Source organism: Artemia franciscana, chromosome 9 (assembly GCF_032884065.1).
Source record: "Artemia franciscana chromosome 9, ASM3288406v1, whole genome shotgun sequence".
Lineage (NCBI taxonomy): Eukaryota > Metazoa > Arthropoda > Branchiopoda > Anostraca > Artemiidae > Artemia > Artemia franciscana.
In genome coordinates, this window is record NC_088871.1 from 35186978 (window position 1) to 35309985 (window position 123008).

At 35.3% G+C, this 123008-nt stretch overlaps 1 protein-coding gene across 3 annotated transcripts; it reads left to right on the forward strand.

Moving 5' to 3' along the window:
- Window positions 1-5062: 5062 nt before the first annotated feature.
- LOC136031333 (paired amphipathic helix protein Sin3a-like) lies at window positions 5063-115249 on the forward strand. Of its 3 annotated transcripts, none has more exons than XM_065710817.1 (22): window positions 5063-5274; window positions 22962-23175; window positions 28845-28999; window positions 37887-38096; window positions 41406-41644; window positions 48795-48918; window positions 53699-53961; window positions 55535-55733; window positions 60063-60296; window positions 62576-63209; window positions 68704-68918; window positions 78709-78866; window positions 82071-82191; window positions 84144-84287; window positions 89250-89493; window positions 94598-94815; window positions 96423-96600; window positions 99038-99207; window positions 107677-107838; window positions 109957-110234; window positions 112795-112948; window positions 114696-115249. In XM_065710817.1, exons 2-22 carry the CDS (start codon window positions 22989-22991, stop codon window positions 114933-114935), a joined length of 4527 nt encoding a protein of 1508 aa, XP_065566889.1. In that variant the 5' UTR covers window positions 5063-5274; window positions 22962-22988; the 3' UTR covers window positions 114936-115249. The 3 variants fall into 3 exon arrangements, with proteins under 3 accessions (XP_065566889.1, XP_065566891.1, XP_065566890.1); XM_065710819.1 differs by lacking the exon at window positions 5063-5274 and adding an exon at window positions 13574-13760; XM_065710818.1 differs by lacking the exon at window positions 5063-5274 and adding an exon at window positions 16349-16566.
- The last annotated feature ends 7759 nt before the right edge of the window (window positions 115250-123008 follow it).

The window sequence follows — 123008 nt, forward strand, 5'->3', positions numbered from 1 at the left end:
ATTTTAAAAGGTGTGGTTTTGTTTGTAAAAATACCGACAACAACAATACAATCAGTGTAGTAATCTAGATTACAGAAAAATTACTTCGTAGAAAAATAACATTTGCGAATTTCAGTCTAATCTTTTTATTTTAAATTGACAATTTTCTTTTGTCAAAACTTGTTTTTTGATTCGATTTTATTGAAACATTTAGAACATTAATTTCTAAATGAAAGGCAATCTGTTGAATTGATGAATGTTGATTAAATTGTTGAATTGATATTTTGTTTCGTTCCTGAGTGTAATTAAATAAAAAAAAGCAAGTTTTTTTTCTAACTGCAAGTAAGAAGCGACATTAAAGCTTAAAATGAACAGAAATGATTTCGTATATGAAAGGGGGTGTCCCCTCCTCCTCGCCCCGCTCTTTACGCTAAAGTTTGACTCTTTCTCACTACTCTACTTTTTAAAACAATAAAAAAAACTTTAGCGTAAAGAGCGAGGCGTTGAGGAGGGGACAACCCCTTTCATATACGGAATAATTTCTGTTCGTTTTAAGTTTTAATGTCGCTCCTTACTTGCAGTTAAAAAACTTTTTTTATTTAATTTCTGAAAGTTTTTGAATTAATGTATGTTTTGATTTTGGCTCACAGCACATGAATAATTAAAACAAATTTCGTATATTAATTTTTTTTTGCTAAATGGCTTTCTCATAGTTTTGATTGGACGATTTTGAGAAAAAAAGGGAGCGGGGGAGTAGACATAGTTACCCTCCAATTTTTTGGTTACTTAAAAAGGCAACTAGAACTTTTAATTTTACGAACGTTTTTATTAGTAAAATTATACATAACGAAAAACATTTACACTAAAGCTTAAATTTTGTCCCAATTCCTTAAGAATGACCCCTTTTAAGTTTTGATACTTCTCATTACTTTCATTTGAAGAAACTTTTTCATATTTATTTTTCATTGCTCTTTAAAAAAATCCTGCACGCCTTTCATGGAAATTCTCTTTCCCAATGACAAATTCCTTCATGGAAAGTTCCCCCCGCATAACCCCCTCCCCCGCAACCAAAAAAAAATCCCCCTGATAGTGTCTGTCCACTTCCCAATAACCATTACTATGTGTAAACACCGGTGAAAGTTTGTAACTTGCAGCCCCTCCCACGGGAACTGTGGAGGAATAAGTCGTCCCCAAAGACATAGTTTAAGGTTTTTTGGCTATACTGAATACAATGGCTATCTTGGAATATTGATCCGGTGACTTTTGAACAAAATGAACGTGGGAGGGGGCCTAGGTGCCCTCCAATTTTTTTGGTCACTTAAAAAGGGCACTAGAACTTTTAATTTCTGTTAGAATGAGCCCTCTCGCGACGTTCTAGGACCACTGGGTCGATACGATCACCCCTGGGGAAAAAAACAAATAAACATGCATCTGTGATCTGTCTTGTAGCAAAAAAAAAAATACAAAAGTCCACATTTTTTTAGAAAGGAGCTTGAAACTTCTACATTAGAATCTTGAAACTTCTACATTAGTGGTTTTCGCTAAGATTCTATGACTTTTAAGGGGTGTTTCCCCTGTTTTCTAAAATAAGGCAAATTTTCTCAGGCTCGTAACTTTTGATGGGTAAGACTAAACTTGATGAAACTTGTATATTTAAAATTAGCATTAAAATAAGATTCTTTTGATGTAACAGTTGGTATCAAAATTCCGTTTGTTGGAGTTTCGGTTACTATTGAGCCAGGTCGCTCCTTACCTCAGTTCGTTACCACGAACTGTTTGATTTCTTCGAAGCAAAATTAAAAAACTGGCTGTAAAAACATCAAACATCTTATTTTCATTTTAGCCCTTTTTTCACGGGGCCAGAGATAAACGAACAGGGGTCTGGCGCCTCCCCCCTCGTCTGAGTGGACGCCTCTATTCAGTACTAGACCAAGTCCACTGAGGGTAATTACTCGTACTTCTTAGTCCCAGTCTGTTATCTCTGTGAATTTTCACCATAGGGCAACGTTTCTACATCCCCCATAAATTTTATATTTCTATGTTATTTTATTATACCTTTATTTATGAAACTCTGCAGGTTGGGAGTAATTTTCAATTCGACCTATTTTGAAATCAAAAATGGGTTTCAAGATTTGTCTTGTTGAATTCAAATAAATCTGGATCTGTACTGGTTATCTAAAATTAAATATATTAAAATTGAATTTGTTTTCAGTATCCATTTGGCAACGCTGTACTTTCAATGACGCTAATAGTTTTTCGTTCCTTTTAAAGCTTGTTTTAGTACCAAAATTACCTAAACTCTTTGGCTCAGTGCATTTCCTTTTCTCTGCGAAAATCAGGGACAATTTCATACGCAAACATAAGGCCTGAAAATAAATGTTTATTGCTCATTTATAATCCCGCAAATTTCTGTAGAAAAAGAAAAACACTGCTTGCTGTGTTCTACAGTATTTGAGATGATATGTATAGTTGACCTAACGCAAAAGATTCTTAGACAGGCAGAAATTTTATTTCTCTCTTCCATGTCTTTTATTAAATATTCCGTTGTCATTTGGATTTTTAGTCATTAGTTACAATTTATCACTTACTTTAAATTTTACAATAATCGAAAGGCATGTCTAACTAGAATTTTCTTCGGTATATTCGTAGAGCAAAAAAAATCATTCGTTGACTTTCCTGCCATTGATATTGTTTGTCAATGAGTCAAACCACAAAAACCCCTTTGATTTCTGGCCTCCAAGTGTAGGATCTGCACACTAAACCAGCAATAGACTAAACTGCAACTAGACTAGCTGCTTGTTGTGCTATATCAGGATTTAAGATGGTATGCATATTTGACCTAAAAAATCCAACTGACTAAAAATCCAACAACAAGTACCTCAGACCAAAGAATACAGGTTACTTATAAATTACCCCATGGGTAACTTATAAATTACCCATACCTAGGGGGCAGTATATAGATACTGAAAAGTCCTAAGATTTTTTATTAATAACTTAGAAATATGTTGTGCTAAAAAGACAAAATCTTTATGTTTTTATTTAGAATAAATACTTGAATAATCCCCAATGATAAATATGACCTGACTATAGTTATGCAATTATCTATTCGACACAGTGTTCAATCGAGGCGAAAATGAATTTTCTTTTTCCAAACAATTGATTCAATGGTTCAACAATTCAACAATTGTCTCATTGATTCAGTGTTTTCGTGGCATATTTTTCAAAGGAATGATACTTAATGTTTTGTCTTTATTTTAAATTTCTTGCAGAAGATATTCTACCTCAGACCAAAGAATACGGGTTACTTATAAAAAATTGCCCCATAGATAACTTATGATTTATCCATACTCTGCCTCAGACCCAAATTTCTCCTGTTGTTTTCATAGTCTTATTCTTAATTTTTGTGCTACCTTCCAGTTTATAATAAGTCTAAAATATTTTTTATGTCTCTACTTTAGCTTTCCTTGAATTTATTTGGTTTTGAATTTTTCTTGTCACACTCAAATGAAACTGTCTCCGTTTATTTTTTTATTTTTTCTATTACAGGCTTCGTGGCTCCTCCAATAGTGATGTGATGCCGTTAGTTGTGGTAATTACCTCACTGTTTACTTTTGAGGTATTTGTTCTGTCTTTTCTTGAACGGCTCAAGAGATGGATTTTTCGGAATTATTTATGCTGGGAGGCCATTCCACATAGCAACAAAAGTCGTTTTCAAGCATTCATAATAATCGGTTTAAAACTCACAACTAGTTTTGGGTTGTTTGACAGCACTTGCAATTTAGCCCTTTCAGCCTTTTCGTTTCCCAAATAAGTAGATAAATGTTTTGAGGGATTGTATTCTCACTTCGATATAAAATAACTGGAAATTCCACACACAAAATCCCGATAGCACGTACATACCATCAAATCTTTAGTTTAATATCCTGCTCGACACTGTTTGTCACTAAGTCAAACCGAAAAATATACTCTCAATCCTATTCCCCTCAAAGTTCGCGTCTTTTTAGTACAATAGGAGCTTTAGAACTATCAAAGTTCTAACATTATTTGGAAATGACTAAAACTGCATCGTTTTCTATTGTACATGAAATAACTGAATTGTTCCCAAACGTAAATTTGATATAAAAGTAATTTTATATTTCTACTTTGCTGCACTCAGTCCGAATACAATGATGAATTTTACCAGCAAGCGCCTTTTGCAATATACTTCTTTTTGATTCAATCGTTTGTTTTCTAAGGCAGTAGAACCTATTTTTGAGGCTGTATTTTGAATTTCTTATTGAACATTCTTGTACAATTCTTGTACAACTCCAATAACTTGGAATATTCTATTTTTCCGTCTCTGAATCTGGGTAATGCCTTCCAATTTGCAATAAGTTCGAATTCTCTTTTCTCTGAGATCTCTCTTTAGTTATGTTTCTTTTTGTATTCTTTAGAAATGCAATTATTTTTCCAATGATCTCTTCGTTTTCCTCATATTGTCATATCTGCCTAGTGCTTGTTATGGATATGGTTGTAATCGTTTCTTAGTAAAATGTCCATCACTGCCTTGCCTTTTGTTTGAATTTCTGGATACTGTAATAGCAAATGCATTGAAGTTTCAGGATCATTGCATTTCATCTGGATTTTCTGCATTTTCGTATAATTTCATCTAGAGTCCTAGGTTCATACAACTGAGCTATAATCCATTTTGTAATTCAATGACACATCCCAAAACTTTTGCTTTCTTGACATATTCCGGTATATTACTGTTCAGCATTAAGTCATATAGGTTTCCCAGCCTTTTCCTGATGAATACTATTGCCTTTGTTTTATGGGCAGAGAACTTCAGGTCGGTCTCCTTTGCCCATTCTTACAAACTCCTTATCACACGATTTGCATTCTCTTTAATGCAATACACATCTCTAATCATAACCCAAGTCATGTTGTCATCTGCTAATGTGACACCGTTTGACGTTTCACGGCTATTAGTTTGTACGAGTTTCATATATTGGCGGGAAGAATTTGATAACATAGATAGCGCTAACAAAAATTGTGGTTTAATACGAGTATAATTGTTATTGCGAAAAAAAAACAACAACTATACATTAGCTAGGAATATGAAACCGTATGATAAAATTTATCAAAAATTCTCTGTAGAAGTTTTATAACAGTTCGACTAATTATAAGTTTGTGGGCAAGTCTAATATTCTTGGCAGACGTTCAACCATTTTGCAAATGGAAGACAACACTTTAAATTGAGAAAGTTATTTGAAACAGTGAATGCTTGGATGTAAGAGTAGTTTGTCTTCAAAAAAGGTATTTAAATCCTAATAGTATGTAAACCTATACAAAGCTTTTATTTGACTATTTGCTTGTATTTAGCCTAGGTCTAACTTGTGTTGCCTGATTTCTCCATAGAATTAGGCCAGCAAGATTATTGTCATTTTATTTTAGAACCATAGTCTATGTCTTTTGGTGGCCTAACTACTTAGGCTAATTTATCCTATTTTATAACAGTAGCTCAGGCTAGACTAATTTATCCCATTTTCTTACAGTAACATAGACTCACCTACCTAGGAGGCTAGGGAATATTTTTGGCAGCAGGTGCAGGATTTGTTGTGGAACCATTTACATAATAGCTTATAAAGACCTTTACAGTAAAATTCCAGTTGATTGCCTTTTGGCTATCTCAGAAAGGGGTTAGGTTAGGAAAATGAAGCTTTCAGGGATGAGTCTAAAGGCTAAAGTATGTCCCAAGAAGGTATTTTGAACTACCTATCTCCATTTCTTCTCCCTCTAGAAGGCACTGACCTTTGATGACTTTTCAAAGTCTTTGTGTTATACAAGTGAAACCTTCTGCTTAATAAAATATATCTTCTGCTAAAATAAAGTACAACAAAACTGTTTTCAGCTTCACAACTTTGCCAAATCTTAATATATAAGGTTTAAAAGTTCTATAAATAGCCTACATTTCCTAAATTTAGAAAAAAAATCATTGATATGGCCTGAAATTCTAATCAAATAGCAGGAATTGCATTTTCAGAACTAATACTAGAGAAAAAAAGTGATAACTGAAAATTAAGGTAAAATATTGTTTTTTCAAAATTTCAATAGGCAAATTTGTCAAACCTGTCAAGTTGGCAAATTTCTAAGGCTTAGAAATTGTATGAAACCAAGAAATGAAATAATAAATAGAAAGAGAAAATCAAATAGGTGAAAAAACATGGATTTTGTCAGCCAGTAGCAAAATTTGACAACAAAAATCAAGCAAATATTTCAAAAAGGACCTCCATCAAGTCATCCTCAGTGCTCTAAAAAAAGAAAGAGAAAAAAGCAACAACAAAATCTAACCTTCCAAAGTGAACACTACAAGAGGAGAAAAGACACCAAATAAAAAATTAGTGAAAAATAGGTTTTCATTAGGTATGTGGACAGGTTGTCTTAAATTAGACTGGGCAAGAATATTGATAGTCTTTAAACATTAAGTTGTTATAAATTAGGCTTAAGGAAGTATCTCCCATGTCTCTATTTACATGGCTCTATTTATAGCCATATTTTCCCAGAGTGTATTTTTGGCCTTAGATTCATTACTGAATGTTTAATCTCCCTAACCTAACCCCTTTCCAAGATAACAAAAAGTAGCTAAATCAGAATTTTACTGGCCTGTACTATAAATTTTGTTAAGGATAGCTCCATTTAGGCTATATTTCTCACCAATTAGGATATGCAGGAATCCAAGATTATCCCTTGCTACTAAACAGCTAGGCTAGCAGTTTAACTTTTTATCACAACTCCTGAAATATAACAGCTGTTTAATTAGAATAAGAAGCTTAGCCCATAGAATAATTTCTATTTGTTTTAAGTTTTGATGCTGCTCCTCAATTTAAATTGAAAACTTTTTTTTCAAATTTAATTTCTGATTGCTTTTCAAATAATGTTGGGAAATCCACAATAAACCACATGATGTACACAAATTTAGAAAACAGCCAACCCCTTGGTCCAAGGTTTAACTCTGGGATTAGATTAAACCTGGTAAAAGCAGTATAGTTTAGTCTGCTTTCTTTTCTATTTTTTTTTTTTTGGTTTTTATTTTTCTACTTTTATAAGGTTTTCTACATTTATTATGTCCCATCTAGTATCTCTCTTTTGTCTGCAGGTAAGTATATGAATGATCCCTTTTACACAGAACTTAACATATTTTTATATTAAGAGAGGATATGTCACACAGAAGTATCCATATTACAGGCTTTGTTCAAACACATTCCTCACAATGAAGGAAGATTGTTTGAGTAACCCACTTTTTTACAAATTTACATTGGAAAATACCATTTGTTCTGGTTTGCTCATTAGAAAAAAAGAAATCCCTAGATTTTGGAATACTTTTTCCACCCCTCCCCCTAGATTTCTTTAGTGAATGAACACTCCTGGATGTTCAAGTAATTGGAATATGTACTTGAGAAATATTTTGTTTATATTGTTGAATGTTTTATTCTCACTAGAATGGGACTTTTTATGTTTTCTTTTGACTATTCTTTTTATTTTTTTTCTAATTTTGACTTACTGTTTATTTAGTATTACTTGCTTTCTCACTTTTGTTCAAAATTATCTCTTGTATTTCAAAACTTTCTTAGACCTGGAACAAAGAATTTATCCAGAAATAAAGTTCCTTCTGTGGCATTTTCTACTTTGAGATGACTTACAAATACCATATATACACCATAATTGCATAACTACATACACCATATATTACACCATAATTGCATAACTTACAGCCCTTTCCCCAGGGACTATGGAGGATCATAACATCATCAAAAGCTTACTTTTGGACCTTTGAACTACACTCAATCAAATGGCTATCTCAAATTTCGATTGGACAACTTTGGGGCAAATGGGGGGGGGGAGATGCCCTCCAATCTTTTTAGTAAGTTAAAAAGGAAACTAGAACTTATACTTTCCATTCAAATGATCCCTTTGCTGATCTTCTAGGACCTTTGGTTCAATAAAATCACCTGTGAAAAAAAAAAAAAAAAAATAGAAATACACATCACACATGATCTTTCTTCTGGCAAAAAAAAAAAAATCGACATTTTTGTAGATAGAAGCTTGAAATCTCCACAGTATGGTTTTTGGATACACTGAGTATGATGGTATGATTTTCAACAAAATTCCTTGACTTTTTGGGGTAGACTTTAAATCATACATATTTGGATTCAGCATAATAAGTCAATTCTCTTGACACATCTATTGATATCAAAATCTGGTGTTTAGAGTTTGGTTACCCTTGAGCTGTTATGCTCCTTATTACAGCTTGTTATGACAACTGTTTGAAATAGAATTTATAATGACCCCCCATACCTTTAACAGGTTAAACAAGTACTCTACTGCCTGAACTAATAATAATGTGGTATAATCAAACAGTTTGTGGTGATGAATTGTAGGAAGGAGCAATCCTGCACAATAGTAACCAAAACTTTAAAAAATGGGATTTTGATACTAATAGATACATCAAAAGAATCGAATTTTATATGCTGCTTTAGAATATATAAGTTTCATCAAGTCTAGTCTTAGTTATCAAAAGTTACGAGCCTGAGAAAATTTGCCTTATTTTGGAAAATAGGGGAAAACACACCATAAAAGTAATATAATTTTAACAAAAATCACACCATCACATTCAGCATATCAAAGAACCCTACTGTAGAATTTTCAAGCTCCTATCTACAAAAATGTGGAATCTTCGTATTTTTTGCCAGAAGACCAATCATGTTTATTGTTTTTTTTTTCTTTTCCCCAGGGGTGATCGATTTGACCAAGTGGCCCTAAAATGTTGCGAGAGGGCTCATTCTCACAGAAATTAAAAGTTCTAGTGCCCTTTTTAAGTGACCAAAAATATTGGAGGGCACCTAGACCCCCTCCCACGCTCATTTTTTCCCAAAGTCAATGGGTCAAAATTCTGAGATATCTATTTTGTTCAGCATGGCTGAAAAAACTAATAATTATTTCTTTGGGGATGACTTATTCCCTCACAGTCCCCGGGGGAGGGGCTACAAGTTACAAACTTTGATCAGTGTTTACATATAGTAATGGTTATTGGGAAGTGTAGAGACGTTTTCAGGGGAATTTTTTTCTTGAATAGAGAGGAGGTTACATGGGAGGATTTTTCCATGGAGGAATTTGTCATGGGAGGAGAGAATTTCCATGAAGGGGGCACAGGATTTTCTAATATTATTTAAAACAAAAAACAATGCAATGAAAAGATAAATATGAAAAAGTGTTTCAACTGAAAATCAGGAGCAGCATTAAAACAAAACGAACGGAAATTATTACTCATATGAGGGGTTCATCTCCTCCTAAATACCTGCTCTTTACGCTAAAGTATCTTTAGTAATTTCAACTATTTCTTCTACGGCCTTTGTGTTTCAGGGGTCATTCTTAAAGAATTGGGACACAATTTAAGCTTTAGTGTAAAGAGCAAGGTATTAAAGAGGAGGAAAACCCCCTCATATACGTAATAAAAATATACGAATATAGAAGTTCGTTACAATAGTTAATTCGGAAGTTACGTATATTTTTTATTAATAAAAACGTCCGTAAGAAATTAAAAGTTCTAGTTGCCTTTTTAAGTAACCAAAAGATTGAAGAGCAACTAAGCCTCCTCCCCCACTCCTTTTTCTCAAAATCGTCCGATCGAAACTAAGAAAAAGCCATTTAGCCAAAAAAAAAAAAAAAAAAAAAAATGCAAATTTCGTTCTAAGTATTCATGTGCGGAGAGCCAAAATCAAAACATGCATTAATTCAAAAACGTTCAGAAATTAAATACAAAAACAAGTCTTTTTTAACTGAAAGTAAGAAGCGACATTAAAACTTAAAACGAACAGAAATTACTCCGTATATGAAAGGGGCTGTTCCCTCCTCAACGCCCCGCTCTTTATGCTAAAGTTTTTCACTGTTTTAAAAAGTAGATTTGAGAGAAAAATTCAAACTTTAGCGCAATGAGCGGGGCTTTGAGGAGGGAACACCAACTGGCAATGGTAAACTTTTTATCAACTGGTGAAAGAACTGAGATTTTTAAAATGGCGTTAAAAATCTTAAGTTTTAAAATGTTTTAAAGTGGCGTATCATGAATGGATTTTCCTACGAAAAACGGATTTTATATGCTTCGATCGGTTCGTTAAGGCCTATTTATCCTTGACGCAAAAATCTCTCCTATTTGGTTCAAAAGTAGATTTTCTTGTAACATACGAACTTTCTAATATCACCACTTAGAAAGGAGCAAAGTAAAAGCTCCAAATTCTTTGGCGATTGCGCCCGGTAACCAAAGTACATTTTAAGCACTTTTTGATTTTAGTCCAACTTGCGGTTTGAAACTGATGCCTGCCAGCTAGAATAGAGCGTTCTGGTTGAAAGCAAAAACATGGCTCAATGATACAAAGACTTAGTTATCTAACTTCAAATAGTCCTTTTCAACATAGACTGTAGAACACCACTTCATATTCACGATTGGCTCGCTCACTAGCAAACACCCTCCTTTTTGGTCCCAGGCAAGAGGTAGGCTATACGCAGCTTTCCAATAATGTAATGTCATATTCATCAATTCGGCCTGTGGTGCATACTTCCCGTAAAAACCGTGTAGTTTTGACCCTTACCCGCCTTACCTCTTTCTAGCAATAAGCTGAAACCAGCAGACTAGGGAAGACCGACAAAACCAAAGTGTTGCTCTGCAACACAAATAGCGCGATATACAGTCGTAATTCCATGTGGCGTTCCAGGACCTAACACACCATCTGTGTGTCAAAATAGAGGCCATATCTGTTTCAGAGTTTCCCCTTGATAATACTTTTCAATGAGATAGACTCTAACCCTCTATTGTGGACATTGCAGGCAAAGAGTGACACTTTTTGCTGCAAGCTTTAGCCTAAAATTAAGGGAAAGGATCCAAAATATCCCATAGCATATCAAAGTGTTTGTTGAATAGCTATCAAAAGACATTTTTTCTCAACAATCTAGTTCTGTTTGCCAAGTCCGGAAATTCCGCTCCATTCCGGAAATGGCACCCAAAAGTGGCACATTTCCATGCCATATAAAACTCAAGACGATGCACTCTCAATGCCGATGTAGAAGAAGCACGCGGCAATTAACATTCGCTTTCATATAAATCCTTTATTCGTCACTCTAGAACCATCTGTAAATCCAACGACAAAAAAAAAAAGAAAAAAAGGAAAGGAAACACGTCAATGCTATTCATGCAAAAATAGTCTTCTCTTGTTTTTCAAGATGGTGGATTGTAAACCTCCAATAAAGAGTTATAGACAATGATGTAATCTTTATCTCAATTTAACGTAATGCTCATGCTCTTTTTTGAAATGCTCAAAAGAATTCTTGTGATTACACATCATTGTTCAGCAGAATCTAGATTTCAAAATCAAACAAATTATATATTTTTCGAAACTTTACTTTTTAAATTTAATTTACTAAGAGTCTCGCTAATTACTATGCTGCAGGGGTAGCTGCAGCCATGCGAAAGTTAGTCTATTTTTTTTCAAAACTTGATTTGGTATAAATATCAGCTGACTGCCAGGTGTGCTGGCCTCAATCCAAAAGAATTCAACTTATGTAAGCATTTAACGATCGATGTCAGTGTTGCCAATGAGATTTATTTCCAACGTTAAGGGGCGAACGGTGTCTACACGGAACAAGCATACAATCACAGAGAAACCGTCCCGTACTTTATGTACGGGGGAGATTTTCATAGGGTGGATTTCGGCGGGGGATTTCCTTCCCCTGGGGGGGATTTTCCAAGGAGGGAAAACACTAGCCCCAATTTTCCTCCCTCCATTTTCCTAAAAACATTATTAAAACTTTGGTTCCTATAGGCTATGGTTCGCTCTATACTGCGATGCAGCTATTGCTGTAGCCAAGATTAATATATATATATATATATATATATATATATATATATATATATATATATATATATATATATATATATATATATATATATATATATATATATATATATATATGTATATATACTCGTAAATTTAAATAGAAAGTGGAAAACCTTATGCAAAACCTTATGATTCCTAGGAAATCAGATGATTTTTGAATCCAAAGAATTTTACTTCCTTGACCAAATGAGAAAACTGTTCAATGACATTATTCAAATGCTAAGAACTAACTGATAATCTTTTGGAAAAATTAAGAAAATTTGCAATTACTATCATAGTTGTGATCGGATGAATGGATGGATTTTGAGAGTAATGATATTGTATTTTGCTTACGGAAGCTGAGAAGTATTGCACGGATCCTTTGGTTTCGTAAGGATAACTATCCCTTTGTCAAGATGCATCTTGGTCACCCTTAGTTAAAAAACGCGAATATCTCAAATAGTAGCCTCTAAAGCATGTCACATATTGGGATTCCACCTAATTTATAATTTGTTTATTCATATATAATCAAGCTTGTGGGAATCTTGTAACATGGTACTGTGAGAGGATTTGGAGGTGGTCACTGTAACGCTGTGAATTGGACTCCACTCTCTATATCATAACCTTTACTGATCACAAATTATTTGCTATCTTCTTAAAACCTACAGAAAAAGAAAGCCCCCAGACACAAATTCACACTTGTGATTCCCCTAAGATGATATTACTGAATTGCCGCATCAGGCCAGATGCTCTGTGCTGTACTGGGAAAGGGGTATTCTACTGTTACACCCAAATGGGTATTCCTTATCTTACTTTTCTCCTTCTGTCAGGTTTTTTTTTTTTTTTTTTTTTTTTTTTTTTTAATGTGTGTGCTGTTGCATTGGTGATTTCTCTTTTCATGATAATAAAACAATGTGGACTTATTGGAGAAGAAAATAGGTACGCATAAGGAAGTCTTGAGAAATCTGTACCATGCAAGATGAAGGTAGTTTTTATTCATAAGTAGCTACACTACTTACGATTTATATGTCGCAGTAGGGACGCCAATTGGGGAACAGGGAGGTAGACAATTTACCACTTGATTTTGAAAAATATATTTCTCTGGTACAGTATTTTCTTGAAAAATGCAATTTTTGGTAATCGAAAGAAGATTTTTCAATCGTTTTCCCGCTCTACTTGTAATTTAACCTGAATAACCTAGAACTGAAATTATGTTTTTCTTTCGAATAGTTTGTTTTTCTGTATATGATGTTTGCACACGAGGATTGCAAAATGTTCATTATCAACGGTATAAATTTACTTTCCAATCATCTCTGAAATCCCCCCTTCACGGTTTTTAATTCCTTTCCTAACTGGCAGAATTTTCATTGATATATATATCTTGCCCCTCCCCTCAAGTTTCAAAAATATCGACATAAGAAAATTTGAACAGAAGTAAACTGTTCAAATTCTATATCTGGACTGTAGAACTTAGCAATACCACCGACGTTGCTCATTATCTGTCGTAATTTCGCAAAACGCTTTATTTTAAATTAGAGGGAAATTTGGACATAGAAAAAGTTGTAAAACTAGTCATTTTGGCCCTACAGCTAAATATCAAATCCTCTTGGCAACGCTGAATAAGTTCTCCCGTCTGCGAAGTCCCACCTCTTTTATCCAACGAAAGAGAAGACCGATAGCTCAACTATTGAGATTCGGCATCCTCTAGTTAGTTTCTTCTTCTTTTGCAATATTTTTGTGATTAAAACTATTTCGTTTGAGGATGCACATGTTAAAAGTGAATGGTTTTAAAATAGTTCAGTTAATGACTTACCGAATTTTAACTATTGCCTTCAAAAGTGGCTTAATTCACAAGATATCACAAGAATTTGTTCAAAGGTAAAGAAAGGATTTGTTTCACTATCTTGTAGAGCAGCAGCCATTTTAATCCTATTTTCCTATTGGCTTTAATACTTTTGTAAGGGCGGAGCTTATGTGCATAATGAAGGTCAGTGACTAAGTGTTGCATTCAGCGACAATTGCATCTTAAATTTTGCATCCTTGTACATTTTCAATCATTTTTATACAGAAGCATGGAATTTATCGTTAATTATTTTGAATTAAGTCATATAATGGAAAGAGAGATAAAATTACTTCGATTATTTCAGAGAAACTGTCTTAGTTTTCTTGGTGTTAGTCAGAGGAAGTATCGGTAAATGTGTCCAAGTGCTCTAAAGTGCGCATTACTGCATATAGCAAGATTCTGACGATCGTATATTGTTTCTTTGTCATTGTTAGAGAAGCGCACACATTTTTTAGGTTTCTAAAATCTCCCTTTAATGAGACTAAAAATGCGTAAAGTGGCCTTGCTTACAGATAACATTACCTATAGAGTGAAGCTTATTAGTCCACGAGCCCCGTGGGCAGCGGGGTGAGGTCTGTATACTATATTTATTCAACAAAGAGTGATAAAACTAAAAAAACAACCTCAAACGAGGTTTATAAGATAAATATAGAATACAGTCCTCGCCCTGCTGCCCGCAGGGCTCATGGACTAGTACGCTTCGCTTTATAGGTAATGTTACCTGTAAGCAAACCCACTTTACATATTTTTAGTTTGTCCCATGGACGAGGAAGGTCAACGAGAAATGGATGCGCTTCTCTAATAATCACAAAGAAACATATGCGATCATCAGAATCTTGCTATATGCAGTAATACGCACTTTAGAGCACTTGGAACAAAAGTAAACATTTACCGTAACATCAAATAATTGCGGGGGCACCAATGTCTAATTCAGACTTTTTTTTATAGGACATTCGGTACAGATGGAGTACCTAATTAGTAATGTAAGAGATTAAAAAAATGAAGGTCTAGAATACCTAGAGTTTAGTTTTTTTTTCATTTGAAAAGGGAACTAGGCTTAAACCACGCTTTGAGTGCTTAACCTATTCTGCTTTTAATCAAGGGGCCTTAAACTGAACTATTTCGTGCCACCAGGTTTACCTTAACCTGTGGAGCTACATCCACGTCTCCTGCTGGGCAGTATCCAAGGGGATGTCTTTTGGGATAGATACCCCTGCTCCCCAAAAAGTTGAAAGGTACACTAATTACAAGAAGAGAAAATACTAATTTGGCACCCCTCCAAACATTAATTGTTCATCTATTCCCCGATCTTTGGTCCTTTTCCTGTCCCTCTGAAACAAGTTTGTACAGAACAGACATCAAAGTATGGAAAGAAAAACATGGATTTCGTTTTAGAAAATATTATTTATACGAACAAATTGGCGTTAGGATTTTTGATGCTTGGATTTTTTTTTTTTTTTCACAGTAAACATTATAACTTCCTGGGTATATTTTGAGATAGTAGAATCCAGTTATTTCACAATTTCTTGGAGCAAAATAGTGTATAATCGTTTTTATTTATTTTGCTTGTACATTTTTTATATATTCTCAAATTTGGAGATATTGTTTAAGGTTTTTTTTTATCACAGGTATAATTTCGATTTAACCTTCCATGGCTTCAAGACCAAAAAGTGCCAAATTCCATTAAATTTAGAAAAGTATTGTTCTAAACGACTAACAACATTTTATCCCCCCTTCCCCACCGGAAATTCATGCCAGACTAACAACTTCGAAAACATTTGGAGACAAGTGCAGTCTTAGCATATCCTGGGAGTTGGATTGTCAGTTCTTTTTGACAAAAGTTAAAAAATATTGGCTCTCTTTTTTTTGCAAGGGTTTTTTAACCCTATTATCTAAATTGGACTATGTTCTTCAATACAAACAAAAACTGTCACTTGACTGTTGTTATTTAACTAATGATAGGATCTGAAATTCCATTAACCTTTCGCTGTCTTAGAATTGTTAAGATTTTGTACGGAGCCTAAGTCTCAATATTATCTATATTCAAGACCTTTCTTGTTCCCAGTTTTATAATTTAATTTTTATTTACCTGTAGACAGGAAATAATTTCTCAAACTTATTTGTAGCTTACATAGTTATTGCGAAATAAATCAATTCCCTTCCCTTTAGACTTTGAAAAAACACATCTTTTTGTGTTTTCATTGACAAATACTTTTTTGTATTTCCATTAGGAAACTGAAAAAAAAAATAAATATACCTCTAGATTAAAAAAAAAAAACGTTTTGCCCTTTCCTCAGTTTGGTAAATTTACATCACTGGGGCGGTCGTGGTCAAGGTTTTTTAAAGACGATTGAATTAGTTATTTTCTAGTTCAATTGTGACGTTGTACGGGTGGTGAATTAATTATTCTCCGGATTCCACTTAGCCTAAGGGTGCCCCTTCCCTCCTACAAGAATTTTGAATATTAGCGCATTGAAATAGGTTAATTTATAGGTAACCAACTTCAGAGTTTATACTTCCTTCTTTACAGTACATCTAATTGCGTCAATGACAGCACTAACATATGAATTTGATTATTACTCTCAATTTAAAATTCGATTTCATTTTTTGGACATAAGACTAAACCAAGAACTTGGCTGGTTTTCAATACTTGATCTAACGCATGCGTGTATTAGTGGTCCTCCCATTTCCACCCACTAGCCGGGAGCTACGAGGACGGCACCGCTCAGGTTCTTGGCGTTTGCCCCGTTCATAGTTTCAAGTTTTTCTTGGATTCAATGTGTTGAAAAATGGTGAATTGTTGAGAGATGGGTTTATTTGCATAGTTTTGTATTAAACAAGGTTAGTTTCGTTACATTCTCAACATTATTAAACTAATTACAAATAGCCCATTGTATGCTAGACTGTACACTTAGCTCGGTCTAGCCTATATTTCTCCTTCTTTGTAGCCTAGTTGTGATGAAATATAGGCTAGGGCTGCTTATAGGACAGAGATCAGTTAGGAAAAAAGAAATGTACCATTTGTCTCTCCATTTAATGTTCTTTTTAAATGTAATAATCCCTGCTGTTTCAGTTGTTTCCTACCCCCCCCCTCTAAAGTGGCCAGATAAACCCCTCAACTATACACTAAATCTACTGATTATCATTCTGAACTATGCTATATAATAATAAAAGGGTAGTAGGCTTACCATTCAAGGCAAGCTGAACTTTTCGTGGTCAACCACTTCTACCTTAAATTACCTTAAATTACCTTAAATCGCACTGGCCGGCGAATAAGGTTGGGTGAACATCCTGTAGATTCGCCGGTTGAGTGATGGAGGTGGAAGTGCGTTGTCTAGTTCCGTTGAGTAGATCCACTGGCCTCCCAGTGTAGTTTCCACTCCATCGCTGCCCAGTCTCGGTCAATTGCTTTTTTGAAGTTGTCAACAGTTTTGGACTGAACTGTTTCTTCACTAAGGGAATTCCACAGTGGAACAGCACGAGTTGAGAAGAAGTTGGAACGTTCTCTCCGTGAGCTTCTTTGTTGCTGGAGCTTCTTGGTGTGGCCCCGGGTGTGGCTAGAGAGCGACTTATTAAAAAGCCCTGGTGTGACACCATTCTCCAGCAGCTTGTGGGTCAGGATTGCATCTCCGCGTTTCCTCCTGTACGTCAGGGTTGGGAGCTTGAGTTTCTTGAGGCGTTCAGGGTACGAGAGGTTCTTACATTTGGTTGGTAGTTTTGTAGCCCTCCGCTGAACGCTCTCAAGGATCATCTTGTCCACGACATAGTGGGGAACGGCAAGAGAGACTCCATACTCAAGTTGCGGTCTGACCAGTCCTGTATATAGCTTCCTGATTGTCCTGGGAGATCTACTGGTGATATTACGTCTGATGAGACCAAGGGACCTGTTGCCTTTTGCAGCTAGGTATTTGCTGTGACTATGGAATTTCATTTTGTCATCAACAATGACCCCAAGGTCTCTTTCTTCGGTGACAGTTTCCAAAGTTATGAGCTTCCCAGTACGATCTGTCATTGTATATGTCATTCCTGGGTTCTTAGGGCCAAGATGTAGGACTTTGCACTTTTCAGCATTAAACTCGAGGGACCAGGAAGAGGACCAGTTGTTGAGGGTGTGCAGATCTGCCTGCAGAGCTGCGCACTGTTGGTTGTTTGCGACTGGGCCAAACAATTTCGAGTCGTCTGCAAACAGTTTAAGGTCATTTTGCACTGACTGGGCTGAGTCATTGATGAACATGTTGAAGAGGGTAGGTCCCAGTTTAGTTCCTTGCGGAACTCCGCTGAGCACTGGAGTTGGGTTTGACATGATTTGATTCCCCTCCTCATCATACATCATCACCCTCTGTATTCTATCCTTGAGAAACTGGATAATCCATTCTCTTACATCTTGGTGGAGTTGATAGAACTCTAGTTTCCTTTCCAGGTACGAGTGTACTACCTTCTCGAAAGCTTTGGCTTGGTCCAGCAAGAGTACGTCAACTGGAAGGCCTTCCTCAATCATCTTGGTGATTATGTCATATGATTGAATTAGGTTTGTCTCCACAGAGCGACCCTTCCTGAATCCATGTTGTCCATCGTATAACAGGCTGTTAGTTTCCAGATGTGCAACGATTGCATCATTTAAGACGCCTTCCATGACTTTTGATGGGACAGAAGTCAGGCTGATGGGTCTGTAATTCTGTGGTTTATCTTTCTGTCCTTTTTTGAAAACTGGCATGACATTTGCTGTTTTCCAGTCAGAGGGAATAGTTTTGGAAGCTATTGACATCTGGAATATTCTTGTCAGGGGTTCCGCTATTTCAGCTGCGGTCTCCTTCAGCAACCTAGGATGGATGCCATCGGGTCCCTTTGCCTTGGAAGGGTCCAAAGTTTTTAGGCGTAAGTATCACAAAGGACTTCTAAAGGAAATATGTTAATTAATTAAAAGGCTAGCCTAATATTAAGTTTTTTGCATTGTGTTCTTTAACAAATATCAATCAGCACCTGAATTCCCATGATGTCCTAGATATTTCCCTTGGTATAAATATATGAGCAGTCCATCACATAAGAAGACTGTTAAGAAAACAATTCTCACTTCAAAATATGCACACTAATCCTAGTTAATTTATTTATATATTAATTCAACAATGCGGTAAACTTTATTTTACAGCAGGAGAACCTTTATCTTCAATCCTTGCCTTGTTTTTCCAGTTTTTCTAAGAAACTCATGAATTTTTTAGAACCTATATAGGCCCTATTAACCAAGTATATACCTCCACCCCCTAATATGCAAGTATATACCCAGAATTATACTGTGATTCTAAATATAACCTTCATTTGCATCACAAATGAACTTACCCCCACCCCTTAATATATCCAAATCAGGTTATATATTTGCCTATCATGGGGTTTTTTCTAGACTAATCCTTGTGTTTTACCTCAGAAGAAGCCATAAACAAGAGTCTTGGCTTTGCTCTCTGTTAATTGAATTCCCTCCCCCTTCTAATGTCTCAATAAGGTGATATATATATATATATATATATACATATATATATATATATATATATATATATATATATATATATATATATATATATATATATATATATATATATATATATATATATATATATATATATACTACTAATAACTCACTGCAGCACCAAGCCGCCTGAGGCCAACACAGCCACGCACGCTCCTATATATATATTTTTACACTGTTCCTTTTTGCTTAGAACTTTATCAGCAGTTTGCTCACAGTATATGGCCAATTTGAAAGAAAAAACAATACCAAAGCAATTGTTTAGTCTAGGGTTTTATACAGGGATAAAGCGAGGGGGGAGTAATGAAAGTGAAAGCAATTGTTAAAAATGAAGTAGAGTTTCTTTAATAAGAATAAAATATAAATTTTGTTATTTTTCTGCTAGATTACATAAGGGATCCTCCACTAGTGTTGTATCTACACTAAAGTGAATCTCATATTTTGTTTTGTTCATGTATGTAAAAAGTGACCTGAAAGTCCAAGCTAGACACTAAGAAGGTCTAGGACTCTGATTTTTAATGATTTAGGCTAGGGTAAAACTATTGGGTAGAGCCTAAACAAAGCCATAGAAAATGCTTACAGCCTCATACCTCCATTCCTCCATACCTTATAAATTTTAAAGATTTTAGGAAAGTTAATCCTAATTTTCAATATAAACACTAAAAATTTTCTTAAAAACCAACTAAAATCCTAAAACACTTTGTTAGTGCCTATTGTTGGAGAAAATCACAATCAATTCAAACCTGATAGACAACTTTTTTTCAGAAGTTGAGACTGGTCCTGTCTTCATAGTTTCTTTAAAATGTCGCCAACAGGTTTTGGCACAGAGAGGGAAGCTTGTAAATGCCTGCCTGGGTCCTAATTTGAACTTTTTTGTATGTTTCTGAAAGTTTTTCCAACTAACTATAACTTTGAGTTAACAAAAAGTATCTTTGAGTTGACAAAAAGCAACTGTACTACATTCTTATCTTTTTATTTCTCTCTTGTCATAAACTCAGACATCTTCTCCTTACCAAAAATTGTTCCAAGTGTAATCATATAAGAATTATTCTATTACCCCAGATAGTCTTGTGTAAAATATTAACAGAAATCCTGGTATTTAAGTTATGTTTATTAATGTTGCAAATATCCCTAAACAAAGGGTATTTGCAAAACATACATGTCTAAACAAAGCAATAATAATATTAACATAAATCCTGCTATTTTAGTTATGTTTTTGTAATGTTGAAAATATTTTTAAAAATGTGCTAAATAGGATTCTTGCTTTCAATAAGTTCATATAATGATGCTTAAAATTTTTTAAGTCTGATAAGGTGAACGTTGTAAAATTCATATAGCCTATAGGGATAGGTAGTCTACTACGGTTTTTCTTGGTGGCGGGGGAATTGTTAAAACAGACTATCAGTGAGGAAACCGCCAGAATTCATATAATTTCTTTGGGGGGATGGGGGATGATCCTTTTTTTTAGCGCCAATTTATTGCTTAACTCTGGTTATTTTGTTTTAAAAATAACTTGTTAAAAATGGAATTTGGAATAACAAGCCGTATGTTATATATAATAATGACATGCCATAGTTTTGCTATATTCCTTGATAACTTCTACTAATTTGGGAGTTGTATGCACTTCCAATTGTATATTTTCTTGTTGTTGTTTTTTTTTGTTAAAGTGACGAAAATTGTCCTGAGTATTCTAATTTGAAAAAGGGTTGCATTACTAAGAATAAAAATATTTTCACATTTTCATGGTTTGTGTAAGATGTAGCAGGCATGTATAGTTCTTATGCATGTTGTACTGATTGTGAATATCTAGAAACAGTTAAATGTCTCTTGTGAATTTTATCAGAACAATGTAGATATTCTGCTTTTTTCATGTAATCAAATTGAAAAAAAAACCAAGAAAAGTAAAGGGTTAATTGGAAACTTGAAAGAATAAACATTAGTTCATATAAGTTTTAGACCTCAAATGTTGAGAAATTACTATGAATTAGGAAATGCAACGTGAAACCCAAAGAACTAAAACGAACCATGAACACAAACTTAGATCTATCAGAAATTACCACAAAAAAGTATGGTCTTGCTACTCTCAAAGCTTTCAAAACCCTATTGCGTTATTTGTGCTTGTAATGTTTATCCTCTTATACGGGGGCGAATCTCTAGCATTTTTATTGGGGGAAAGGGCAAGAGTGGTCCATATCCAGGTAGTCAAGGGCATGGGATATATAATAGTTTTTTCTCCACATTATTTGGGGGACAACTGCCCCCTGCCCTCTTTTTGTTGATTTTTACCTTTTTGTTCGTGTTTTTGACAATTTATTCCCAGCCCCCCCATCACCAGGGGGCTGGGGATGAATTGTCAAAAACTTCATCAAAACTATCAAAAGGAGCATAGAACTAGCAGTCTAGAAATGTGTCTCTTGTTCTACCAAGTCTCCCTCTGAAGAGCCGCTATTCTAGACATTCACATTAATTTCTGTTTGTTTAAGTTTTATTTCTTGTTCATAGTAGAATTTGTTCACTTTAGCTTTGACTAAGGCCAATTTCTGCCTGCTCGTTTGAAACTTAAATATAATGTTATTTGTTGTTTACTTGTCAAGGAAACTTTTTTTTTAAATTTTATTGCGCTCCGAAGTGCGAATTACGCATTCCGATTTTAATTTTTCTGTGACTAAAATTTCATTTTCATCACCGCCAGGCTCAATTTTTTTTTCAGGCCATCCACTCAAATAGATTGTAATTTCATGCATGACTGATTTTTACAAGGTGTAACGTATCCAACGGATTGCGGAGGTCTTTTGTCAGCAACCTCAAATCTTGAGATGCCGTTATAGGTTGAAATAAAATATCATGTAATTTTGAGCCTCTATATTGCAATATTGGCCTAAGTTTTGTAACCAACAGGTTCAAAAACTCTTAAATAACCAATTTTATGGAGATCAGACCATTTCTGAAATGGATAGTGTTTGTTTTGACTTAGTACAGTCGTAGCGCAATTCAATGCTTAGCGTTTAATCATTTGAAATATTCCCTAAATAATCTTCGAATGATAATGTGCAAAATTAGGGGCGAGGGGAGAGATTTGAAAAGGTAATGGACATACGATCACCTGTTTTGTGCCTCCCATTAGACTGTTGAAAAATCTTGGCATGATTCATTTCAATAAAATGGGATCTGTCCCTCATTTATCAATTACTATACACTCCACCCTGTTTAGATTTTGGATGTATATATTGGATATTAGCCTCTAGAAATCAGCAAGCCCAGAACGTTTTGATCATACATTTTGGACCTTTCAGTCCAACCAAACCAACCAATTATTTTGGGCCTTGGGGCAGGTTTTTTAGACTTTTCGACCGTCCACATTAAAATAGTTTTTGTTCTTCTTATGCTGTTTGAGGCTGCGGGAGGACACAAAGCGTTGAAGGGGTGCTGCATTGCTATTTGATCAGTTTTAGCACGGCGAGCTATAAATTCAAAGAAATGGTAAAATGGGCGTTTTATATGGAGAAGATACGTAGGTGTAAGTCGGGAAATGGCTCCTAAGGCCTCTACTACATACGTGCCTAGATAATGGGGGGAGGGGTGCCCCCCCAATGATCGGTTCTGATTCATCCTCTTGTTACTGTTTAAAACCTTTGATTGTCACATATTGATTCAAAATTGATTATTTTGTGTAATAATTCTTTGATTATGATGGTCTAATTCTTTTTTTTTATTTTAGGTGAAGAGTGACTAAAAAGTGAATACAATGATAAGGCGGAGTGAGGAACCGCTTAGTTTAAAAAATGAAAGTGGCAGCACGAGTGGGGCTACTTCGCACTATGGACAAAGAGGGACTATCATTGGGGCTATTAGCCAAAACCAAATTGGGCTTTCAAGTCATGGAGTTTATAGATTACCATCTGGGACTGGACTTCTTCAGCATGGAAGTGGGGGTAATGAGTTGTTTTCTGTTTTATTTAAAAAGGAAATACTTATTAAAGGCAGGGATGACAGTAGAAATGATTTATTTGGGCAAAAATTTAATTCAATGTTATTTTGACTTGTACATTTCATTTATTTAAACTAAAAGTAATTGTCAAACTTAAAATAATAAAAAGTTATAAAGAAAAAAAATCGTACATTTAACAATTCATTGATATTTGTCACCATGTTTGTGTTGATTTTGAAGAACCTCACCTGTACATGTGGAATAATAGTACTTCAGTGTTTGTGATTCCTCCTGTTGAAAAATAGGTAAAAAAGTTAATTAAACTTCTGGAGATACTGAAAGACTTTATTTTTACTCTTCATTTTCGACTACTTTCTTCCATTGGATATTTTCAATATCTTCCATGATAAAAAATAAAGCAATTTAGATATTATTGAGATTTTTTGGTGGGTCTCCATAGTATGTATTAGGGGTTGCTCAAGGTCTACGCACTGGAGTTCTTTTTGCACCTCTGGTATTGAATAAGACAATCAATGCACAATATGCTACAGTCTGTTTTTGTTTCAGAATTAATTTTGCTGGAGGTACTTTGTTGGTAAGGGAGGTGTTTGGACAGTGCCCAGGGTTATTAATGTGACCGTCAGTTGAAATTGCGGATGGTTGATAGTCTTCATGATCCACTCAATTCCTTTCACTGGGAAGTTTAGATCCCTGAAAAAATCGATAAAAGTTTCGAAAAATTGTCGTGTTTAACATTTCCTTTTTATGTTCTCTCAGAAGGAATCCTAAATAATTTTGAGACAACACTGGGTAATCATGACAAAAAAACGTAAAGAAGAAAGAAACGAGGATAATACAAGCCAGTAAAAAACTTAGATTACAACGCAAATATTTAGGTCTAAACTTCCAATTGACTGTCCTCAGTGCACAACATTAAAAAAAAATAAAATAAAAATATACTGATAAAAATCCCAAGATAATATAAAAAACCAAACCTTAAAACAAGCACAAAAACTTAAATATGAAGACCCTCTCAAAGCAACATTGAAAGGGTAACTGAATAAAAATACAATACTGGATGGCAATTCGATTTTTCAATGTATGCAGAGCACTGGTTTGTATTATCTTCGTATCTCTCTTCTTTACGTTTTTTTCGTTTTGTAAGGGAAAGTCCTCCTTCCGTCTCGCAGTGGTGGATCAGGATATACCTACGTATAAAACAATGAAAAACCATTAGAAATTTGGATCGAATTTTAGTATTAAAAGTTATTTAGTAGGCTGGTGCCGAAATTGAATTAGAATACCACTCATTTAATACTTCCTGTTTTATCTTCCTACTGCTTCTTTTATTTTACCCAACTATGGATTGACACTATCTTTAATATTTGTGAGTTTGATTAAATAAAATCACGTTGTCGTTTTGGATGAAACACGGCTGGTGGTTTCATTCATGTGATCTGCCCTATTTTTTCTGCTTTCACTGTCAATGTCGCTTACTAAATCTCCACCTCATGGTTTTCAGCTAGCTTTTTGTTAGTATTTGAAATTGTTGAATCGTACGAATGAGATGCTGAGGCTTGTTGCCAAAAGCCAAGCCTGTAATGCGCATTTTCTGAGTTATACTCATCTGGAACGAAAATGAATATTCCAGCTAGTCTAGGGAACTGCTTGTTGTACTTTCTGTATTTTGATTAGTTTTTTTTGAACATAAGGGTGTGTAAATAAATTCGTTTAGAATTATAATTATTCTCAATGTTGCACAGTAGTCCAAATTTCATGGTCCTACCCTACTCCAACTAAGGAAATCAAAGTCCGTATGAGAGAAATGGTTATGGCAACAAGTAGTGACGACAAAGAAAACAAATTAGAGAAAAAAGAAATATCCTCACCATGAAGGAATTAGATAACCCAAATTTATCGCATGGCCATCAGCTTTTACAGATGGAAATGGACTTACCGAAGAAGAAAGAAATTATAAGCCAACAATTCCTTTACGTGGTAACACACCTGTATCAAAAGAAATAAAGAATGGTGCTATACCCCCAAATATGGGACATTCTGGAAAGCCAGAAGATATTGCAATCTTTTTCAAATTCATTTAGAAATTATAACCATGCTCAGTGTTGCACAGCAGTCGAAATTTCATGGTCCTACTAAGTTCTTCTAAGGAAATCAAAGTCCGTATGAGAGGAATGGTTATGGCAACAAATAGTGACGACAAAGAAAACAAATTAGAGAAAAAAAAAGTATCCTCTCCATGAAGGGATTAGATAACCCAAATTTATCGCATGGCCATCAGTTTATACAGATGCAAAATGGACTTACCGAAGAAGAAATAAATTATAAGCCAACAAGTCCTTCACATGGTAACACACCTGTATCAGAAGAAATAAAAAATGGTGCCATACCCCCAAATATGGGACGTTCTGGAAAGCCAGAAGATTTTGCAATCTTTTTCAAATTCGTTTAGAATTATAATCAATTAATGATCAATTATAATCAATGTTACACAGTAGCATTGATTATATGGTATGGTAATCCATACCATATGGATCATGGTAAGATCAGAGAAGTATTATGGAGGAATGGAGAGACACCGAGGACGTTGAGGTCGAAACCAATAATGAATAAATACAGATGCGGTACTTAAAATTACTTGAACCCTGTAACCAATTCTGGTTTTCTAAGCCATTTCATGTTTTATTTTTGTCCGCAGCTTTGGTCAAACGAGGGTAAACTGATCGAACCTACTTACTTGTATCCTATGGTAGTCACAAACAAAAAATGGAAATGGAATTTTTTTTTTTTATGGAAAAGGTAGAAACCACTCATTGGACATTGTAAGGTTTCATTCGTTGGCTTTTTTTATAGAAGTTGTGATCAAAGCCTCTTTGGGACAAATTTTGACTTAACTGTATGCAGGTTCTTATGTAGTTAGCAAATTTGGGATACAAGGTGAAACTGAAATTTTGACTTATCAAAAACACTATTTCAAGTATTACTTGCCAAAAGGCTGTTTAAGATAAGAAGAAGAAATATTGAAAGTTCCAGTGAGGAGGCATGAATATGTGGACAGATGTTTAAGTTGGTTTTGATGTGAGGGATGCTCTTTAATTTTTGCTTTGACCCTAGGGTATATCCCTGATGGAAGGTCCGAGGAAATAAAACAAAATCTGCACAAACCTAAGTATTTGTTACTGTCTTGGCGTATATATCCTTCATAAGAAAAGGTTTCTGGGGCTGGGTTGTGCATATTGGCCGTCTAAAAGTAACCGCGTTCTCTGCAATAATCGGTTTCTGAGCAGCTGCAGTTTAAAAGTATGGATATGTATTGAAAATGGCGGACAAATTTAGTTTCTTGAAATAAGCCTTATGGCTCAGGAGGGGATTATAGATGTATAATTTACGGAATATGATCGTTTTCCCTAAATGCTAATAGGTATGCACTGCGTTGATACTTGCTCAATTATATGGAGTTTCACACCACTCCTTGATCGTTTTCATAAGTTGTGTAAAGTGTTAGTATTGCATTAGAGAGGAAGGTGACGCCTTCGCGATTCTATTGACTTGAGAATATCTTTGGTACAAAACCTAGTTAATTCATTCGCTAGAGCTATTGCTTCTGCTGGTCTGTCGCTGGAAACATGTATTGATTCCATCCCACCTTTATGAACAAGGAGCTCGTGAGACTCAAATCAATTTTGCTGCGTGGTAAATGGTAGGATATTCAATTAGGATTTTGGGAACATTTTTGGAAGAAGCTGAATGGATTTATTTGATAAAATGGAAGCGAAGTGTCTGTTTGGTGGAGTTTGGTGTATTAGCTGGATAGTATAATGCAAAAAAAAGTATGAAACATACTTGCATCCAGAAAATCGGGTTTAAATAACTCGACCACAAAAATAAAAAGTAAACATCCGTCTCATCATGTGGATTATACTGATCCGGGAAAAAAAGAAGAAGAAAAATGAATCTAAATTTGGATTAATATATTTTTTAAGTGATTTCTTTTGGAAAAAATGATCAAGTAAAATTTTGGTGTTTCGGATTCTTAAAATGCTTAACCACTTCCCTAATACAAATGTCTATAGTGGGTTCCAAAATCTGTTGCTTTTTTCTAGCTTGTTCGTTTTAAATATATTTTTGTAGTGCAAGAAATTTATTCTTTATTATATGCTAAAGAATTTTTTTTGAATTATTGGTGTAGGCAAGAAGAGTTGAGTTGAAAAAAAAAAAATCATTCAAAAATGAAGCGGGATAGTTTTTCCTTCTGTGATTCAACACCTTAAACGCAATAAGACAAATATTTTTTTACAGACCAGTATTATGTAGTATACTTTTTTTTGCCAGATAGTCTGCAAATTGAAGCCCGTAAAGCAAATGTCTATTTCATGTTTATGTATTTCTTTTAACAGATCCTAGTGGTAAGACTTCTTTTAAACTTTTCTATGAGAAAAAAAGGGAGAACAGTCTTAAGATGAAAATAACAAAGGAGAATAGGGCTAGATGAAGGAAAAGACAAGCTAAAACGACGCGGATAGTTCGCCTGTATAAAACAAGTTGTCTTCAACACTAAAAACAAAGATAAATCTAAAATAAACTAAGACTTCAAATTAAATAGAATCTGAAACGGTACTTGCGTATTATACGCCACTCACTCAGTTACTTCATTTAATTTGAACCTGTTTCTTTGACACTCAATCCTGATGAATATCACAAAATATGATGAAAAATATAATACTTTAGAGACAAATTTGAGCTATATATTTGTACATTTGGGGGGGGGGGTTCTGCAAACAAATCGTGTTAGGTGGAATTGTTCTGCATATTATGAAGTAGGAATTGTTTTTTAACTTCAAACTGTCCAAATGCTTTATCCTCTCCCCCCCAATGTGTAAATATATGGCCAAAATTATATATTTCCTATCTATTCAGTCACTTTTCTTTATCTTGTCTCTGCTAAGCTCAAAGAAAATAACGAAGAAACCGGTTTGTTCTCAAGTTTTAGACAGCGTAAACTTGAGTGAGTGGCGTATAATACACAAGTACGTCCAAAACTAAGAAATATTAAGAAATATGCAATTGATGCTACTGTGATTGAGCACCACAGAAGCTAAATAGTTACTTCAATGAGAAAATTGAAGTGACTATGTTGTCGTGGACGTTTCTCTTGCTATGCTGAATTGCTATACTGAAAGGTTACTGTTTGCATTCTACCTGTTACTCGGAACATTTGCTTATTTCTTTTATCCTGTGAAATAAATTTGTTTTTGCCTATCAAATTACCTATTAAAACAACATTGATCCAGTTCATCAAATACTGTAAGATCTTAGTCCTTGTACTATTGCAACGATTCAAGTATTTTCAACATAAAAAAATGGAAATTAACGTAACTTAATTGCATTCATATTGATAAATATTGATCTTTGGCTTTTTTTATCAGTAAGAAGATAATGAGAGATATTGATTCGATTAGAGAAAACCATTTTTTTTCCTGGATTAGACATTGTTTGGGAAATGGGATGTGATGAGAATTTTCTTATTCGAAATTATTCATACTGTACTAATAAATGTAATTTTCTTCACAACCTCTCGAACCTAGTCTTGCATTTAATATTGTATATATCCAAATTGATCTACATACAAGAGATAATCCAGGTTTCTTTTTCTAGGTGCACGGATTTTAGAGAGTAATAGTTTAACTCTGACCAAAGCTCAGGACACTGCCATTCCTTTGACAACAAGCTATCACCAGCCATCCACCGGCCATCATTCGAGTGCGAGCTATCCAGGAGTTACAAGCACGGGAGGAGGCTCCCCTGCACAGGTAGTAGATATTCAACTTAAAAAAAGATGAATGTGGAAATCAAAATAAATAATCTGTTCAAAATAATAACCTATTCTTATTAATTTTCAGTTTAATATTTCAATTATTTAATCATTGTAGATTGTTTTAATTCAGTTATTTAATTCATGTTTTAATTATTTTTACTTTATTAATTATTCTCATTATTAATTGCAGCCTTTGCTTTATTATTGAACTTTCAAAAATTACAAAATGATAATAACTGATAGATTATTTGTTTGACATTTTGCGCTTCTAAAATTTCTGAGCTTGGGGCAAGTTCCCCTCTGTCCCTCCCCTAAAGCTGCCTCTGGAGGCTAATTCACCACTATTTACCATAGAATCAAAGAATAGATTGTCGACTGGGCAGGGTGTTATGTTAGTGGTTCTCGTCGTGTCCAATATCAAACAATTTTGACAATCAAGGAGGCACACTCGTGCCTCTTTAAAGAGGCGAACCACGACAATGTTAAGCGATCTTCGGTTCCAGTGGTCGCAGAGGGATGGGGAGGGATGTATTTCGTAGCCCGAGCTCCAACTAAGAAACCTGCCAAATTTCATCCCCCTCCGACTTTTCCTTCATGGGGAAAATCTGGCCGAAAGTTCCGACCCACCAACCCCACCCCCCCCCCCCCCTTTAACGTTGTCCGATCGGGCTGGAATTCACAAGTTAAGGTCCCCTAGGGCCCAGGAGCTTATCCGCGAAATTTCAGCTCGATCCGATAACTCCTTCCCTGTTTTCCAGAAACCACCCATAGCCACTTAATGTTCATGTTCTCCTTTTGGTTCTTTTTCGCCACGCCTACAGGTCACATCCGACATCGGATCTGGGTGTACGAAGACTCATTCGACGCGGAATTCTCCGAGTAATTTTCCTGGAAAGTTTCGTCGGAAAATCTTAACCCCCCGATTTTCTAGCTTAGAAAAATCCATTTCCCCATAAGAGCCCATGTTAATTTGTGAAATTCTTAAAAGTTATATTTATACACATGTAGGTATTTCGACTTCAAACATGCCCGGTTAGCTCAGTCGGTAGAGCGTGGGACTTTTAATCCTAAGGTCAAGGGTTCAAGTCTTTTATCGGGCGGTTTTTTTTTCACAAAATATGAAAAAAACTTCGTTTTCTTAAAGAGTTAAAGAGGCTGCGTCCCAAAGTCGAACCTTAAAACGTACAGGAATTAGGAGAGGCAGTCCTAATTCCTGTACGAGGAGTACAGGAATTATTAAATTACATCCACCATGGATTGTAGAAAAACGTACAGAAATAATATGAAAAAAACTTCGTTTTCTTAAAGAGTTAAAGAGGCTGCGTCCCAAAGTCGAACCTTAAAACGTACAGGAATTAGGAGAGGCTGCCGCCCCCAAACCCCCCGCTTTTAAAGACTCTTTTGTACAGGTTTTTTTGTTTTGTTAATTAAAAGAGGGCCTTTCCAAAGCCAAGAGCGGGGGGTTAGGGGGCGGTAGCCCCCCACAAAAAACCTGTACAAAAGAGTCTTTAAAATCGGGGGGTTTGGGGGGCGGCAGCCCCCCAACTGCCTCTCCTAATTCCTGTACGTTTTAAGATTCGACTTTGGGACGCAGCTTCTTTAACTCTTTAAGAAAACGAAGTTTTTTCATATTATTGCTTACTAAGACTCGTTTGATCTCAAGAAAGGCAAAATTGGGCTCCAAAGCCTACTAATAAGAAAAGAAAGGCTTGACCATATCTGCAAATTTAACATGATTAGTTATAAATCTAATATGCCTCTTTGAGAAAGAAATGGAAATAAATACCGTTTTCAATTGAGCCTACTGGGCTTTAAACTAGCCTTTAAGTATATAGAGTTAACTGTTCAGTGGGAAGGATTTTAAGACCTCTTTAAGGGATAGTGTAATACTTCTAAAAAAGCTGTAATTTGATGGTTCAAATGTCCAAAACTTCAATTTACATATGCACAATTTTGTTTATATTGTATTTACAAAATTCTTTTTCACAATGTTTCCTTTCCAATAATAATATGCTCACTGAAGCAAATGCGTAATGAATTTTACGTAATGAATTTACTTGATGGAAGGAGTCGAACTTTTATTTCTTATTTTCCCTAAAATTCACTTTTTTACATTACTCAGAAATACTGAGCAATTTCTGGGTATGACTAGGAGTGAGGGGGGATGAGCTAGTAGCTGCGTGTGATTTGGCTACTTGGCAAATTTTGTTGCGACTCTACAGATTTGATACTAGTTCCAATATTATTTCCTATTTGTCCTACAGTTCAAAAGTCTAATTTGCTTTAAGAGAATATAGTTGCTTAGAAATAATAATACAATAGTTAATTTTGACAAAGGGACAACTATTACTAAGGACACATATTTTTATTAGCAGTACATTCTTCACGTTTTGCCAAAAACAAACTGACTCATTTAAATGCGAAATTAAATTTCAATATGAAAGATTGAATTTAAAGGCTGAGACAATCTCTTAGTCTGGGAGGCGACTGTGGCTTCTATCAATTTTAGCCGCTGGATTTGGTTCACCAAAACTGGTTTCTTTCTTGACGGGTAGTTAGCTGCTAGGAATCAGCTGATTGAAGATTTGTCTGTTAAATTCCCTCCCAAAAATACGGAAACAACAGATTCGATAAGCAGTTAAATTGGGTTAAAGATATTTATTACCTGTGGTGTTAAACTGCATATTTTCCTGTTTTTTTGTTGTTGTTATATTTTGTATTATTTGCCTGACAGTGAATACAAAGGGCTAATTTGTGGATTAGGGCTTGAGGATTGAAACAAGATTGGGTTTTGACTCGATTCATGTATACTAAACAGATACTATTTTAGGAACTTTTGAGGGGTCAAGAGGGGATAAGTCTGCATATACAATTATATTAAAAAATTTATATTAAAATATTGGAAAAATATGACTCGTTGAAAATAAAGAGTAACAGTTATTTATGGTTCCTGAGGGGGTCGCCGACTTTCAGAAATCACGTACATCAAGTGGTGCGTACCAAGCATGACATAATTGTGCCAAACGTTGTGGGGCTGTACCACGCGTGGCACAGCTCTGCGGCACATGCGGCGCCCCGAGATGTGCATCCAGTGGTGGAAAGTGGGCTACCCTTGGATGGTTTATAATTTAACTTGCTTTCCTGATAACTACAACACTGACAAAAATTAAAAAATGTTACTGAAGTAATTAGGTATCGATTTAGATACCATACAATAAAATACTTTTTGCTTGCAGTAGACGTGTCTTCTGAGAGTAAGAAAGAAAAAAAACCCTACAAAATGAGCTAGTAATGAAGATTTTAGAAGACAGAAATACAGAGAATGCAGGGATTTTAGAAAAATGTACTGTTGTGCTAAAATTCATATTATCAGCTTTATTCGTTAATCATTACCCCGCCCCCTTTCTGTTTTGATTGAATAAGTTTATATCCCTTTTAAAATAGAGAAAGTTTTTTTCCAGTTATGCCAATATTCTATATTTCTTTCTCATTTATGGCTTACTTTTCTCTCGATACACATAAAATGTAAAACAATATAAAACACGGTGTAACGATATAAAAAAGTAATATTCCATGCTTGTTTTTCTCAAAACTTAGAAATTTTCCTGCTAAGAAAATATTGCATTTTTCATGTTTACCCCCCCCCCTCTCTCACCGGAAACTACACTGACTGACATATACCCCTGAATAGCACAATTGGACTTTACTATCTATTATACAAGCTCTTTTAATGATCGATTAAAAAGAAGTTGAAGCAAATTTTCTACAATTGACTGATATTTAAAGCAATCGCATGACATCCTTGTCATTTTAGTATAGTTTTGTTGAGTAACCTAAGAATGTTGGGCAGGTTAATTAAAGTCAAATACTAACTAGTTTAGGTAAAATGGGGAAAAATGAAGTAATTCGGCATGAAATTGTAGACAAAACAAAACCAAAAAAATTTCTAAGCAGGGCTGCCTTCTTTTGGTGTGCTAATAATAGTAGCTTAATAGTTTAAAATTATTCAGTAATAGTTTAAATTATTAAAGTCTAAAAATAAGCTAGCCAATAATCTTTATTTATTGTATACAATCTTTATAAAAAGATGCATTTTATTTTAATATTATCTTTTGCTGTAAAGGCAGTAGATATAGAATTTACTTTCAAATGGACCCCTAAACTCTCTATATTGTTTTAGTGCCCCACTAGTGACAAAAAAAAGAATTAAAAAAGAAACATATCTCTGGTTCCCATGAGAAAAAGTGATTTTCCTCGTTGGTCCAGATGGGGGACGGTAATTCTCCTAAATGGGGTTCTCAAGAATGGTGACTCCAGTGTTGCAGGTTGCAGAGGGTGCCGCAACCATAATCGGACCAATTTACCTATAATTAGACTAAGTTTTAGCATAAAGCCCAATGAGTTGGGGGAGATGGAGGAATTATTGCTACGGACGACTTGCAAGCTTGTTCAGGACATGATAAGATTTCTGGCCTGCACATTTTTTGTTTGCTTTCTTCTATTTATCTTCTTTTGCTATCCTTTTTGTCTAAAATTGTTTCCTTTTGATTTTCTGTGTTTCTATAATAATGGGTTGTTATATGTCAAGCATGATCAAAGAATAATATCGTCTAAGCTTTAACATAAATGATGCGACAAAGGAAAATTTGTTGTATATTAGTCTGTCTAATAGTCTTAGACTTGACTTACTTGACTTAAGTCTCCTGCCGGGCACTGCTCGGCGTAGAGAGTGACGTCTGCCTCCTCCACCCACTTCGGTCCATGGCGAGTATTTGCTCTTCGCCCTGTCTGATGTTTGCCATCGTCAAGAACTCGGACAGGCTGTTCGAACCAAGGTTTCTTCGGCCGGCCGCGAGGTCGCTTCCAACCAACTTTGATAGGGTCGGAGTCATAGATCATCTTTGCGAGTAGATCGCTCGGCTGCTTGAGTCGAAAACCAAGACTGCTTTGTGAGCTGCAGAAGCTTTTCATTGCTGACGAAGTCTGACCATCGTAGGCCCTCAATCCTCCTCAGGCTCTTTGCATGAAATACGTCTATTTTCTTGAGGGTTGCAGCTGATGCTTGCCATGTCTCAGCTCCGTAAAGCATCACAGAGCCGACTAGAGCGTTGAAGATCCGCAGTTTCGTTGTGTGACTGATGTTTGGTTTTCGCCAGAGGTGACGATTCAGTCTACCCATGATAGAAGACGTTTTAGATAATCTTGCCTGCAGCTCGGGGAGAAGTGAGCCATTTGAAGAAATTATGGAGCCCAGGTAGGTGCAGTCTTTAACAACCTCGATGCTAGTGGTGCTGTCCAGGCTAACTGGAGAGTTAACAGCAGGAGAAGACGGGTCTATGGCCATAATTTTAGTTTTGTTCCAGCTTGTATGCAGTCCTACTTTGGCAGCCTCTTCTCGCAGAATTCGGAGCGCTTCCAGCAGCTGCTCCATGGAGTCCGCCAGAATGGCCAAGTCATCAGCAAAATCGACATCTGTGATGGTATGATCTCCGAATTTGAGCCCAAAGCTGAAACGTGAAGTGGTTTTTTGTCATAACGTAATCTATGATGACATTGAAGAGCTCTGGGGCCACTGCACATCCTTGGCGCACCCCTGTCGTGCTTTGAAAGAACGGGCTGCGCCGACCATTTACTTGTACACAGCTCTCCGTCCCATGGTGCAGCGCCTTGAGAAGTCTGCAATATTTCTCGGGTAGGCCAGTCAACTCTAGAATCCGCCAAAGAGCTTTTCGATCGACTGAGTCAAATGCAGCACGGAAGTCAACGAAGGCAATAAATGCTTTCTGTAGGAACTCTGTGGTCTTCTCTACTATTTGTCGAATCGTGAAAATCTGCTCGATGGTTGAACGATCCGACATAAAACCAGCTTGCTCCGGTCGCCGGATTTTTCGAATGATGCTCCGACATCGATCCAGCAGGACCATTGAAAACCGTTTGCCAGGGACTGACAGTGGGGTTATTCCTCGGTAGTTGGAGCAGTCGCTTCTCGAGCCTTTTCTCTTTCATAAGGGGATGATGACACCCTTCCGCCCATCCTCGGGAATTATCTCTGTTTGCCAGATTGTAGAGAACAGGGTGTGTAGAAACAGGAGCATTGCAGGACCTCCATATTTTAGCAGCTCTGAGTTTAAGCCACAGATACCAGCAGCTTTATTATTCTTGAGTCTTTTTACTGCATGTCCAATTTCTGAGGGGCTGAAAGGCTCATCTGGAGGAACATCTGTTCCAGGTCTTTGACTGTAAGGTTGGCTGGGACTATCATTAGGAGGCGCAGACGGACCAGTATTGTTGAGGAGCGAACAGAAGTGGTCCTTCCACCGCTCAAGACAAGAACCTTCGTCAGAAAGAAGTGCACCATCCCTGGACAGGACGGGACCCAAGGTGGGAGTTTTATTTTCAGTGAGGTCTCGGAGATGCTTGAATAGGCTGCCCATGTCTTTCTTTTTTGCAGCTAGCTCAATTTAATCGGCTTTCCTTGCAACAAACTGGGTTCTATCCCGGTGAATAGTCTTAGAGATACAAAGCATTTAGTTCTACTTTATTCTTATTAGTACTGCAAAGATAATAGAGAATACCTGTTTCCTAAGGGCAGTTTTCTGGTTTTTAGAAAAAAATGACCAGGTAAATGAAACGATAGCAATCTAGTTATTTTAATCTTTTTCTGTCTTATTGAAACAGTGCCAGGGCTTAACTTAGTAGTTGTTGCCTAACTAAGGTTTTCTACACTTGATGATTTATAGAAGCTTTTTCAATAGTTTTGGTCATTCCTTTCCCTTTTCCGTTGACAATCTCTTGTGGTATTTGTACTTTTCTTTTTCAATGGCCAGTTGGATTTGTTCAGGGCATACTGGTCCTTGAATATGCTTTTCATGTTCAAAAGTTGGATTCGTAAGTACAAATCGGGCTGTCAAATCTTTTCTAGGGCTGTAGACCTTTGAATTTTACACCACGATACTTCACCCCCTTTGGATGTCTGCTAGATTTTAGGGGAAAAAATTACTGTAAATTATGTAAGGTTAATGTTAATAATTTTTTCTCAAATTTACCCCTTTGTTCTTTCTCATACCCCTGACATTTGTTTTCTGAACCCCAAGGTGCATATACCCCTGTTTTGGAACTTCTAATATAATAGTAGACTATGTGAAAAAAAAAATTAAGAAGCTCTTGAAACGTAAACTTTGGTTCAGGTTACTCTTTTTCTTGACAAACTTGTGCTTACGATCTCTTGACTAATTAGATATTCTGTTTTTCTAATTACCTGTTATTTTATCTGCAACACTTTCAAATCTATTTTCTAACGATAAAACAAGAAATTACCTAAGACAAGTATTTTTTTTCTTCAAATTATTATCGTATCAAAATTTGTCTAGCTAGTTGTCTGCCTAGGCTCTTCCACTGTATTTTTATAAGCGGCGTTGCCTTGTTATTGTATTCATTTCTGAGGAAATTCAAATTTGCTTTATTTTTATTTTTAGAATTTATTCTCCCTTAATGATTTTCTTACATTAGCATTAGTAATAGTCTTCGTCTTTATAATTCAAGACATACCTCTCCTCCCACACCAAGATAACCTTTTTGTGATGTCTCCTGTTTAATTACTGTTCACCCTTATTCCTAAGGACATAGTAGAAATGCCTGTCAATATAACTAGACCCTATTTTGTGTTTCAGTAAAGATATATGTCGTGTCAAAAATTACTTCAAAACTGACTAATTAAGAAGAAAAGGTTCAATTTCATCAATTTGTTTCTGTAAGAAGCCCCTCCCAACAACAAAACACGAACAGGTGAGGTTGAGAGGGCGTGATATTAATTTCGACATGTTCTGTGAGACTTGCAGGAGGGCACTAGTAATGATAACCTATAATAAAGCTATGGCTTTAGAAAGAGAGCAAGCTCTTGAAGCAAAAATCTGATCTGATATTCACTGACTGTGGTCTTAGGACTTAATGTGATCTGTTTCAAAAGCTATTTTGAGTGGAAGACCAATATCATAGACACCTAATTATTTAGATTTTATTATTATTATATGTATTATTTTATACAAGTACCTCAAGGACAGCGTGTCCCCTGGTGGTCAAAATATCAAAAGTTAGATTAAAGAAGATATTAGGGAGGAGATTCTTTGAAAAAGGGCATGGGCAGCTTTCTGCTGTGTGCTGGAAAATGTACAAAGACAAAGTATTAGTTTTAAATGAAGAAAAAAGACCCCAAGATTCTCAAATTTTGATAGGATGACTTGACCACAATGAGTATTTAGAGTCAAAATTTAAGAGAATTCTGACTTGAATTAAAGAAACTAACTCTGTTGGAAGTTGGAACTCGTATTTTATGGATTAAATTGTATATTAGTATTTTGTTTCCTTTCCATGAAAACCTTTTTTCTGTGTAAAAGTATTGGTAGAATTAGATTGGAAGTCATCTATGTACAAATACCCTGTTATATTAACAGCTTTTAAATTTTAAGAATGTGACAGGTGTATGAAATAGTATTACCTAGAAAATAAAATAGGAATGGCTTTATCTTGGGCAAAATAACCTGCATTTTCTTTTCAAAAAAAAAATTCACCTATGACATACTAATATATGTAGTATGCATATCTGTACAGTGTTTTTAGCCAAAATTAACTCAATTTTCAGAATGGCCGTTTCTGACCATTTTCTTTATGGAATGAAATTCATCCTCCCCCCTTCCGCCTCCATCAGCAAGCAGGAATACTTTGTAGCAAAAATGGTATTTTGACTTGATAGAAAGAAGTTGTATTAAATTACTTTAAACATTGATCTTGGCCACCTTTCTCTCTGTCGATTATATCTGAATAATTAGTTAGCTGCAGTGCCATGAAAACAAATATATAACCCATTTTTTATTACCATTTTTCAGGGAATTTTGCATAGTGGAAGTTCTCAGTCTTCAACTCTCCACTCACCTGGGCCAATTCCAGCTCATATGTCTATTAATCAAGTTCAAAATCAGCAGATCATCCAAGGCTCTAGTGAACCAGTAAATTTACAAACAGCCCATCAGCAACACGTTTATCATCCAAATATGGCTCATCAACAAATGAGGCAGGCACATGTTGGCATTGGAAAGGTTTGCTTTGCTTTCTAAATTTTGTTTCACATATGAGGCAGGGTAATCAAGCATCAGATATAAAGGACTAGTTATAATTACACTCCCCCAACCCTTCCCTTCCAAAAAAAGGAAAACCGTTCTCCTTCCTGTGAAACGCTTGAAAGCTTTATTTTTTCTCTCCTGTAGAATTTTCAAAAAGTGAACTAAATAGCCTAATGGAAAATAGTGCGAATTTTGTATGTTGAGACCTGATAAGCTCAAATATGATTTACCCCCTCCCATGACACAGAAAAAGAAAGGTTGATGAGTGTTGAAAATAGAAGGATGGGATGCAATAAATTGACTTTTCCTTTATTGGTGGAAATAAGACAAAAACTGTTTGCTAAACCAAACAGTGTTGAGTTTGAATTATTACAGGTATGTCTTGACTATGATAAATCTTTGTGTTGAAAAGTACTCTCATTGTTCAAATTTGCCAAACTGATAAAAAATAAAGAGCAAAATATTAAACCACACACTAACGATATTGTTTAGACAACTAATACTTCTTCAAAAAAGCTTACAAACTAACTGGCTAAGTAAAGTTGTCATGACTGTAATTTTATTTGGCTTTTATGGCTTTGTTATAGCTTTTATTGTTGAAATAGTTGTCTTGGCTTTTATTGTTGGTACAGTTTTAGTATACAATCGTAAAGGAACGTTTATAAGCATATGGAAGGGGGTATTGTTGAAGACTGGCTGCAAAAACTAGCAACCCAAAAATGTGCACAGTTTTTGTTCCCTCTCACTCCAGCTGCAGGTATGGAAAAGGTTCCAAAGCTGCCAGTAGAAGCATTCGACAGAATCTCAAAAGATGCTGTCACTTTAACATTACAACTTGTATTTTGTGGTTATCATCTAAGTAACTGTCATCACTCTCCACTGTATAGGCTGTGGTTCACTCTTTACTTGGTTGCAGCTACTGCTGTAACCATGATATTTTGTACTTTTGCTTTGGCTTCTCAATTTTGCAAATGGGGAATTTTCCATTGGGGAGAATTTTCTGGGAATTTTTTTTCGAATGCATTTCTGTAGGGGGTGGGACATCGGCTCCCCCATTTGGATAGATCTTATTGTTAATAATGTGTTTTTACAGAACTTATAACAAGTTTGGATCCGAGTTTTTAATCATTTACTATAATTTTTGAGTGTTAGTGTTTTGTTTTTTTTTATTTTTTTTGAAAATGTATCTTGTAGTAAATATGTTGTAAACGTAGTAAAAATGTATCTTGTTGTAAAGACATAATGTTATAAATGATAATACGTCTTTAAATAAAAACAGGTATTGAAAAAAAATTCTAAAGCTGTCATAGCAGAATTCTAAAGCTGTCATAGCTGCACTCAGCGATTGGGGGAGTGCCTCGTTCTTACTCCCCGCACTCCTAAGAGTGAAAATGGGCTAAATGTAATAAAACAACAAATAACAAATGGAAATCAGGGCATGGACTTAGTTAGGTAACCCATGGAAATATAACCCTCTATTTGATACTAAATTTTTTTTTACAGGATTGTCTTCAAAATGAAAATCTTTCTTCAAAAAGAAATTTAAAGAAAGATTTTTTGTTTCTGTCGTTGCCATTATTTCTTGTTTTCTCATTAGCTAATTAGAGTATTTTCAAGAAGTGTCACAAAAAAAAAAAATTTGGCCTTGAAATTATCAATTCTTCAAATTCATTCGAAGATAGAAGCAAGTTTGATAGTAGAAAATATAGAGAAACTTTCGCGAAAAAAATTACAAGTAACAAAAGCAAGCAAATTCATCAAAGACTGTATTCCGTTATTTTGAATTCAATGTAATGCCTCAGAATTTGACAAAATAAGCGGGGCGGGCTATTAAATTATTTGACAGTAGACAAAGATATATAATAGAGCAAGCAAAAAGGATAAACACAAAAAATGAAATTATATGGCTAAGAAGGTTGTGGTAACTCAGGCACCATTTTCGTTGGCACATAGCAGTGGCGCTAATCACGAAAATTTAAGAGGAGGGAGCAAAATATGTTTTCCAGTATACGTGGGAAGGGGGTAATTTTTTTTCCATTTTTGTCAATGAATCAAAATAAGCAGATATTTCGACAGGAAAAAATATATTGTTTTTTTCCCTCTTGTGAGGTTTACCTTTTTTTTATATATATAGCACTGAAGATGATTTGGCGGAGGAGGTAATTGTCGGAATATCTGGTTTTTTCGTTTTATATTTTCCCACTCTTAGAAAATACCCAGAAATTGGAGGCTTTGTACCAAAGTTGTTTGATCCTAGGTTTAAAGAGTCTTCTAAAAAAAAAAAAAAAAAAAAAAATCATTGTTGGTATCAAAACAAATAGAAATTCATCTTTTTTCTCAGTTCCTCTCTTTGTCTGTTTTTGCTGTATAACTTAACTTTTTTTTAGCTCTTGTGTCCGAGCTGTGTTAATGTCGAATAAATAGATCGCGAGCAAAACTACCACGAAACCAAATAATCACTCAAATCGTATGCATGGTTTATGAATTTCTTCATGTGTATGTCAAGTAGACTCTGTAAAATTTTCAAAATATTACGTTTCAAAAGGCTTCTGTTAGCAATGTTGAAAATTCACCAGCTGGTAGCTCGGTAAATATAATTAAGTTTACTAAATTAGAATTATTAATCGCAGAAAATCAGGTTCTTGTCAAGGAATGCAAACAATTTGTCAAGTTCTGTTTTACACTAAAGCCCGTTCTCGTGTCAAGACACGTCTTAGCGGCAAAAAGTACCATAGTATAAACCAATGGAAAGTGAAGTTGGCTTATAAGACAGGTTAGGGGAAATTATATCAGCTAGTCTCGAATAACGAGTGAAAAAGAAAATTATTTAAAAATCGACCACGCTTCCATTGTCATAATTAATTTTTTGTGGATAAACCTTTGTTAATAATTAGTTTCAGTCATTATCTTGCAAAGTTTTCAAAGGTACTATTTATTTTATGAAGTAAATGATAATAAAACGAAGGAAAAGTTAAATAAGTCATGAGCATAATAATTTGAATTTCGCGCCAAAAACCACTAACCTGAAACACTTTCCACTTGGAGGCTGGATTCGCTTTTCACCTCTAGCCAACTCTTGTCTTCTCGCGAAAAATTTCTGGCAGCTTTCTGCTAGCTGCAAAAAATATAAATAAACAATGGAAATCTAAGCCGGTTTTGCTTTTCAGCTCGCGAAAAAAGGTCCTTAGCTTAAAGTGAAAACGAGCGTGTTGAAAAATTGAGTGAATTGTGCAGTAGAAAATAGAAAAATATGTCGTTTAAAAAATTTCATTTTTACAATTTCAGTTGCACAGTGGGACACCTATTGCAACGCCATCTCCAACTGGTTCAGCTGCATCCCCGTCGGCATCTCAGCCGGTTGGACTGTCATCAAATGCCTCAGCTGCTGCTCAACAGCAACAATTTCAGCGGTTAAAAGTAGAAGACGCTTTATCGTATTTGGATCAAGTCAAATATAAATTTGGTGGCCAACCTCAAGTTTACAATGATTTCTTGGATATCATGAAGGAATTTAAATCTCAAAGGTTAGTTTCTACAAACAAAACTAGAACCTTGATTTGGTATACAAGAAACTTAAGTACCCTGGTATGCAAAAAAGAAACTTTAAAAACGCATTTAAAATTTATCTTTATACATTTTTGTTACGTTTTTATGGGTTTGACAAAATTTCGGGAAGGGGGATTCAATCCCGGTAACCACTCCCCGAACTCTTGTCCAACTCGTAAAAACTACATTTGCACCGTTGCTCAGATAAGTAACAATTCATAAGAAATGAATAAATATGTGTTAAAGTTCAAAAGTTTACACATTAGGACAATAACTTATTCGAACTAATGAATAACAAATAATAAAGAAGAAACGAATATGCAGGAAGACCGCCAGAGAGGTGACTGACCTGACTAAAGTGTTGTATTCTCATTGGTAATCATAGCTTAAATTGTTGAGGAGGGAGACATATACCTCTGCCGAATTGTATTTTATGTCTAAATATCCTAAAGGGGGGATTAAATATTTTCCCTAGGCTCTTTTGTATATTGTTTGCCGTGTAAAAAATATCTAGATCTATGCAGCTGACTTAAGTACCAAGTGTCTTTATGTAGGTTTCCTCTAATTTACTGAACAACTGGATGTTTTTCATGAGTTTCTACCTAAATTTATTTGATCAGCGAAGTGGTAACAAAAATTGGCTCAAAGCCGAGTTGCACGGCATGAATTGGATAGTCAATAAACGGTGTATAATCAGCAAATGGTTAAATAAGTGACGCAGACTGTGAAAAAGTATTCGGCACTGCTTTATTCTGAAACATTAAAAAAAGATATTCAAAAGAGAAAATAGCAACTTAGAGGTCGCAAAAAAGAAGTTATTTTGCAATATTAAGAATTTGCAACTTGGTTTTTTCATAGTTAAAAAAAAAGTTTGGAAGAATAGAAAGATAAGTCTGCAAACCAAAATTAGAATGTTGGAAGCTACAGTGATGACAGTGGTCAAATATGGCTCTGAAGCATGGGCGCTCCGAAAAGCAGATGAAAAATTTGCTAGATGTTTTCCAGAGAAATTGCCTACGGGTTGTTCTGGGTACCCGCCTGACTGACCGTATTTCATACAGTATGTTGTACGAAAAATGTAGTTCGATCCCGCTTTCTAGGGCTGTAATGAAAGAAAGGTTGAGATGGCTAGGCCACGTTCTGCGGATGAAGGATGACAGATTGCCGAAGATTGTCCTTTTTGGCCAACCGTCTGGGGCTACACGGAAAGCAGGTCGTCCTCGTCTGGGTTGGGAGGAGGTCATAAATAAAGATTTAAAGGAAATGAGAACTTCCTGGGAGGGTTTACAGACGGAGGCCTTGAATAGATTAGGTTGGAGGAGGAGCGTGCGTAGCTGCGTTGGCCTCAGGCGGCTTGATGCTGCAGTGAGTTATTATTAGTAGTAGTATAATCTTTGAGTTGGAATATTCACAAACATAACTTTTACTATCAAAATGGGAGCGGGAATTCCTTCACTCTCCTTGAAATGGTCTGTAGGATTTATCAGAAAAAGGTGAAAATTTTGACCCGACCACGTCTTTTGGTGACCTGTGTCCTCCTGTTATTATCAATAGAGGCTTTTCCCCCAAAATTTGAGGATGATTTGCTTTTGATAGATCTTATTAATGTGACCTTGAAATAGCATATTGATAGTGTTTTTGAAACAATCCAACTCAATTTCAACGCTGAATGACCTCGAAAAAAATAAAAATCAAGCTGGAAATGATATATTTTAAGTAAAATCATCCGCTTTTCTTTAAAAATTAAAATAACGCCTAGATATATACACGTTTATTTCAAGCATCTAGATTTTTTAGTCCCAAAACTATCAAATTACCTTAATAGTCATCACTTTAGAATCTCCAATAAAAGTCACATAAGGAGAAAAAATAAGATACTTCTTCGGAAACTCTTCTATGACAATCCCTTGATATCGTTTTAGTGCTTTATTTTTTTTTTTTTTTTGTATATTTTATTTTATAAAAGCCTGCCTATCTATAAGCGTGATTTTATAAATCTTTTTTATATCTCGAAAAGAGTAGGCTATAGCTACCATTTATTGCTTAAATGTACAATTTCATTGGTTTTAACTCAGTAAAAATATCAATTTTATTAGCTTTTTATTTAATCTCTTTCTCTTCTTCATGGAATGTTGCCGGATATACCCCATAAAAATGAATATTTTGCAACCGAAAATATAAACAATGTACAGAAATATGATATTTGTTTCGAACTGGTTTTTTCTTTTCAAATAGATTATTCTCAAATGGTGTATTCAGGCAGTGAATACTGGCTAAATTCTTTCTCAGGGCTTTAACAGGATTTGAGAAATACAGTGTGTAGGAAAGCTCGTGATAGTGATTTTGATATCCACGTGACCGGAATTGATAAGTGATTGTTTCTCAATGTTTAATGTCGTCTTTTTGAATGAATGAACAATTTTATTCCCCACAATCACGAAGATTTTATAATGGAGCGAATAAAAAAAAATGAAACATACATACAAGAATCCAAATAAAAGATAAACTAACACTCAATCATTGCTCGGAGAAGTATACGAGACTGTTCTAGTCACAAAAAAATCTTTCAGAGCGACTCTCAGCTGTAACCAGAGGTTCAGTCAAAGGTTGTAAGTGGCAATCAGCTGCCTGTTTCTAGATCAGGGTTTCTAAAAATTTCTGCCGGAGGGCCTCATTCACTGCCAAAGAGCAGTTTGATGGCTGACTAAACACTAGAGGTCCAAGTGAGAAAGAATCAAAACATAGATGTTGTTTTTCATTATATCATAGTATTATATTTATAATGTTAATATTATTTAATAGTATATATTTAATATTATTTAACAATACATCGATGCATATGAACACATGCATTAATAGGAATGTTGAAATTGTGTCCTGGATGCCAAAATATTAGATATTTCTTGTTTTAGATTTAAATTTCCTTGCATCAACAGTGACACATCTGTTTCACTTGTCCAACCCAGCTTTTCTTTATGCCAATCATGTTCTTTCTTCCATCAACAGCCAAGCAACTGAAGTTGGTCAACTCCAAGTTATAATCAGCAATAATTTTTTTTTAAATACATTGAGTATATCCTCTTCAGTAGCTGTGCTGTACATACTATGCGGGGAAGCCAACTCGTCAATTAGATGGTGCTATATTGTTCCATTGATTTATAATAGTCAATGAAATGACGTAACGCCACCTGTTTATGGTAACCAAACGGTATCCAGGGGCCAAATGAGAGTGCCTCACGTGCTGCAACTGACTCACGGGCTGTAGATTGGAAACCCCAATTCTGGACCATAGGGGAATTCACAAGAGAGATTTCGAGTATCTAAAATACGTATAATTTATATTTTTTTGGCAGTGCACGTAAATTTAATCCAGAAAGGAGAAAATGGTATGACTTACGGGTAAGTAAATGAGTTGTAGACTCTGACTAGGATATATCATGCCTTGACCTTAGCGTTTTATTGGGTTTTCATTTTGGTTAATATCGTTGATTAGAGGTAGAGGGAGTTGGTGCGTGTCAACGTCTAGATAGGTAAAAAACATTAAAGCTCAAGTTCTATAAGTTCAAAAATCCCATTGTTTTTCAAAAAGACTGACATCGTATCATTAGGCATTTAATTTCTATGTGAGGAAAATCAACTTCGCTAAATATCTAGACAAAACAGCGAGTAGTATAGTTTAACCAGCCCTAAACGTCCAAATTAACAGCTGTATATTTTCTGTTTTATGTTTGCCACCTTAAGTTTCACTAAGCCACCTATATCTGCCACTTGATGTTTTAGGTTTCTAGTTACTAATAGTTATTAGAACTGACATAAATAAGCATAGTTCTGTTTTCTTAAATGGAATGTGGCTTTAAGGGTGACAATTCTGATTCTTTCGAATCACGGAACAAATTTTAAAAATCAAATCATTCGAAAGAAAGAAGAATATGCTATCTTTGGATACTGATTCGTTTATCTTTGTTTTTTTTCGGAAATGGCGAGGGGCTCAGTTGCCATCTGGTATAAAAAATATATGTAGTTACCATGTGGTTATCTCATCAATAATATCAATAATCCTTCGATAAAGAGTGTAAATGTGTTTTCGAGTAAGTTGTCTATGATTATTTTGTTTTTTATACATTGGTAGATAGGTTGAGCCCCTCAGGGGATGATTATGACTCTAATAATATGCAGGAGACGCTCTACTTTCGGATATTAGATTTTTGAACAGTTCATTATTTCGAAGACGAAGAACTTAGAAAAAAAGCGAAAGGAAATTAAAAAGAAATATGTGTTACTTTATCAAAACTTGAAAAATAAGATGATGCTCAACAAACTTTTGGTACGTATTTAAAGAAAACACCTGGAAGTACTTAATAATGTCGCGTTAACTTGGTTATTCAAATATTAATACATAGAAATTTGAAGATGTTGTTTTCGATACATGTCAAAAATTGTTATCAAAATATGTTGAAAAAATAAAATTTTTTCCAAATTTTAATTGTCTGTTTTTTTGTAGTAAAAGAAATACCTCTTGTAAATTCGCTAGTTTATTTTGTTTGCCAAAAATTCCCCTGTCTTCCTTGATCTTTATTTTTTGCGGACTGAATTCCTGGTTACACTTCTGATGTAACCTCTGGGTATTTTATAACCTAAATGTACAATTTCAGCCTTGAAAAACTTTCAAACCTGAAAGGTAAAAAAAGAGTCGTTAATGTTTGTTGTTTCATTGTTTTAGTAACACTTGCTAATTTGTTATTTATAAATTATTTATAATTTAACCGTATGTCTTTAAACCCCTCTTCCGCATAACTAGAAAAAACCCAAAATTTTTGTTTGTAACCCATTTTTTTGTTCTGTTGTTGACATTTGAAAGGTAGGAAATTGAGAAGGTGGTGAAGCAGAGCCGCTTCCTTCATTCTTTTCTTCCTTGACCCCTGTGAATCTTGGCTAAGTATCAAGTTGTGTTTCAAGATGTAAGTAATAGGATGGGATTAAATTTACCGCGACGTAGTAGGAAATTCATAACAATAACTGCGCAGTTGAAGATGGAATGGCTAAATTACTTAGATTGCTAATAAGGCAATGATAAAATTATGAATGTGTGGACATAAGAATTCCAAAATAAGTAGGAAAATATGATTTTGTGTCCAAGTCCAATAGATATGTTTGCCCCCCCCCCCGCCCACACTGCTCCCCAAAACCGGTTATTACACTTCAAAGAAATCTTAGTCGGTTCTTTTTTAAGTTTGCAAAAACAGAAGAAATGTGTGACAAATAAAAACTGTTCAGTACGTGTCCTTCAAAGGCTATCTGGCATAATAGAAGAATATTCAAAACTTTAGCCTTTTGTTCAGCTATACAATTTCAATGCTTTTTTTATTTTTTTCTTGCCTATTATCAAAAAGAGTTTCCTAGAACATGACCTTACAATGGTAAATGTGCATATACACGCTTTCTTATTTTGAGAAACCCCGGCTCAATGTTTCAGATTATTTCGGGTTTAAGGTGGAGCCAGAAAATCGGGCTTTTCGCGAGATTTCATTTCTTAATATTAACTGTGACCTTCAAGAAAAAAAAGAAATAATTTTTAAGTTTACTATAAAGTGAGAAACTATACTAGAGGAAATTTTTTTGTTTAGGTAAACTTTTAGAAAGAGAGGAATCTCGCCTAAAAATATTATGGAATATTTTGATTTCGTGTTCTAACGATATTGTCCTCTTCTTAAAATGTCAGATGAAAGAGAACTCGTGAGAATAAGCCGTTCAGGAAATTCTATTCATGCATAAACGGAAGTACATTTCAATTATATCAGGGTTTGTCTTCATAACTATGTTTAAGCAGTCTATTCCTGTGGAGGAAGATATGAATTTATCTTATGGTTATCTGGATATCTGTGGGGTTAAACCTTGTCGTATATACCATTCAGTTAGGAGGACTCTTTCAGAGGTGGTTCTGGCCTCTCTTAGGCCCGGGACGAAATGTTGATTAGCGCCCTCGTGTCTCCTTAAAATTTTCTTGCCAAATTTTGACAAAATTTATAGTTATTAATAAAATCATTTTAAGTTAAATTATCAATTAATAATTTTATTTTTCTATTTTTAAATTAATAATTTCAACTATTTAATTTTTATCAATTATTTGATCTGAAAATTTTAATTATTGTTATTTTATTATTGAATAAATGTTGTAGTTTATTTTTATTTTATTAATTAATTAATTATTTTCATTTATTAACTGCGCTCTCTAATTTGTTTTAATAAACATACAGTTTTAAAATTAAAAAATAATTATAACCGTTATATTATCTATTTGAAATTTTGCGCCCCAAAAATTCTGTGCGCCCAGGGAAAGTGCCCTTCCCAAAAAACTACCACTGGATTCTATTTGTTATGGTAATAATAGTAAGCGTGGAAGGGATGAAATATGCTAAACACGCCCTTCACACTATTGTCGGTTCTATAGTTTCACCACCTTATTTTTGCTTTCTTTTCAACATCAATTTTCAAGCCAAGCAAGCAATGGACGAATTCTTATGCCAATGTAAACTAAGCTGTGGATGAATACCAAGTGTAAAGAACGTGAAGATATTCGTCCCTTGCGAGAATTTTTTGAGGCAAAAACGGAAGAGGTAGGTAGGTTCTACAAGGTCGAATCTGCTTAGGCGGCAGGATATCACGTCGCTCAATGGGAAAAAAAAAATCGTGAGCGAATATTCAGCTCGCTTCCTCTATTATTTATTCATCGATAATAATTTTAGATTGATCGTGACGTTTGATGGGTATTAAAAGAAGTTTTTTGTCTTAAATTTTCTTGAAGGATTTCAGCGAAGTTCGCTATCGATTAGACATACCAACTGGAATCCACGTTGCTACTTTACATTCGTTTTGCCTGACAAAATTTACCGTCATCTGTCGCAGTCTAGTTTTTTGCTTTTATTTATCTGACCTAAGTTTTTGTTTCAGAAAGTTGACATGCTAGATCATACTTTCCTATTACTTTAACTTTCTTTTTAAACATTAACTGGTTACAATTATTTACCAATTGTTTGTAGACTTATCGATTCAGATTTTATGTCGACTTGTCTCTGTTTTTTTTTTTTATTTATTTGATGATTTAATTGTACACATGTGTTTTAATTTCAGTATTGATACACCTGGAGTTATTGCACGAGTCTCGTCGCTGTTTCGAGGACATCCGGAACTAATCGTTGGCTTCAATACATTTCTACCTCCAGGATATAAAATAGAAGTAAAATCTAGTAATCATGTAAGTTCGTATTTTATTTTAGATTTTGTCTAAATGGGGCTATTTGCGACCCTCTATGTCTTAAGGTTTATGTTCCTTGTGTAATTTTTCGTGTTTTGTTTTTCTGCTCTCTTATGGTTTCAATGTATGAACAGAAGAAGACAATTTTACTATCATTCCATAGCTGGGATTCAGCCTATCGATTATACGTCTACCGAACGACAGAATTGAAAACATATTGAATATTAGTATCTTCGAAGACCACACTGCTTGTCCGTGATGTACAAATAACAGTTCAAATAGGGAAATACCCTTTTATTAGACAGTGAAAAACAAAGATAAAAATTCTGGATATTTCGATCATATTCACAGCGACCGTCATCAGAAGATAAACTGCTGATCTTTATGTGCTCATGATGGTTGCTGTGTATGTGTTCAAAATATCCGGAATTTTTATCATTGTTTTTTACTGTTTAATAAAAGGATCTATCCTTATTTGAACTGTTATATGTACGACACGTTGAATATTAGTTGAAGATTATTGAAAAAAAAGACAATTTTCTTATTTTTCAAGTGCATTTAGATCCTTTTCCAGTAAAACTTTTAAGTAATATTATCAATTCTGGCTCTGTAGATGAATAGATCTGAGACTAGTGAAACCAATGATGTTCGATCTTGTCCTTCTGGGGGTATTTACAGTTGTAGCTTTGTCACAAAATCTCGTGTTTCAGAGGGATCATATATCTTAACGGTAAAAAAGTGTCATCCACGGATATCCAATCGGAAGCGAATCTGACTTAAAGACTGACTAGTCTAAATTATCACAATTATTGATTGAAAGGGAAATGTGTTTGAGAGCTGTTTGACCATGTTCTTGTTGTTCTGCTCAGCTTTTATTAGAATTGTCTTTCTAATAAACTAGCATTAGTAATGACTTTGAAAGGTTTTCATAAATACTATTCATTTCATGAAGTCATTGATTTAAAAAATAAAGAGAATAATAGGTTGCAGGCTATTTTGAAAAAATGAGTGTAATAATTTGAATTGGACGCTAAAAACCACTAGCTGGGAAAAGTTTCTACCAGTGGCCTGGAGTTAATATTGAAGTCTAGCCAGATCTTGTCTTTTCGCGAATATGAGCCTGGCAGCTTTTCGCTAGTCCTGAATTTCAGATGGAAAGCTAATCCAGCTGGAGAACAATGCCTCAAGTGTTAACTATCTAAATTGTTTTTACCTTCTTTTTTTCATTAGTATTTATTCGATAATGTAATTTTTGTTGTTACCTTGAATCCACATTATTTTAAACTTAAACAAGATCAGGCATGATTATTACTTATGGCATTAGTTTGCTTTGATTAATAATGTTAATTTCGTTGTCAAAGGCAGTTTGGTAAGGTTAAAATATAGTTTTTGTTTAGCTCATTCAGGTTTTTTGCAATGTGTTAATATTTGTGATTTGGTAAATTTTATAATATTTAGTTTACCTATTGTTGCTAAAAAGAGGGATATATTAACAGGATAAGCCTGTTTTGGTTTTACTTGGTTGTTTTACATTTGCTGTTTTTTTTTCTTTCATAGGCATGTATTTTGGGGGGTGATACCTGACACGGGGATGCCATGGATATTCTATGGTAGCCACAACACTGTGCTGGGTAGAGAATTTAAAGTGGCGAAACCCTATATAGGCCAGTGTATTCTCCTGATGAGCCCTTGTGTTGGGTTGTTGCCTCTGAATTATTTGTCTATATTATTTTTTCTATTGTTTCGTAAATGACGACTTATACTTATTGACGACATGACTGCCTGTCCATGGATTATTCTTTATGGTTGATTGTGTATGGCTATACTGTTTGACCTATGTGATTGTATGGGTGAGTAGGGTTAAGGCCTCATTCAAGTGCTGGTCTATATTAATCACTAATTTTAGGAAAACAGTCTTCCTTTTCTCCTTCTGTCTCTCTCTCTTTTTTTTGTGTTTGTGCTGTTGTATTGGTGATTTCTCTTTTCATGATATATATATATATATATATGTATAGTTTCTCTCTTGTTCTTGTATTGTGCTGAAGACGGCCCTTGGACATAGGGCCGAAATATCCACAGAAATAATTTCCACTGTCTTGAAAAGATCCTATTGTCTCTACTTTGTATTTGTTTGTTATGGAAAGGCAGTGTGGTCTTAGTCGCTATTTTTGCTAGTCATCTGGTGATTTTTTAGGATACCTGTTTTTCTAAAAGGCTATTAGTATCATCAGCGAATGGGACATTGTGTTCTTGACTGGAAAAGGGTCGCAAATCGTTTTCTCTTTTACTGTAAGTTGTGATTTAGGTTCCTTGCTCCAGTAAATTTTTGTCGTGCAATTTGGAGGCAAGTCGCTCTGAAGCTTCTTTTTACAGATTGAAATCTAACAAGACCATTCAACTCGTCTTGGTTAAAACGTTGAGGATATGATGAAACTCTCTCATCACAGTCACCACCCTCATTTTTATCAAGAGAGTCGTCAAAGACTCGATATTCTTTCGAACTGAGCTTGCTAGCTGATGAAATGTTTGTATTGGTAGCTCATCATTGTGAGCAAGTGTTGTCATAAACCAGGGAAATATCACTTACTATGGTTGTTTCTGTTTATGCCATTAATATTTACGACACAGAAATAGCAATCACCGATATCGCTGTAGGTTCCCTCTAAAATAATCAGTACAACAAACTTGAAACTTTTACTTTTCTCTAATCCGATGTTGCAAACGTTCCGCATGGGTTTACAAACAGTGCTGTTGTGTTATCTTGGTCGACAAGTTTGACACCAACATACCCAAGATATGCTTTCTTTACAAAGTTAGCAATAGGTTCCCTGTTTCCCTGAAAAGTGCACTCTACATAATTAGCAAAATGCATTGGGATGTTTCACTCAACTTCTTCTACTTGAACCGGAACTTATTTTTATAAATCTAAAACATTATCATAGTAAAAGTACATCAACCTATGACAAAGTTTTATAACTTTTATAAAAACTTTACTCTGAAAAAAATATTGCCTCTGAGACACATCCACCTAACCGCCATGGTGAGAATCCTCCAACTAACCAGCTTCGGTGCCACTCCTCACTCCATTACCCAGATAAAAAGATAGGAACTAGTCGTTATATGATACATAGATGGATTTAGCAATGACCTTAATTGTGGATGATAGTGCTACGTTTCAAAAAGTCTAGCTACTGCAGTAAAACTATTTTCATATTTGGATTCAGCGCCCCAACAATAATATGAATCACCTTAAAAACCTTGTCCAACTAACCTGTGTATTTATATTTGTTTTTAGATCAGTAGTGACCTTTATTTACAAGTATTTTGTTTAGCCTTTCTTCTTACACATTCTGGCTTCCTGTTGTTTCTTTTTTCATATCCTTGTGAATTCTTTGCTTAAAAAGAAGTTTCCTATTTTCCGAAACAAAAACTCCATTTTTGGTTACCCTCTCCTGTTAATCTTGCAACAAATCTTACTCTTCTTTTTTCCGAAATAAGTCAAGTTTTCCTATATAAGAAAGAATTTAGCTTTAATGTTTAATTATCTAAAATTGACACTCATGTTATAATTTCCGCCTCAACGATGAGAGGGGAGCTGTTAGTCCCTTAGCACCCACATTGTATGCTTAACATAGATTCATTCCTACAAATGAAGGGACTTCAGAGGCTAAATTCCTTCTGTATATTCATTTTAAGTGCCTCCCATGGAAAGTTCGAAAATTTGTTCCTAAAAATTAAGTTTTTAAGGTTTCGGGTACTCTCCTCCCCCAATAAAAATTTGTTGACTTCTGCCCTAATAGCTGGTACACAACCAAGCGAAATTCTATTACTGTTAGCATTATTGGATAAAACGCTGCTATATAAACGCATATTTCTTTAATAGAATCCATTTATTTTTAGCCTTTGGTAGTTATAAGGGGATTTCAAACTTTTGCTTGGCAACACTTTGACTTTGTTTGAGCTAAAATCTTTTATATTTCGGGATAAGTGGAAGAAGTCGATATACTGCTTTAGGAGGATCTCTTTTGTTATTTAAAAAGGAAACGTAGAACTTCAAATTTCAGTTTGAATGAGCCCTCTCCCGACTAAGTACAGCCACTGATTCAAGACGATTATGATATTTTATAAAACTCCTTGCGGTCTTGATCAGAGGAGATCTGAGTTTGGAAGAAAATCAAAATCCATGAGAGCTAGGCACTTAGTTCTCTCATCAGCATTTTTGTCACAGAGATTGTGGAGTATCTACTTGAGATACTCCAGCCAATTGTTTTTTAGTGTTTAATTGTCCAGAGAATAGTATCATATCAAGTGATTGATAGCACTTTACATGTTGAAATAAAATGAGTAATAATATTTCTTATGTATCAATTTAGAATTTGTTTTTTGGTGAAGTTTTAATATAAAGCTATGTTATAAGAGAAGCCAAAAGTCGGGTTGGCAGCCTTACCTTACGTCACCCGATGAGAAAATGTTTACGTGATGGTGAAAATTTGGTTTGCTTCTCTTTTGGATAAAAATTGACAAATTTCTTCTACTGGCCGTTTAAATCAAAAATATAAAATAAAATCAAGTAAAAATTCACAATTTGTTTTATTTTATAGATAGGGATTTAAGGGAGTTCTTTTTTTTATAAGAATCTTCATGAACCTCGAAAAATTTAGTTTTCAGTAGATATATCAGCTGGAATCCACATAGTAACAATGCTCGTTCATATATAATATTTCTCAATTATTAGTATCGTTATTCTGATATTCAATTAATTTATTTCCCTCTTCTATAGATGGCTACAACGGCTTCAGGAGGAGCTTTGAACAATCTACACACAACAACAGTGGTTCACGCTCCGAGTGGAATTCACCACATCTCTGCTAGTGGTGCTATTACGTATCCTGTTCCTCAGGTGGAAAGACAATCTGTAAACTATGTTGCTGCTTTAGTTGAACGCGGTGCTGCAACACCGCCAATATCTCTAAATAGACCAGTTGTTGCACCCACACCACCGATGAGTGTAAAACCCGCTGTTCCCTCTCCTGGAATGACAGTGTATGTATTTAATTCCTTAAGTCAAATAAGTATAATTTTTTGAGGCAATTCAACTAGGGAAGTTTGAGTGGTGATGCATTTCGATCCCCCCCCCCCTGCCCAGACTTTGATATTGATTGAAAGGATCTGTTTTCCAGGAAACTAAAAACTTATGCCTTAAGGTGCACTTTTTATGATTTTGACCAACAATCCTTTTGAAATGTTGATTTTATTATGGGATTGAGTCTCATTATGCTCAATTGAAAGAGTGCTGGTTTACATGTTACCTTCTCTCGCCCTGTCCTGGCTAAGATCTTGATCCATTCCATTGGTCCCTCAAACCGAGAAAATTAAGCTTAAAAACAGCAACGAGAAAAAAAAATCTTGTCTATCAAGGAATTTTTGCAACAAATTTCATTGTTCAACTTTGTCTTCTAAAATCTATAAAAATGGACTTAAATTAGACTCCAGGAATAAAACTAAACAAAGTGCTTTGACAAATGTTTGATTTCTTTTTTGTCTTTGTTCATTTTCTTTTAGTTTTGTTATTTTAGTATTATTTCTTTTTTTTGAAGGTTTAATATTGAGCTTAGTCAAGTCATGGTCTTTATATCTTTTGCTTTGTTTTAACAAATAAACATAGCATCGAGTATAGCTTCAACCCTTTATTTTTCCTTAATTAAAAAGTCATTGTTGTATGAATTAAGAGATTGTGAATTTCACATTAAAGTTAAGTCCTCAAGATTTCACCCGTAAAGTAAATTTTAATGGGGCGAAGGGGAACTTTTAAGCGGCCTCTATATACGAGTACCCAAGAATTTTGTTGGAAGGAGGAGGGGTGTAATAAGACAGAAAAAGGCCCCTTTTGGAACTGTCGGAGTAAATCATAAAAATCATAAGATTTGGGAGAAGGAGAATGGAGTCCTTCTCTCCCGAGGAGTGCCTTCCCAACCTTTTGCGACTTAAAATGGTTCACAATCATTGAATCAGAAATTTTCACATTGAAAACCAGAATTTTAAATTATCAAATCTACAGTAAAATGCTCTCGGAGACTATGCTTTTAAGAATGTTTCCTGTTGTGTTGATTGGTGATGTTTCAGAAATATTTTGCAGATCTTCGGTTTTGTTTATTCTAGTGTGTATGCACTGGCCTCATTTATGGCCTGTGAAGACGTAATGCTTTCTGGACCGCCTTCAACGCTCACTAGAGCTCATTTCCTTATATACCACTGTAATGAACCCACATGAACAACAATGGAACCATGAAAGGGATATACTATATATTGTGAAGAGCATTCTTGAGTTCATTTAAGGATCCCGAAAAAAACAAAAACTTCAGTTTTTACTACTACCAAGGAGTTTTTTACTTAGACAAGGAGGGAAGATGATTCATTTTATATTTTTGCTGGCAATTGAAAAGATTATGAAGCTTAGGTTGCTAAATACCTCGAGGCTGTTTTTTTCTTAGCATTTTATGCAGAGGTATTTTACAAAGCTGACGTGCTAAAAATTAGTTGTCCAAGAAGTGGCACGCTACCCTGTTTTACTCCCCACTGAACATTGTTGTATCCTTAACTTATCTTTTTTTTTTAGTACTGCTAATCAATATCATAGTCCAACTCCACCAAGTTCTGTGGGACCTCCTGTGCCTCCAGTGGCTCAAACCCCTCCACCTAGTCAATTGACGATATCACAGCAGGCAACACTTCAAGGGACTTTGTCAGCTTTAGCTGAAGGATCCGTCCAGCCTGTGGAATTCAATCATGCAATAAGCTATGTAAATAAAATCAAAGTAAGCTGCCTTTCTTTTTCTTTTTTTCTCCTATTATCAGAATATTTCTGAAAAACATGGAGGACGTGATGAGGTAGAGCCTAAACATTGAAGATAAGTGTCTAGACTAAACTTGTGAATTTAAACCTGATTGGCTAACATCATGGAGAGGAGGAATAAGCTTTGAATGATGTTTACTTTAGAAAGAAAATATTGGAGGAAGATGAAATTTAGCGTCTTGATTATTTAAGATTTTGCCTTTAAAACTTCCTTTTTCCAGTGGCTAACATCGTCACGTGTTGCCTTCCTTAAGCAGCAAAAATAGCCCCATGGTTGATTAACCTGTTTTCTGAGAATACGGTACTGTTTAAGTATCAAGGAGTGTGAAAGGAAAATCTCATTGTTTTGATAATGTGTTACAACTTAGGAAAATTTGGGAGTTTGGTTTTTTGAAAAATACTTCCATACGCAGGCTTCGGCAGTAGCGGATGCCAAAAAAAAAGGCGCGGGTCAGAGTTCACCAGAAAATATGCTGAATATATGGCACAAAATAGCTTAAGAAATTTTAGGCTTCGTTCGAAAGTGTAGCTGTCTTTGGGATGTAACATACTGTTAATGTTTGAATTTTTATGGACAAAAAGGGTTGTAAAATTTAATTAATTAGTTTCGCAGATTTATGTTCACGATTCAGTGTGGCAACACTGATTAATAACTCTGAAACAACCAAAAGAAAAGTCTAAAGAAATTACAGTTTTTAGGTACCGTATGAATAGTCGTAAGATGGTCCAGGTGGGCGAAACCATTTTTATGTTTATATTCTTGGTATTTATGGATGCATCATAGTCCAGGGTTGGCGAAACTGAGTTGTTTGTAATCTGAGATTGTACTATCCTTGGTATGTTTTGTGGTTGTTTTCATAGCTGTTATGTGATGTAATGAATTATAGTTTCGAGCTTCTTCCTTTGAAACTTCTCATTCATATCAAAAGGTGCAAAAATCTGAGGGTCATTATGGATTGCATTGCTTGGTATAAAATTTTTCTGCTCCTATACACTGGTATGATGCAAAATCATATTTGCTGATCGTCAAACCAATTTATAGGGAAGATACGATAAGTAGAAAGAAAAAATGGAAAACAACTACGTTAAATGATCCCTTAGTTCTATGGCTATCAAACAGTTCGTGGTAACGAACCATACGATACGATAAGTAGAAAGAAAAAATGGAAAACAACTACGTTAAATGATCCCTTAGTTCTATCGCTATCAAACAGTTCGTCGGTTACGAAATAGTAACCGAAACTCTAAAAAATGGAATTTTGATACCAATAGTTACATAAAAAAAATCGCATTTTAATGCTGATTTTAAATATATAACTTTCACCAAGATTAGTCTTACCTATCAAAAGTTACGAGCCTTAGAAAATTTGCCTCATTTTAAAAAATAGGGGAAAACACCCCCTAAAAGTCATACAATCTTAACGAAAATCACACCATCAGATTGAGCCTATCAGAGAACCTTAATGTAGAAGTTTCAAGCTCCTATCTACAAAAATGTGGAATTTCGCATTTTTGCCAGAAGACAAATCACGGATGCGTGTTTATTTGTTTTTTTTTGTTTTTTCTTTCCCAGGGGTGATCGTATCAACCCAGTGGTCCTAGAATGTCGCGAGGGGGCTCATTCTAACGGAAATTAAAAGTTCTAGTGCCCTTTTTAAGTAATCAAAAAATTGGAGGGCAACTAGGCTTCCTCCCTCTCTCCTTTTTTCTCAAAATCTTCCGATTAAAACTGAGAAAGCCATTTAGCCAAAAAAAAAAAATTAATATGCAAATTTCGTTTAATTATTTATGTGCGGAGAGCCAAGATCAAAACACGCATTAATTAAAAAACGTCCAGAAATTAAATAAAAAAGGAATTTTTTTTAAATGAAAGTAAGGAGCGATATTAAAACTTAAAACGAACAGAAATTACTCCGTATATGAAAGGGGCTTTTCCTCCTCAACGCCCTGCTCTTTGAGCTAAAATTTTTTTACTGTTTTAAGAAGTAGAGTTAAGAGAAAGAGTCAAACTTTAGCGTAAAGAGCGGGGCGTTGAGGAGGAAAATCCCCTTTCATATACGGAGTAATTTCTGTTCGTTTTAAGTTTTAATATCGCTCCTTACTTTCATTTAAAAAAACTTGTTTTTTTTTATTTAATCTACCTTAGGATGGATGATAGACAATATTTAACAACAAGTGAAAATGACATCATTTTGATACAATCCTGAAAATGTCTTATGCCAGCTTTGCCTCTTGCTCAGACTCTCTGTCTTAGCTTAGCCTCCAATTGGCCAATGGCTAGATGGAAAAAAAAAAAAAGAAGGAAAACTAACCTTTTGAATTAGCTCTAACTTCAGAAGAACGACTGAATCAAATAAACTGAAAAATCAAGCGAGAATAAATGAAGGACTATTCACCAATTTGATTGTACAAGATGATTTAATTCAAATGTTCGTACAGAAACAAGGATCATTGCTTTGTAACGCCACTACTTTATTGCAAGACACTTTCTAGAAAGAATATTCTGCTATTTTTATTTGTCTGGGGGTAATATTAGTCATTGATCACATTGATGCAGTCTTTCTAATAAGAGGCAATCGTAGAAAAGCTTCAGAACAATCCCTCTTATGACTTTGTGCCCTTATTATGTGATGACCATGCAGTTGTTTTTTTTTGGTACATTGTCGCATTAATATTACAAAGAATTTCTGCAGTGCAATCTAAAACAGACCATAGATCTAGTAAGTGAAAAGTACTATGTCTAATATATCCTATCCTTATAAAAGTGAAAATCTGGAAAATCTATATGCGTGCATTTGTACAAGCACCAAGAATTTTCTCATATTTTTTTTTTTATACGGACATTCAAATTGGTGAAATTTTGATAGTATTCGGATGACTATTAATATCCGTGACCAATAAATGGCTGCTAAGATAATTCTCTTTCCTTTGGAAATCTTTTACGCTGTTTGACGTAGCAGATATGCGCGAAACAACCTTAATATGGAATCACTTGTCATCTTTTTTTGAGCTGTTTGTGTGACGGTTTGTAGCACTAGTAAATTGTATTTTTATTTATTGCTTAATCATGAAATAATGTAGCTTTTAAACTTTCAATACTTTTTGTTAATCCTAATATAAAATCGAAATTAGCTTTTGGTATATCTTTTTTGGTTGGCACAAAAAAAAAACAACCTTGTAGTCTTGCTTTTTATAACCTTTGACTTTCAGGGTTTCCCAGGTTTCTTCCTTGCATATAATGAATCCAAAGTGGTGCATATATTGTTCAGCAAGCTTAATAAGCTGCTATAATTAATGCTTTTTCGAATACAATTTGGTCTGTCCTTTTGCGTTAATCCAATACCACATGTACAGGGGGGGGAGGGGTCCTCCAAGCACTTGACATACTTCCTGGGAACTAAAAAGTGGCAAACTTCAATAATTGTGCTATATTATAGCACTACGGGGGCACACTTGTCTATTGCCTCCATAGAGGGAAGAGGAGCGTGGGGGGGGGGATTCCAGGGCTGCCGATTCACTATAATGAACCTCGTTACTTTATCAGAAAAAATATTCTGTAAGTGAAAGCCAAATATATACAATGTATTTTTTGTGCGCCCTTGCACAACACGCGTATTGTCGAGTGCCACAACAGTCATGTCTTTCCTTGGTATCTCCCGTGTGTATTTTCCTTTGTTAGAATGCCCTTTATAGCGTTCCTGGTCTATGAATGTATTGCAGCTTTCGTTAGGAAGTAGACTAGACACCTTCTAGGGTGGATCGGTGTGAGGGGGTACACAGGGGCACGTGTCTTTCCTAGAGATTCAGATGTTGTTCTAATTACAGGGACGAACAATACCAATAGGGGAGCTCTTTTTTGGTACACCCCCCTCCCCAAATATAGATTCTTGTCCGCCTCTGGGCGCTGTAAAAGACACCTTTCAGGGTACGGCAGCGGCAACACTTGTCAAGGGTTACTTTCTTCACAAACGTATGTGTTTATATTGAGTTAGAGTATTGATATGCTAAACCTTACTCCGGAGTTTGAGTAATTCCTAACAGCGAATAGAAAAAAAAGAAAGGAAAATAGGCTTCCCAATGGTATTATTTTTCTAAAAAACTAAAATAGATTTTTTGTTTGCACGTTTCAAGGGTTGCGCATTTCAAGAACCAGGGTAAGATCAAACTTATTTATTATTAGACTTGCTGCTATACCATTTTTTAGTTAATTGTGGAGGTTTTTGAAAAAGTAAAATGAGTATAGAACCAAAACACATTAAAAATAAAATGGGAACAATATTTTTTTTTACAGAGTCGGTTCCATGGACAGCCTGATATTTACAAACAATTCCTGGAAATACTTCACACCTATAAGAAAGAGCAAAAGATGATCAAAGAAGGCATTCAGCCACCCCCTGGATCGAGGTTCCTTACGGAGCAGGAAGTCTATTCCCAAGTTGCCAGACTATTTCATCATCAAGAAGATTTACTCGCCGAGTTTGGACAATTCTTGCCTGATGCCACCAGCTCTGTTGCTATTGCTATTGTAAGCCTTTGTTTAGTATTTAATTTTGTTACGGAAATTTAATAATTTATCTGTTTAAGGGCACCTAGATATAGTAGGGGACGTCGGAGTTATTTTGTAATTCTCCCTCCCCCCTGGTTTGATTTTGGATTTGGGTTAAATGTATCGTAACAGCAAAAAAAGTTTATGCTCGTAAACCTTATGTCGGTTACAAGCCTAATGTGTTTTTTTTATATTAATACGCACATTTTTTACGGAAATATAATAATTTATCTTCTTAAGGATACCTGGACGTAAACCCAGGTTTGGTGTATAAAAAGCGGCATGACAATAATGCCCAAGGGGTCCCCAACTCTCAGGAATCAGGTAGCGCATGCCTAGCGCGGAGAAAGTGTGTAAAGCGTTATGAGAATTGTGCCAAGCGTGACGGAACTGTGTGGAAGATGTGGTGATTCAATTGTATACAAGGCAGCAGATAAGGGACGACCCTTCGAATAATGCCAATTTCAGAAAAGCTGTATTTTAGAGCTGGCTTTGAAACATATGCAGTAAACTTCCTTTAACTGACATTGTTTTAATCCTATCTAGCCATTGCTGAGCATGTGGATTGGGTATGGTTTTAGCCCTATCGAAGCTCTATGGTGCTATGAACAGTCTATTGCATCAATGCTCTTGTACAGGGAATAAAACCCTGTTAACTACCGCTGTTACAGTATGACGCAAAAGATTAACTGACTGGTTGACCTGGAATCAAAAACCGATTAATCTATTTAACCTATTTATTAAGTTTTCACTGTAACCTAATAAGCAAAGGATTAGTTATAAGGTAAAATGATGCCACGTGATGGCTCTCAACAGGTTTCTTCTTGCTTTTTCTCTGTTTGATAAATCCTTGTGATATAGAATTTAAAAAAATTCTTCAAAATGTCGTGTTCTTCATTTTTAATATGATTTGTCAATGGCAAAAATGTTAGTAAAATCCTTTAGTGTTACGGGTAGCTTTACAACTCGATGCCCAAACCTGTTTTGCTTTTAGTCTATCGCCTTTCTATGAATTTTGATGAATTATGAATTATGAATTTTGACTTACTGTTGATGATTAGCAATGTCTAGAGAGCTTTAGTTTAGCTTGTAAATATTGAATGTGGAAAATATTTTTTTTCTCTTAAATTTTTATGGTTTTGACTATTTGTGCTCATTGCTTTTACATTCAACTTAAATCCATAAATACTAAAATTGATTTTGAATTATATGAATGTTAAGCTCAATAATAAGAAGCATTAGGGAGAAACAAGAGAAGAATTTTCTTGCTTGGTAAAAAGTTTTCAGCTACACATTCTGGTTTTTGAATTTACGATTTCTTTTGTTCCACTTATTACTTAAGCTGCTTACCCTCCCAGCAAGGGCCGAAGGAGTTGATCACTGTTGTTAAAATTCATTCATATATTCCCAAAAAGAAACATTTTTGGAGTGATGTTAAATTTAATTTATTAAAACAAATTATTTCAATGATATAATACGGTTATTCAGTGACACCATGCCAAATTTGGTATTCAAAATACTATATTTAATGCTTATTTATTCAGCTACACACTGTGTTTTGTATATAATATTTGTTCTTTGGTAGACAGCAAAAACTGCATTGGTAGACAATAAAAAGCGTTGCCCAACTCATTTTTGAAAAGAAGTGAAGGATGCACCACAGGGGCTCCAGCCGGGGGAGGGGTAAACTCCCCCTAGATTTGGCAAAATTCTCTTTTTGGATATCTTCATTGGAAAACAAACAAACAAACAAGAAATTGACCCCCTCCCTTCGATTATAAATTTTTTTTTGTAGAATTGAAAAAAAAATCAATATCCTCTACGTTTTTGCAAATTGGTGCCACTTATGTACCGTTTCATTTGGGTAGGCTACCCTAATAAGACGATTCTTCTTTTTCATTTTCATCTTTTTTTCTTATGGAGCTTGAGACTTATTTTCCTCACCTACAAAATTAATAAAATCTAAGACATCCATCTTATATTTTCTCTTTTTCGACATATGTGTGTTTCCAGAAACCCCAGAAATGTATCAGATCTGTGTGTTGGTGCCAATCTCTGAGTCAACACTGTTCTAGCTAAGACTCCGACTTGATAATTGTGAGCCTTTACCTTGATTTTTGCTTGGGACCTTGTATTTCATTCTATCATGGATTCGGAACAATATCTTCTTTCCTTCCTACGTTTCTTATCTAAGGATATATTGTGTAATATAAATTTTTCTCTTAATATTAGTATTTTTATGGTTACATTATTTGCAGAGCCACCGAAATATGCTGTGTGACCAAGCTGCTGCTCACCAGAAAAAAGCACCGACGCCTGTCACATTGACACAACCTTCTGTACAATCTCCAGTATCCAACAAGCCACCAGCTGTGCAGCAACCTATCCAAAATAAGGAGCCAGTTGTTCAAGGAGGAACACCAAGTGCTATTAAATCGGCGCCTAAAAGGCCACTTGAGCCATCTCCTCAGGGAGCATTGCCCAAGAAGCCGAAGATTATGCCTGCCTCGTCTGATGTGATACAAGATATATCTATAGCAGAAGCTGCTAAATATGGCTCGCTTTCTGAATTTGCCTTTTTTGATAAGGTGAGACGAGCATTAAAGTCACCAGATGTCTATGAGAATTTCCTTCGGTGTTTGTTACTTTTTAACCAAGAATTGATTTCAAGAGGAGAATTAGTTCAGTTAGTGACTTCGTTCTTAGGGAAGTTTCCAGACTTGTTAAAGTGGTTTAGAGATTTTTTGGGGCTCAATGACTCGTTAAATGAGACCAGTGTAACTGAGGATTCCAATGGAGAGAAAGTTGTGAGCTCGCTGGGACCTGTCGATCTATTGCCGAGTTCAGTAGCAAAACAGGAAAAGCTCACTGCAGAAAAAGCACTTGAAATAGGTAAGTTTTTTTTGCATTTTAAACTTGAAAATAAGTAGTTTTACTCAACCTGTCTTTTCAGGATGCTTTGGATTGTTGGATAAACATTCTCCCCTCCCCCCTCGTTATTTTCCTTTACTTTACTAATTTATTTTAACTGTACTTTAATGTTAATTGCAAAAAATTAACGCTTAACGCACCACATACCGACGAAGATCATACTGCCTTTCCATTCTACAAAAAGTAATGTAACAAGGAATTGTTTTAAGTGAAATTCAGAAAAATTAAATGAATATTTTGGCTCTATGTTTAAGAGCCGTGTTCAGGAATATAAAATATATAAACATAAAGTTGAACTTACAACAAAATAAGTATTTGAATGTAAGTTTTATTTTATATTTATTAATTTATTTTCCTAAACACGGCTTTTAGATATAGAGCCAAAATATTATAGTTGGTTTCTTCTAAATCTCACTGTATTAAAACAATCTTTTGTTACACTACTTTTTGTTATTTGTTTAAGGACTTACGTTCATATATAGCCGAATTGTGTTGATATGCCTCTAATCAATATTGATTTTATTAACAAGGGTTCCAATTTGCAAAAATGTTGGTAGGGTAAAGATTTGTTTTCAGCTTTTTTTAATGAAGCCACAAAAATAGTATATATAAAAACCTAGGAGTGGAGGGGGGCAATTTTTTTCGGTATTTTCAGTAAAAGTAGAAAAAAAGTATTTTCGAAATCGAGACAGTCCCCTTCCTCCCCCCGTTGTCGCCCCTATCTATCAGCTGAGGTTTTAGCTTATATTTAATTTCATATTTATGTTTTTTTTATCCATTATATTCTGTAGTATGTTAGGCTGTTCTATGGAATATCTTCTTATGATGTATCTTCTTTATTTATTGAAAATCGATCGGCATTTTCCCTTTGATGTTTGCCCAACAGACAAGTTTTGATCTACTCGTATAAACATACAGTTTTTGATCTTTTGGCAGACCTGGTTTTACTCTGATTGCAGTGTTTAGTCTCTGAGTCATGATCAGCTGGTCTATAAAGATAAAAATCAATTTATCTATGGAGCGAGCTTGGAAGAGACCGCCCTTCGGATTCTCTTTGTCAGTTCATTTGTTAGTTGGAATTCGATAGGGAAGGTTGGATTTGGTTCCTTAATCTTTATAGACATGGGAATTCTTTGAAGTGGATTGTGATTTATATGTAGTTAATTTAATAGTATAATAACCGTAATCATAGTTTTAATTAATTAGGAAGTATTAATCATCACTCTTGTGAATCTCACGGAGAATCAATAAGACTGTATTTTTGGAAAATATAAGCTTAGTCAGCATGGCAATAAATGCTGGTGCTCGTAGTCCACATCTTCAACTGATATTTAGCTTTTGTTGGGAATTGAGGAAGTCAATTTTGGAAAGTTCTATGTGAAATCAATCAGGTCATGAAATCCATTGTCTCAGATTGTGACAAATTCTGTGTGGTCAATTCTTTTCATGGACGTCGACAACTTTGTTTTCTTTTTTTTTGTAGAGTTTTTCCCGTTTCCGATTTTATGATCATCCAAAATTTTGATGTTGTTAACTTTAGTGTCATATCGTGTCATAAGGTTGTATATCTTTGGCAAAGTTATATAATACATTGTGGTTTACAGAGTAATTTTGGTGAAAACTATGATTAATTCTTATCAATGAATAAGAAATATAATTTCGGTCTCGATGCTCTGAGTAGGCTAATAGAAATCATTTTAATTACCAGTTCAGATTTAAAAGAAAAATACTTGTTTTTGTTAAAGGGAAAATGCAAAATATACCTTTAAAATAGTTTTTCTTTTCTTCAAATCCTTTACTACAGTCTATACTTGACTTATATGCTTACTGTGGTTCTTTTAACTAGCTTTCAGTACTGCTGCTGGCTTAGAAATTGTGTGCCTTTTTATAAAAAACAACAAAGTTATAGAATCTGATTTCAGAGGTCCTCCATTGGGAAAGATGAAAGAGATACACTACTTAAAATATAGTTTGGTATTTTTAAATCCCAATTTTCAGAATTCATTGCCGTTAAAAAAAAAGTTTAGACAAGGAATTTGTTTGCTTATAAGGGAATTTTTATTTTGATGGGTTTAGTTTGCAGTAAGAGAGGGGGGGAACTTGTCAAAAACCTAGAAAATAATAAGTTACGCCAATATTATAAGAAACGGAGCGAAATTTGTAAAAAAAGACTTTGGGGGAAGAGAATGGCTCCAAAGCCCCCCCCCCCCCCCCGTCTCTTGCATGTCGGATAATGTGAACATGCTTTGGTTCTAAGTAAAGTTGAATGTTAGGCATATATATTTTGGGTATTGCATAAATTAGGTGGTCTAACCAAAAAAAAGAAAGCACAGAAGATTGGGGGGGGGGGGCCTTCACACGTCTTTATTGGATGTCAAAATAAAGAAACGCATAAGATCCAGTGAGTTGACACGCTAGAAAAAGCGTGTCTTTTAGTTAAACGTGTCATTTCTGCTTAAAATCAACTGTATTCTCTATAGCCCCCCTCTCCCCCAATAAATGTTGTTACTTTTCAAAGTGAACTATATGTACGGGCCTATACTGCATTATTTTGCAAAAAAAAGAAAAAAAACTGATAATAATTTGGAAACAATGTTTTTGCGATACATTATTATTCATGATAATTTCGTGTTATTATTTATGATAATTTCGTGACCACTTACACGAAACCAAATTTTTCAACTCTTTAATTTATTGGAAACGAACAAAAGGCAGGCCATTTAGCACGTGAATGTAATCTCCAGCTCCCTTGCTTTTGTTTTCACTTAGTCGTTGCCAGAACTATAAAATCTTTATCTGTTTTATTTTAGATGGATTCTACAATAGAATTTAAAGCATTTGCTCACTTATGGTATGTTTACTTTTTTTTCTTTATGTGCAGCAATTCAGATGGCTCTCAAGTTCGTAAAAACAGCAAAACATTAGTGAATCAAACAGTTCCTGGTAGCGAACTGTAGTAAGGAGCGACCCGGCTCAATAGTAACCAAAACTCTAAAAAATTGAATTTTGATATCAATAGCTACATCAAAAGAATCGCATTTTAATGCTGATTTTAAATATACAGGTTTCATCAAGTTTAGTCTTACCCATCAAAAGTTACGAGCCTGAGAAAATTTGCCTTATTTATGAAAATAGGGGGAAACACCCACTAAAAGTCATAGAATCTTAACGAAAATCACACCATCAGATTCAGCGTATCAGAGAACCCTACTGTAGAAGTTTCAAGCTTCTATCTACAAAAATGTGGAATTTTGTATTTTTTTGCCAGAAGACAAATCACGGGTGCGTGTTTATTTGTTTGTTTTTTTTGTTTTTTTTGTTTTTTTTTTCCCAGGGGTCATCGTATCGACCAAGTGGTCCTAGAATGTCGCAAGAGGGCTCATTCTAACGGAAATGAAAAGTTCTAGTGCCCTTTTTAAGTGACCAAAAAAATTGGAGGGCATCTAGGCCCCCTCCCACGGTCATTTTTTTTCCCAAAGTCAACGGATCAAAATTTTGAGATAGCCATTTTGTTCAGCATAGTCGAAAACCATAATAACTGTATTTGGGGATGATTACGCTAAAGTCTGACTTTGCCACAATTCTACTTTTTAAAACAATTAAAAGCTTTAGCGTAAAGAGCGAGAGATTGCGGAGGGGACAACCCATTTTATATACGGAGTAATTTCTGTTCGTTTTAAGTTTTAATGTCGCTCCTTACTTTCAGCTAAAAAAATTAGTTTTTTTTATTTAATAGAAAAAAGAATTGTATAAGAAGCAATGGAAAACTGTAAAAACTTATTTAATCTATAAGAGAGGAACCTCTTCTTTTTGTTAACTTTGAAACAAAATTTTTTCGGTTCAAGGGCCTTAGATGCTTTCTGTTGAATAATGATCAAATGTGATTTAGGGGAACAGGAGCCATAAATTGTCAAATTTGAAAAAGCAATGTTATACTTAATGTGTGTCCTGCAATAGTCTGAAATTATCAGAAAAAGTGAGACTACATTTTTCATGGATGCAATCCATGCTTTGTTGTTATTCTGCACTGATAAGATTTTCATATTCTTATTTTTATTGATACTCTGGCTGGGCACAAAAACCAGTTGTGAGATAAGATGTTTCGTTCTTATCTTCCTTTTATTTTGATTGGATTCACCTAGATGCAATTGAAATGATGCTTGCAGTTTTCCATGACCTTTGTCATACATAATTCACAAAAGTGAATTATAGAAGCTGAATTTGGGTATGCGCTTGAAATCACTACTATTAAAACCAGATGGGAAGGTCCAACTATGCGATTCTTTTTGCTATTTAAGTGTTGATATTTATAATCAATGTTGCTTACGGCCGAAATCTCAGTGGGTTTTAAGTATTTTGGAAGTGGGGGGGGGTAGAATAAGAAAATAGGTTTTAGGCACCATTGTATGGTATTGATCAATTGGACAGCTTTACTTACCTTGCTAGTATTGTTAGTAAAGACGGTGAGAGTAGTGAAGATGTCAAAAGTAGAAATGCCAAGGCTCAGGGTAATTTTTCACAGTTAAAAAAAGTTCGGAAGAATAGGAAGATAAGTCTGCAAACCAAGATTATAATATTGGAAGCTTTAGTGATGTAAGTGGTCAAATATGGTTCTGAAGCATAGGTGCTCCGAAAAACGGACGAACATTTGCTTGATGTTTTCCAGGGAAATTGCCACAGATTGTTTTCGGTACACGGCTGACTTACCGTATTTCAAACAGTAGGCTTTACGAAAAGTGTGGTTCAATCGCACTTTCTAGGGCTATGATGATAGAAAGTTTTGATGACTAGGGCACTTTCTGCAGATGAAGGATTACAGATTGCCAAAGATTGTCTTTCTTGGCCAACCATCTAAGGCTAAAGTAAAGCAGGTCGTCCGCGCTTGGGGTGGAAGGATGCTATAAAGAAAGATTTAAGGGAAATGGGAACTTCCTGGGAGGCTGTAGAGGGAGGCTTTGAACAGATTAGAATGAAGGAAGAGTGTGCGTAGCTGTGTTGGCCTCCTGTGGCTTAGTCCTGCGGTGAGTTTTTGTTAATAGTAGTAGTGGCACTTGCATATTATATGCCACACACCCAAGTGCTTCATTTAATTAGAACCTGTTTCTTTGGTACTCAATCCTAATGAAATATCCCGAAATTTGATGGAAATATAATACTTGAAAAATAAATTGGGGCTATAGATTTGCACATTAGGAGTGTGGGTAAAGTATAGAGGGTCTGCATGCAAAGCTTGTTAGGTGTAATTATTGTGCATATTATAACATGATATGTCACAATTTTTCTTAGTTGCTAATACACCAGTTTTAGTCAGTGTTTTTGTATTTTTCATCAATAGCAGCACAGCATGCATTTGTACGTCCAAAAAAGAAGATTTTTCTTTCTGAAGGGGGGTGTTGTAATAGTGGTATCTTCAACTGTTTCAATGTTTCTTAAACCACATAATTCTACTCTTTAGACTATTCAACATGCAAAAGACTTGGCGCCAGCTACTGCGCGCTGCCTCGAAGTCACGTGCAACCAAAATGTTCTGGTCGTACTGCATTGTGTAAAGAAGTGCTAAATGATACATGGGTGTCATTTCCATCTTGGTCTGAAGACTCCACTTTTGTGTCCTCAAGAAAAACTCAATATGAAGAATATATTTATAGATGTGAAGATGAAAGGTTTGAGGTAGGTAATAATCTAATTACAAAGTATTTATTGTTGATTTCTTATAATGAGAAGATTTCTTGTTTCAAGTCACAACCATGTGACAAAAGGATTCCCCTTGCGGAAGATAAAGGGGTAGGTTCCCCTCAATCCTAGAAGTTGATAATTAAATATAAAGTATAAAACGCTGTCCAAACCCAAATAAATGTCACTTTTTGGCAAAAGAGCTCATTCCGTATGTATAGAAGATGTGCCAGAAATATTGACGTTAGATATATCCGTAGTAAAAATTTATCACCTGGTGTTGTCTTTCCTTACAAGAGTGGAAACATTGCCAACCATCTACGAAATAAAACTCACCATACTTAGTACCTTTGTGTAACAATGTTGCCGGGAATGTATTAATGCGGATCCAACTTTTATGTAGTCTAGCGCCTTTGTGTATAAAAGGAATGCTAAAAAACACTTAACTTATATCTTTGTTCCACCCGTGGCACCAGAGACCAGAGGCACGCGGGCCTCTGGCAATGAATTTTCCCCTATCATCCCCTTAATTTACTTCAGCTGTTGCATCCTCGCATTCGGGTTGAATATTTGTATTGAGGCTACGCTGATCTGTCTGATAGTTACACAATAATCTGTCCCTGGGTCTTGCCTTTTGATGGGATTCTGATGGATGCCTGTGAAGTTAACCATTCAGAATTTTTGGTAATTAATTCGTAAGACATGTCCTAAGCATCTCCACCTTTCTATTCTTATAGAACTGGCTGCAAATGGTTGTCTATTGGCATATGGTATTGACTGGCTCATGAGTTTCTAGGTTCAGTGGACATACAGAATGCTCAAGACGCGTATTTTCGAAGAAAAAAGCTAGGATTTGTCTTTCCTGTTGCTGGTTTGATTGTTTTCTAATGTGTAGGAGTATAGGTAGTCGAAAGACTTAAAAGAAAGTGAAAAGAAAAGGCATTTCAATGTACGGATGAACTCAGTGTGTGTAAATTCAACACCATTTCTAACACTTGAGACGTTATTTGCTAGTTTGTTTGAATTTACGACTCATCGTTTGACCACCCGAAAAGAAATTTCTATGGATGTCCTTGATATTTGATATTTATTTATTTCGCGATCGTCGTGTACAATCACTGCACTTGTCGATTTTAAGAAAACATTATTTAGAAATTTTTCGCTCTTGCAGTCTTTCAAATTTTGAATGATACAGATTTTTCTGTTCTTTGAGTCGTGTCAAGAGCAAAGTTATCAATGTGCACATCTTGTATTTCTCCTTCAGATTTAAATCCTTCAGACCTATTGTGTGGAACATTCAATGTGAATCGCTCTTGTTTTTATATCAATGCTAATGAAGATTAATTTGTGAAAACTATCTGAATTTATCCATTTAATTTTCATCTTCATGATAAAAAAAGCTGAAACCAGTTATATCCTTCTGGAAATTCGGTGGCATTTTTTTTATATATATGATGTGTGTAACTGCTTATTAGGATATAACACTTAGTAGGTATAACTTTATTTATCATTTACTTTTTATTGAGGGTAGAAAATGAGATTTGAGAGTCTATGCAGACCTTGAAATATGTAATATGTAATTTGGCTAAAAGTAGTAATTAAAATTACGAAATGGGACCTCAAACATATAATTAAACAAATCTCAAAGTCCATTTAGTTTAGGACTTTGATTAGTTAATGGACCTAATTTGAGATACCTTCTTATGCCCAGTCGCAAGTGCTTTTTTTTAATGTTTCATTTATAGAGAATTATTAGTTAGAAAATGAGTTTTATGTAACCGCTCAGTCGCAAGTTCTTTTTTGTATCTTTCTTGGGGTGGGTACTTGCATATTAGTTAAATGTATTTGATTTATAAATAAAGTGAACTGAACTGAACTTCTTATGGTAACCTAATCAAACGAAAAGATAAATTCTTTCAGTAAGTGTATTGGCACGTCTATTCTTTGTTATGTATATTTTTATTATGTTTTAATTTTTATTATATTTTAAATATGAAGATCTGTTTATTGCCGTTAAAGCAAAAAATAGTTGCTAATACTTGGAGCGTTAAAACTCGTACACATAATGAAACAAAGCAGAATTTTTATTAAGTTCTTCTTAAGAATTTGATGCTGCTGACTGGGTCAGCTTCTAGATTAGGGAAGCTTTAGCGATTAAGAGGGTTCTTATACAGCTTATTACCTATACATGGAGGAGCATCTTAATGATTGATGCCAAACTCTGTTTCTCCCCTTAGTTCAAAAAAGGCTGGGAAAATTCATAAACAAGACTAAAATATACAAGGACAATCGGTCCCAAAAAAATCTTTCCGAAGTATCAGACCCATCACGCTTTTGATGATTGTATTCAACTACGTAAAAATTCAGGTATTTGGGTTTTGCAAACCAATTCTGTCTTAAGCATTAGATAACCTTTCGATTCTTAAATTATAAGGTTTATCTGTGTTATTTATGACTTAGGTCTAGTGTTGTGCTTAATATTGGTTGAATTGTATAGAACTTCAAAAATATTAAAAATGGAATGAATTCTTTCTATTTTCTCATCTGAAATTTAACTCATTGATTGCCGTGCTACTTGACCCAAATTTAATCGATTTGGTCCGTCAGAAAACTTTCAGTACGATCCCTCCTCCTCCTCCTGTGTATTTACATCTTTAAACGGGAATTCACAGCTTTGATAGACTTTGTTTTCTTCTAGCCATTGATTCCTTTTCGTAATACAGCTTATTGATTATACCTTTTTGAAAGGAAAAAAATCTTGACAGAGGTTCTCGTTAGTACAGCTGACATGACGTTTAATAAGGGTTAATAAAATTAACCCTTGACTGGGCTGCCCACTTAATTCAACAATCTGTCTTGGCTTTTTTCTACAATTGGCCATGACTTTGACTTTTCCAACAACTATTCCCTCTTTTTTAAATTCAAAAATCAAAAAATTTGCAAGATTCGAGAAAAATTCCAGTTACAACATCAGGACTTTTTTTTGAATGTATATGCGAAACTGAATGTTGCATTGTCTACTCATATTTGGTCACAGTTTGGTTCCTCCATTTATTTACACATTTTCATGCTTGGATGCTTTGCAGCATTCAAAAGCGTTATGAATGCCCCTCGAAGCAATTGGAGGATGGATAGGACCGGAGTATAGTGGTTGAGAAGCAAAAGAGAAGCAGTATAATTCTTCAAATTTCCCCCATATTTTTCATTTAATGCGGCTATTTGCTGGAGTTTTGAGGAGTTCACACTCCTCCCCTATATTAGTTTTCTCGTGTTTCTGGTGTTACATGGTTCAACAAAAATGAATTTGAACATTTTGTTTTAGACCAACTGAACAAGAAACTGAGCGGATTAAGTTCAAAATTATTCTACTTTTTTAGTAGTTCAAAGTTAGAAATTTCCAAACTAAATAAGGTGTGTTCCATCGTCAATTTTTTTCTGTAATTCAAGTAAAAAATTAGGACTAAATTCTAAGAAAAATGATAAATATGCATTGAATCTTAAACAATATATCCAACGCTTTTTTTTACGAGAATCTGCAAACGTGTAAAATTATGATAGCTTAGAATTTTGATACTAAATCGAGCCAAGGATTCTTTAGACAGGAAAGTGGTTCGAACCATTCGCCTTTTTTGAATCATTTTGAGCGAAAGATGTCGACTTTTTCCGCTGTTCTTTCTTTTTGTTAGCCGGATTGTTTTCACCAACAAGGGGACTGAGCACTTTAGGGACACAACGAATCATTAAGGAAATAGAATGAATTTTGTTTTTATTTGTTGACAAATTTATTTAGTTTACCATTAGTCGCTAAATCGAAAAGGTTCTATTGAAATGATTCGAGTGTCAAAAAAATACAGCGAAAGAAGTGAATCATAGCTGCCAAATAACTATCCTCCCCATTTGCTCTCTGTATTCCTCTCACGAAACAAATAATTGAAGAAAAAACGTCGGGTTTAATTTTTTTATAAATAAAGCAGTGACAACAAAATAAAATAAAAACTACACTTTAACTAACAAAAAATAAAAATACTCCGAATATTTCGGCCCCACCTCCGGGAGCCTTTCTCAACGAAAAAAAAAAAAAAAAAAAACAAAAAGGGAGAAAATTACAACAATTTAAGACTATTTTTAAGACATTTTAAAAAATGCCACGACAACTAAACCAAACTAAAAATATAAACAATCAAACATAAAAGAAACAAGAACTCACATTTTTAAAACAAACACTCCCGCACTTGACTGTAACTTTAGAAAAAACTGCAATAATTGTTTCTATTGGCACTTTCCTCTGCCACAATCGCTGTATAAATGGGGATCTATCAAAAATGAAAAATATAAATACTTGTAACAATACGAAAAAGAGGTCACCCAACCCCCAAATCCAATCAAAATCTTACAGGTTAATGAAACACAATTATGAATTATAAATTGAATGGATTTTTTCATTTGCTATTTTAGCTGCCGTCCGTTGACTTCTTACAGCATTGACCATGCTTTGACCTCCGTTCGCAAGGTTATTACTTGTTTCAGGACAATTATGCAACCCAATACTCATTGAAGTTTTTGACTGGTCTTTAATTAAACTATTATAAATTGAATTTATTTTAAATTCCCCCTCATCTCTATTGATACTAATACCCCCATAGATAATCTTTTTTATTTCTATAATTTCTCTGAAACTTTGTAAAAGTCCTACAGACTTATCAATAATTTTTGTCTGATCAAATAAAATACTATGATGAGGAAAATTATACACGTGACCAGCTATAGCGGATTCAAAAGTATCAGGTTTTTTATTTTGTCTTAGCGAGCAATCTATCGCATATTTGTGTTGCTGTAGCCTATTTTTTAAATTCTGCTGTGTTCTACCTACATAAAATTTACCACAAGAGCATGGAATTTTGTATACCCCCTGTTGTATATTTCTTGGAACTTTATCTTTTCCGTTATTTAGCCATGAGCTTATATTTTGTCCTGATTTAAAAGCTGTTTTCATATTATGTTTTTTTAATTCTTTCCTTAATTTCTGTGACAACCTTGGGATATAAGGCAAAGTTATGTAATTTGGTTTTTGATTTGATTCATTTTCTTCTAATTTTACAGGTTCCAGTAACTTTTTTTTCCTTTTTTCAATTATTTGAGAAATCATATTTTCGGGATATCCATTTCCTACTAGAATATCCTTAATAAAAATTAATTCACTACTAATGTATTCTGGTGAAGCTAAATTTAACACTCTATCCACTAAAGAAATAACTACCCCCCTTTTTACTTGGATCGGGTGATTTGATGTGAAAGACAAATAGCGGTTGTTATTAGTTGGTTTACGGTAAATTGAAAACACTAGTTTATTATTCTTTCTATGGATCCAAATATCCAGAAACGGTAATTTTTTCTCTGTTTCATTTTCAATTGTAAAAACTAATTCCCCTCCCAAATTATTTAAATGTTTCAGAAAACCTTCAATTTGTGATTCCCCATAATTCCAAATAACTAATACATCATCCATATATCTGCCCCAAAATTTTGGTTTTAAAAAATATGTATCAATAGCTAAATTTTCTATATACTCCACATAAATATTAGCTAACAGTGGACTTAAGGGTCCTCCCATTGCTAATCCTCTAACTTGATGGTAAAAATTGTCTCTAAATTTGAAATAATTAGTATACCTGCTAGTTATTTTAATTAGATTTAATATAGTTTCTATCTCAATCCCTGCAAACAATTCTTCCATTTCACTTTTATGCACATCAAGTTTTTTTGATAAAACAAACACAGATTTATCGAAAGGTATATATGTATACATTGACTTTATATAAAAACTAAAAAGTCTAGAGTCACTTGATATTTCAATATTTTTAAGTTTATTTTTTTTAAATACTGAGTTTTTTATATAAGACTTTTGGAGATATAATAAAGGTTTAAGCGTCTTTGCTACCCATTTTCAATTTTTTCTGTTGGTGAGTTCCTTGTTGACACTATAGGTCTTAGAGGAATGTCTGTTTTATGTATTTTTGCATGGTCAATGCTGTAAGAAGTCAACGGACGGCAGCTAAAATAGCAAATGAAAAAATCCATTCAATTTATAATTCATAATTGTGTTTCATTAACCTGTAAGATTTTGATTGGATTTGGGGGTTGGGTGACCTCTTTTTCGTATTGTTACAAGTATTTATATTTTTCATTTTTGATAGATCCCCATTTATACAGCGATTGTGGCAGAGGAAAGTGCCAATAGAAACAATTATTGCAGTTTTTTCTAAAGTTACAGTCAAGTGCGGGAGTGTTTGTTTTAAAAATGTGAGTTCTTGTTTCTTTTATGTTTGATTGTTTATATTTTTAGTTTGGTTTAGTTGTCGTGGCATTTTTTAAAATGTCTTAAAAATAGTCTTAAATTGTTGTAATTTTCTCCCTTTTTTTTTTTTTTTTTTTTTTTTTTTTCCGTTGAGAAAGGCTCCCGGAGGTGGGGCCGAAATATTCGGAGTATTTTTATTTTTGTTAGTTAAAGTGTAGTTTTTATTTTATTTTGTTGTCACTGCTTTATTTATAAAAAATTAAACCCGTTTTTTCTTCAATTATTTGTTTCGTAAATGGAAAAGCAGTGTGGTCTAAGAAATTATTGTATTCCTCTCCCTCTCTCCCCAACTTTCGTCGCTTCCCATCAGGATCTCAGTCCTTTCCCTCCATTTTCCACCCCTCTTTTTATATATCCCTCTATCTCTAACCACTCCTGCTCTTTCTTGCTTTTAATTTTGTCGGGACCTTCCTGTTTATCTGACACTACAAAGTTAAAGTGTATTATTCCTTGTGTTTTAGCTTTATAATCTAGTATCTTTTTTATTGATAAAGGCTTACGAACGTGAAGCCGAAATATTCGTGTTTTTATTAGCATATTAATTTTTTTTTGCAGCGTCTTAATTGACCATTTCACCTGTTATTTATACATTTTCCTGTCACTTATATCTATAAATAAAAATGCAGTATGGCCTAGGAAATTATTTGTGCTGATGTTTACATTACAAGTATATTTTTATTATAGACCTGGATTCCCTTTTGTCTGCAGTTGTATATCCGCGGCCTTTATAAAGGGTATATGTATCCATGATTTACATACACGGGTGTTCCAGGAACGAATAGGTTCTTATATAATACATTCTCGTGTTCTGGAAACTAGTAAAGACTCCTTCATCCCCTTCGGACTGTCCCCAAAGGACAACATTTATCTTTCAAAAGCTTGCCATGGCAAGCTTTTGAAAAGCTTGTCACGGCGGGGGAGAGTCCTGGAACTTCTTTAATTCAAAATGGTGTCGAAGGTTTCTGTCAAAGCAGATAATAGAGAATCCTCATCATTGAAGAGCAACATCAAAACTGGGAACAAACGGAAACGGCCCATTTGTACGAGAGGGATGGTAGTGCACCGTCTAAAGAAAAGCGTGCCGAATAATATGCAACATTTGTTTCAAAGTTAAATAGGATTACCATCTTTTAATCTTTAATGTTTAGCATAGTCAGACAACTATGGGGCTGTATAAACAGGGCTGTTGAGCAGGAAAGTATCATCCTATCGCAATGATTTTTTCATGCTGTTTTGAGTTGTCATTCCAGTCTGGGTATAAATTGAAAGTTTCTATATGCGTGTATATGAATTCAAGCGTTTAAAGTGTTTATATAAATTATGCATTTTATATGTTAGTATTAGCTTTTAGGGGCATAAAAGGGTGTCATGTATGTAGAAGTGTGTGTTTTCATACCAATGATAAAATCAAAGTCAACAAGCCACACTCAACTTTATAGAATCACTGTGTTTACGTAGTTGCGGTCCCCCATCTTAAAATAAATGCTCTTGATTGGTTTAGCCTGTTTTTTCTTATATTTCCCTCTTTGAACACTTGAAGGTTTCTGTTGTTACCAATTGCTACTAGCCGAGTGGTTTGCACGATGAACTTGCAATCCTGTGTCCGTAAGGGTAGGGGCTCGAGTCCTGGCATCGCTGGTTATCCAGACAGCCTGTTAGCCAGAGTCAAGTCAGATCTAAATGGGTGCCTGGAGAAGTCTGATGAAGGTAAACAGGAAGGGTGTTGAAAAGCGCAGGATGACTGGCCCCCAACTGACTGAAGGACTATAAACCGGGAATGAGCATTGCCGGTTTGGACTACATAGTCTACTGCTACATTCTCTGCCTTTTTGTATATATAAAACATTAGGTATCAGTTCAACCTTTTTCATATATTGGATGCCCCCCAAAAATACTTTTATGCTAACAAATCACGACAGGAGTGCGCCAAGGATGTACAGTGGCCCCAGAGGTCTTCAATGTCATCGTAGATTACATTATGACAAAAACCACTTCACATGTCAGCTTTGGGCTCAAATTCTAAGATCATGGCGTCACAGATGCTGATTTTGCTGATGACTCGGCCATTCTGGCAGACTCCATGAAGCAGCTGCTGGAAGCGCTCCGAATTCTACTAGAAAGGCTGCCAAAGTAGGACTTCATATAAACTGGAAAAAACTAAAATTATGGCCATAGACCCGTCTTCTCCTACTGTTAACTCTCCATTTAGCCTGGACAGCACCACTGGCATCGAGGATGTTCAAGAGTTCTCCTACGTGGGTTTCATAATTCCTCAGATAGCTCGCTTCTCCCCGAGCTGCAAGCGAGATTATCCAAGCATCTTCTGCCATTGGCAGACTGAACCGTAACCTCTGACGAAAACCGAACATCAGTCGGACAACGAAACTGCGGATCTTCAACACTCTAGTCAGCTCTGTTATGCTTTACGGATTTAAGACATGGCATGCATCAGCTGCAACCCTCAAGGAAATCCACGAATTTCAGTCGAAGAGCCTGAGGAAGATCGAGAGCCTACGATGGTCCAACTTCGTCAGCAATGAGAAGCTTCTGAAGCTCACAAAGCAGTCTTGGTTTTCGACTCTAGCAGCCGAGCGAACCTTACGATGGTTCGGGCGCCTGCTTCGAATGCTACTACATCTACCCGCAAAGACGAACTACGACTTCGACACTATCAAAGCCGGTTTAAGCGACCTCGCGGCCGACCGAAGAAACGTTGGTCCGACAGTCTGTCCGGGTTCCTGACGATGGCAAACATCAGACCGGGCGAAGCGCAAATACTCGCCATGGACCGAAGCGGATGGAGGAGGCAGGTGTCACTCTCCACGCCGAGCAGCGCCCGGCAGGAGATATAAGTCAAAAAATCAAAGTAACAATCGGTCGTTAATAACAATCGAAAACCACGAAGTACATTTTTTAGTTTTATGTTCCCGTTAAATTGCTATTGTATATTTAATGCCTTTTGAATTACCGTTGCTAACTCGTTCAATACGTTCACAAAGATCTGACTTGTTTTTTTTTTTGTTTTTTTTTTTAGTAAATGTGTAAGTTTTTTCTCTATTTAATCAACCTAATATTTCTATTTTTGTTGTTTACATTTAAGAGTCGGAACCGATTTGACATAGAAAAATTTTATGTTTTTGCTGAATCTGTTAGATGAGAACCGTTCTTATGTTAGAAAACCGATGCATCCATATGAAAAGGTAAAACGTTTCCTATCTACTTGTTTGGATGCAATAAAATCACGATGATTGGATACAAGTTGATATAGTTTTATATGTTATGATACTTGGTTTTATTCTTGTTTTATACCCTTTAAAATTATTGTCCATGTTTTAAAAGTTGGTTGTATGCATTGTTCGATAATACTCTGGTAGCTGTTACTGCTGTAACAAGTAAAGCAAATATAGCTTACATTTTTAATATATTTAATAGATGGATGTTGTTTTGGAAGCTAATTTGGCAACAATTCGCGTTTTGGAAATGGTACAAAAGAAAATGGCGCGGATGACACCGGAAGAAGTAGCGAGGTTCAAATTGGATGACTCTTTAGGTGGGTCTTCACCCACAATACATATCCGAGCCATTAAAAGGTAACATTCATCTGTTGTCTCCTTTTTGACTGCATAATGTCGGTTTTCTGAAAGATAAAACTACTTTTCTAGGCTAAAATGCAAGAGTTAAAATAAAGTAAATTTCTTTTTAAAAGGTTGTACATTCTTGTTCGGGTCAAATTTTGTGGTTTTCTAAATAATATTTGACACTGGGACAGAATGTTAGTGGTGTGAATGAGGCAGTCTGAATTTGACTATTTTACTAATGACTTATCAGCACCTGATAGAGTTTGAAATGAATTGTTTGTTGACAAACTTGGTCAAATCATTTCCAAATAGCCCAATCACCTTTTTGAAAATTTTTATTGAGAAAAATTTCCTGATGGAGGCAAAGAGCGAAGTTGGTACTCCTTAAAGCCTTTAAATCCCTTTTATTTCAGACGAAAATCCCCTCAAACACCATATCGACAAACTATGTAACATTTGTTCAGTTTGAACAATCTACTTTTTAGAGATTACCAAATTAAATGCAGTTTCTCTCGAAGGCCAGGGATATTGAAAAGAATTAAATGTTAATAATTAGGCTGTTTTAAGTCACAAATAGACTGTGTCTAAGTCGATTTTCTGATATTCGTGTTTCCAACATCTGACCCGATATCTAGTGGTGTAATTACACATCTGTGCCAAACGTTGAAAAAAAAGGTGTCCACTGATGTTGATCAAATTTGAACGTTACACTTACTGAATGGTGACCCTTTTTTACGCAACATCTACCTATCACCAGATTATTCCCACAAATGGTATTATTCCTGACTTATTTGGGTTAGGTGCAATGACTCCAGTTTGAAAAAGAATAAGTCTGCAGGTAGTCCATCTTCCTACGGACCAATTACTATCTTCTAGCATTTTGCAGACTATTTTAAAAGCAATTTTTTTAGATGTCAATGCCAAGTGTAAAGCACCATCCCTTCAGACTGGGTTCCAGTCTAGTTAAGACTGTGACCATACACTCAGTGTAGTGGCAAATGCCCTGCTTGAGAATCACTCTTAAGAAGCCTTACTATCTGAAAATATGATATGTAATGGGATTTTGGTTGAAGCATTTATTCTTGGATTATTGACAATGGCGGGAGTAAATTGTGCGGCTGTTTGCCATTTATATGTTATTTACAGTAGACTCCTAGTTTGTGTTGGATAATCTCTTAAATAAAGTTGGGAGTGTGCTTCCTAGAAGAAATTAAACAGGGAGCTGTTGTATCACCATGTCTGTTCAATAAGAAGAATTCCTCTTCACAGTCCAGAGTGCATACTTATAGCTGCATACTCAGGGGTATTGACGTGTCACTAGTTGGGTTTGTGGATGTCCTTCTTAATTTGTCTAAACAGGTACTTTATCTAGAATCAAATTCCAAAATATTGTGAAAAGAATAAATGAAATCGTTTTGAGTTTTAAAACATCACAATTTGCTATTCTTTTTTATTAATTAAAATAGCTCCAACGCACGGTTCAACATGGGTCACTAGTGGTAATATCTTCTGAGTCAGTTGTTTATGTGGGTTTGATAATGGGTTCTTCACGGATACTTAGTGTAATTGTCCTAACATAGCTTTTGTTCCGCCAAAAACAAATTAAAAAGATACTCGGGACCAAAGATATTGGTAGCGGTTGCGTTGTCTTTTATTTGTGCATTTTCCCCTTCTGGAAATTATTAAATAGTGAAAATAAATTAGCTATAAGGATAATGTTCGTCAGGTATCTGACGTTTTAAATCCAGGTTCCACTATGCCACAAATAATTCGGGCGTGATGGGGAAATATTCAGTATCTGATCCTTATGTTACTGCAGAAGCTTATGGAAGTGCTGCAGCAGGCTTGAAGCCAGTAGCCGTCTCCGGAAGGCTATACTTACTTAGTGGAATATATTGTTGTGTTGATTATTCATTAATTTTAGTTGTGCCTCCTTTGTCTTTTTTGGCCTCCTCCTCGTATTATCTTTTATTCTGTACATGACCGTTCAGGGGGAGGGGGACTGGATTAAGCTGCCCCGCTCTCTGTGGCTCAGGGGTGTGGGTGGCAACATTTTCTAAGGGTGATGGTGTGAGTCGTTACTATTCCACATAAAATTCTTCGGTAGGAAGGAGGGAGATGTTGAGGTTAATTTTACCCTGGTACCACCCACCATAGGAATAGCTCTGGAACAAGTTGTAATAAATCAGTGTTTTTTTTTTTTTTTTTAGCTTCCTTTTGATGGATGTGTTTATAATATATATCTAGTCCTTATTCTAGACTTAAGGAGAGAGTTGTCATCTATGAAATAAATTTTTATCAGGCTTTTTTGCAATGGAGGAGCAGTAACGCTAATTCACGCATTTTTTTTTGGGGGGGGGGGTTTCTAAATCTAGGGGACTTTTTCCCTTCTATGAAAATTACAGCAAAAATATTTATTAAAATACTCGAAAAATGTATTTTTTGAATGCTATGGAGAGGAGAATTCTGTGTAGAAGTGCGTGGGGTTAGTCTGTGTTACCCTAGATGTGAACTATGAATACAGGGAACTTTCACTAAGTGAAACAGGTCGAATTGGACATCCCAAGCTTTTTACTAACTTAATTATCTAACAAAGCCCGTAAAATGACTTAAAATGAGTCTATTCTTAGAATTGATCAAAGCAACATAAAAGTTACTGCTCCCATTTTAGTAAATAAACATTTGGAAATCTTGGTAGGATATAGATCCCGAGAGAAAAAAATAGAAACACTTTTGATACACCCTGCAGGCAGTAAATAAGCTTCAAAATGCGTGGTTTTGTACTATGGTAACATACCAACACCAGAAAGGATGTATAGACACTTTTAAGTTACATTAAAAAAAGAAATAAAAGACTGTGAAGCGATAGAGTTTTTGTCACGTTGGTCTCCACCGTGGCTGGGAGAGGCAGTATGCGTAAAAGTGGAATAGAAAGTCCAGATAGAAAGAAAATTTGTTTGGTTTCTTTTTAGCTTCAAAGGGAGTGTGCTTACTTTAGGCTGATAGATCATATCAGTGATGGAATTATAGAAAGGTTGGAGCAGCTTTGAAAATCTTTTTTTTTTGCAAGGCTGGGATAGGCGGTGTGGACCAAGAACATATTTTTTCTCAACCAGTTCTTTTTGCCGGTTTTGTGACTTTTTATTTTTTTGAATTAAAAGTTTTTGTAGATTCATTTTTTTATTATTTTAATTGCAACTGTTAAACTATTTTTAGGATATACGGAGAGAAGGCAACTGACATCATTGAAGGTTTAAAAAGAAACCCTTCCGTAGCTGTTCCTGTTGTTCTAAGAAGGTTAAAAACCAAAGAAGAAGAATGGAGAGAAGCTCAAAAGGTATGAATATACCCTTTTGAATTACTTTGAAACTTTGTTTTATTAACTCCTGTTTTATTCTGTTCAAACATCTGTTTTTATTTGATGTTTTATTTGATATTGTCCATTTATTTGACAGACCTTCATGCTAGTTGTGTTTTGTTTCCTTCGAATTGTTACCTGACCAAACTGTTTGTTATCTAATTGATTCATGATACGATTTAGTTAAATTTTCGAGCTAACTGGATCCAGCTCCAAAGCTCAGTTTATTATAATTTATTTAAGGCCAACAAATCAGAGAACTTCATTATCAATCCTTAGTAAACAAGCATGGATTATATGAAATAAGAATTCAGCCATAGCGTAAACACTATCTATCTTAACTGGTCTGAATCAGCCAATCCGATAAACCTTATTATGAATGGTTCCAATAATTTAGGCATTGGCTATATCCCGTTATGAGGGACCCTTAAACTTGTTTGTGACCAAAGGGAAATTTTTCACAAGAACATAGAATATGCCACAAGAACATGCTATGCACATCTCACTAAATTTCCATTTATACTATCATCAGATCTTCTTTCGTTCTTGTTTCAATCGTCACTTTTCATGTAATCTAGTAGTTTTCAGCCACAATGACTTAACTCGTTTTAGGGAATATGTTTGGCTTTTGGACGATCAAAATAGTTACGGATGAAAACAGAAATTCCAGGAAAATGAGCTTTTTTGTTTGATTTTTTTAGCTCTTGCTGATGGGGGTTGATATATGTAATTTACAATAATTTACTGTATACGGAACATTATTCACGAAATAAATGCCAAAAGGTCTAATAACTTGAACAATCTCCCTAAGGCTATTAACAACCCTGAAAAAAATAATAAGATAAACGATAAATGACAGAGAAAATAAAGGAATAACAACTAAGGAAATTTATATCCATCGGGACATTAAGGAAAAGTCCATCAAAGACCTTGCGCTAAGAGATACAACAATGAAAGAAAAAGCCAGATAGAACAGAAGCGATAAAAATTCGGTAAATAAAAAAAATGCATAGAATAAGAATAAAAATAAAATTCAACCAGCCAGAATGAAGTTGACGAAAAGAAACGAAAGGTTGAAAAAAGTGAGATATTAGAACACCGAGGCTCCGACAATGCAGATATAAAAAACAACCTAATGTAAGGGAACCAAAAATCTGAATCAAGCAATCAAAAATGCTGAAACTTCGGGTCTGGTCATGCCTTCGTTTTTTTTTATGTCTCCGCACATCATGACGGATGTGCTACATGACGGTAACCATGTGCTACACCAATACCAACAACATGTGTGCATTTGGCGAAATATTTGTGGTTTTTCTAATTTATTCACAGACTAAACCTTCTTTGTTTTATTAGCGTGTTATTAGAACTTTAAAGAACGGCGAAATTGCACAAAAATGGATATTTATGAGGGTTAAGTGCAATTTGAGACTGACAACATGTGCCAACTACGATAATAATTAGGAAATGGAAATAGATTTTTACTGCAGTGATTCTGAGACCTGTGGTTGATGGGGCTGAAGACTTCAGACAAAGCTTCAGAAAGTTGTAATACTTGGATTGTGCTTTTAAATGAAAGTTGGGGAATACGTATGAGGTTATTCTTTACGTTGCCAAACATCCGTTTATCCAAAGATGTAAAATAATGTAGTTAAATGGTCTTAGAAATAAGACGCTTTCTGTTTTCAAAAGAAAGACAATGTATGTCAACAAATAAAGTACATTGAATGAAAAAACTTTTTTTTGTCGTAGATTAATCCAAATTGATCCCTTACTTCAATATAATTTTCGTCATTCTCTCACTAATCAATTGCAATTTTTTGCCATGTTAACCAACAATAAACAAATTTGTTAATGATTTATGTTAAGAGACAGGCTTCTAATTGAATAGTATTTGAGCGTGGATGTAATTGTTATGCATTGTTCTTCTTTAGGGTTTCAATAAAATATGGCGTGAACAGAACGAGAAATATTATCTCAAATCGTTGGATCACCAAGGAATCACTTTCAAGCAGAATGACATGAAGTTGTTACGGACAAAAAGTCTCTTGAATGAAATTGAAACTTTGTATGAAGAGGTACTATGCTAACTATTTTATGTGTATATTTTCTATTCCTATATTTTGCAGACTTAGAGACCCTTTATATCCATGTTCGGAGAAAAATATTGGTATGTAAATTTCTATGTTTATTTTCTATGAAGTAAAAATGCCCCCACAAGTATACTTACTTGTAGCAGGACTCAAGCATCTCAGCTCTCCCTGGCGTCCAGTAGCTTTTTCATTGTAGTAAGCCAAGAGTCTCGATTGTTCGCGAGTGGCTCAATCTATTCGAGCCAGAACTTCTCCAATCTTCATAAATATTTCTTGATGCCAGCGATTGGGTCTAGGTCAGCCTTGATGCAGGCGAGCCACGTTCTTTTCTGTCCCCGATGTCGCTTTTTCCATCCTAGAAGAGGTGCACATCTGAGGGCTTTATTGACGAAGGTGTGGTGTGGGTGTTGAAGTGTATGGCTGAACCATCAAGAGTCTTCTTTGTTTAATTATAGTGGCCAAATCAAAACAGATGACAAATTTTGCGGAGTTTGTCATTGCTGACTCGATCACGGAGTTTAATGCCGATGGTTTTCCTTAGACGTGAATGGTCAAATGCGTTGAGGACTTGAATGTCGGATGTTTCAGAGCCCTTGTCTCACAGCCGTAAAGTAAGACAGACCGAAAAAGGGCCTGATATATCCTTATTCTCGTCTTCAGACGAACATTTTTCTGGTTCCATACCTGAACGAGATTCAGCTAATAAGCAAATATCGTCGGCATAGTTCAGTTCGGTGATCACAAAATTGGGACTTGCTTCGACGCCTGAATAGGTCGTCATTGCTCTCGTCATAATGCAGTCGATTACGAAATTAAATAAGACAGGAGACAATAGACATCCCTGTTGGACACCAAAGTCAATTTGGAACATGGAGGAGAGCTCCCCACCGATCTGAATATGAGCTCGTGGGGGTTGGTAGTATGCTTTGATAAACCTAACTATCTTGTCTGGTACTCCATCCTATGTCATGGCCTTCCAGATTCCATCCCTTAGAACAGAATCAAAAGCTGTAATAAAATCTATGAATAGAGACACTGTCGGTTTCTGGTGTTTTACCCTCTGTTCAAGGGCTTGTTTTAAAGCGAATGGTTGGTCGATTGTTCCCAGACCTGGGCAGAATCCCGCTTGATTGGGCCTTGTCTTCACGTTGCACTGGATGCGAAAACGATTGTGTAGCACATTGTAAATCTTTTGGCAGCAATGCAGATGGGAGAGGTCACGTGGTAACTGCTGCATTTCGTCTTAGCCCTTTTTTGAAGACCGGGAGGATAATATGACTCCCCAATCCTGTGGAACCATCTCTTCTTCCCATATACCACAGGTTAGTTTATGCAGCCTGCTGACAAGTGTTGTCCCTCCATACTTGTAAAGTTCAGCCGGAATGGCATCTGGACCAGGGGCTTTATTGCTTTTCAGGCAACTGATTGCTTGTCGACTTCATTTAACGTGGGGGAACCACGTTCACGTCTTTGTAAATACTGCTGGGTGAGTTTGCTGCTGCAGGTCAACAGAACTACGACTGATTATTGCAACGCTGATTATGATCCATTGCTGTGGGGAGTTGGTGCTGGTTAAGTAGTTTGTCAAAGTGCTCCTTCCGTCGATTTATTATGTCGGAATTATTCGAGAGTAACTTGCCTTTTTCATCTTCGACGGACGTACTAGTAGGCTTATGTGATTTACTCCTGATTGATTTTAGGAGCTGATACATCTTGTTGGTGTCGGATCTGGAGGCATTGGCTTCCCTGTCTTCAGCGATATTCCCCAGTACTGGTTCTTATCATTCTTAGCCGACTGGTGGCATTTTCTTCTCAGGCGCTTGAGCAACTCCGATTTTTTGTCTGATATCTGTTCCTTGTGCTCAGCCAGCTGAATTGTGCGTATTGATATCCATTTTTGGATAGTCTTTTGTGATATCTTATCGTAGCTTCTGCAGCCTCGTGGATTGTATTGCGTATGGTCAGCCACTCTTCATCCCAACTTTGGGTTTGCTCGTCGGTCGCTTGCACTTGGAGAGCTTCACACTGATAAGACATCTCTAAGCAGAATGCCTGTCGTATGTTAGGATAATCGAAGCGATTGGTGTCACAATCTATTATTCATAGCCATTTATTTCCATCGGCGGGACATGAGGATGTAATCAATCTGGCTTTTCGCTCTACCATCATTTGAATGCTATTTGGCTCTATCGCTGGACTTGTGTTTGAGATTGGTAATGACCAAATCATTCGTCATGGCAAAGTGACAAGTTTTGATCCCCTGCTACATCTAGCTCCAAGACCGAAGTGGACAATGGCAGACTCAGTATTGGATACTTTTCCTCCAATTCTGCCGTTAAAGTCTTCTCCAATAATGATGAGGTCTCGTTTCGGGACCTTCTTAAGTGTACAAGTTAGAAAGTTGAAAAAAAAAAATCTGCTTCGCAAAAAAAAAAAGATCTGCTTCGCTCGCTGGTGCATCTCTGGTTGGAGCATAAACTACAATATATGTTGAATAGGTGTCCTTTGAATCGCGCTCTTGTTATTCTATGTGAGATAGGTTTCCACTCCAGAAGTGATTTCGATGCGAGGATGCTTAAAATGATACCCAATCCACCATAAGCAGATCCATCAAGGGATCCGGAGTTGAAAAAGGAGAAAGAAGAGTCTTCCTCAGGAGTTCTTATTTCTGAGTCTTCCACAATGTCATTGATTCGAGTTTCTGAAGCGCACATGATGTCTTTGTTGTAGCGCAATAATTCCCCAGCGATAAACGACTGGGTTGTTAGGCCCTTCATTAAACAGACGTTCCAGCTCCCTACACTGAGGGGTTGTCTATGTTTCCGAAGGAGTATCTCAGCCGCCCAGTTTTTCGGAGAAGGCGCTGATGGAACTTTCAACGCATCGCTTGTCGGGGTACCGTAATATAGGCTTGCCAATTATTTGGAGAAGGTGCCGATGACACCTTCAGCGCATCGTTTGCCGGGATTTCCATAGTATGGGTTGGGCTCTTTATATTGACTTGGACTTGGACGTTTTGTGGAAATACATTTAACCTTCAGCTAAGCATCCAGGTCTCCATTCCCTGATGGCACACTCTGCGGTTTGGCCCACAAGTATGATCAATAGGTAACAGTTTTATCCAGGAATGAGTTTCTCTCTCTATCACATGCTCGGAAAGAATGGTCAGATACGTCTTTTTCATTTTTGTTCTGACGAAATAACATTGAAAAGCTTAATGCAAACAATATTTTGTCAATTTAGGTTGACTAATTTGGTTATTTCCTGAGTGGAAATAACTATCAATTCTTGATGTCGAGCCTATTTTCAAAAACATAAAATAAGTCATCACGGAAAATTACCTCTAGCTGTTTACCAATTGTTGTCTTATCATCAGATAGTAAATTTTGCATCATTGTTAGTATAATGCACGGTGCCTCAGCGTTTTGCTTCATAGTTTTGTTTATTTATTTAGCCCCATATTGGCCAATTTTCATGGGCCACGATAGAAGCAATGTCTGAACACCACTAAACCTGAACCGAAGCTTAACGAAAATACGTAACATCTCAAGAAAATCAAGCGCAATGTCACGTGGTAGATGGAATGTTAAAAATGCTTTTAAGACAAGATTAAAAAAAAATATCAATTATCAACAAAAGGTTAACACAACTACAACCATTCCGAAGTCCAGATGCCACGGTATCATAAGGAGGAGGGATAATCAAACAAATCTGTTAGTTTATGTTAACCTCAAAAGGGTTTTATAAAAACAACTATAACATCATATACCCGGCTACCACTAACGTTACACCTTCTCAACTCCTTCCTTAACACACATCAATCAAAATAAGAAATGCAATAATAATAATAGCAATGTTGATGGTTTAATACCATTTTATTCTATGAATTATATGCCCTCTAAATTTAATAATTAAAAATATATTTAGAAAATGATTCGTTCTTCAACAGCCCATTTCACAAACTGCATGTAGCATTATGTGAAATATGGGACTGCATGAAAAAACCTCACTAGCGATAGTAAAAAAAAAAACCAAGGTACTTAAGATGCAATAGAAAGTGCTCAGCTGAGCAAGTGGAGAGGGAGGGTGGGTTTCTTCAGTATGACAGTGGTCAAAAACATTTTGTAAAAAATCGCAGTCAGTTCCATGCTGTACCTATTAGACTTACTAGAGAGTGCTAGCAATGATCACATACATTGAAGTTCGTATCGCAGCAAGCTCTTGTCGTTCGAACCTGTTCTGATTTTGCCTGAAAGAGATCTTTCGAATTCGTGTGATCAGACACAGCACTGATTTTGAGTGGTTGCCCACTTACAGGAAATGCATTTTTTTTTTCGGGCTACTAAGACAGAGTTTCTACAGGGAGACTGAAGACCAATATTAGTGTCAAGGAAGCCTTCCTTGAGGAGATCAGAGCTTTTTGTTGGTCATTTTTGCATGAAAGTGAACAATAAGTTTTTGCTATGTCTCTAGGAATATACAGCTCAATTTTGGGAGTCATCAACATCCTCTCTAGAAGAAGGAAAAAATTGCAAGATTACAGAAAATCTAGGGGTTGTTTTTTTTGGAGGGGGGGGGCTACCCTGGACAATTATTTAATTTAGACGTAAAAACAAAATAAAGGGGAAACTGAAAAGGAGCGATTCTTTTGACACTTAAACGTCAGTTTAATAGAAATTTCAAGCTAATTACAGTAGGAACTTGTCGGAGGAACTAAATATATATCCAATGCCAACTAGAAAGCCTCCAGGAGTAGCAGCAGAACTGGTGGATATAATGCTAGCACATATTGAAATTCAAAAATGTAGACAGTTTTAGAATTTTGCTAGGTAATATTTGATGTTGTTAATTTTTTATTATTTCTTTTCTAAGAGATTAACTTTAGTTTCCTGTTGTTTTTTTTTCGATACTCTTTGCTTAAATGTATGAACAATATTTTTATTTTAGAGGCAAGAACAGGCAGAAACAGGAGGAGGAGGCTCACTGCGATCTAATGGACCCCATATGATACTCCCTTATTCTGATAGAACTATTCTAGATGACGCTGCCGAGCTACTGATTTATCACGCTAAGAGAGCTAGCATACAAAAGGAGGAAAAGAAGAAAATAAAAATTTTGGTGAAGCATACTCTTCCAGATATATTTATGCATCAGAGGCAGGAATTATCTGAGGATGAACGTGATGAAGATGGTAAGCTATGCTTGGTTACCTGAATTCATATGCCTGATGTCTTTGGCATTTCTTTATAATGTAGATACCTCTGTTATTTATGTTTGTAAATAGTATTTTAATTTATTAAACTGTAAATAGCTATTCTTGCAATTTTAGTTTTGTTGAAGGATATTATAGTATTCAATTTACTTTCATCACTAACTCTGAAGCCACTTTTGCTGTAAAAATGTAGTAAGCTGTCAAGACCTTAAAGTGATATTAATCTAGGTTACATGCCACTGTAGGTACCAATTCAGTAATTCCAGCTTTTGAAGAAGAATGACTTTTAAGCCAATCAACTAGCCGTATTATTGACACAATTCAACTATTTGTGCACTCTTAACTTTCTTAATTAACTTGTTGCTCCCAAACCCTATAGCCTCTTCTTGTTGTTCAAGTCAAGGGACTGTAAATTTCCATTATAGGGTTTTCACCCAAGGTAAGTCGTAATGATATACTGTATTCTTCGATCTGACCCGTTTTTAGGGTGAGTAGCTTATGGATTATGGACATTTCAAATGCATGCACTTAAAATATATTTGATTTTGTTACTATTGTTCGATCGTTTTAAGAAACTTAGATTTCAATCTTGAGAAACAAGACACCTTCATTCCTCAACCGGCATTGTTTGTATGCAAATCTCGAAATTTAATGATAGTTTCGCAAATTCATATTTACAAAGTTTGATTTTTGCGGATGCGCAAATGTGTTGGTCGCATGTTAAATTTAGGCTATGTTCGCTTCTGATTGCGGGCTATCTTAAGTAATTTAACTTTACCTAAATTATACCGTTTTATATGCCTACAAGGAGGGAGTCGGGGCAAGGAAAATTCATTTTCTCCTTACAGAGAAGTCTGAAAAAGAAAATAAATTGAAAAGGGTCTCACGCCTCCATGTACGTGCGCTGTGTGGGGTCACTCAAGCCTTTGTCTCCGCTGAATTATCGAAACTGCGCTACGTTTTTCTCTCAAATGGTTTATGTCTTTTCATATTGAATCTGCTTGTTTTGTCGCTTTATGTATTGTGTGTTTTCGCCAAAATAAACTTCTTGAGTATTTTTATGGCCAGACTTGTGCTCACATATGACTTTTTTGAAGAAAGATAATTGTGTACTGGTTGAAGTGAAAACTAGGTGAAAAGAATGCAAAATTTTAAAAAATAAGATTTTTTCGCTTCACAACAAAGAACACGGCGATGATCTCTACACTGGCCGTATAAATTGTTGAAACGATATGAATAACATCTCTCGTATAGGTGCCGGTATAGTTACACAGTTGCTTTAGATTCATCGGTTTTAGATTTTCGCTTTAGAAAATTATTTATACCTTTAAGTGCGATAATAAACGAGTTCTGGATAGGAAATAGAATCCACTGCTGTGAAATACTTTTTACATGCTTAGCCCCTTTTCAATAGCATTTAATTAGAGCTTGATCGGAAGTCATATCTACAAAGCTTGGTCAACAAATCCTGTAGAAAAAGATCATATTCTGCCAAAATTAGACATTTGGTTTGCCGAGTGTGCTTTAAAAGTACCTCGTATATTTCTTAATGTTTTCTTGATTTTCTTTTAATCATTCTTAAAGACAATTTAGTCTAAAGACTCTTTGTTTCCGTTAGATTATTGGTAAAATCAGCAATCTCTTGCTTTTTTCGGGGGGGGGGGAGGTGAACGTACCTGACGTTGAAGGCATTGCTAAATAATGCAAACCAAGTTCATATTTGGGTTAAAAGAAGTCATATTTGTGATTCAGCAGGGCTTCTGTGCTATGATACTCGTTAATTCATTGATTTTTGATTGACTTTGATATTTTTGTATTGAATGGAATGCAATGCTTGATATGTGTTAAGCAAACTATCTAAGAATAATATTGAGGAATAACCTGATTATGAAGTGCCAAACGCGACTCTTAATTATTCGTGTTTGAGATCCCATTCTTAATGAAGAAAATCCCACTCAATATGTGTATCATTGAAGTAGCTTTGATGACTTGATCATTTCCTCTGGGTTGGCAGAGACATGTCCCTTAAACATTTCTGTTAACTAATCCACTGAAGGGGGGGGGAGGGCTAAATAATGTAGAATCTCCAGATTAAGGCTGAATTTGTTAAAAAATACTTTCAAGTCTGTCGTTTTTTTTTTCTAATGACCAAAGCAGAACGTAAAAATTGGGTGGCATTGAGGAAGTGTGCGTTGGCTTGAAGTGGCTTAACTCTGCGACTAGTTTGTAGTAATAGTTGTAGCTTTTCTTATTTCATGTAACACAGCCAAAATAAAGAACGTAGGGATGATGTCGGGATTGGCAGAGGACTGTCAATTTGTGTCGAAATCAAATGATTATTGTTTTTTTTTTTTTTTTGAATTCAATGTCCTTTGCCGCTGAACATGATGCTCTTCCTGCTGAAAAACAGTTGATCTTAGAAGAAGAAGAAAAACAAACTTGGAAAAATGTACGATCTTTTAACCTTTAAGTCTATGACTTTCCAAGCGAAATATTGCTTAGTAATCTTTGTTAAATTCTGATGCATATAGAAGGAGAATAATTGGATGAGATATTTAGTTAAGCAAATTAAAAAAAAGTTTTGTGACGGATTTACGTGCATGAGTGGTAATGTTACGGTTGAATTGCGGTACATTATCCTGGAGATAGAACGGTATTATAGATATATAATAACTCATATAGATTTACCTTTGAAAGGAAAGTTGAGGGACAGCGTTTTCAACGTGGTACAATTGTGCCGTTTTCGGTACAGTTTAGAAGTCCTGGTAAAATGCGGTACATTTGGACATTTCATGGCACAATCCAAAATTTTGAAAATAATCATTGAATGAGAAACAGCTTTCAAATTGATTTTTGAGAAAGAATGTATGTAATAGCGAAAAAATAAGTTGCTTGCCTTAAAGTTTGTCCTAGTATTTTGTTCGTGAAATGCAAACTGGCGTATAATGCCCAATAATAAAGAATCTTTGACTACAATTTGGTGTGGTGAGGGACTGGTGCTCCGTTTTTTTATTGTTAGATTCAAAAATTTATTGTTAGATTCCCCCCCCCCCAAGGAAAGTTAAATAATATATTTTGCGGTATAAAGATGCATTTTTCGGGCTTTCAGTTTCTCTTCTCCACCCCACCCACCCCCCCTCCAAAAAAACTAGTTGTTCTCTTTTAGTTTTTAGCTTTTAGTAGTTTTTTTCGAAGTATTGAAGAGTCAGTCAATCGTGTTTATAACTATATCAATATATTTTAGATGTCTAAATAAAACCTAAATGCAATAGTAAATAATACTGGTTGAACCTGGATCAAAATTACAGATTAAAGAAAAGTTGCAAAAAATTATTACATTTTCTTTGAGCACCCAGACGTGTAAGAAGCATGGTATAAATCACCAAGTGAATTGAATTTTAAAGCCATTATTGCCTCTAATTGCAAAGCTAAATAGGAAGTGGAAGGATATTTATCTGGTGAAAAGTAGACTTTATTGATAGAAAAAAAAAAAAAAAAAAAAAAAAAAAAAAAAAAAACAAAAAAAAAAAACAACAAACAAATAAAAGGTGCACTTTCAGTTTGAGAATTAGATTGAAGAGTAAAACGTACTTAAGGACTGGCTTGTAGGAAGCTCTGACAGCTGCCATAGTTTAATTAAATAACACAGAAATACTATGAGAGGCTTCACTAGGAATAGGTGAGGGGTCCGCAACTCCCTTAAATTTCAAGTGAGGGCTGAAAAGCTATGTTTTAGAAAAAAAACGATTTAGGACATATTTTACGCCAATCTTAAGAAATGAGGCTTTCTAAAAAAAAAGAAAGATTAACCAAACTCAAAACTCAATATTTCAGCCATTTATTCAACAAGCGTTGATAGAAGACGAAAAAAGGTATGAAAGTACAGTGCAGTACTGTAGATTTTGTTTTCTAATTTCTGCTGATGACCTTAATTGAATGCATTGCCAGATTACCCCGATTTTACTTTTATTTCAATGTCTTTAAAATCAGCATTGTTGAAGATGTTGCCATTTTCCCTGTATTAGGAAAAGGTAGCGGGTTCTCATCAGTGCACGACTTGTTCCCTCCTACCTTCGTTTTTAAATGTTACCCCTACATTTGACAACTGGGGTCTGGATAAACAAGACAAGTTCTAGTCTTAAACGCAATTTAATCCTAAAACACCACTAAGATTAGACTTGCTGGAGATGAAACACAAAAACTAACAATGACAGGGTTCATTCCACGAAAACTCGCGAGAGACATCGTGGAATTCCTTTCAAATGTTGCTTCGTTTGTTTTATAAGGAAAAAGACCAATAATTGCTAAACATAGAAGTAGTTTGAAGTTCTCCGTTGGCTCTTGAGTAGGATTCTTCTTCTTCTGTCCCCCACCCTCTTTGAAGCTACGTTTAAGTCGCCTCTCGCAATATCTTTGCAGATTGAGAACATCATTTATAATTCCGTAAGAGCCTAATCTTTAGTGTTTCGCTCTTTTTCAACTTATCTGGTGTTCAATAAACTTAAAATCTCTTTATCTGTATACTTGATGGACTGGAATAGTTTGTTTGTATGATACATAGTTAGATAATTATTCATATTAGCAAACAAAAACAATAAACACACAAACATTATCATATACCACCCGCAACGCTCTATGGCCGGGGATGCAAGGAGAAAAAGAAAAAAGCAGAAAAAACAAAACAAAACACTAAAAAGAAAAATGACAAGTAGGCGCCCTCCAATTACTACACGCTGAAAACCAAAAGGAGCAGAGTGCCATGTGTCATAGACATCAGAGATACCACAGACTTCAACCATACCGGCATTACTATTAAGTATTGCCTCTATAGGGAACTTTGCGTGTCTTGATTTTAAAACACTCGTCAGTTTTTATCTGATTACAGCTTCGGGTGAAGCAAAGATCCTACAGCTTGTTTTACACCTTGTTTTCATTTAGATGAATATAGTTGAATCTGTTAATCCTGAATTGCATTGAAAACAAGTACTTATGGCTTCTTTTTGGCGAAAGTGGTATATCCTAGGAAAGAATAATTTTTGAATAAAACTATCGACGATATTGATTCGTATATTTCTTTCTTTAGATGAGGAAGAAGAAAACACTGGAAGGAATAGTCCGTTTGTGTCGAAAAGTGGAAGGAAAGGAAATTCAGTTAAACAGCCGCCTGATCCGCAATTAGGAAACGGTAGAAGTAAAAGTTCAAATGGAGAAATAAATGGAGTAGTTAAGGAAGAAAAAATTGTAAATGGTGAAGTTAAAAGCGAACCAACGTCACGAGGATCTAGTCCTATATCCCACACTGTAAGGCTTTTTAAATTTTCTTCTTTCAACCACTTATTCTTATGGTTTCATTTTTTTGTATGTTTTTGTTTTCTTTTATTTCAATTTTTGCCTCTAAATTCTCTATTTCGTTATACTGTAAGCTTTTTTATTCATTGTTATTGTTATTATTATGAAAAAATGGATGTTGAGTTTCTTTCATTTAGTCAACGAAGGCCACGGGAATGAAGTTCATATTCCCACTATAATTCATTCTTTGTACGCCTTTGTGCTAAAATTATGATTGAATAATGGAAATCCTGTTCTCGAGGTATAGTTCAGTAAACTAAAGTGAATTCGCAGCAGGTGAAGTTTATAGGTTCTAATCCCAGTTAATTTGAATATTAGATATTTACGAACACCACACTAATTTTCAATCATGTCAATCTGAAAAAAGAATTTCTTGAGCAGGTATTTCCTAGACATTGTGTAATTATCCACTGTTTTTATCGTTTATCATGAAAAAAAAAATTAGGTTCCGGAAATTGTTTTCTTATTTGTAAGATGAGGCTTTTGTTTGAGCCATAGCGCATACGGTGCATATGGGTCCGAGCCTTGGGAAGCTTAATTCAGAGGGGGATGAGGGGAGGAGTCTAAAATACACCAAAATTTTAAGGTATATCTTAACTAGAATGCTTAGTCTTTGGTTTTTAAAACATGGGATGGGTCATAACAGGGAAGTATGTGCCGGGCGAAACGTTTATGTTGACTAGTGACTAAACGATTAGTCGGGATCGAATAGATCAGGGATGTTCCAGAATCATAGTCAGAACTGTGAAATATTTTCTGGTTCTTAAAACGGTTGAGCCATTGAATTTTGTTTGAGACAGAAGTTCCGTTTTATTTTAACTTTCCATTTATGATTAAGATACTTACATTAGCTGGAATTTGTGTAAATCATTATGAATGAAGGTGACCTAATTTTTTTTCACAATATTACTAGTTCATATCTGCTATGTGAGGAAAGGTCGGAAAAATATCAAAACTATGGTAAACTCTGTCCTGCCAAGTGTAATGGAGTATGGATAATTTTTATTAGGATTTTACCGAGTTTGAACCCCCTCCCAAATTTTTTTGTCCGACTCATCGAGATTAACAAATATGCATGTAAAAAATTGATGGGTTTGTTAATTTTTGTAAAATGTATTTAATAATTGGAATTAGGTGTACCGAAAAATTTGGAAAAGTTTAGAATAAGGGGAGCCCGAGCCCAGAGCACTACCCTACAAGTCTCCTCCTCTCCTGCGCATTTGCATGCTCGAGCGCTTCTTGTAATTGACGGAGTAAATTCGGGAGAAGGAGTAATTAGTTTTCAATTAGTAACTTTTGCTCGTTAAGCCATGGCTTGATAAAAACGCTAAATTGAGAGTATCAGCTCAATTTTTCCACTTTTGCTTTACTTACTAGTTGTTAAGCTGAAAACTGCCAGGATTCGTTTCCATCAAATACTAGATGGTAGTGCAATTCTTTAAATACATTTAATCCCGAGACTATAATATTGTTGAATGAATACGAATACTGTATTCTGGTTAATTTTGTTTGAGTTTTGGTTACTACTAAATTTTTGATAAATTTTGTTTGTATTCTAGAGTGGAATCGACTATACTCTATTAGTTGGCAATAGCGCGTGGTATGCCTTTATGCGATTGCATCAAATACTTTGTGAAAGGCTATCCAAAATGAAGAGCATTGCAAGTCAGTTAGCTAGTGACTACAAAGAAGGGAAGGAAATACCTGCTTCCATTGTCCTGAAAATGCGGCCAACAAGTATGTAATTTTTCTGTTGTACAAGAACACCTTTTTGGGGTGGGCCAAGAATCTGCGAAATATGCACAAAAGAGGAAATTCGCCCCGAATTATGGAAAAAGTGTTCCTCAGTAGTTCCTTGGGCTTTGCCGGGAATTCCTAGTTTTTCAGCATGATTTGTGCTGGTTAGTCATTAGCTATCTATTTGTTTTTTGCAATGAAGCCCGTGAGGTGGTATTAATTAATTACTCGTGTTGTTCTTGATCCCCAAAAAGTAAGATTTTCAGGTGGAGACCTTCCATTCATCAAGCGGGGATTCATATGGAAATCTCAGTAAATCGAAAGTTCTTATAAATTAAGAACAATTTATTTTTCATAAGCCAGAACTGCCCAGCGGTAGTTGGAAATCTCTATAATAATTCATTATATACTTTTGATTTTGCGTATCCGAATTTTTTTTTGCGCACCTCAATATCGCTACCATCAGCTACTCCTCCTCCCCTCTAAAAAACTCACTCTCACTCAACCTTCCTTTTTTGATTTTTGCCTTTCTCCGCCGTTTCCTGTTGCAAAAGTAAAATGAACTAAGAGAGGAAAGTAATTCCATCCGGGACTAAACCTACGACTAGCTACGACTAGCAAGGGTTAAAATCGGACGTGATTACTGCTAATCTATAGAATTCTTTAAATATATCTTATTTAAATTATGGTTCAGGTGCAAGAATGCTCAAATTTGTCTTCCCTCCTGTCAGGTGACTTACTCCCCTCCCCCAAACATTCCTCTTGAATTTCTGGCCAGAAAGGACCTCACGTGCCATGTTACCGCCTGCTTAGCATATTTTGTAGGAATGCATGGGAAACCGACAACGAAAGAAGCGAGTGACTAGTAAATCCTTGATGCTGTCTGAGCTATCTGTTGATTTTTCAATAATTTTCACGAGTTTTGTGGACACGAAAGATTGAATCACGGTGATTGGACCCAACAATTTATCTACAAGTTGACACTACTGCTATTAAGTACTTCTAAAAATAATATATTTGAGTGCCAAAGCTTGTAAAATTATGTAAATGCTGAACTGAGTAGTCATGGGAGACTCCAGCCCAAATGGCACAGCTTTTGTCCTTGCCAGCTCAACTCTCCAGGCACCACAGGGGGAATACAACTCGTTGCTGAGACCTGGATCAGGCGTTTCATTTCCCCTGTTTAATAAGAATATTCTAGTCTCTTTCATCGAAGTTCTATTTATTCATTGGTTCCTAACATAAGATAGAGAGAAAGAAAATTGTGAAATTATTCAAAGACTCTAGAAAGAAAAATTGGGTTTTGTAGCTTACCGAGATACAAACAATCTAAAGTAAATTAGAGCTACTAAGATTCAGTGCCGTAACTTCGTCAAAGTCCTAGGGGGTGGGGAAACAAAAGTTAATTTTCCCAAATAAAGTGAAAATGACAGCGAGAAACGAAAAATGGGCCAAATAGTACCATAAAGGCAAAGGTATACTAAAAAAACTGTCCTGTCCAATCTGAACGCTTTAATCGTGCTATCTTAGTTTTGACTGGACTTTTGCTGAAAAATCTTGTCTACTGTGTATATATCCGTTGCAGCTCAAGCTTAGTCTCATTACAAAAATAATTCTTAGACTGTGTGACTTTTGAAGTATTCTTTAACTATATGATCTGTTAAGAAATTAAACTAATTTACGAAGCATAAAAAATGATTGCTTTTCATGTTGATATGGTTGTCATGGAGTTGAAAAAAAAAATCCAGAAATATTTGTGTTTTCTGATTTTTTTAAACACTGAGAATATGCTTAAGTAGATTTTAGCATGGACTTATTTGAATATTTGTCTCAAAACTCTGTTGGGATTTTTCTTTTAGACTCGATTTCTTTTGTCTTTCTATGCTTATTTTTCGAGCAGTAAGTAAATTTCAGAGTTATTCATTTGTTTTGAGGCTAAAATTAAAAAAGAAGGTTTAAAAGTGAAGTTTATTAATTGCCCTTCTTAGGGTTTATTTTCTCTGTGATACATGTGGTTTTAAGACAAGCTTACAGTTTCAAACTACACGAAAAAAACAAGGCATTTATATCATTCATTAGTTTCATTTCCTCCCAGGCATTAAGCCAGAATTATGATATTAGTTTGATTTTTTCTCAGAGAATAATATGAACTTTTGAAAATTAGGAAATTAATAATTTTTGCACCTTTGGAAATCCTTTGAGTGTATTTTTCAATCTTAAATAACAAAAAAAAATCAACAGCAACGTCAATTTAAAAATATTATCAGGTAGATGGAGGAAGCTGAATCTCGTGAATGATAGTCGATAGTAATTTTGCGTTGAAACATGAAGTTGTAATACTGTAGAAGAAAAACATACCCAAAACTTGGACATACCCAAAACATACATTAGCCTTAATACCCCTTGGTGGTAGGGAATGTAATTTTTTCTCTTTCAGTTTGTCTGAGCCCACCGGAGTATTATGGCGGTTTGATAGATATGGTGAAAAATCTATTGGACAATAATTTGGATTCAAGTAATTTTGAAGACCAATCAAGAGAAATATTTGGGATCCATGCCTATCCTTCTTTTACCTTAGATAAAGTTGTCATCAATGCGGTTCGACAGGTATGAGTAGTATTTTCTCCTTTCCTTGCTTCTGTAATTGACTTTTGTATATACTTTACGGGTTTAAGCAAATATTTATCTAAAGAAAGTTTAAAGCAAAATTAATGCATGTTGCGTGCGACTTCTGGTGCTTTTCGTATTGTCCTTTGACTCAAAGAATTACATTTATTTATAAATACATTAGCAGAAGAAAACCTAGGTCCAACACAATCAAAATAAGGCTAGAGGCGTGTGAATTGTCCATTAGTATTTTTGTAATTTCGTTCGAAATTTTCTGCAGCGAAAAATGTTGTCCATAAGCTTTTAAAAAAAAAAATAATCAAGGGTAATATTTTGGATCCATATCTAATCGTATTTTTGCTTAGATGTTGCAACACAGGTTAAAATTCTACTCCCTCCTCCGTCCACCTCAACGTATTTCAAATTGATAGTTTGACCTGTCAAGGGAAAATCTTATTTAAGAAATTGAAAAGTAAAAGTGCAATCGCAAAATTTAAATTTTTTTTTCAGACTCTTCATTGTTACAATTTGCAACTTTATTGTTTTTCCTTTAAAAATACATGAAGTCTCGAGATATAACTTGCAAAGAGGGAACCAAAGAGAACATCAAATGACAACAAATAAATTTTAAAGATCATGTTGCGGCTCCCTCGTACATATCTCTTTTGTAGGAAATTTTCGACTTTTCAAGAGAAGGAAAAAACAAAAACAATTCTAGTACTTTTTTACAACATTTAAAGGTCGGTAGAAAAAAGTATATAATTTGTCAGTAATTTTTCACGCCACATGTGTAAATATTTCTTAGATTTATCGTCTTTTCCCACGTGCCGCGTTCGGACTCGCCTATAAATTCCAATAAATTCCTATATTCTAATGCACTCCTATAAAATGCCTATATTTTGGCTAAAATCCTATTATTCCTATATTTTGGCTAAAATCCTATTATTCCTATATTTTCGGCTGAAGAGCAATAAGAACATTGCTCATGATTTACAATTTTTACTTCTCTTTAAGTAAGCCAAGATGTGCTTTTCTTTTTGCTTTTGACTCTGTTGCAGACTTTGCAGTCTTTCGGTGTAGGTCGATAATTAATTACAACTGTTGAGCTGTTTGAACTTAGCTAATGTTTTGTGCTGGGCCTGAGCCATGCTGGCTCAGCTTCTGCCTGGGTCATGCTGTTGTGTTCACTTAGTAGCCTATGTTTTTTTTTGTCATGTTGGGCCTGTCCGAAATGAGCAAAGATCAGTAGACAGGCTAGCAGTATCTGCTTAATGAGACTGGAGTTCTTGTGACTTATGCGTTTCCTGCCTGAACGCTATTTTAAAGGCTGATGTGAATACGGCCCAGTCTTGGACATATCCATATTTTTTCTTTTTATGGTCTTTTAATCTCGGGATGCTATTTTGTAGGTGATGCTTGGTAATTACGTATGGGGCCTACCAAGTTTAATAGTTCATGGCTTGCTAAGACGGATTACTGCGGTAGAAAGATTGGCGAATGGTGTAAGACTGGGAACGACCAGTATTCGTTCTTTTGCAAACTCTGCTTGAAAAATTTTGGTTGCACAGCTGGGGTTGCTCAGGAGTAAACCAACATGTGCGATCTGCAGAACACAAAGCCGCAGTTACTGCTTAACTACATCCACTATAGCTTCACCTGAACGGACAATCTCGAGTTGATGAAAAAAACCAAGGATAAACTGTTAGTTGGTACAAACATGTTTTGTGAGCGTGATGCCGCTTATAAAGCTGAGTTAATATGGGCACTTCAGACGGTACAGAGGTCCATGTCTGCTAACTTCTCAGACCATATTGTCGCAACCTTCGATGCGATATTCCCCGGTAAGATCTCCGACGGAATGTCCCTATGTATGAAGTAACTCATGTATATGATCACCGATGCGCTGCATCCTTACTGTAAGCTTGTGCAGGCGTAAGTAACAGGTGATTATTTGGTTTTTATGGCACTTGACATTTACAAAGTGACATTAGTGATCGCAATTTCTGTTGGTCTGTTGGTCCCGGTTTTCTAGTTTGGGCACTTTCAGATAAGCTAGGACGATGAAAGTTGGCAGGCGTATCAGGGACCACACCAGATTAAATTAGAAATAGTTTCTTCCCCGATTCGACAATCTGGGGCGGGGAGTGGAGGGACAGTTAATTCGGAAACATTAGAAAACATGAGGTATTTTTAACTTAAGAACAGGTAATCGTATCCTAATGAAATTTGATATTTAGAAGGCTCTCGTTCTTTGGAACTCTTTTTTTTTTAATCCCGACCAGATCCGGTGACATTAGGGAGAGTTGGAGAAGGAAACCGGAAATCTTGGAAAACACTTAGAGTAAAGAGATTGGGATGAAACTTGGGGGGAATAATAAGCACAAGTTCTAGATTTTTACGTCAAGTATTTTAGATTTATTGTATTTTAGATTTAGATTTCATCTAGATTTTAGATTTACGTCAAGTATTGACGTAACTGGATCGGATCCGTTCTCTTTGGGAGAGTTGGGGGATTTCCAGTGCTTTGTGCTTGTGAAGGACATTCAGTCATATCTTGTACTAGAATATGACGAGACAACCAACAACGCTGGTATGAAAGAGTTACAGATACGTGTTCAGTATTCGTCCTCATATGGAAACGAAATCCAGAGCAGACTTTTATGCACAAGTTTTATGGGCCACGCGACAAGTGATGATCTGTGTAGGAAGATTATGTCAGCCATTGAGCAGAATCAGCTGCCACTTGAAAAACTGATTACGCTTGGAAGTAATGGACCAAACGTCAACAAAGACGTTTGGAACAATTCCAATGCCAAAAAAAGAAAGGGGTGAGAAAGGGAATGTTGAATATTGGTACTTGAAAAATCCATAACGCTTTCTTGAAAGGTCTTCAGGTGTTCGGAGAAGAAAGTCCCGACTTTGTTATTCTTGTGCATTCATTTTTTGACGACTGGCCTTCACGTTGTGAAGACTATTGAAAGTGCCAAAAGAAAGTAAGAGTGCCAGAGAATGCTTTCATATAGCATGTCCTAAGCCGCTGGCTGACGATCGGACGTGCCCTTGCTAGAATCATGCAGCAGTTGTCTGCAATCTCAGAGTACTTCCTGAACTTCATGCCGAGAGAAAAAAAAGCTGAAGAAACTTCTGTCCACTCCCAAATTTCTGAAGATTGTGGCTTATATCAGAAGTGCGACTATGAAGGCCCAACTCGATTTTGTTCTAGCCTCAGCAGAACTGTTCATAAGTTTTACCCACCTGTTCCAGAAAGAAGAGCCTCTCATCTGAACTCAGAGATCAAAAGACTAGTTGTGACGCTTTGCGGACGGGTCTTTACTCCAGATTTCATGACCGAGATTGAAAATTTCTCACCTGAAATGTTGAACCTTGCTGAAAAATTTGCAGAAAAGCCCATAGTTTCAGAAAATGTGGAACGGTATTTCCGTGAGAAAGCAACACTGAAAGACAAGGCCATTTTCTATGTCAATGTGCGAAAACATTTTATTGCGGGGATTCGCCATATTTTGAACAAATGTCCTCTGGAAAAGGATGGTTTTCTAGAGGCTTTACGCTTTTTGAGTCCGATCAACATGAATGATTCAAGAAGCATTGCAGGCATAGCGGCTTTGGCACGCAAGATTGCAATTGGAGCAAGCTCAGACGTCGCCCAGGCTGAGTGGCCGCTTTTGCGAACGGAAAATGGACCCCTTGAGGACATTACTCGGATCGATCATTTTTGGAGCCATTACTTTGGACTGGTGTATGAGCGTGGGGACAGCAAGTATCCGGAGCTTCCCAAGCTTATCGAAGCAATGCTGACGTTATCGCCTGACAGCGCAGATGCTGAGTGTGGGTTCTCGTGTTCTGGTAGGATTCTCGGTGAAGACCATGCATTAATGTCTGAACGCGTTCTGGATGCGAGATTCATGGTATATGACACGTTGAGACTTTATGGAGGAAAACCAGAACGGTTTGTTATTACAAAAGAACTGTTGAATCTTACACGTTCTGCACGGTCTCGGTACCAACAATATCTGCATGAAAAGAAAAAGAAGAGCTATCCGAGAAGGAGAAAGGAGCTTTTGAAGAGGACAACAAGTGGAAGTTGCAGGAGGTCCACGACAAAAAGAAAGAAATAGAAGACTTGGAAAGCGAAAAGAAAAACTTAGAGCATCAGAGAAAAGAGAACAGTAGCAGATACTCTACTTCAAGAAGTGACCGATAGAATGAAGAAGGCTGCCGGGTCCAAGAGTTCCATAGCCATTGCCCTAGCTGTTCCTTTGCTCGAAGGTGCTGTGAAGTCCAGAACAAGTGAAAGAAAGCAGATGGTGGAATCTGCGAGAATGGATCAGTCTCTTGCAAAGAGAAAAACTGACCTCATATCGAAATTGATGCCCAAGAAGCAGCAAGAGTGATTCCAGGTAGTTTACCTGTATCAGTCAATCGTTTGCACAGTATGTGTATCTGAAAAAAAGCAGAAACTCGAGAAATGACGAATTTACGTGACCAGGCATCCCATGCCATCTACCACCGATCTGATCCCGAATATTTCCGAATCCTATATTTGGGCTCGGGAAATCCTATATAAATAGGACAGAGCCTATAATTTGAAACGAACCGACCTGTCCGAACCCTGCACATGCTGCGTTTTGCGAGAAAAACGCAATTTAAACTGCGCATTTAATTTACGGAAAATCGCAGGTATGTTGCAGAAAAATCGAGTCACCCTTATTTTACATAAAAATGAGTTTTAATCCATTTAATGCGAATAAACTTCTATTGTTGCTGAGAAATAATCAGGAAAACCTGACAAATTACTACGAAGGGTTATAAAAACAATGAATTTTCAACGCAGTTTATTTTCAACCATAAGCTATTTACTTGATCCCTAGAGCACCTTTTCTCGCTTGCATTGAAAAATGTCGACGCATTAGGATTTGTGTTTTTATGGAAAAAAAAAAAAAAACTTGTTAAAATCATGCTCAATTATCAAAATCACTGTAGTGTTCCCAAAAAGCAGTATAAAAAGGGAAGAGAACTAAGGTAAAACAAAAGTAACGGTCTTTCATATATCAAGAATTTATTTTCAATTCAGGGAAAATTGAAAAATCACATAGAAGGAAATTTAGCTAAGTTATGCTCCAATGTCAAAATACGAGATATGCACGCGAGGACCGCAATATGAAAGTTAGGTTTGACCATTTCTTAAAAGTAAAATTTAGCTTCTTTATAAATTTCCAATCTTCTTAATTTCTTTCAAATTTGTTCGGTTAATAAAAGTATCTCTAATAAAAAAAGAAAAAAGAAAAAAAAAAGCTGTGAACAGAGATAAGTCTAAACCTTGCTGAACTTATCCCTTTTTTATTCAGATGCTCGCCGTTCTAAGCATAGAAATGTTTACGATTTTTTTTTTCTAGGAACAATTTCCGTGGTGTTTTGCAAAAAGGGCCTAAGTGCACCTGTTCCTAATTTTACACGAGGTTGAATTAACTTTTTTTTGAATAGAATACAATGGTACTTTATTATCAAGCAAACTGTCACAACAACAACAAAAAACTGCCGAACTTGTTGCTTTCAGTCAACTAGCCTACATTGTACAAAAAAAAAGAAACAAAACATAAGTGAAACATTAAGTGTAATATCAAAACATTGCCTACAGCGATAAACCAAACTGGCTTGTCAAATAATATAAGTACAATGAATAAAAATGAGGCCATAAGTAAAACATAAGTACATTACAAAAAACATACAGTGATGGATCCAACTGGCCTGTCAAATAAAAATGAAGCAACAAAACGAACACATTAACAATATAAATGACACATTAACAATATAAATGACACATCAACATGATGTATTATAAATTTCATTTATTTATGATTCCAACAAACGCTGGTACAAAGCTCTTTCTGTAGCGCTCAGTTCTTGCATTAATAGGATTTAAAACTGGGATTTTTTGTGCTTTTGATCGAGGTAAACGGGGCTTTTGAGGGCAATAAGGGGCTGGGAGTATACTTTGAAAGCATGGGTTACGACGTAGACTATTTCTGAAATTTGCACAAAGAGTAACACGTCGGGCTGCTAAGGTAGGGAGGCGGAATTCCTTGATGAGGAGAATGTAAGGCACTTTGTCCTGACCTTAAATTATTCTCAGGGCTCTCTTCTGGATAATTTCTAGCCTATCGGACTGATCCATTGTAAGACCAAAATGCCACACCAGGCAAGCCCACTCAAGCTGTGGACGGATAAAAGATGTATAAAGGCGGAGGATATGTGCTTTTGGGCATGAAATTTGGCAAATAGCTTAAGGAGAGGCAGAGATGTAATAGCCTGTTTAACAATAGAGCAAATGTGGGCCTCCCATTTCAAATTGCTAGTTAGTGTGACCCCTAAGAGTTTAGTTTCTGTTGTATTTATTTCATTAGGTATTGGGGTTATAAATGATAGCTTTGATTTAAGAAAACTAAAAGTCATAATATGAGATTCATGGGAGTTCACTTTCATTTTTGACTAGACTACTTCGCTTGCAAGGTCTTCGAGAATTGCCATTGCACTGCTCTTAATATTTCTTCTACACTTTTCGAGCAATGACATGTCATCCACAAACTTCCATCGATCGGCTGAGTCATCAGCAAAATTGTTAATCATTACCAAAAATATTAAAGGACCTAAAAGCTTACCCTGCGTACCTGACTTGTAGTAAAACTAATTGAATCAAAGTAGAGAAAAAGGAATTTCGGACATTCACTGGTGAATGTCGACATTAACCAAATTTCAGACATTCACTTTAACATATATACAACCACTATGTCATTTGACGAGTTTCTTTTAATATCGTTGTCAGCTAAAAAAAAAAAAAAGCTAATTAGAAGTAATACCACTTTTAAAATACAAGTTGTATATGCCCTGATAATTCAAATTAATTACATTGTGACTCAATTTAATATATTGACATTTGATAAAAAAGACTGCGATCTAAACGATCCTGCGTAACAGTGCGTGCTTAAATATTCAATCTATTTTACTAATCCATTATATTCATCACTAATTAATAGTTTCATACTTATTTGTATAATGTATCATAATTACATAATTCTCCCAAGAGACACGTAAGCAAAATGCTGAGCGCATCACTTCCTTTATTTTACTGACGATAGTTTGTAATTCTTATACCGTGTGCTGGATATTCTCTTATTTTAGGAGAGTTTTTTATGCATTAGAATTTATATGTCTTCAAAGAACCTTCCCTTAGGCATAATCTGTTTGAATATTCACGAGAAATGGAATAGAAAAATATTTTGTAAATTAAAAAGACAGAAGAACCAAAAATTTAAATCATTGTTGGTCACATTCCTCGTCATCCGGGGTCAGGGTGCAGGGCGCATAAGATCTAAGTGAATTAATGGCTGTATTGTGTAAAGTCTGTAAACCCCTTTTGGGAGTAGAAAAGGTGTTCAAATAAACTGGTGGACAATAGTTAAGGGGACTATCCACCAAATCAGAATACAGTGTTACAAACACAGAAGAGAGAATAATGAGGACTTTTTTCCCAAGACAGTGAACGAACAAAACCTATTTGAATATTTCGGCCCTATATCTAAGGGCCGTCTTCAGCAAAGAAAATAATAAACAATAACACACTTACAATAAAAGTTCTCGGTTAAAAATCCATTTTTTAAAATAGCCTAGGCATCATTGCTTCTTAACGAAAGTTCAGCCAAGACTGTGTGATAAAAGCCAAAAAGGTTCATTCATTTCACTAACTATATTTATTAAAAATTGGAATAATATCTTATTGCGATGTTTGCCTTCTCTGCAGCTAATCTTGTAGTTCTTTTGGGATTGGGCTTATTTTTATTGGTTTGTGTTTTTGTTTTATTTTGAATTAGATTATTTTCTATAATCAATTTTGTGTACGTAGGGTTGAGTGTGTATTCACCCATGTCTCTATTTAGGGATGTATTATTATTTAAGTTTCGTTTGATTTCGATTGCCTTGCGGACAGTTTGTTTGATTCCTAGGTCATTGCTAATTAGAATTGTTTCGTCAAGTAGAACATAATGGTTTGGAATTTCAAAAATATGATTGCTTAAAGCTGTATCAAAAGATACGGGGCTATTTCTAGATTTTAATGCTTTTTCAATACTTTCTTTGTGTTGCTGTAATCTTGTTCTTAAATTTTGATGGGTTCGACCAATGTAATAATTTCACAACTACATGGTATTTGATACACCCCTCTTAGACGAGTAACTGAGGTTTTATCCTTACCAGAATTGAGAAGATTCATTATCATTAAATTGCTTGTGAAGACAACACGTAAATTATTTTTTAAACAAACTTTTTTCAGTTTTTAAGTAATTTTCTTTGGAAAAAAATCCCCATTATTCTCTCTTCTGTACTTGTATTATGGAAAGGCATTGCGGTCTTTGTCACTATTTAAGAATACAATGTAATCTATGTTATCTTTTATAGCTGCAACATATTGTATCAGAGGAGACTTCAATTCAATGTACAGAGTGCTTCTTCCAATTCCTAAAGCAACGCCTTATACAGCCTAGACATGTTGCTGAAGCTGCCTATCAAACAAAATGTGAAGCCCTCATTACAGAAGATAACGTATTCAAAATGTATATTGTAAGTTTTTTCTAATACTTTTTGGTTTTGACGAATCTACAGCCAGTTTAGGTAGTGTCTTTTGAAGCTCCAAGCTGACTGCGTGTTAGTCATTCAGCCATGTCAATCAATACTGTTAGTCAGTCATTCAATACTGCTAGTATTAAGCCTAGATTGCTAATCAGAAAATTAACTTAGAAATAAATTGACGGTGACTGAATACACAGTTCTAAATGGTTACTACTACTGCTCACAACTAACTGCGGAACCAACCCGCCTGAGGTCAACGTAGATGGCCATGCTTCTTCACCTCAATCCGTTCAAAGCATCATATCTACTTACTCACATGTAGTTCGAGAAATCATTTTTTATTACCTCCTCCCGTCCCATTCTCGTCCTAGTAGCTAGTAATTAAGATTTTTTGTTTGTTTGAATTGTTCACCTATGTCATGCCTCAGTAAAAAAAGAAGACTCATTACCACGTGATTCGTCATATCTTTTCTAGAATTTTGATTGCATTGCGATTATATGGTAATAACAAATAAGAATTCAAAGTTACAACTCTTTTATTTAATGCAAATTCGGGTTTACATAGCATATAATCAAAACCTGAATTTCATATCACATGCCTGTCAAATTATTGTTAATTGAGGATTAACAAGAAGAAAAGGGAGTAGCAAATATATGTTGTTGCCAGGCGTGTACGCTGAAATTTTTTTGGTGGGTGGGGGGGGTTATTCCCTGGCCATTGTTCTTTATTTATGTCAAATGCTCTGAGGAAAATTATACTCGGATTTCTTAGCTTTTTTATTCAAACCCACCTCAGTGGTGCTTGTTGCATCTATATTTTAAATTCCTTGTTTCCATTTAAAGCATTGCTGGCAATGAACTGTAGGCTAGTACAAGTTTCCTAGGCGAAACCACGTGTATGCCAAATTATTCCTCCGTAGCATAAGTAGTCGCTTCTCGCGTAATATGTTCTTTAGTATATAATGAAATTTATTGAGTAAGCCAAAGATAAGGAATGGGAAATTTCGTGTACCCATCCCCCTTTTTATTCCTGAATTTGCGGCGCCAGGTATATTTGAATGTATGATTTGCCAATAGTCTTTTATATGTTGTTTCATTTTGAGGCTTTAGTTGACTACTGAACCTCCTTTTGAAAGAGTTTATAGGGAAACTTTCAGGGATAACGTCCCCAGGAAGATCGTTCAAAATCTAAGTGCAACGTCGAATGAAACTGTTTTTCCAGTGCTCGGTTTTTCGGAGCCTCAACCTTACTTCACAAGTGAATTTTGAGAGCACCAAAACCCATATAGCCTACTGATGTCTCTAGTGAAATTTCGCTGATAATACATTGTATTTCTTTTATTCTAACGAAGTACTGTTTATATTGATGGTGTATATCTTTATAATCCTTTGGTAGCACTTTGGATTGATTTTGTGCTTGGCAACACTGGGCTGGGGGTCCTGATTCTAGCTGCCGGAAGGCTGGGTGACAGACTTGCAACCTGTCCCTGTAAAAAGACACGGCACCTGGAACGGGGATTCGACGTGGATTCAATGGCTCTGGAAGATCCTAGTATTTTTTTTTTTTTTTTTTTTTTTTTTGTTCAAGATTAACGCCTGCTAATTGTGACTTTAGGTACCCTCGGCTGTTTCGAGTCCATTTAGATTTTTTTTTGTCAAACCTTTACAATCACTGTCTAAAAAGGTGGGATAAAAACATTCGAGTAGTTTAACTGGGCTCTCATGCAGGAGAGTGGGAGATTCAGTCCAATACCCCTCCCTGCAGTATCTTAAGGGTTTATGATTTTCCCTCTAATTTGCTTGTTCTTGCTTCTTCTTTTCTAAGTTACACCCATCCCTTTCCCCAGGATACAATTCTGAGAGCGTGCCTTTGTTTAGCCATACCCTCCTCCTGCTTTCTAGATTTGTCGGAAATATTTACTATAAGTACTGGAGTTTCCAGGAATAAAAACAATCATAATCATATGTTTAAAAAATAGAAAATTTTGTGATAGCCTCCCACTCTTTTTGCATCGCCTTGGTCAGCCACTCTTTTTAGCCCTTAAAAGTTAGCCCTTTAAAAGTTGTGCATGTCGAAAGCAATATTCATTAATACATTTATCATTTTAGCATCAAGGCCTGAACCAACTCACAATAGAATTACTTGATACAGATTCATCAGATATATCCGAAAAGTCTGAGACTAAGAAATCTCGGGAAAAATGGCAGAATTATGTTGACAGCTACTCCCAAGGAGCGTCTGTAGGAATTGGTGAATTTAGTTATGTCCCTGATTCTCCGGAAGTTGGAGCCAAACCAATTTTTCTCCGAAGGAATACTAGACATTGGCGAAAACTCAAAGATAAAATCAAGAAAGAAAAGCTCGAATCAGATGAACCTGAAAGGAAGTAAGTGTCGAATTCGAATTTTTTGCTTCGTGATTTGGTAGTCGCTACGTAAATCTTCTTTAAAACCATATCTGTTTGTATCACCCCATGGAAAAAAAAAAACAACTAAACATGCGTAATATTTTTTTTTTTTTGCGAAGAAAATTTATTACAAAATATCAGATTTTCGTAGACATGTGCTTGAAGCCACTCTATTAATGTTCTCTTGTATGCAGAATCTGATGATGTAATTTTTATTAGGATCACTTGGGGGTGTTTCCCCCTTTTTTGAAGATCAAGTATATTTTCTCAGGCTTGATGAAATCTGTATATTTGGAATCAGCGTAACAAGCCATTTTTTTTACGTAAGAATTATTATCATTTTTTTTTTTAGAGTTTTGGTTACTGTTGGGCCAAGTCGCTTCTTATATATAGTTTGTCACCATGAACTTTTTGACGATAACTTCAGTGTGTAAATGTTTATATTAAACTTAAGTTAGTAATTGTAAGAAAGTTTGTTGTGTCATATATTTTGGTTAAATTTTAAAGTTTTTTTCTAAACACGAATATAGAATAGAATTGTATTTTGAAAATTTCTATTACAGCATGGTTGCCGAATTTAAATTTTGCGTCAAACAAGCACTAGTAAATATATATATTTATAAACCCCCAGTCAGTTTTTTCTTTTTGTGTGTGATTTTAGTTAGGACGGCCTGTAGCGGCTGGGAAGGTAGGGCTTGGGGATGATGGAACGTAATCGAGGAACAGAAAGGGTCTTGGTACCGAAACCAAGGCATAGAGGTTCCTTCTCTCGGCCAACGTGGTGAGCTTGAGCTTACCAAGTAGATAATGATATGGAACCTTCCCTTCACCATTTATTATTCTAAGTGCTCGCTTTTGGACATTTTCAGTCTTATAAATACCCTCTGGAGAAAGACCAAAATGCCACACTGGACAAGTAAACTCCAGTATTGGCCGAATAAAAGAACAATAAATTTGGAGAAGATCCTCAGGGGCCAAGAAAATTTTAACAAAAGTAGGATATTTTGAACATGGATATCCCACTTCAAGTCAGTAGTGATTGTCACACCAAGTAGTTTAATGCATGTGACAGAGATTTTGGGAGGAGCGGGGTTTGTGAAAGATGGGGGTCATTTTAAAAAATCATCCGCCATAACTAACGATTTATTAGCGTTAACTTTCACCTTCCATAAAGAAGCCTCCTGTGTGACATCGTCAAGTAATGTTATAATTGAGCTTTTAATATTTCGTCGACAAACCTCAAGTGCAGACAGGTCGTCTACATACTTCCACCTAAGACGAACAATCAATAATTTTGCTTGTTGTCTTTGCTCTTATTTTTAGTTTGTGCTAACAGTTTTGGAGTGCTCTATAACTAACAAGTAATGTCACAGCCAGATTACAAAGGGATAAGGCAATAATATATTTCAGACTGAAATCAGAAGCCTTCTGTTAAACATAGACATTATAAATTGAAGAATCACCATTTGTCTATGTAAAAGACTATGTCATAATTGCTTTTCAACTAATGAAACCAGCCATGTCTTATTTGATTGCAAAACCCTTTGCATAGAAAGTAGAGTCCTCAAGCCTCTTCGCTCCAAACCAATAATTCTTGAAACATTCAATCAAGTTCTGAAGTCTTGCCTTCCTCTCCAAGATGTAAAAATACTTCTAAAGATAATGATCGAGAAACTAAAAAAGAGAATAATTAATAGATTCCAGTTATTGTCCTCCTTCCTGTTTTTTGTTTGTGCTAACTGTCCCTTTCTCAATAGACTGTCTCACAATCAAACATAAATGTTACATATCATAGAAATGGTGAACAAAACTTTTTTGCGGTGTTTTTAGGCTTTGTACCTTGAGAAAATGATAAAGAAGTCTCACTGATGGGAAGAACCCACCCCCTTCCTCTATCTCTTAGCAATACTTGCAAAATTTCAAAAGGAACCATCTGAAGAAAAGTAAATGTTGGCCATGTTTCGACTAATTGTAAAAAGTATCACTTTTGTAGGAATTTAATTTAAGCCTTTTAATTTCTCTCAGTATCAGTGGATCCATTTGTCAATCTCGCTAGGCTCTTGTCTTGTCTTGTTGAGAGTCTCCTCTCTTGTCTTGTTGATACTTCTAGGCCCGTCCCTCATTCTTGATGAAATTGATATTGGCATGTAAAGGCCTAGTGTCAAGTCTATCCTTAACGTTAAACAGCTTCTTTTAGATAAAATGAGAATATAGAGACTCATCACAACAAATAAAAGTTTACAAATGGATAAGGCAATGTGCATAAGAAATTATTTGCGGCAAGAAAACCAAAAGTCTATTTTAGTTATTCATTGTTGTGTTTTTCGTATCTGTGCATTGAGGGATAGGAGGGATCACATCCTTATGCTGATATTGGTATGAAGACTCCCCTCTCCAATATCTCAATATGTGAAGTTTGATATTTATTTTTTCATATCTTTCTCTAACCACTTAACCCCCCCCCCCACACGCACACAGACACTCTTGCGAAATTCAGCTAATATTTGCTTTTGGTTTAATTAAATTTGTTTCTTTTTAGGTTGGATCTCATGGAAGAACGACCAGAATTGCGTGGCCTAGTTGTTAATGACAATACTAAGTGCAAATTTAGTCCTAATCGGTACAAGCTAGCCTTTGTCGTCAAAAGTGGTAGCTTCATGTACAGAAAAGGGTCTCTTCATCGAGCACGACGGGTACTATTTTTTTTTTGTTTATATATATATAAAAATAATTTTCTATTCCATAAATAGAAAACATGTTAGTTGTATATTACTTTAAAAAAATGGTAATTGAATATACCATTTTTATGAAAAAGCGTGCACAAAGAGACCTATATTTAAGAAACAACCAGCAGCAATGATGTACAATTGCTTGCAGTGCTTGGTGTAAATTTTGCCTAAGCTAAAATGATAAATTTAGCTTTGTTGAACCTATTATAAAGTGATAAATAAAATTTTAGCTGTTATTCCTGGGTAATTTTTTAAAACTACCTGTATCTTTTTGGTAGCTTGATGCTGATATATTATCACTAACGTATACACACCGAACGACAATTCCTACCAGTAGCACTTCTTAATATTAATAACTTGATCATCTCATAACTTCGTTTCATCATCTAATAAATTATTTTGCAGGATACCAGCTTCGATAATTGAACATTGGGTTCGATCGTTTTTTTAGCAAATAGTAAAAAAAAAAAAAAAAAAAAAAAATCGTAATCTCACTGGACCGTTTTGCGATGTTATGTTTGTTTTTCTTAAATTGAGGAAGAGGCACTCTCGTATCTTATTGTAAATAGATTTTGCTTATGGGAGCATGGAATGTACCTACTAATATGTATTGATATTTGTGACAATTTTACTAATTTACAATATTTAGTAGCTATTTTAGAACCTGTTATAGAAAGAGTGTGTTACAGGTGATGGGTTATTCGAATTTTTTCGTCGTTTTTTGTACGTACTTTGATTACCAAATTATATCGCTTTTCTATTATATTTCAAAGTATAATTTATGTTGGAACCAGGGTTGTATGCAAGATTGTGTTTGGGATGTTGAACTATACAATTTCTCTCTTGCCGTTTATTCCCTCCTTTGTTTGAAAACAAATTGTTTTTTCTTCCATATGGCTTTACGAGCTTTACGACCAGGATTGACTATACGAGCTTCTTTTTAGGCGTTTCCGTTTTAAAAAATAGCACCCATGGGGGGGGGGGGGGGGCTTATCTTATAATCTTATGATGCAAATGACTGGAAAAATTTATGTATACTATGTTCAATATTAAAGTATATCAAATCCACTTCTTAATATTTTCACTGAGAACCTGAATATGACCAAAAATTAATATATTTCAGTACAACGATGAAGTACGTATTTTACGTATATATTCGTATTTACGTATAATATTCTTGGGATATTTCAGCAGTTTGCGAATTGATAAGGAAACACGTGCACATGGCTTTGCTTTTGTTGTCTATTTTTACCATTGATACTAATTAAAAATATACTAATATACTAATTAAAAATATACTAATTAAAAATTGTCTATTGATACTAATTAAAGTAAATGAGCTTACAAATATATACTAGTGGCATTTAGTTTAGTTTGAAAGCATATTATTCCATCGCAGTAGATTCAAGAGTCTATCAAGAAAATTACTTCTTTTATTTTTCTGGGTTTGATCCAAACTAATGGTAAATCCACTAATTGACAAACTATCTTTCTATTGTAGTGTCTTTAATCTTCATTACTTAAGATTGATATAAAGGTTTAAACCAGAGTTTTTTTTAGATTTATAATTATTTGATTTTTATAATTTAATTATAATTTTTATGTATGTTCACATTTTATGTACATATAGAGTAGACATTTTTTTATATAATTAATTTTTTATAAAATTTATGATTAATGGCTTTTTAATTAAAAATTGTTTCTATTACAGTCTCACCGCCGAGTCATCCTTGATCGTCATGACAAATTCAGCGCCTGGCATGCGTCATGGCGTGAAAATCACGTTCCTAATCCAGAATCGGCTCAAAGTTGGTTTAACGGACAGTTTGAAGGATCTGTACCCAATGCAACCAAAATGATAATTATTAACCGTCTATATGAGCCCCCTTATGTGCCTTACGCTAAATATATTGTAAATTACCCTGTTGAAATTGTCACAAGTTCTAGTTGACCCCCCTCCGAGGTGAACTCGGGGAAACGGGTAGACAATGGTCGGCACTATTAAGTTTGCCTGTGATACCAGGTGTGAATTATGAATGTTCATTCCATGACGTAATCGTTCAATTGGTGAGGTCCTCTCATTGTCCATGGCTTTTTTGGACTTCCAGTGAAACAGTTAATCGTGAGAGGTGGAATTTTATTATATATTGAATTTCTATTCTTATGTCCTTTTTTTACAATGTCATTTTTTCGATCATTCTCGATTATTCGATTTTTGATTTGTAAACAGTAGCAGTCTTTTTAATATAATGCATTCTCAAAATATTTTGTTTGTTTCTGAGAATTTAGGAAATGTTGCTTCTTGGATTGATGTCTTTTAGAGTACAAAATACGACTGTGTGGTTTACCGAAATTTACGCTAAAAAAGGTATAAATTTAAAGGATAGTTATACATGTGAAAGAGGAATTTTATGCTATTTTGATGTTAATAATAACCAATTTTTTAATGAATCAGGTTTTTCTGGTAATGGAGGATGGTTGGTAATTTGGTTCTTTATGTTTTTATTCCAAAATGATTTATTTTCTTTACTGTAGCTCCTATTTTACTCTTTGAAAAAACAGCACCTACTGCATAGCTCGTCTGACAGTTTTTTTTGCCTGTGAGTGTGTTTATGTGGGTTGTAGGGGGTTTCTTTTACTTTTATTCCAAAATGAGATACTTTGTTATTATTTATAGGAAACCCCTCTTTGTACAAAAAGAAAATGACGGAGCACTACAAAGAGAGAGAAAAAAAAAAGAAGCAGAATATCACTATACAGCTATGACAAGGTAATTATAGTTGAAGAAGTTTGCTCCAAGCATGTCTTGAAATCTAGTGGTTGTGATTCTCCATAAGTTTAGCAAAAGCTATAGTAGGATCTGCTATGAGAAGGCTTTGATAAGTTTTGAATTGCGTGTCCAAATTGGATATCTATGTATTTTGCCAAGCGGAAAAAAAAGGAGCGGATTTTCAATTTATCAACATTTGTAATATTCTTCTAGGAGGATGCAATGTAGAGGGTGTGGGGGAGAGAAACAGTGTTGTACAACGTTGCTAGATAACGGCGATTGAACGAAGCTTAGCAGAGACTATGGGAGCACAGGCAGCTGATATGCGGCGTTTTATGACTTCTGTTAGGAGATGACAAGTATGAGAAATGGTATATCCAATGGAATACTAAGGTAAACAATTTGGCCAGACGGGCAGGTCTTTGAATTCCAGAGTAGAATTTCATGAGGAAGTGAGCCTTTCGAGTTAAAAAGCATGACGTCAGACTGCAACGTTAAATTCAAGACTAGATTTGAAATATTCTGCTTGCAGTTTTTGGAAAGTTTCAGAAATTTTGTCAAAAGTTCGACTAATGTCAAAAATGTTATCAGCATAAGTGACTAAGGAGATTTTCAGGCCAGAGAGAACCCAGGGGTAAAATTATAGCAAACCATATAACTGGCTTTCGTATAAAGTGAATATACCACTCGATGCCTTTTTTTTATGCTATTTACGAATATAATAATCGCTTCAACCTCAAATTCAGATTTAAGCTCTTTTTGAGCTCTCAAAAATGACCTATATATGGGGTATAAAAAAGACTCGAAACATTTGTCTGAAACTTTAAAACATTGATCTCAAACTTACTGTTTCATTATAAATACATTTCTTTAATGTTATATATAATCCACAAGCACTGATTTTCCAACATTTGGATAAATTAATTTTACCAATGTTATGGCGTTTTCTTCTTCGCACTAAGAAAACGTAGTATTATTTTGTCGAAAACGATGCGGAGAAAACGTAGTATTATTTTGTCGGAAACGACGGATAACTCGTACTGTAATTAAAAATTCGTCATTTTTAAGAGCTTAAAAAGTGCTTAAATTTGAATTTGTGGTAGAAGCGACTATTATATCCGTAAAGAACATAAAAAAGGCATCAAGTAGTATTTTTGCTTTATTGATAAGTTAGTTATATGAACTATCACAATTTTTTGAAAATTCGTCAATTTTAAGAGCTAAAAAAGTGCTTAAATATCAATTTAAGGTAGAAGCGATTATTATATTCGTAAAGAGCATAAAAAAGGTGTCGAGTGGTATATTCACTTTATGCAAAAGCCAGTTATATGGTTTGCTATAAATTTACCAACCCAAGACATCTAACACTGGGCCTGAGCTTTGAGGACTTATTGAAATATCAAGCTAAGGCAATTGTACCTTGCCTGGCTCCGCTCTTAACTGGTATAGTTCTATCCAGTGGCCTTGCCATTTCATGCTGCTTAAGAGGGATTTTAAGATGGATCTGTAGCTCAGTTTACATATCCCTTTGAGATCAAATTATAGCCGGATTTACTCATCTTTTAACAGCCTTTAAAAGCGTAAGGGAGTGGATCAGGGAGTCAAAGAATGGCGAACATCAAGACTTGCCAAGGCGAGTGAACTAACTGTACAAGAAGCCTCAAGCAGAGCATTAGCCGCAAATGCAAGGGTGTCTGCACATTCTGTGCCACGTTGAAAGCCAAATCAATGTGGGGGCGTGTAACATTTTTCTTCAAGTTCTTTTATAAACAGTAATTTATAAAACTTGTATAAACTGGTGGAAATTGGGTTGAGAGACATCTAGGAAGGAAGAAGCGACAATATGGTCTACGTTGGATGTGGATGAGGCATTGGGAATGTATTAGAAATCTTCGTCTTTATCAACAGCATACAAATGATTATCTAATATTCCACCAATCAGAGAAGAGCGGGCAGACGGAGCAGTTAGGTTACAGTTAAAATCTCCAACTATTAGGTAAGCAGAATTATTATAAATAATGTTTGACATACTTCTTCATTATTTTTCAGAGGTGAGAGGAAAAAGGCGTCCAAGCGTACCATTATGGAAATCAGTTGGGAAATCAACATTATAGATAAATATATTATCAACTTTAACAACAAGAAAATAATCACAGGATTCTACAAGCAGCGAACATAAAACGGAATTCACCCAAGTCCCAAGACCGCCCGACGGTCTTGAATTTGTCTCTAGTATCCAAAAGACTAAGGCTTAACTGACTTAAAAGACGCCCTTGTTTGAAAGATGCCTTGTTGAATTAAAACTTTATGTATTGACCGGGAAGAGTTTACGGTCATGAGGATCCCTGATAATGTTGTGGACAATCTTTTAGTGCTAGAGCATATGATGACTTTGCGCTTTGCGAATTGTTGGTAGCAGAGGTTGATGCATTGTCAACTTTTGCAGTATTCGAAGAGTTCACATTTAAGAGCGTGCGAGTCGTCACGTCAATAAATCCATCTATTTTCGGGACATTACATTTGCTTTTGAAGCTAGTGTAGCAGAAACAGCATCGCCGATGATTGGAGTTTCAAAGGGACTGAAAATAACAAAGCGCGATATATTTTTCTTCTCTTTGGTGGCTGATTCGAGGAGTTTACACACGTCAAAAATATTTTCGTCGTCTTTGACATGACTTATAACTTGGCCTTGCGTATTAAGTTCACAATAAAGAAGTTTCTTTGCTGATAAGATCACATCATGCGAAAAGAAATTCACAGCCTAGTTTACAATACACTATTTTCACACCCTCGGAAAGCGATCACGCAAGAAAATTCAATAGAGCATTCAAAACAATTTTTTTGCTCATGCTTGTTTTTCAGTAATTAACTATAATCCAAGAATCATGGCAGACCCCAAAAGAAAAATGATATCGGAGGGTAATCGGACGATATAGAAAAGGTAGTAGGCTAAATTTCAGAAGCTCGAAATGCCAATAAGCGAGGGAAGCGTAGGCTCCTGCTATTTATTACCCGCAGTTTAAGGGAGACAGCTTCCGGCAGGAACGACGACGCGTGCTACAGAAAACCTCCCCTCTTCTGCTCGCTTATTTGTAAAGTTTACAAAAATAATATATCAGTCAAAATAATTCGATAATTATTATCATAGGATTATCTCTCACTTATTGAAATTCTCCGTAATAACTTTATTCAGGTCAAGAACCATAATCCTTTGCCAAATATTGCGAAATCTAACAAGTTTCGAAGGGATTAAAATTCACTGAAAAAGCTTATTGGTTTGATAATTAATAATGTCCAATTCTAGACAGATGTTTTCTCCTTGAACTCTGAATCAATATTGAATGTAATCTCTAATTTTCTTTATGTAATCCCTATTTTACTCTTAAAATTGAATTAATTAATGCAAAATACATTTAGATGTCCATCGATAGATTGATCGTATTTTGTCTAAATGACCATCATTAACCAAAATTCAGATTAGAGTATGTTTTTTGATTTTTTCATTTTTATAAGAGGTACAAACAAGGAAAAAATAATGATAAAACTAATGCGCTTTGCTAAATAAAAGGGGCGGAATGTGGGAAAAAAATTCTCCAAATAAACGGAAAGAGTAACTTTATAACTTGAAAACAATCTCAAATTTCACTGTATTTGAAGGAGGCTTTCTCTGCCCTTAGCGTGTCATTTTTTAGGGTAGATTTTCAAAATATCATATATACGTATTATACTCCCTATAAAGAATATTCTAAAATTCAATCTGAAGATTAGTGAGTGCCGGCCTACTCACATTGGATAGTTTCTGTTAGTTTTAAGTTGAGAAGCGTACCTTTCCTATCATTTCCCAAAATGTTATACTACTACTACTAACTACTAATAACTCACTGCAGCACCAAGCCGCCTGAGGCCAACACAGCTACGCACGCTCCTCCTCCAACCTAATCTATTTAAAGCCTCCCTCTTTACACCCTCCCAGGAAGTTCCCATTTCCTTTAAATCCTTATTTATGACATCCTCCCAACCCAGACAAGGACGACCTGCTTTCCGTGTAGCCCCAGACGGTTGGCCAAAAAGGACAATCTTCGGTAATCTGTCATCCTTCATCCGTAGAACGTGGCCTAGCCATCTCAACCTTTCTTTCATTATAGCCCCAGAAAGCGGGATTGAACCACACTTTTCGTACAACCTACTGTTTGAAATACGGTCAGTCAGCCGGGTACCCAGAACAATCCGTAGGCAATTTCTCTGGAAAACATCTAGTAAATTTTCATCTGCTTTTCGGAGTGTCCATGCTTCAGAGCCATATTTGACCACTGTCATCACTGTAGCTTCCAATATTCTAATCTTGGTTTGTAGGCTTATCTTTCTATTCTTCCAAACTTTTTTTAACTGTGAAAAAACACCCTGAGCTTTAGCTATTCTACTTTTAACATCTTCACTGCTCCCACCATCTTTACTAATAATACTACCAAGGTAACTGAAGCTCCCAACCTGATCAATCTTTTTGTTACCTAAGGTCACCTGCTCATCTTCACTTATTCCTAACCTTAGTGACTTAGTCTTCTTAACATTAATTTTCAAGCCTATTTTAGCACCCTGAACTCGTAAAACCTCTAAAAATTCATTCATTTTGCTCACACTTTCATCTAATATGCTTAAATCATCAGCATAATCTAAGTCCAGGAGCGTTCTTCCTCCCCATTTGATTCCATGGTCTCCAATTGCCTTTCCTGTGCTCCTTAAGACGAAGTCCATCAAAATGATCCATATAAAGGGGGATAGAACACAACCCTGCTTAACTCCTGATTTAATACAAAACCAGTTGCTAACCTCATTTCCTACCTTAACCGCAGCAGTATTATTCTCGTACATAGCGCAAATCACTTTAATGTATTTTTCTGGTATACCATATAACGATAAGACCTTTGTTAACGCTGTTCTATCAACAGAATCGAAAGCTTGCTCATAATCGATAAAACTAAGGACCAAAGGTGTTTGACAACGAAGGGACTTCTCAATTATTAACCTAAGAGTGAAAACATGGTCGACACATCCTCTACCTTTTCTAAAACCGCATTGTTCTTCCCTTAAAACTTTGTCTACAGCATGTCTCAGTCTAAAAAGTATCATATTACTCAGTAATTTGCTACCTACAGAGACCAGACTAATGCCTCGATAATTCCGACATTCACTCTTGTCACCTTTCTTATACAGTGGTTTAATTAAGGTTTTCCTAAAATCATTGGGTACTTCCCCTTTTTCAAAAATCATGTTCATAATCTTCAGTAGCTTATTCCTAACCTCAGAGCCACCATATTTAAGGAACTCATTAATCATACTATCAGCACCTGGGGCCTTATTATTTTTTAATCCTTCTAGCACTGTCGCCAATTCTTCCTCACTAAACAAATCTTCCTTCACATCCAAGGTATCACAAACTTTTTCATTTTTATCTATATCTTTTCCTGCAACTGTATCTCGGTTTAGCACATTCTCAAAATGTTCCACCCATCTTTCTTTAACTTTTTCCTTATCACTAATTGTGACCCCATTTCTATCTTTAACTGGGACTAGTCCGGATCGGCTACTCCCTTTCAATTTATTAACATGCCAGTATAATATTTTTCTATTATGCCGTCTAGCCGCATCTTCCAGATCCTCAGCAATTTTATCCATCGCCTCCATTTCACATCTCCTTAGTTCATATTTTAATGCTTTCTCCACTTTCTTTACATTCCTTTTGTTTTCATACGACCTATCGCTCAGATAATTCTTATACAAACCCCTTCTACTCTCTATTAAACCTAAAGCTTTTTCACTTATATTCCTAGTTGCTGTCTTAGCACTCTTCCCTAGGACACCATCAGCAACTTCACAAATTGTTTTTCTGAAATTATTCCAACCATCTTCCACATTGTCAAATTTTAAACCCTCAAGTTTAGTACTCAACTGTTCCTGGAATTTTTTTTTCAAATTTTCATCCTGAAGTCTACCAACATCATAACTTCCCGGATGCTTGGTTTTAAATATATAATGGATACTAATTATGTTCTCAACAAAGAATATGTTAAACTTTAACGCATAGACTTGGGGGCTTGGGCGATTGGCAGCCTCCCTTGTGAAAAAAAAAATCATATATGTTCATTTTAAAGTACTTAAGATAATGAAAATAATATCTGATTTTTTGAATTGGTTAAGTTGAAAATACATAACTATACATTATTAGAAATTAGAAAAAAATTGGAAATTCAATTTTTAATGGAAAAGGTCGCCGTATATAGTTATGCCGTTTTTGGTAGTAGCGAACACCAAATTTTATGCTATAAAATCAGCATAACATAAACTAAAAACATAGCACCAAACGGCTTGAGGTAATGTTGCGTTCTTTTGAAGCTGTAGTTTTCTTTGGGACCAACATATTGTTAGTGTTTGTATTTTTGCGAACGAAGAGCGTTGTCACATGTATCTAATTAGTTTGTTTATTTGTTTTTAGGGTTCAACGTGGCTACACCGATGACGATTTGATACCGCCCCTAAAGCTTCATAATTTTGAATCAGCCAAAAGAAAATTTTATAAAATGGAGGTTTTCAGGAGGAAGGTGTAACTTTCCTTTGAAGGTGTAGTTGCCTTTGAGAATCAACATACTTACAATGTTAAAATTTTGACGAACGAAAAGTATCTTCCAATTTAGCTAGTTAGTTTCATTTAAATATTTTCACGGTGGTGTGGAAACACATGTGAAGATGTGGCACCGCCATAAAAGCTTCATAATTTTGAACTCCCTCCAAAAAATAGATATCTTTAACCCTAAAAGTGAAAGCGTGGGCAATCATGACAAAAAATAAATGAGGAACCTCTTACTAAATGAAAATATGTATTGGATGCGGCCTTTCGATCCGTCTCTCAGATTACATAAAATGTATTTAGGCCTTCCAAACATAAACATAATTTTGGTTTGATGGTTTCTATGAGACAAGGGGACCAACGATTTATCACGAATCTGATCTAATACCGCTTGGTAGTTTTATCAAACTAGTTTACCCATCGCAAGTTGCCACGATCTCTAAGCCAAGATCAATCAAGGACACAAAAATTAAAATACATTGAGCTTTTACTATGCTAATACTATTTATTCGGTTGCTTTAGGATACGGGTGCTTTAGGATACACCACATTTTTGTTTTTCCCTCTAGTGTGTATACGAATAAATTGGATGATTTCCTACTCGTGAAGTGACCTCACACAGTTGTCCATATG

Coding starts and splice junctions, on each gene's coding strand:
- LOC136031333 (XM_065710817.1), top strand. CDS start 22,989: ATGATAAGGCGGAGTGAGGAACCGCTTAGTTTAAAAAATGAAAGTGGC. Junction 63,210..68,703: donor AGAAAAAGCACTTGAAATAG/GTAAGTTTTTTT, acceptor TCTACTCTTTAG/ACTATTCAACATGCAAAAGA. Junction 68,919..78,708: donor GTGAAGATGAAAGGTTTGAG/GTAGGTAATAAT, acceptor TATATTTAATAG/ATGGATGTTGTTTTGGAAGC.